The sequence below is a fragment of the Lepidochelys kempii genome, chromosome 2 (assembly GCF_965140265.1).
Source record: "Lepidochelys kempii isolate rLepKem1 chromosome 2, rLepKem1.hap2, whole genome shotgun sequence".
NCBI classification, from domain to species: Eukaryota; Metazoa; Chordata; order Testudines; family Cheloniidae; genus Lepidochelys; species Lepidochelys kempii.
Window position 1 is genome coordinate 264,261,980 of NC_133257.1, and position 144,179 is coordinate 264,406,158.

At 47.2% G+C, this 144,179-nt stretch overlaps 1 protein-coding gene across 1 annotated transcript; it reads left to right on the top strand.

Annotated features, from left to right (window-relative positions):
• The first annotated feature begins 414 nt into the window (after positions 1-414).
• TMIE (transmembrane inner ear) lies at positions 415-62,030 on the top strand. The gene is made up of 4 exons (XM_073329684.1): positions 415-567; positions 22,302-22,419; positions 51,945-52,094; positions 61,711-62,030. The coding sequence occupies exons 1-4, from the start codon at positions 478-480 to the stop codon at positions 62,028-62,030; spliced, it is 678 nt and encodes a 225-aa protein (XP_073185785.1). The 5' UTR covers positions 415-477.
• Positions 62,031-144,179: the final 82,149 nt, after the last annotated feature.

A 144,179-nucleotide genomic window follows, 5' to 3' on the forward strand; every position in this document is an offset into this window, starting at 1 on the left:
ATTAGCTAGCTACAACACGGATTACACATAGCTTGGCTTGCCGCCCTTCTGGTCAGGGAAGAGACATGGCTATCGACCGACCAGGAGAAAACAAGAGACGAGAGCTGGAACCAGTCAACAGCTGTACGGAAGCAGGGCTGTAATAAGTAAATAGCTTTCCTCTCTGGGGAGTGGGGTCTGATCTCCAGTCACCACCTTGCTGGCAAGGTTAGAGCTCAGAGCACTCCCAACCCTCGGCCCAGAGCATTCTGTAAGCGACACCAATCTAATTAATTAATGACTCCCCAGGGCTGGCTCTGCGACTGCTGGACTGGAAAGCAAGGCTGCAAGGAGTGGAAAGGACTGTACGGGGTAGCTTCTGGCAGATGCCGAGACTGCTGTTGGAAGCTAGCCGGCTATCAATCACCCTTCCTGCTTGGGCTCCAGTACAGAGAGCAAGCAAGAGACAGAGAGAGAGAGACAGACAGAGGGAATAAGATGGCGTGGGATCAGCATCCTCTCTGCTGGCAAAGATGCTCGGCTCTCCTGCTGTCTTACTCCAGAGCCGCCATGAGCCAGTTAATAGAGGTAAGGGACTTCCCCCACTTGGACTGGGAAAAGGGGGGTGGGGATACTGGTGGTGCAGACAGCAGGTTGCATGCATCTTGTTTTCTTTGCACGTTACCCAGAGATAGGGTGACCAGACAGCAACAGTGAAAAAACGGGACGGGGGTGGGGTGGGGGTGGCGGGAATAGGCACCTATATAAGAAAAAGTCCCCAAAAACAGGACTGTCCCTTTAAAAACAGGACATCTGGTCACCCTACCCAGGGAGGACCAATGTGGAGAGTGGAGAATTTAAGGTAGCTCTGAGGAGTTAGAGGTTTGCTTAGTTGAAGCTTGTTGCTTCCAGCGGGCCTGTGTTCGAGGGATGCACCTGTAAACTACTGCACATTTAAGGTGGTCAGCAGTCAAGTAAAGGCAACCAATTGTTAGGAGCCATTTTGCAGTGGCTAATGGCTACGACAGACTGTCTTGGTTACCTCGGACTTTCCTTATTTCCTCTCATGCATCCAACGTGATGCTGCCAAGAGCATCTGTCCGCAACCCCCTTCTCACTCCCTTCACTGGCTTCCTCTCCTTCCGCAACACAGGCTAGCTCCTTCTCCTTTCCTTCAGCACCCCGCACAATTTCACCCTGCCTGCATCTCATCCCACTAGTCCCAGCCAAGCCACCCTCTGACCCGTCTCCTTTGTGCCATTCGTTTTCCTCGGAGTTGTCACACCTTCCTCCACGTGGCCTTCTTCTCTGAGCCCTTAGCAGTTCACCCGGCCAGCTCATTCACCTCTCCGCACCCAGGGGGCTAGTCCCCCACCCCAAAACCTTCCAAGCTCTGTCAGCAGCCCTCTGTTGGGCCCTATGGCTCCCGGATAGGCCTCCCCACTGCATTCAGCTCTCAGGCTGTTCACAGCACCTCCTTCTGGCCAGGTATTCACCTGGGCAAACAGCCCCCTGAGCTCCCTGTGGAAAACTCCTTGTCCTCCCCGTCAACCCAGTTGGAGGGGGGAGGAGAACACATTGAAGAAACTTCATGGCTCATTACTACAAACTGGCAGGCAGTGGCTATCAGTTCTCAACTAATAAGTTAGAGTACTGCACTAAAGGACAAGCAAAAAACTACTGTCATAATAACCGTATCTAGCCCAGATATTCCCAGTCACCTCTGCCCAGACTAAGATCTGGGAGGCATCAGTCTATGCCTACTGCTTCCCATTCTCAAGGGATGCTGGCATGCAGAGCAAGCCAGTTTCCCCAGTGGGGCAGGGGATCTGCTACCACCTCCACAGTGACTAACACACCAGGGACCTCCAAAGCGATAAGGCTTGAGCCACAAGAACCAGGCTCCATGCTAGGGGGGCTGTAACACTAACCTCGGTGGGGCGGTCACAGAGGGACACATTGACCAGTGGGTTACACATCTCACTGCGGGGAGATTAGCAACACCAGCACAGAATAGGGAAGAGAAACCAGAGTGCTGTATCGGCATGACATGGGAGCCAGTAATTAGCAGTCTGTGTTTCTATCCTCCACATCACCTTGGCTGGGAAAGTCACAGCCTCTGGGCTGCAGGTTTTAGCAGTTAGCCACTAGGTGACGGGTAGTTTGAGCTTCAGGTCACAATAGGGACTCCCAGGTAGGGTGACCAGATAGCAAGTGTGAAAAACCGGGACAGGGGGTGGGGGAATAGGTGTCTATATAAGAAAAAGCCCCCAAAAAGCAGGATTGTCCCTATAAAATTGGGACATCTGGTCACCCTACTCCCAGGCGGTGACCTGAGCTTTGCCACTGACTCACTACGTGCCCTTGGTCAAATCATTTAAATCGCTGTATTCTAATGGGTCCACTAACTTCACATGTCAAGCTGGACATGCCTAGGGCTATTGGACCTGCAGCCTCCATTGAAGCCAATGGGAACAGCCGCTCCATCTGAACATCAGGCCACGAGGGTCCGACTCTCCAGAGTGCTCCGCACTCAAAGTGGAAACGTTTCACAGAGATGCATCCATTTCAAAGGGAAGGTTTTAATGCTTCCAGGTCACTCCCCCATACAGACCCCCCAACTAAAAGCCAGACATCTCCAATCCAAAAACCAGCCATTTCTGGCCACGCCGATTCCTAAAGGTTTTGTCTTCGTGTCCGTGTGGAGCAAAGACACATTTTGAAACCTTGAAATTTGCCCCAAGACTGAACTGTCAGACTCCAACCAGCTCATCTCATGGCAACACGGGCGGCCAGATGTTCAGAGGCCTCAGCAAGCAACAGGCCGAGCCCCCCGGCAAAATCTGGCCACTGACGGTGCCTCGAGAAGAGCAGACGTCTTCTGAAAGCACGACCTCCTTTGCGGGTGCTGGGTTCTTAAAACCCTGCAAGTCGGGCACCCAGAAGGCAAAGCACCCAAGCGCAGCGAGCACCTGTCAGCTATTGACCTTTGCGTGAGTGGGTGGAGCCCCCCTTTGAGGAGGCTAGCCCCCAGCTCTTTCCCTTCCGCCCATGCCCTCCACATGGCTGAAGCCCCAAGACAGGCGCCTCCCCCCCCCGAAACGGTCAGACAGGCGCCGTGCCTCCCCTCCCCCAACACACCCAGGGGAAAGCATCTGTTCTCAGACAATTTTGATATGCCCCATGCAGGTTCCGGGGCGGCTGAGGAGGTGGTATATGCCTTGGCCTCCCTGGAACCTGCATGGGGCATAATAAAGCAAAATCTTTGCCGCCAACCCCGCAACCGGGGGTCCCGCGGCGAAGCCTCCCCAGCCTATTATACCCACCACCCATGGGCCTTAGTCTCAGTCTCCATTTGTAAAGGCAGCGTAATTACGGGCTGTTCTAAAACATTTCACCCGCGAAGTGCTGTTACCTCAAATGACTCGCTGGGCCTTAACTGTGCGGTCCAGAAATTAGAGGCCCAGCACCTTTAATTCATGTTAAGCTGAGCTGTGCTAACAAACACTGCAAAGATGAAAAGGATTAAGCAGCGAAACATTGCACTGAGCTCAAGAGAGCCCCTTATGCAGAGGCGGCGAGTTGTATGGGCCCGTGGAACGCGGACAGACCCCGGTCGTCAGCGGGCGGAACGAACCGGGGACCTCTGGAGCTTAGTGCAGGAGCCTCTACTGCAGAAGCGAAACGCCAGCTGGCTGTTAGCTAAGGCCTGAGCACTCTCGCGGAGAACACCACACCCAGGAAGTGCGTGGGTTACACCCAGGCTCCAGCAATCGGCTCCGCCAATGTTTGGGGCCAGGTTTCTGCCCCGGCCCCACTGGCTGCCCCCACGTGTCTCCCCCGAGCGGCCCTGGCCTAGGCAGCGGGCGGCTGCCCCCTGCAGCTCCGCACTGGGTTCCCTCCCTGGCCGCTCCTGCGGCCGGCGGCTACCAGGGAGTGGTGCGGGGGCAGGCGGAGGCAGCTGCTTTGCCTGCCGAGAGAGGAGGTGCATACCCCCCCACCCCGCCCCGGCTGGCAACACCGAGTCGTCTCCAGAGCTGGGGTGGCTTATGCTGGCTGGACCTCCTGAGCAGCAGCCTGGTGGGGGGAGGGGGCAGGAGGGGCTTGGGTGAGTATTGTCTGGGGGGGGGGAGGTGCCCCCCTCCCCCCAAGTTTGCTGCTGCCGGTGGGGAGAGGGCTGGGAGGAATGCTCCTCTCTGGACCCAAGCCCCGGGGCAGCCTGCCTGCTGCACCCCAAACTCCTCATCCCCGGCCTAGCCCCACAGCCCCTCCTGCACCCCAACCCTTTGTCCCAGTCCAGAGCCTGCACCCAACCCCCGCAGACTCCACACCCAGCACCCCAAACCCCCTCCAGCATCCCAGCCCCATTCCAGCCCAGAGCCCGCACCCAACACCCACACTCTCTCCCAGAGCCTGCACCCCTACTGCACCCCAAACCCTGAGCCTGCACCCCAAACCCCCTCCTGCATCCCAACCCCCTGCCCCAGCCCAGAGCCTGCACCTAGCACCCAAACTCCGTCCCAAAGCTCACACCCCTCTCACACCCAAACTGCCTCCCAGACCCAAACTCCCTCCCAGAGCCTTAGGCAGGTGTTGGGGAGGCCCACGTGGGACTTGGACCCATTCTAGGCACCACCAAAAATTATACAAACCTGCCGCCTCTGCCCTTATGGAAAGCAGAAGGATGGTCTAGTGGTTAGTGAGCCTTTCTGGGGCTTTGGAGACCTAGGTTTGAGTCCCTACACTTCTGTTGACTCCCTATATGCCTTAGGCAAGTCACTTAGCCTCTGTACTCCATACATAGGGATAATAGCACTGCCCAGCCTCCCAGGGATGTTGTGAGGATAAATACATTAATGGCTGTGAATCACTCTGATACTATTACAATGGGGGACAGATGGATACCTCAGCTTGATGGAAGGGCCATCTTCCAGAACACAAGACAGGGATCCAGAAAGAAAGTAAGTAGAGATCTAGTCTACACTGTGTCTACACTGGCAACTGAGCCACAAAACTTATGTCCTTCAGAGGTGCTAATTCCCCCCAACCCCTGAAAGACAAAAGTTTTGCCACTGCAAGTGTCAGTGTGAACAGCAGGTTGTCAGCAGGAGCCCTCTCCTGTCGATAACACGAACGCCGCTCGTTGGGGGTGGAAGTATTTTGTCAGTAAAAGTGCGGACTAACAGCGGCTACGCTGCCCGGCTTTTAGCAACGCGGCCGTGTCACTAAAAGCCGTGTGGCGTAGACAAATCCTAAAGGATGGTCAGTATCATACAGATACTTTCCTACAGCCAGGAGACCAGCTAGTATCGCTACAAAAAGAACAAGGAGGACTTGTGGCACCTTGGAGACTACCAAATTTATTATAGCAACAGCGAGTCAGCTTCCATTACATGGCACCCATTTAAAACTGCTTTGTATCGATGGCCCGTTAGTCTGCATCATTTCTCCATCCCCCTCATCCACCGGCACCCTCCCAGTGGCGATCAGCTGTGAACTCCAGCGGTATGCAACTTACAAGGGGCAAGCCGGTAACAGCCTACGCCTTCGTGCTTTGCCTACCGGGCAAGAGAGGCTGAGACCACTGCAGAGACCCTGGCGGCGTGGGGCACGGCAGGGCAGGTATGCCTTACATCACTTCCTAGAACCACCTCAGGGGTCCGAGTCTCCTCTTGGACATCGGCATTAACATCTAGCCCAGGACGGAGTATCGTCCTCTTTGTGTTTTAGGACCACCCACGGCTAGGCTATGAAAACATTAGTAGGACAGGAGAATCATAAAGCTTTGCTTCAAATAAGTATAGAGAAGTCTCTGTCCTTACCTGACCCTCTTGCTGCTACAAACTTAGCCTACTCAAATGCCTAGGGTATCAATCAGTGTGTTTCCCTGATCCCTCCCAGATTATCTTGCTGGTGCATCACTGATTTGCACAGTGACCTTTTTATTCCCCTCCCAGGGCTTTTTCCATCCCCTTATTCTTTTTACCTGGACTTTATCTTCTGCTAAAACCTTTCTGTCTCATTCTCTGGGCCTGCGTCCTTACTCTTTGAAGAGGCAAAGCAGGCAAGATGAAAACAGGAACTGGCCTGAGAAACAGCCTCCTCAGCTCCCCCCCACTTTATTGATGCTCCCCTCATCCCCCATTTTAGAGCGGAGTTTGGAACCATCAAACCAATGGTTGGCTTGAAGAGTTTGAACAGCAGGTTTAACTCAATCCTAATGGAGAGAAGCATTGAGAAAGACCTCCTTAAAAAGGCCTGGATTGGGTGGAGGTGTTACAGGGCTAGAAGGTTCACCAGGTGTTTAGCATTCAGTGTGTGGTTTAGTCAGTTCAACCCTTCTTTAAGTGTCTATGTTGTGTTGTTTGAGGAGCGTCCTAGCATTCTTGGTGTGAACTCTTGCAAATTCAAAAACAAACTCGGAGTTGAATTCTACCCTTTTTACTCTTTATTTATTAGGATCTTAAAGCCAGATGTACAAAGGGATTAAGGCACCTACATCTCAGTTTTAGGCACCCCTGCAATCCAGAAAACCCATGTTCAGCTGCTGCCTAATCCTCTGGAAGCTTAAACTCACTGGGCAGCTAAACCTTTGCTTTAAAAGGTCCCCCACAGTTTAAGTTTCTGCCCCGGCCCATGCACCCTACTACCTGTCTCACCACTAAAGACCAGCACAAACCAGGAAAGATGAACATACCTCTGCCTGTCTTCCTCAAAAGGGAAAGAGAAGAGATTTGACCAGGGATCCCCCTACCTCTCAACACAGTGCTGTAACCACCAATTGCAGAGTGAGTCTCATGCTGTGTCTGGCCCAATTAATATTTAATTATTTAATTGAGGTGGCCTGGCTTCAACAGGAAAGACTGATAAAGCCCCACCTCAGAGTATCCCAAAGCGTTCACCTAAGACATGGGGATTCTGTGTCCAAATCCTGTCTCCTCAGCAGGTAGTGGGGAATTGAACCAGGGTCTTCTACAGACTAACTAGCTCTTCTAACCACAAGGCTAATGGTTAAAAACTAGGGAACAGCTAGTCAATTATTTTTTGTAAAGGGCCACATTTTTTGGTGCAGACCCCAGAGGAAAAAAAGACAACTCCAGTAATGATAATAAGTAAATACAAAGATTTCAGGGTCCACTCAAAAGCATCTGGTGGTTCAGATTTGGCCTACAGTCTGCCTATTGACTACTCCTGAGCTTGGGCCTCTGTTCTTTCTTTGCCCATCCCCTGGCCCCAGCAGGAGCCTAACTCATTCTCGCAAGAAGCAGCTTAGGTGCCCAAGTCACCTGACTCCAGGGGTTCCCAGCTATAGATTGCAAGAAGAACAAGGCACCTCCCTGCAGCCTGGGTTTAAGCATCAAACCAGGGGTGCTGGAGCCCTCCCAAAAGTGTGTTGGGGGGTGTTTCCATGGATGTCCATTTTATGAAGACGCAGGAGATCGCTTGATAACTTTCACAAATGAAGCCTCTGTGTACTTCAGCAGTATATCATTCTTGGGTCTTCTTATGCTAACCATTGTCTAGACTGGAGGTCTGTCATGTAGCAAGCAGCAGCTTGTTATGAACAAAATAACAGTGAGAGTAAGGATCCCTTCACAACTCTTCACTCCATCCGCAAAGACGGCCCTTTCCAGGGGGCAGGGGAGTCTGCGTTGCATGATATTGTGATCCATTTAATTTATTATTACAGTCAGTAAACTGAGAGGTCATCTCATTGGCTCGTTAGTCTTAGCTATTTTACAATAGTCGGGAAGGGTCTTTAATGGGTGCGAGGTCCAACGAGCTAAAGTTCCACTTGACACTTGCAGTCTCTGGTCCTGATCCTGTGCAATAGTGAGACCCTTCAGTTCTCATGAGAGATTCGCCACACCTGGGGCTCTTTTTCAGGTTAACATGGACCTAAGGCTGTATAACCTTACAGGATAAGGCTTCAGGTTGCTAGAGCCAGGTGAGCATCTCTCATTAGAGCTCACCTCCATTAAAGCTTGTAAGCTAGATTCATTGGCAAGCCTGGAGAGTACCAGAGAACAGGGAAAAGGTTACTCCTTAGCCATGTGAGTTTTTCAAGATAGGGTTTTCCTTTTGATTTTTAAAATTAGAGCTGGGGCCAAGGCCTGACAGTCTGGATTTCAGATGATTCAAATTATTTGGCTCTGGATTGGGAAGGAGGAAGACTACGTTCAATCCTCGCACTGCTAAAAACTTCCTGTGTGATCTTGGACAAGTTACTTGATCTCTCTGGGCCTCAGTGTCCTTACCAACAAACTGGGCATAATACTTCTTTTCTTGCACTTTTTGTCTTCCTTCTCTGTGTAGGTCGTGAGGCCTTTGGGGAAGGGACTGTCTCTTACTTTGTGTATTACATTGTGTCACAATGGGGCTAGGGTGACCAGACAGCAAGTGTGAAAAACCAGGACAGGGGGTGGGGAGTAATAGAAGCCCATATATATATAAAAAAGCCCCAAATATCGGGACTCTCCCTATAAAATTGGGACATCTGGTCACCCTAAATGGGGCCCTGATCTCAGTGGGGGGCTTTTGGCATTAGTGTAAGACTCTCACAGTATATTTGTTGGTTATGATGACAGCAAGGGGGAAGCCGCTACATAGATGCAAGGTAATATTTTTAAATTTTGGCTCCAGAGTGGGATTTGGATGCCCTCTAGTCTCAGACGGTGCTCCAGTTTGGGAGCGTAGTCTGGACTCAACCCTGGTTTTGAAATAAACTTGCACTGAGACATCGATAGATTTAATGATGGAACCACTTTGGAGAAATCAGCTCCCCCTGTTCCGAACAGCCAATATGCTCATAGTAAGTTTATGAACAGGATGATAGGACAGGGCTGCCTGGGATGGCAGGGGCCGGACTTAGTGACCCAGGAGGTCCCTTTTAACTCATCTTCGAGCCAGTCTAAGCACAATGGCACTGCCAGGGCCCTCCAGCACAGAGAGCAGGAGTCTCCACAGTTCATGCTAGAATGCTGGGTCTGTACCAGACTCATGTGCTCTGTGGATCAAGCACAGAGATGGACACATAACACACAGTGACTAGTGGGTTACACATGCAGAAGGCGGTGGAGGACAATGTAGGGGCTGTGTGAGAAGAACACTGTTCTCTCCAGTCTTTCGTCTCCTCAGTCATTCTGGGGGGCTACCCATGAAGTCACTGAAACCCACTGAACACTTTGGACCTCATCCTGCAATCACCCCAGGCTGGTGGATCCCCCGTACCCATACGGAGCCTCATAGGTCTCTGCAGAAGTCCGCTTGCTTGGCGTTCGTTTGGTCTGCCCGTTGCCCTCCTGCTACGTGTGTGTGTGTTTTAAAGCCCAGTCTCCCAGAACAGCCTGTGACCTTTAGATATGCCTAATCCCATGCAATTAGTAATAAAAGTTATTTGTTCTCCCAAACAGGCGAGTTGTAAGCAAAGCATCAGCATCCATCCGGGCTAATTACGTGAGACATTTTAAGAGGATATTGAGGAGTGGTGCCTTTTAAGTTTTCTTTCTGCTCCATTGTATAATGCTGTAAATAAAGCTTCTGTCCCTCCCAGCTATCTCCTTTTCCATTTGGGTGAATATGATCTCTCCACCCTGCCTTTTGTCTGTTTCTGATGAATCAGAAATTAACAAGGGTATTTCTTTTGTTTTGTTTTTTTTTACTTAGACGGAGCGGTGTCAAATAGTTCTGACTTAAAATGTGAACGGCTTGTAAGTGATTTAATGCTCTAGATGCTGGTAAGCACTTCAGAGTCCAGATCATTAGAGGCTAATTGAGGTTCCACTCCAAATCCTGAGGGATAGGTTCTGCCTCTCAACTCCTGCAGTTTATAGGAGCCATAAAGGCCCCCACAAGGGGCTGGGGGACTGTAAGGTCACTATGTTTCCCCTTCCCTGCCCCTCCAAGACCCTGCATAGAGGGAGGGAAGGGGGTGGATTGGGACAGGCCCATAACCCATAATGCTATGGGGAGTCTAGTTTCTGCTTCAGCCTGGGAGAGGCTGCTGTAACTTACACCTGACGCCATTCCAGACTTTGCCCTGTCCCCTGTGCACCACCTTCCCTGCTGCGCCCCCTAGAGGTGCAGCATAGAATTGGACCCTCAGGGTACATCGTAACAGCAACAAAACCGAACAAAAAAAACCCAACCCTTAAACACCCAGTGATATGGAGTCTGAGAGCCCGGGTCAACTGACTTGGACTCACAGGGCTCACACTCTGGGGCTAAAAATAGCAGTGTAGACGTTTGGGCTCGGGCTGGAGCCTGGACTCTGAAACCCAGCAGGGGGGAAGGTCTCGGAGACAGGTTCCAGGCCGAGCCGGAATGTCTACATTGCTATTTTTAGCCCGGTTACATGAACCATACAAGCCCAAGTCAGTTGACCTGGGCTCTGACACTTGCTGCTCCAGTTTTTTAATTTTGATTTTGCTGTGTAGACATACCCGAAGTTACTGATAACCTTTTGTCTTAAACACAGAAATGATGCCCACAGCATATGCAGGGGCTGTGATGCTCTGTACACAGTATTGTTTAGTGCTTACAGGAGTGGCCTATGTTATCCGCAAAAAATCTAGGGCACCCTGCCTATACCCTACTGAAGGCTCAAGGCATGGCCTGGTCAATTTAGGTACCTGCCTTTCCCATGGGGCTCCGGGCTCTATGGGTCTGCGGAAACTTTTCCCAGTGAAGGAGCCGTACACAGCTGTGCTCTAAACATCTATTTGTTAGCAACACACACAGAATATATATACCAAGTAAACCTCTTATGCTCACCACTCTCTATATACAGACAAAATTCACCTGATGGCCACTCAGGATCCTCGCATCTGGAGGTTTCCAGCAATGCCTCTGCGTGTCAGGATCGTGCGGAGGGGTCAACTTCCAGCAGCTTGATGTTAAATTCCAGTCTGGAGATGGTTCCCAAAGAGCATTGGTTTTTTGTTACATTATGTAGGTAAAACTAGCTACCTCCTTTAACTTCACTAAACCTATCACGTTATTCAGTCCGCCAGGTAACAAACTTTAACCAATCACGCACTGGCACCTATGTTTTCTCCTCCCTGCTCAACTCTTTTTACATTTTATCTCTCATGCCCAAATTGTCTTTTATTTATGACCTTCTTTGTCTGTGCAGATGGTCAGCGTAAATTCACTGGTCAGAGCTTAGCTTATCTATTTCACCAATTCTTGGGGGCTTTCTGTTTCCTCCCTAAACTTCCCAGCGCCTGGGGGTCTCTACTTTACAACGCTTGGTGTTATATCTCTTGTTAGGGGCATTCCTGAGGTGGGGGCACCTTAGTAGCATTGGAGCATTTTTTCCTCTTAATTTTAGTGGTGGAAATCCGTAAGTTTCACCCGAGACTGATTTAGTAGGGGGTGAGTTAAATCTCGGGCCTACACCTAGGAGTCAGAGGTCACACAAAGAAATACTATCCACCCCAAATGGAGTCTAATGGAACCCTGCGTGAAAGGAAGCATGCCAATGTGATGGGAATTGCTCTGAATCGGTCATCTGCATTAGGAATGGACTGAAATATCCGTCGCCCGAAGAGAGGTGTAATTTGAGAGCAGCTCCAAGCTGAGTTCTCCTCTCCGGTGTCTGTTGCAGCTGTGTTAGAACTGCAATTTCATGCATGGAGAAGGAAGGAGCACGACTGAGCATCGAACATCGTGCACGTAAGAGTTCCCAAGCCCCTTCGGCTTGTATTTAAAGGACGCTGCCGATTCAAATCTGGCCCTAAACTGAAATTTAAGCCAACAAAAATGTGTCTTTACGACCATCCCAAAGTTCCCAGCAAGTTTTGAGTAATGGTCTCAAGTTGCACTGGGGGAGGTTTAGATTGGATATTAGGAAAAACTTTTTCACTAAGAGGGTGGTGAAACACTGAAATGCGTTACCTAGGGAGGTGGTAGAATCTCCTTCCTTAGAGGTTTTTAAGGTCAGGCTTGACAAAGCCCTGGCTGGGATGATTTAACTGGGAATTGGTCCTGCTTCGAGCAGGGGGTTGGACTAGATGACCTTCTGGGGTCCCTTCCAACCCTGATATTCTATGATTCTATGAACCTATGACTTGCTGCATCACAGGGCAGAGTTAATCAACCTGAGGGCCGATCTGCACTGAATACTTACGTCAGTGTAGCTACGTCACTCTGGGGTGTGAAAAATCCACACCCCTCAGTGATGTAGTTATACCGACCAACGCCCCCATGTAAACAGCACTATGTCGGCAGGAGAGTTTCTCCCACTGACATAGCTACTGCCTCTCTGGGAGGTGGATGAACTGCACCTTTGGCGTAGAACATCTTAATTAAAGTGCTAGACCGACCCAGCTGCACTATTTAAGTGTAGACGTGCACTCAGGGAGGTGGCTTAATTACAGAGACAGGAGACCCTACCCCTCCCGTCACTGCAGTGAGTGTCTACACTGCAGACATGCTGCAGCTGCAGGGTTTTCAGTGCAGGCATAGACTGAGTAAAAGGATCAACTCTGTTAGCAGTAGTAGAGTGTTATCTCCTACTAAACCAGTTTCCAGTGAGTGCTATGGCAGCTGCTTTGTTGCTGAGTTACATTCCCAGAATTTATTTTAAATCAGTTTTCAGTGGAGGCCATTGTTTTTAAATGAATATTCCCTTTTGGTGTTTGCAACTCAAACACAGAGACATTGCCCTACTTCAGGAGGATCGAGTCTCCAGTATTTATGTAAGGTACTTATACAGCCTCCATTACCATAGTAACCGAGTGCCTCACAGTCTTTGATGTGTGTGGAGCTGGTTGGGAATTTTCCATGAAAGATTTTTTTTTGTCCAAAAATACTGGTTGGGTGAAATGGAAACTTTTCCCTGGAAAAGGTCAGTTTTCAAGCATTTCTCAGCTCAAAAACTTTTGGAAAAAAGTTTCCAAATTGGTGCAATGGAACATTTTTGACATTTTCACAATGATGAAATTTTGATTTTCTGGTACAAAATCACCTTTTTGTTTTGAAAGTTGAGCTAATTAGAGTAAAGAAAATGGTCAAAATCAAGCCACGATGCTTGGAAATGATCAAAGCAAAACATTCTGACTGACCCAAACCATTTCCCTCCCTGGATTTTTGGTTCGCACAAATTTTCAAGATTTTTTTACTTTTGGTTCCAATTCAAGAGAGGAAAAATTTTCAAAATCCCGAAAATTTTCACAGGACAAGAAAACCATTTCCTAGCCAGGCCTAGCAGTTCCTCCCTCAGCACACCTAAGCGGTAGGGAAGTGGTGTTATCTTCATTTCACAACTGGAGAACTGAGGCACAGAGACACTAGCTGAAATTCCCCAAGCTACATAGGGAATCTATGGCAAAGTTGAGCCTTGAACCTACGTCTCCTGAATTCTGGTGGGGGAGTAACTGATAGGGCTCTGTTTTATGCTGAGCGACGGTCGCCCTGTGGTTTTTTTGTTGCTACTAACTTCTACTGGCCTTTTTCATAATTTTACGACTCCGAAACCCCTACTGGGTTTGTAAGGGCTTGTCTACACTTCAAACACTGAGCCAGTGCAGCCAGTGAAGACATGGCCTATGCCGATGGGAGGGATTTTCCCATCAGTGTAGGCAATCCGCCTCCCCGAAAGGAGGTAGCTAGGACAATGGAAGAATTCTTCCTTCAGCCTAATGTTGCCTACACTGGGGGTTAGGGTGTGAATTTTTCATGTCCTTGAGCGACGTACAGATACCAACCTAATTCCCTAGTGTAGACCAGCCCTAAGTAAGGCAATGTGGCTGAGGGAATATCTTTTATTGGACCAACTTCTGTTGGTGAGAGAGAAAATAGCTAGTAAAGTTAGGAATTTAAGCTCACAGGTGTTGTGCACATTTCCTCTGCGGGTGGAGACTGAGAGCTCAGATATAGAGTGATCGCTTTGTGAAAAGCGTTTGCCCACCGGTGATATGATCTTTTATCATTTTTCTGTGTGAGTTCATTCAAAAGCGCAGGGATTGTCTGTCTATTGTTATTGGGACAGTTAGTGCTTCGGATGTGGTACACCACATGCTGTGATAGGTATGTGTCGGACCCCTGGATCTTGAAAGGTGGGTTGTGGGGAGTGTTGATCCTTGTAGCAGTGGAGATATGTCTACAGGTTTTGCATCTGTTGTTCTGGGAGGGTCTGGTGCCACTTTGAGTTGGTGTGTCTTGTTCTGTGGGGATCTTACTTATGATGATGAGCTTGGGGATGGGGGAGGGTTGTCTGAAAGCCAAAAGAGGGACTCCGGGAAAGATTTCTTTCAGAACATGGTCCCCATCAAGGATGGGTTGTAATTAGGGCTGTCAGTTAATTGCAGTTAAATCACACGATTAACTAAAAAAATATTAATCGCGATTTAAAAAAATTAATTGTGATTAATTGCACTTGTAACAATAGAATACCAATTGAAATATATTAAATATTTTTGGATGTTTTTCTACATTTTCAATATTGATTTCAATTACAACACAAAATACAAAGTGCACAGTGCTCACTTTATTATTTTTTATTACAAATATTTGCACTGTAAAAACGATAAACAAAAAATAATATTTTTCAGTTCACCTCACACAAGTACTGTAGTGCAATCCTTTTATCTTGAAAGTGTAATTTACAAATGCAGATTTTTTTGGTTAGATAACTGCACTCAAAAACAAAACAGTGTAAAACTTTAGAGCCTACAAGTCCACTCAGTCCTACTTCTTATTCTGCCAATCATTAAGACAAACAAGTTTGTTTACATTGACAAGAGATACTACTGCCTGCTTATTTACAATGTCACCTGAAAGTGAGAACAGGCGTTCACATGGCACTTTTGTAGCTGGCATTGCAAGGTATTTGCATGCCAGATATGCTAAACATTTGTATGCCCCTTCCATGCTTTGGCCACCATTCCAGAGGACACGCTTCCATACTGATGATGCTCGTTAAAAAAATAATGCATCAATTAAATTTGTGACCGTACTCCTTGGGGGGAGAATTGTATGTCTCCTGCTCTGTTTTACCCACATTCTGCCATATATTTCATGTTATAGCAGTCTCAGATGATGACCCAGCACATATTGTTTGATTTCCAAACATGTCACTGCAGATTTGACAAAACGCAAAGAAGGTATCGATGTGAGATTTCTAAAAATAGCTACAGCACTCGACCCAAGGTTTAAGAATCTGAAGGGCCTTCCAAAAGCTGAGAGGGACGAGGTGTGAAGCATGCTTTTAGAAGTCCTAAAAGAGCAACACCCAAACCACCAAAAAAGAAAATTGACCTTCTGCTGGTGGCATCTTACTCAGATGATGAAAATAAACATGCGTCAGTCGGCACTGCTTTGGATCGTTATTGAGCAGAACCCATCATCACCATGGAAGCATGTCCTCTGGAATGGTGGTTGAAGCATGAAGGGATGTATGAATCTTTAGCACATCTGGGACGTAAATATATTGCCATGCCAGCTACAACAGTGCCATGTGATCGCCTCTTCTCACTTTCAGGTGACATTGTAAACAAAAAGCAGACAGCATTATCTCCTGCAAATTGTAACTAACCTTTTTTGTCTGAGTGATTGGCTGACCAAGAAGTAGGACTGAGTGGACTTGTAGGCTCTTAATTTTTACATTGTTTTATTTTTGAATGCAGTTCTTTTTTTGTACATAATTCTACATTTTAAAGTTCAACTTTCAGGATAAAAAGATTGCACTACAGTGCTTGTATGAGGTGAATTGAATATTTTTTGTTTTTTTACAGTGCAAATATTTGTAATAAAAAATAAATATAAAGTGAGCACTGTACTCTTTGTGTTCTGTGTTGTAACTGAAATTAACATATTTGAAAATGCCACACACCCCCAAATGTTCCTCTATGCCCCTCTGGGGGGGCGCCCCCCCACAGTTTGGGGACTTCTGCTCAAGTCTGACCTCATAGCTAGAGAGGCCAGAGAATTTCATCTGGTTATGCCTGTTTTAATCCCAATAACTTGTATTTGACTAAAGAATATCTTCCAAGAAAAGGAATCCAGTCTTGATCTGAAGTAATCAAGAGATGAACAATCCTTAAAGCACATTTCTTCCATCAGACTTATCATCAGTGATCCACCAAAGAAATAGACTCAAAACAAAGGGGCAGCAGCTGCTCCATAATTAAGTTTGCTACAAGGGTTTTGTTCACTATATGGCCAGATTTGCTACTTTGCTCTCTCAAGTCTACAAACCAAAGGAAATGGCCTCAAAAATGGAATGTTAGATTAATACAATTCATGGGCAGAAGGGACCATTATGGTCATTTCGTCTGACCTGAGATGAGTGGGGGTGGCTAATGAAAAGGAGTGACCCAGGTGAAGCGGGAAACCATAAATTCCGCATTGCTCCATACAGGACCACATGCTACCTGAGGGCCCCACAGTTATTGCTAGGGCTGGGGAGGTCTTATCCACTTGCCTCCTTGTCCGTATCTTAAAATTGTGCAGCAAAATTTGTGCGTAAAAATTGTGTAGTGTAAACCCATAAAATCCGGAATCTCTACTTATTTAGGAGTAAATGAGCCACCTCAGCCAACATTGGACTTGTTATGTGAAGTGCGTAATCTATGCATCATATGAGATGTCCTCTGAAATGCACGTCCCCCAAGCTCCTTATGGTGACCGCGAAGTGGCCCTCCTTCCCCGTCCTTGACAGTTTAAGAAGCCAGTGGGAGGCCGGGCCGTGGAGGGAGTGGCTGATAATCTGATCTGCAGTTGGCGCTGTCCAGGCTCCTCCTCGTCGTGAGAGCGAGTGTGGACACAAACCTACGGGCGCATGAGCAGGGGAGGGGGTGCTGGCTCCTTCACAGGAACAAGGGTGCCCATTGCCCTGTACTCACGTAAAACCCACGTGAGGGGATGGAGATGCTGAGATTCAGCCCCTCATCCTCCAAATGCAGCTCTGCAGGGATCTGCCTCAGAGCTCGCTATAGGGTCCCGCCTTGCACTTCCCCTGAGGGGTAGGTATCTGTGTGCAGAGGAGCTATGAGGGACTGGTGAAGGGGAGGACACATCCGTCCCCCCACCCCTCCTTCCCACCCACATCCAGTCCTCACATACGTATGTCTGACCCCATTGGACACAGGGGTGAGAGCTTCACCAGGTCTAGGGGGAGGGGTGGGATGGTTACCTGTTGGAAGCAACATGGGCCAGTGTCAAAGATACAGGCCTAGGTGGCAGGAGACTTGCCTTCCATTCTTGCCTGTGCCACTTCCCTGCTGGGTGACCTTGGGCAAGTCATGTTCCTCCTCTGTGCCTTAGTTTCCCCGTCTGTAACATGGGGATAATGAACCTGACCCTCCTTTCTACAGGGCTTTTGAGAGCTACAAGAGAAAATTGTCCCTGAGGGTGGCAGAGGTAGTAGCAGGAACAAGGGCCCCATGGGCCAAAGTAGCATAAGTTATGGCAGACGGGGGGCATCAGCTTTTGGTTAGATACAGAGAAAACAAGGACATTTAAGCTACTTACGCCACCATAATCAGCCGGCAGCCCGTGACACAGAGTTTCTGTTCAGTCCCCATCACCAAAAACTCACCCCAATTGGCAGTCGCTGCATGGGCCACGCAGACTGAAACCTTCTCTAGATGTTCTTCCTCCAGACCGGGCCAGTGCGTGTGCACCGGGGGAGAGCAGCTCGCACCGCTGCTGTGCAGGCCAGATCTGCGCTGTGGATCAGGGACCTTTCGGTCTCCAGGGCTGGTCACCTGGTGCCTTTCGCCAGCACAGCAACCTCTCGCTCAGCTGTGGTTCAATAACGCTGGCTGCCTGCCCACTCCAGGGCACCTCAGCTGTTGTCTGAATTAATTAAGGCAGCTATGATTGCTTGCCACGTAGATTTCTACCCACGGAGGTGTGAGGAGGGTGCTGCACCAGCTGCTCCCAGTACTTCAAGAGCTGCCAGTGAGGCGTAAGGAAGGCTAGGCAAGGATGCTGCGTGATTTCTTAGGCTGGGAAATGGGAGGCAGATTTGTTTTCTCGCAGCTAAGACTCATATTCCCTTCCACCGCTCTGCCAATGCACTTCAGTCCCCAGCGACAGCACCCTCTGCTGTGAGGGTAACTGGCCCCCCCGACAGCTTTAGAACCTGATCTGCAGCACCGGGCTCATTCAGTCTTGGACCATCTGGGCTCCCATGAGCAGGGGAGGGGTGGTACCAGGGTTTTTTATTGCCTGTGCCACTTCCCAGGCACTGTAAAGCATTTCTATCCCCCGCACCCTGCAAACACACACTCCTGTACAACCTGAGCACCTCATAATCTTTACCATATGTATCCTCCCAACATCCCAGTGAAGTAGGGCAATACTGGTTCCCGCATTGAACAGAGGGGGAACGGAGGAACAAGGACTCTCTAAGGCATTTAGGGTCTCAACTTCCACTGATTTCAATGAAAATTAGAAGCCTACTTACTTTAAGGATCTGGGCCAGAGAGACTAAGCCACTTGCCAATGGTCATAGAGTCTCAGGAAGAGTAGGGAACTGTCAAGGTTCCTTCCCCACTCTGAACTCTAGGGTACAGATGTGGGGACCTGCCTGAAAGACCCCCTAAGCTTATTCTTACCAGCTTAGGGTAAAAACTTCTCCAAGGTACAAACTTTGCCTTGTCCTTGAACCCTATGCTGCCACCACCAAGCGTGTTAAACAAAGAACAGGGAAAGAGCCCACTTGGAGACGTCTTCCCCCACAATATCCTCCCAAGCCCTACACCCCCTTTCCTGGGGAAGGCTTGATAAAAATCCTCACCAGTTTGTACAGGTGAACGCAGACCCAAACCCTTGGATCTTAAGAACAATGAAAAAGCAATCAGGTTCTTAAAAGAAGAATTTTAATTAAAGAAAAGGTAAAAGAATCACCTCTGTAAAATCAGAATGGTAAATACCTTACAGGGTAATCAGATTCAAAACATAGAGAATCCCTCCAAGCAAAACCTTAAGTTACAGAAAGATACAAAAACAGGAATATACATTCCATTCACCACATCTTATTTTACCAGCCATTAAAGAAAAGGAAATCTAACGCATTTCTAGCTAGATTACTTACTAACTTACTTAACAGAGTTTCTGAGACTGCATTCCTGATCTGTTCCCCGCAAAAGCATCACACAGACAGACAGACCCTTTGTTTCCCACCCCGCCCCTCCAGCTTTGAAAATATCTTGTCTCCTCATTGGTCATTTTGGTCAGGTGCCAGCGAGGTTATCTTAGCTTCTTAACTCTTTACAGGTGAAAGGGTTTTGCCTCTGGCCAGGAGGGATTTTATAGCACTGTTTACAGAAAAGTGGTTACCCTTCCCTTTATTTTTATGACAACTGAACCCTGGTCTCCCAGGTTGGTGCCCTAACCAAGGGACCATCTTTCCTCTTGATTGCTTCCCCTGATTCCGTCATTGCACCAAACTAGTGTACGACCCCACTAGGCAGCGTCTCAGGGAAACCTCACCAAGAAGAGGGCGGTCCATGCCCACCTGGCAATGACAGAGTGGCACCTGTGGAGGGGAGGACAGTCCCTTTAGAGGAGCAACAGCCGAGGAAGGGGCCAGGTGCATTGTACAGCGCAATCACGTTTTCTTCACAATAGCGAGGGCTAGAAAGTTAATTTATTTAAAAACAAGGGCTGAGAAGCTGATGTCATCGTGTGAGTGTGGGAGACGGAGCCCTAGCTACAAGGTGTTCATATCTGTGCCTTCATCCAGCTCCGTACATAGCTCCTACTTTCCCTGTGGGTAGAAATCAGGGATGTCTTGTGGCTCATTCTCACTCCTGGATAGGGTGACCAGATGTCCCGTTTTTAAAGGGACAGTCCCTTTTTTGGGGGTTTTTTCTTATATAGGTGCCTATTATCTGCCACCCCCCGTCCTGTTTTTTCACAGTTGCTGTTGGATCACCTTAATCCTGGGTGAACATTTTTGGCCCAAACTTTTTTCGCTGGCAAAAAAATACAGCTTCGGCAAGACCAAAAAGTGTCCCTGCTTTGTGTCAGTTTCACCAGACTGTTTCGTCTGAGGAAAAACGACAAGAATTCTGAAAAATTTGGAACGTTTCCTTTGGACATTTTGGAAATGAAACACTTGAATTTTTCAATTCAACACAAAACTTTTGTTTTCAAGCTGGCCTTTAACTGTATTAAGCAACAAGCAAAAACATTGAAAACCAAGCAAAACTGAAACAAAACGTGACAATGTTGTCAAAAAAAAAATGTTTCATTCGACTTGAAATGGAAATTTGACTTTTCAGTTCAGCAAAAATTTCAATTTTGGTTCAACCAGAAACTCCGCCCCCCCGCCAGAGTTGACAGCAAACCAAACAATCCATTATTCGTCCAACTCTACTTATGAGGCCTCATCGAGAACTCAGACTGCTTCTCTTAATGCTGGAGCTGTGGCATGTTGTAGCAGGCACCCCGGTTTACCTGTGCACTGAGTGGAAGCTGTACAACCTCTGTACTGGGGTGGAGAAGTGGGGGCTACTCTGTAGGGCACTATCCTGGCAACGTACTTGTCTTTCAGACACTTACAAGCAAAACAAATAAATAACTAGCGAGACCAAAACAGAGACAAGGGTTAGCTACAAAGTACGTCTGCTGGAGTGTTACTATCACAAGATGCTGCCCTGTGCATGAAACTCATCCCTTGTACATCAAATATTGATTCCCTGATGGTTACTAGAACAGCGCCAGATCTTTAGCTGGTGTAAATCAGGATAGCACCACTGTAGTCAGCTTACACCAGCTGATGATGTGGCTCACAGCATTTATTCTGTGAACCCAGATATTTTAGCCCACATAATAATGCTTTCCATCCACAGATCTCAAAACAGCTTACAGGGATAGGAAAGTATGGTTATACCTCCTCTTTTACAAGTGGGGGAAACTGAGGCACAGAGCATTGCAGTTACTTGTCTAAGAGGACACAGACGAAGCTGGATATAGAAACAAGATCTCCTGACTGTAAGTTTCAAGCAGTGCCCATTGGGACACACTGTCTCTCTACTTATCTGCCCCCACATCACCATAACATCTGATTAAACTTTAATACAAATACCCCGTGAAGTCGTAGTTCCCCACTTTAGAGATGGAGAAATAGAGATTAAGTGACTTTCTGATGATCACATAGCATCTGTGGCAAAGGCAGGAAGCACAGCCAATGCTCACAAGTCCTGGATCAGTGCTCTAGCCACAAGACCCTCCTTTAACCTTAAACTCAGATCTCATGCCCTAGTTGTAGGACAGGCCTGTCTCTCCAGCCAGACTTCACACCAAGACCAGCGATTATTAGAAAATTAGTGGCCACACTTGATGCCATTGATTAAAATTAGTGACCACATTTGATGCCATTGATTAAAATGTTCTACCTAATTTTTTGGTCTGCCTTGATTCTTATTTGGTGCACACCCATCTAAATCCTATCTGAGTGATCTTGCAGTCCTTGTGCAGAATTTCTATGGGCGTTTGGGCAGGTGAGTGGGATGCCATGTGGCCATCCCCTCTAGATTCCAGACCAACACGATGCAATAACCAACGAAGAGACACCGCCCCCCCCCCCCCCCGAGAACTCAGACCTTGTTGGACACGGAGCTCAGTTCCCTCTCCGACAGGACTTTGGGAATTCAGCATGTGCTGAGCCCGTCCCATGCAGACATGCTCAATGGTCTGGATAGGTATGTACCGTACAGTCATACTAGGGGGAGTGCAGAGGAATAAAAATGTGGCTGCTTTTGCAGGAGCACTTTCTGTTCCCACCATGTCTGGAGGAGCTGCCTCTCCCCTCCCTCTTGTGTGCAGAGAAGCTGCCTCTCCCTGCTGTAGTCCTGAGGGGCTGGGGAGCTCACTCCCCACTCCACTGCCCTGGAGGAGTTCTGTGTCTCCACTGATTGGGGGTGCCTGTGCCCCTCTTGCTCTCCCCCCTCGTGCATGCCCTTATCATCGTCATGTATTTTGCCACCAAGCCTCAGTGCTTTGACAGAAGGAGTTCTCATTTTCTTTTTAAAAAAAAGCTGAGATTCTTGCATCATCACATGACTCTGGGAGCTGGGACTTTCAGAATCCTCCCCCCACAAAATATTGCAAGACTTGCTGTAAAGTCATGAGAGCTGGCAACACTGCCAGCACGCTCAATGAAGCCCCCAGTGCCGTGCCTTGCAAGCTAACCTCAGTGCATTGATTGAAGGAGTTCTCAGTCATTGGGCAACGCAACTCCAAGGATGAGACCCACTGGTTTCAGTGCTGCGAGTGGGTGATCTGTCTCTCCTCAGACACTGAAAGGTTTCTGCTGTGTTAGGGTGACATTTTCAATTCATTAACTGCTCTTCTCCCTCTTCCAGGCCACCACTGAACCCCCCAAAAAGAAATCGGACCCCGTCACTTCCGAGACCGTGGTTTTCTGGGGGCTACGCCTCTGGCAGGTGATTGGAATCTTTGCCATCTTTGTCCTGGCAGTCAGTAAGTCACGATTCTCTGCCCCTCACCCCCACTCTTAGGACCCCATCCTGCTCCCATCAGAGCCAAGGGCAACACTGCCGTGGGTGTCAATAGGTATAGGATCGGGCCCTTCTTCCTGGTACTTTGCCGTGTCAGGCTGCAACAGAAGCGTGAGCTGGTTTTTCACAGGCACCCATTTCACAGGGAATTAGGTGTCCCCTGGATGTGCCCGTGTTATGCTAGTGGTCAGCCTAGCTGATCGTAATTAAGGCTAAGATTTAGTTATGGGTATTTTTAGTAAAAGTCATGGACCCGTCATGAGCAAGAAACAAAAATTCATGCCCGTGACCTGTCCATGACTTGCACTATATACCCCTGACTAACTCTTGGATGTTCTGGAGGGCTCTGGGGGAGCAGCTGCTGCTCTGGAGGGGGGGCTCTGGGGCACCTGCTGGTGCTCTCAATTCAAACACACACACACACTCTCTCTCTCTCTTATATTCCAACTGTAGCAGACTTTTGTGTCAGTCTAATACAGGACATATATGAACAGGTAAAGGAAGTTATTTAACAAGAATTCACTGGTTTTCAACTAGATAACACCTTGCTCCCATCAGTGGCAAATTGATACGTAATTGGTTTAAGCCAAAGAGGCACAGGTGGGGATCCTGTCTAAGGGTCCAATTCTCTGATTCTGCAGAGAACCATCTCTTTTTGTCTGGGAAAGATTTTTCTTTCAGAAATAAATAGGATGGTTTGTAGGCATTACTGGTTTTTCACTTAACCTAGGTAATTTAATTGATCTTATGACAGTGAGAGACAATACCAGAAAAGCAGCTATTAGGTTAGATATTAGAAAAAAATTTCTATCTAAGGATCGTTAATGGAATAGGCCTCCAAGAAAGGCTGTAGAATCCTGGTCATTGGAGGTTTTTAAGAACAGGTTAGAAACACACCCATCACGGGTGGTCTAGGTATAACTTGGCCCTGCCTCTGGAGGTCCCTTCAAGCCCCACATTTCTGGAATTCTATGATTCTCCTCAACTAGCACAGTTTAAGATCAAAACCAGAGAGATTCCAGAATTTAGTAAAACTAGCTTATGTCTAAATTAGCTACATAAAATTTGCAAATGATTAGCTATGTAATTAGCTCTAAACACTAAAAAAAAATAGCTTTTTTTTTGCTAATTACAACCTATGTAGAATTAGCAATGTCTAAAATCGTAACCAGAGAGAGACTGTTTAAAACTTTGTAAAATTAGCTTAAATCTGGGATTTTGTCATCAGCCCATGCCAACTTCATGTCTCTTTGTCCAGGGCAGTTTCCCCTCTTCTTTGGGTTCTGGGTTCAGAACAGGCTGATGGTTCGCCAGTTTAGGAGAAGGAGAAGAAGTCACAGCTTTGAGTGGGTCTATGCAGCTATTTCTTAACTGAGCTCCGAGACCTGCCCTTTGGGTCTTGGTTTTGCTCCAGAGCACACTGCTGGCTTGCTGTTTTCAACCAGGAAGACAATTCAAGGGGTGTTTCCGATTCTTTAGCTGGAATTGAGGGTCACAGGCAGCTTGGGGTTTTTGCTTAGCTTTACACTTCTTGGGTCCTCGTCTGTTTCCAGAAGCACCAACTCACTGGCCAGAGGAGGATTGTAGCAAAAGTCTTTAATCTTACTCAGAGGAGGAGCATCTTTCATAGGGTGGGTTTCGTCAGGGTTTTGGAGGGGTGTCTGGCCCAGCTCCTATTGGTTTGACAGTCATACCTGTTTAGCAGGGGATAGCTTTTAGCGTACTGGTTTATGACGTGTGTTCGTCACAGTAACCAGGAGGTGGCAGCCTTGTATTACAAATGCGTTTCAGTTCTTATTTCCGTGGATGACAGCAAGGTGACAGATTCCAGCAATCCAGCCTGGTTAAATTCCAAGGATTAATGAAAAAGAACATTTCACTTCTTTCTCTCTCAGGCAAACCCTATCTATCAATTTATATGGACATCAAGGCTCTCCAGAGCTAGGATCATTCAGGATCAAATGTTTTGGAAGGGCTCTTAAACCTCTTGCTTCAGGGTTTCAGCCAAGCTCTAACTAACGGACAGCAGGATAAGAGCTCATGTGAGATGCAGTGTTGGTGTAGCTGTGTTGGTCCCAAGATATTAGAGACACAAGGGGGTGAGGCCATATCTCTTATTGGACCAACTTCTGCTGGGGAGAGAGTCCAGCTTTCAAAATAGAGCTCTATATAAACTCGAAAGCTTGTCTCTCTCATCAACAGAAGTTGGTCCAATAAAAGATATTACCTCACCCACCTTGTCTAGCTCATGTGCGAGGCAGATTATCCCATATCTGCCTAGAACTAGAAGAACAGCCAGACTGGGTCAGACCAAAGGTCCACCTAGCCCAGTATCCTGTCTGCCAACAGTGGCCAATGCCAGGTTTCCCAGAGTGAATGAACAGAACAGGTCATCATCAAGTGCTCCATCCCCTGTCGCCCATTCCCAGCTTCTGGCAAACAGAGGCTAAGGACACCATCCCTGCCCATCCTGGCTAACAGCCATTGATGGACCAACCCTCCAGGAACTTATCTAGTTCTTTTTTGAACCCTGTTATAGCCACTGTGGGGATCTTACATCTAGTACTGGCCACTGTCAGAGACAAAGTATTGGATTAGATGGATCTCAGCTCTGATCCACTGAGGAAACTCCTGCGTTCCAATTTTCCTTTTTATGCAATTTCATCCCTATTATTTAATAGCATTCATAATCCTAAGAGATAATCAGTCTTCAGTGAGTGTAACGATCCTTTACAGGAGACCTGTCACAGGTCTGCCTGGTCCTGTAAAGAGCAATACACATTGTTCAGCTTTCATTAGCAGAGGGATCACTCGCAATAATGAACAGCCAGCTAATCCTGTGGCAGTATGATTCTTGTTTGTTTCTATAGTAAGCCAATACAAATCAGGAAAAATAAAGGAAGTGGTAAGTTTCCACTCACTCAAAAGCATTTGTTCCTGTGTCTTGCAGGACACATTCTTCATTGCTTTAAACTGATCTATGATCAGCTGTAACTGTGCCTCCGTGGGTCACAACTGAGGATACCAAATTCAGGACAAACTGCTGAGAAATAGGGCAAACATAACCCCAAACTGGTGGTTATTCTTTCATAAGATATACCCAACCAGCCACAAAAGTGAACTCCTGTTTCACTACACTGGCTAACAAGAAGTCATAAAAGCAGTCTCCTTGGGCATTCTAGGTCTTATATCACCACCAGAAACACTGGATTCACAGATGAGTGGTTCTTTAAAACCAATCTAATCAAATGAAAGGTTCTTCTGATCTCAAAGGACCAGCCACACACCCAGGTCAATATATAACTTAGATCTTACCCAAAAATCACGCTGATGCCAATCCTTTAGTATTGAAAATCTAAAGGTTTATTCATAAAAAGAAAGAAAGGTGAGAATTAAAAATTGGTTAAAGGAATCATATACATACAGTAATGGCAAAGTTCTCGGTTCAGGCTTGTAGCAGGGATGGAATAAACTGCTGGCTTAAGTCAAGTCTCTGGCTTCTTCCAAATCATTGGAAGGTCCTCAATTCTTGCTTAAAATGCTCCCATTAATATAGTCCATATTCCAGAGGTTTGGGCAGGAAAGAGGTTGGAGCAGGATAGAGGCAAAATTGAGGGGTTTGCAGGGCCTTTTATATCCTCTGCCATGTGGAGGGAAACCCATTGTTCTTACTGTGGAAAATTACAGCAACAAGATGGAGTTTGGAGTCACATGGGCAAATCACATGTCCATGCATTTTGCCTAGTCATTGCAGGAAGCCATTACCTATACTTCAGACAGCACATTTACATGACAGTCCAGTGTAGATGGACGTCTCCCCTGGTTCATTGTGAGTTAAACAGCCTTTTGATGGGCCACTCAATTTGAATAGTCTCTCCAGGATGGGTGCTAGCTAACTACCTTGTTAGTTACCCCAGGAGCAAACATTTGAAATACAGGTGTAGCGCCAATATTCATAATTTCAAATACAAAAATGATACATGCATACAGATAGCATAATCATAACCAGCAAATCATAACCTTTTCAGAGATATCTCACATGCCCCATTTTGTACAATATTTGTTGCAAATATATAACAGTGGTTGCAACAATGATCTACATGGTGATATTTTAATCAATCAACTAACATCCAGAGCAAAGCACTGGAGAAGAGTTGAAAAGAAAGGCTGAACTAAAAGATGTGTAATATATAATATCTGGCTTAATACCTGGGCTTTAATTTACCATTTTAGCATGTGTTAGAGTACACCTTGCCTTGTCTTTTGGCTGGAGTTTTAGAAGGGGTTGGACTGACATGAAACTCATTACAAACCTTTAAATCCTCCTCAAGACAAGGCCTCAGAAGCCAACATAAATGCAATTATTTCTTAACATAAGAGACCCCATGCCTCCCACAGCACTCAGCAATGTCAGTAGCAGTGTATGGGCCTGGCTCTTCCCCTCTGAGTGGGAGTGACAAGCTAACCATAGACCACAGGGAGATTGTATATCAGCTAGGAGGCAGGCCCTTATCAAATTGGTCTAGAAGACAAAAGCCAGAGCGTCTCATTTGGACATAAGCCAGGAGCCTGGAAGGCCATTTCTGGCACAGGGGGCTGATTACCCATTTTTCAAGCAGGCCAGAATGCTGTTAATGTTACACACAGGACGTTACTTGGTTCCAAAGCAGACAGCATATCTCACTTTATAAGGCTGTTTGTGCTGGGCTCCACCTAAACCAAAAGAGAACCAGACTGCTGGCATGTAAAATTGAAAAGGTTGTGGAGGATTTTTTAAAACTAAGGACTGGGAGAAAGCCGAGAGGCATGGAGGAGCACTTAGCTTGGGGGGAGACATCCCTTAGGAATGAACTGATTAAAGGGGTAACTCTATATCCTAATAAAGAGGATAGGAGAAACTTGGTAAAGTACAGTAGGAGCTGGGGAGGAACATTCAAACATAAACGAATCTCATTTAAATAATACATATGACATGACTGAATACTGAGAAACTGTACAAGTTCTTATATACAAATGGTAGAAGTCTAAATACTGAGATGGGCGAACTAGAGTGCCTGGCATTATTGATATTGATGTAACAGTCATCACGGAAACTTGGTGGAATGAAGATAATCAATGGGACACAGTAATACCAGCATACAAAATAGATAGGAATGACATAATAGGTCACAGTGGTGGGAGAGGGGTAATATATGTGAAAGAAAGTATAGTCAAATAAAGTAAGAATTGTAAGTGAATCAAACTGTACCACAGAACCTCTAAGAGTAGAAATTCCATGCTTGAACAGTAGGAATATAGCCGTAGGAATATACTACCGACCACCTGACCAGGATGGTGATGGTGATTGTGAAATGAGGAGTTAGATTAGAAAGGATACAAAGGTAGAAACGCAATAGGAATGGGGGATTTCAGCTATCCTCATACTGACTGACCATGTGTCACCTCAGCAAAGGACGCAGACAGAGAAATTCGGACGCCATGACTGCTTGTTGGAGCAGCTAGTCCTGAAACCCACAAGGGGAGAGGAAGTTTTTGATTTAGTCCTAAATGGAGCACAGGATCTGGTCTAAGAGGTGAATATAGCTTAACAGCTCGGTCATCGCAAGCATGATGCAATTGAATTTAACATCCTTGTAGGTGGGGGAAGTACTAAAGACAAAGAAACCCACTGCAGTAGCATTTAACTTCAAAAAGAGGAACTACACAAAAATGACGATCCTAGTTAAATGGAATTAAAAGGAACAGTCACAAGAGTGAATTGCCTGCAAACTTCATGGAGACAATTTAAAACATGGTAACAGAAGCTCAGAGTAAATGCGTAGATGAGACAATGGTGTAGGGAGGAGGGGTTTAGATTTATTAGGAACTGGGGGAATTTTTGGGAAATGGGGAGCCTACACAGGAAGGATGGACTCCTCCTAAACAAAATGGAACCAGATTGCTGGCACTTAACATTAAAAAGGTCGTAGAGCAGTTTTTAAACTAAGGGCTGGGGGAAAGCCGAGAGGTGTGGAGGAGCACGTGGTTCGGACAGAGACGTCCCTTAGGGAGACGTATTAATGGAGGATGTATTAATGGAGGATGTATTAATGGAGATTCTCTATGTCCTAGTAAGGATGAGAGGATGGAAGATGATAAAATACAGATAGGATCTGATGAGAGTCCCATTCAATTACATTATGTAAAGACAGACACATAAAAAGTGATGAGCTCTGAAAGTGCTAATATACAAATGCTAGAAGTCTAAATAATAAGATGGCTGATCTAGAATGCTACGTATTAAATGAGGATATGGATATAATAGGCATCACAGAAACTTGGTGGAATGAGGATAATTAGTGGGACACAGAAACATCAGGGTAGAAAATATATCGGCAGGACAGAACAGGTCGTGCTGGTGGGGGAGGGGCACTATCTGTGAAAGAGAGCATAGAATCAGATGAAGTAAAAATCTTAAATGAATCAAACTGTACCATAGAATCTCTATGGATAGTAATTCCATGCCCTAATAATAAGAATATAGCAGTAGGGATATACTACTGACCACCTGACCAGGATGGTGATAGTGACTGTGAAATGCTCAGGGAGATTAGAGAGGCTATACAAATAAAAAACTCAGTAATAATGGGGAATTTCAACTATCCCCATATAGACTGAGTACATGTCTCCTTAGGACGGGATGCAGAGATAAAGTTTCTTGACACCTTAAATGACAGCTTCTTGGAGCAGCTAGTCCTGAAACCCACAAGGGGAGAGGCAATTCTTGATTTAGTCCTAAGTGGAGCACAGAATCTGGTCCAAGAGGTGAATATAGCTGGACCACTTGGTAATAGTGGCCATGATATAATTAAATTTAATATCCCTGTGGCGGGGAAAATGCCACAGGAGCCCAATATGTTAGCATTTTATTTCAGAAAGGGGAATTACACAAAAATGAAGAAGTTAGTTAAACAGAAATTAAAAGGTACAGTGCCAAAAGTGAAATCCCTCCAAGCTGCGTGGAAACTTTTAAAAGACACCATAATAGCGGCTCAACTTAAATGTATACCCCAAATTAAAAAACATAGTAAGAGAACCAAAAAATGGCCACCATGGCTAAACAACCAAGTAAAAGAAGCAGTGAGAGGCAAAAAAGGCATCCTTTAAAAAGTGAAAGTTAAATCCTAGTGAGGAAAATAGAAAGGAGCATAAACTCTGGCAAGTGAAGTGTAAAAATACAATTAGGAAGGCCAAAAAAGAATTTGAAGAACAGTTAGCTAAAGACTGAAAAAGAATAGCAACATTTTTTAAAGTACATCGCAAGCAGGAAGCCGGCTAAACAACCAGTGGGGCCACTGGACAATCAAGATGCTAAAGGAGCACTCAAGGACGATAAGGTCATTGCGGAGAAACTAAATGAATTCCTTGCTTTGGTCTTCGTGGCTGAGGATGGGAGGGAGATTCCCAAACCTGAGCCATTCTTTTTAGGTGACAAATCTGAGGAACTGTCCCAGGTTGAGGTGTCATTAGAGGAGATTTTGGAACAAAATTGATAAATTAAACAGCAATAAGTCACCAGGACTAGATGGTATTCACCCAAGAGTTATAAAGGAACTCAAATGTGAAATTGCAGAACTACTAACTGTGGTTTGTCACCTATAATTTAAATCAGCTTCTGTACCAAATGACTGGAGGATAGCTAATGTGAGGTCAATTTTTAAAAAGGGCTCCAGAGGTGACCACGGCAATTACAGGCCAGCAAGCCTGACTTTAGTACCGGGCAAACTGGTTGAAACTCTAGTAAAGAACAGAATTGTCAGATACATAGATGAACACAATTTGTTGGGGAAGAGTCAACATGGTTTTAGTAAAGGGAAATATTGCCTCACCAATCTACCATAATTCTTTCAGAGGGTCAACAAGCATATGGACTAGGGTGGTCCAATCAAGATAGTGTATTTGGACTTTCAGAAAGCCTTTGACAAGGTACCTCACCAAAGGCTCTTGAGTAAACTAAGTAGTTATGGAATAAGAGGGAAGGTCCTCCCGTGGCTCCCTAACTGGTTAAAAGATAGGGAACAGTAGGAATAAATCGTCAGTTTTCACAGTTGAAAAAGGTAAATAGCAGGGTCCCCCCAAGGATCTGTACTGATCTATGTATGATCTAGAAAAGGGGGTAAACAGCGAGATGGCAAAATTTGCAGATGATACAAAATTGCTGAAGGTCATTACGTTCAAAGCTGACTGTGAAGGGTTACAAAGGGGTCTCAGAAAATTGAGTGACTGGGCAAAAAACCAAAATGGCTGATAGGGTGACCAGATCGCAAGAGTGAAATATCAGGACACATTGGGCAGGGGGTGAGGGGCAAGAAAGAGAGCCACAGGTGCACAGCCCCGACTGGAGCCATGAGAGGGGGCGCACAGCCCTAGGAAGCTGCAAGAGGAGTGTACGGACCCTGCTGCAGCCTGTACAACAAGCCACAGGGCAAGAACTCAAGGATTCATAGCCCCAGCTCCAGCCCCCAGCAGAAGCCACGGGGCCAGGGGCACAGGTTTCTCCTCCCTCCCAGTGCCCTCCCCCACAGCCCCACCACCACAACTAAACAATGCCCCACACAAGCCCGCACTGCCCAGTGCCCTGACACACGAAGATCTCCCCCACTGCCCAGCACCCCCCAACAGGCCTCCACTGCCTAGCACCCCAAAGCACACAAACCTCCTCCACTGCCCAGCGCCCTCCACACCCTCACAGCCCAGCACCCCCCACACACCTCCCAGACACTCACTCCATCACACCCTGCCCCCTTCCCTGGCTGCACTCACCAGCCCTGCTGGGAGGTCTCTGGCTCCCAGGGTCAGAGCGGCGAGGGGGGTCTCCAGACTCTCCACGTGCTGCGCCCACCACAAGCAGAAGCTCCGTGGCCCCCAGGGGCTGGGAAAAGTGCCAATGAGAGTTGCTGGAACCGCAGAGCGGGGCTTGCAGGCGCCGGCAGTGTGCAGAGAGTCCCCCCCCCCCCCCGCCCCTAAGAGCCAGAGGGACCTGCCAGCGGGTGAAGTGGGGAGTCCCGGCAGTGCTTACCTGGGGCGGCTCCTAGGAAGCATTTGGCAGGTCCCTCTGGCTCCTAGGGTTGGGTCGGGTCGGGTGGGTGGGGTGGGGGAGGTGGAGGGCTCTCTGCCCACTGCCAGTGCCTGCAAGCCCTGCCCCTGCAGATCTGATTGGGCAGGAGGGAGCCGATGCAGCAAACGGAGACCTCCTCCGCCTCTGTGCCCAGGGGCCGCCCGACCTGCAGGCTCCTGCCAGCGGGCAGGCGCACGCATGGCTGAGAGCTGCCCCAAGAAGTGCCGCCACGCGAGCCCCGGGACTTTGGCGGTGATGGTGAGCGGTCCGTCCCCGATATCGGGACAAAGGGCGTCCCGACTGGGACAAAGGGGTTAAAATCGGGACTGTCCCGATAATATCGGGATGTCTGGTCACCCTAACGGCTGATGAAATCCAATGTTGATAAATGCAAAGTAATGCACAGTGGAAAAGATATTCCCAACTATATATTCAGAATGATGGGGCCTAAATTAGCTGTTACTACTCAAGAAAGAGCTCTTGCAATCATCGTGGATAGTTCTCTGAAAACATCCACTCAGTGTGCAGGAGCAGTCAAAATGCTGACAGAATGATAGGAACTACAAGCAAAGGAGTAGATAAAACAGAAAATATTATAATGTGTGACAAAGTTCCTCCTCTACCTTGGTGGGTCTTGCACTTATTGGCAGATTTGCTCGCCTTGGAGCTTCACAGCAGCCCTCAGTTTGGCCGTTTTTCTGAACCCACAGTCCAGGTCGACTCCTCCTGTGTCTGACCAGGAGTTGGGAGGTTTGGGGGGAACCTGGGCCCGCCCTCTTCTCTGGGTTCCAGCCCAGGGCCCTGTGGAATGCAGCTGTCTAGAGTGCCTCCTTGAACAGCTGTGCGGCAGCTACAACTCCCTGGGCTACTTCCCCAAGGCCTCCTCCTCACACCTTCTTTATCCTCACCATAGGACCTTCCTCCTGGTGTCTGATAATGCTTGTACTCCTCAGTCCTCCAACAGTCCGCGTTCTTACTCTCAGCTTCTGGCGTCTCTTGCTCCCAGCTCCTTACATGCGCACCACAAACTGAAGTGACTCCTTTTTAAACCCAGGTGCCCTGATTAGCCTGCCTTAATTCATTCTAACAGCTTCTTGATTGGCTGCAGGTGTTCTAATCAGCCTGTCCGTCTTAATTGTCTCCAGAAGGTTCCTGATTGTTCTGGAACCTTCCCAGTTACCTTACCCAGGGAAAAGGGACCTACTTAATCTGGGGCTAATATATCAGCCTTCTATTACTCTCCTGTAGCCATCTGGCCTGACCCTGTCACAAACGCCACTATATAAATCCATGGTATGCCCACACCATGAATTCTGCATGCAGTTCTGGTTGCCCCTTTTTGAAAAAGATATTTTGGAACTGGAAAAGACACAGATGGACAACGAAAATCATTTGGGGTATGGAACAGCTTCCTTATGAGAGGAAATTAAAAAGACTGGAATTGTTCAGATTAGAAGAGACACGACTAAGGGGGGTTATGATAAAGGTCTATAAAATCATGACTGGTGTGGAGAAAGTGAATAGAGAAGTGTTATTTACCCCCTTCACATAACACAAGAACCAGGGGTCACCTAATGAAATTAATAAGCAGCAGGTTTTAAATAACCATAAGGAAGTACTTCTTCACACAACACACAATCAACCTGTGGAGCACATTACCATGGGATGTTGTGAAGGCCAAAAGTATACTGGTTTCAAAGAAGAATTAGATAAGTTCATGGAGAATGGTCCATCAATGGCCATTATCCAAGATGCCAATAGCTCCGGGTGTCTCTAAGCCTCTGACTGCCAGATGCTGAAAGTGGATGACAGGGGAGGGATCACTCAATAATTGCCATGTTCTGTTCATTCCCTCTGAAGCATCTGGCATAGGCCATGGTTGGAAGACAAGATATTGGGCTAGGTGGACCGTTAGTCTCATGGAATCATAGAATATCAGGGTTGGAAGGGACCTCAGGAGGTCATCTAGTCCAATCCCCTGCTCAAAGTAGGACCAATCCCCAACTAAATCAACTAAGGCTGACCCAGTATGGCCTTTCTTATGCCTCTGCATCACTTAGTTCACTCTGGAGTGAGAATAAGGCATGGTCCCGGGGCAAGATGGGAGAGCAACATCTGGGGTCGGGCTTGAGATGAGCTGGCATGTGGAGGAGGGCATAAGAAGAAGCCCATGTTGTGAAGAAGCAGCAGTGCCTCCTCATAACCAACCCTGAGCTGTGCTGAGTCATCATCTCAACTCACCGTGTGGAAGAAAGATGGGATTAAGCGAGGTATGCAGCTGGGAGAAGCTCCGCCTCCTAACCAACAGGTTTCGAAAGCTTACCCAGGCAAAGCTGAGTGTCAGAATTTTGGCTGAATGGGGTGGGGTGTGTCAGGCACCGAAGAGGCAACATGTCGCCAAACCCTGCCCTGTCTCCATGGCTATTTATTGTGCTAAGTACTGGGTGGAGCTTTGATTTCTCAGCTATCCGTGTTGGCAAATGCTGAGCGGTTAATGGCAGCCATTGGAACCGGGAGAGCCTAACTCACTATGGAACTAGGCCCGATCCAAACCCTGCTGCTATGGGAACAATGTTAGCACCTGCTCTGCTGAAGGGTGGAGCTCACATGGCTAACTCGGAAGTGGATCGTGGCAGGATATTGGGGCTCAACGGAGAAGCTCATCATAGGAAAATGAGGCCTGATTTTGACCTCCCTTGGCCTGGTCTCACCCACCATTTCAGTGGAGCTATTTCTGATTTAAACCAGCCTCAGATGAGAATTGAGCCCAGGCCAAAGAATCTGGCCAATTGGCCTTCGCGTCAAAACGGCCCAGAGTTTCTGTACTACTGAGGCGAAAATGAGCAATGAAACCTTGTGAAAGGGCCGCTCCAGTATGAGAAGCAGAGGGTGAAATTTACCCCTGCTATGGCCCCTCTACACAGGAGTGAATTTCAGCTCCACAGTGCCATACCAGCCACAAAAGCCTTTAGTATCAGGATATCAGCACATTCAGCGGTGGTTGGGAACCACAGTAATAAGATACAGGGCTATTTTGATCTATCTTCTGGCCTGTCTAAATTGGGAGACATTACACTGAAGTTCCTGTGGTTACATTGGTGTAAAAGTAGTGAGAGATCAAAATGGGACTCATGTTTATTATAACTGAACACATATGTTCCCAGGGATCAGCTACTATTTAACAGGCATTAACAAAGCTATTACAGTTAAATTGCGCGGACAGTTAATTCAGTTCCAGGATGCTTCATCTGAAGCGTTATGGCTTTAATTTACCACCTTGCTGCTGGCATTGAAGTATAAATGCCAGGCAGGAGATTTACACCATTAAAAAAGCAGTACTTTTTGGAAGGCGAAAACGGCTAGGCCAGATGTTTCCGCCAGTGTGCAGAATTCCATTGAGCCATGAAGAACGGAGAATGGCTTAAGGATGTTTTCCACGGTGCTTGGTAATGGAGATTTTATATATTCAAATGCTGACGCAGCAGCAGCAGAAAAAGTCTTGCTAAATTAAAGTACACTGGAACAGTTGAAAGTACTAGAGGACAGAAAGTAGTGACTCACCGCTCGTGAGTATCTGCAGCTGCGTGCGCACTCTTGCCTTCTGCTGGGTGGAATGTTCGACAAGCCCAAATGGGTGTGTTTCACTATGTGTAGGCTGGAGGCCTGCAACAGGGATATAAATGCAAATACCAGTGATGCGAAGGGCGGTGCTCAGACAGATTTGCAGAAGTGCCTAGGAAATGTTACCTGTGTGCTGGCCCTGGTTTGCTTTCATTCTCCATTTGCTCAAGTCATCGAGGACGGTGGGTTTTTATTTGATTGGAGCCGAGTTCTATTCTGATTGACCCACGGGTGCAGTTTAGCAGAGGGACACAGCTTATGTATGAATGGTAACTTGTGCACAGCAGCAGAACAAGGTCCATATACCACTTAAGGCCCATTGACATGTGTCAAGGCTGATTCCCCACTCTGGCACTTCGAGTGCAGAAGGTGGGGGCCCGCAAGGATTCTAAAAATTAATACTGGCCACTCCAGGCTGGTATTAAACTCTCAAGTTTACAGCTTCTCTCTGACCTTGGCTTGGTAAATGCTGCCACCGTCTAAGTGCAAACCCCACCCCCGTTTTGAGAACCCAGGAAGGAGCACTTGGTAATTCCTTCTTGTGGGGTACCCTCAAGCCCCGCTCTCCCCCGGGAAGAGCTGAGAAAGAAAACAAAGGAAATCAGCTGTTGCCACCAGCTAATTAAACAACGTGCACAAACCTCTTAGGACACAAAAAACCCAATCCTGTTCTTAAAAAAGGTCAATTTATATTAAAAACAAAAAGAAAGAAAATACATCTGGAACTTAGGGTATTGCTAGATTTAAAAAGAGCAAATATAATAATTAAACCTCAAGAATGGTTTTCTTGAGGTGCAGCTTAAAGGTTACAAGCAAAACAAGAGCACCTGGGGTTAGCACAGAGGAATCCACGAGCCTTACAGAAATAAAAGAAATAACCCTCATCGCGTCGTCCTAGACATTCCCTGATCTCCTTTCATATCTGGGGTTCCAGATAAGTAGTTTCGAGGTATGATTTGATGATTTTTCATACCTGTTTTTAAAAGCTTCTTACAGCATTGCTGCTCTGTGTCTCCTCTCTCCGGAGAGCAACAACAGACAGACAAAGGAAATTTTTTTTCCCAATTTTAAAAAGTTCTAGCCCTCCCATAGGCTCTTTTGGTCAGGTGCCCACTCCTTCCTTTTACCTATGGGCTTTTTTAACCCTTTACAGGTAAAGCAAGTAGAGAACAGCTACTAACAGGGGTTTTGTAGCTAACTGGCTGGGCGGGTGTCCATAAAAATGAGCTACCCTCCCCCACTTCATTTATCACAACAGGTGTAGGCATTGTGTTGGCCTGCCAACAGGGGTGAATTTCACTTTGTGGGCCAGATCCTCAGATGGTGTAAATCAGTTTAGCTAACAGAGCTAATTTACACCAGCTGAGGATCTTGTCCTAGGTAAGTATGGGACCACAATCATTTACAAGAAGTCAGTTTGGTTGGGATAGACGTGGGTGCGACTGGATCTGGGTCTGGTTCCGATCTTCCCCAGGCTGGTGAGCGTTTGGGCCCAGGATTTTTGCCCCATCTCGAGTTTATAGTGTTAGTTATTAGCAACTTTTAAAAAATAATTCAAATAAGTCTCAAACAAGCTGACGGCTTTGCATGATAAGCGCCTAGTTGCTAGCTCTGTCAGCTATGTGCATTTTTCCTGATAGCCAAACGATCCTAGTTAGATCCTGCATCATAATGTTACTGTGTTTGTGCCTCAGCACGAGCACATCATAATATCCATGCAATGCCATCGAGTAGCGATGCAACATCACAGGACCCATCCCCAACAGAGGACTCTGATCCTCTTGGGATGCAGGACAAACTGATGAAAATTCAGGAATAGTAGTAAACTCCCTGGCAAAATAATGCATGTGAGTTAGGAGACATAAAACCAAGCGCCTTGCAAATAACAAGAACAGGAGGACTTGTGGCACCTTAGAGACTAACCAATTTATTTGAGCATAAGCTGCATCCGATGAAGTAGCTCACGAAAGCTTATGCTCAAATAAATTTGTTAGTCTCTAAGGTGCCACAAGTCCTCCTTTTCTTTTTGCGAATACAGACTAACATGGCTGCTACTCTGAAACCTTGCAAATAAAGTAACTGCTTGTTTCCTGTTTGCTTCAGCTACCCAGGGCAGCTAAGTCATCCTCAGCATGAAACAAGGTCTTGTTTTGCAGTGTTCTTTTTACCTAGATCCATAGATTCCAAAGCCAGAAGGGACCATTGTGATCATATAGTCTGACTTTCTGTATAACACATGACATAGAATTTCCCTAAAATAATTCCTATTGCATATTTAAAGTCTGTCTGCCTACAACTGCTCAGTGAACTGGATTCTAGATCAAACTTTCTTCTTTAATAAGCTGGGATCAGTTTTTTATTTTGCAACTTTGTTGTAGATTTTGAAACTAGAATTTAACATCATGATTGTTCTTTTCCCAGTTAAAAGCATATGATAAATAACATAGCCAATACATTTGAATGCTGTCACTTATTTATTATTATAGTTGCACTTGCAAGTTGTAATAGATAGTTGACATTTTTCCGGTGGAAAGATTTCCTGATGAAAAAATACAGTTTTGTCCCAATGCTGAAATTTTCCCAGGAAAATGTCCAGTCTGATAAAAACAAATATTTCCCAGTGTGAAACGTGGAAGTGAAAATTCTCATTTCATTTCAATTTAAACTGATTTTTGTTTCTTCTGTGGTGTGAAAAATACCAAAACACCATTCTAAATCAAAACTAAATTAATTCACTTTGTTTCCAAAACACTTATTCCAAATGAAAATTATCCTGTCAAATCAGTTTGAAACTTCCCATGGGAAAAACAGCATTTTCCAGCTGACATATGGAGCAAAGACTTATTACAAATTTCTGGCCAGAAATGTTTTGGTTTTCTGATCTGTTCTGGCCGCAGTTGAGATCAGGGCCCCATCATACTGGATGCTGAACAGACTGTGAGATGCAGTTTTGCCCGCCTGGAAGAATTTACAATCTAAACAGATAAGTTGAACAAAGGGCGGAAAAAAGGATGCTTTATTATCTAAACCCAGATACAGAGAGATAGCAGACTGGAATCAAATAAACAAAATCTATCCCAAAACATCGCTCAAACACATGAAACATACCAAAACATTTTTAGGTTCAAAGAGTTTGGGTGACATCTTTTGTTTTCCTTTTGTCACAATATATGGAATCTAGTCTCCATGGAGTTTACTTCCACTTCTCACATGATGATCTACAGAATCACAGTCCTGCTTAACACAGGAGGCATTTATTAAAGAAAAAAATAACAAACTGTAGATACAAACAGGCTTCCACACAGCTTGAGTTCCAGCTTTTGTTTACCAAGGTCCACACACCCTGTTGGGAACTCAGTATGCCACAGAGAGTCATCTGGGGGTGAATCATATACTGCAAATAAGTACAACAGGACAGTTTTGACCAACCCAGAAGCAGTGCTGCCGCAATGCCCTGACTGTGCTTTACAAAAGAAGAATCGATATTGTCTCTACTTTGTACATCGGGCAGTACAGAGTGCGGACATACATTGACTAAGGTCACACAATGAATCCGTGCCAGCACAGGAAACAGAACAGATCGCCTGACTCCCAGACCATCTACTTTAACTGGTTGCATTCCCTTCTTGCCTGGAAATTAACATGTTAATTTGAATGCAAGATATTCATTAAACTAATTCTGTATACAACTATCATTTTGGTTACCCCTAAGGACTGAAGCTGAGTACATACCCAGGGTCTTCGGTGGCTAACTGAGCATATAAGCCTCTACCACTTCAGATAAAAGACTAAATCTGCTAGCTCATTCATGTGCTCAGTGGATCAGCGTTGGAAGGGGATGCAAAATCTACTGCATCCAAGGGCACAAACAATGCCAAAAGGGGCATGGAGGAGGCGAGCCTGCGACCCCCTCCCCATGCACACACCAGTTCCCAAAGTCGGATAGGTATGGTAACAGGAATGGGCCGTACCACTCCCTGGGTATGTCTACACTGCAATCAAGAGACATGAGTTCAACAGGTGCGGACACACCTGACTTAGCGTTCAAGCTGGCTCTCTAAAATTAGAAGGGAAGCTGCTGCATCAGAGGCTAGCCACCCAAGACCCTGGGTATGTGCTCAGGCACCTAGGCCGTGCTGCTGTGGCTTCACTGACATGATTATTCCAGCGAGCTAGGTCCAAACTAGTTTGTGATGTACCCTGCACTCTCAGAGGACTGTCTCTTCTCTGTGCGGGCTTTTGCCTGTCTGGCATAGCCTGGCCTTTAAGTGAGACACAGCTATGATCCACGATGAGAAAGGATAGCCCAGCAGCCTGGGTGTTATGCTGGGCTGTAGAAAACCTGTGATCAATTCCCTACTCTGTCATTCTTAGTGTGATTTCTAAGAAGGGCCAGATTTTTAAAGGTGCAGAGAAGAGCCACATGGGATTTTCAGAAGACCCTGTCTGTATCTCAGTTCCCATCTGTAAAATGGGGAAACCACTTCTCTCTCTCATTATCTACTGTGAGGTGCTCCGATGCAAATTTCAAATGTCAAAGTGCCTTAAATAGATGTAATTTACCAGGCAGCCCATGGGTATGTACACATTTTCATGTGAATGTAATGAACGAGGAACCTGGGTCTTTCAACAAGATCTTTAAATAAGATTCGCAAAAAGAAAAGGAGTACTTGTGGCACCTTAGAGACTAACCAATTTATTTGAGCATGAGCTTTCGTGAGCTACAGCTCACTTCATCAGATGTAGCTCACGAAAGCTCATGCTCAAATAAATTGGTTAGTCTCTAAGGTGCCACAAGTACTCCTTTTCTTTTTGCGAATACAGACTAACACGGCTGTTCCTCTGAAACCTTAAATAAGATTGCTGCCCTTAACTTGCTTGAATAAATCTGCATTAATTGCTAGCGTTATTAGCAACAGAATTGCTTCTTAATTGATTCAGGGCAGCACAATCTACTTTGCTAAACATTAGTTAAATGCTCCATTGATTGTCTACAGCTTGGAGGGGGAAGAAACCCTGAGGTGTATTTCAGTCACTTAATTTAGTTAATTAGTGGAACTGCTTAGTTTTCATTCATATGCTAGTTACTAAATTATAACAAATGCTGCCTAGCAGGGAGTCTTCATTTACACGCTTCCCTACCCCTAATAAATCTGATTCCCTTTTCACTTATTGGTAAATCAGGAGTAACTCCATTGCAATTGAGGGGTTAAACCAGTGTGAGAAGAGAATAGGGCCCAATAAGTTAAGGGGTGACTTGATCACAGTCTGTAAGCACTTATGTGGGAAACAAATGCTTGATAATGGCCACTTCAATCTAGCGGACAAAGATCTAACACAATCCAATGGCTGGAATTTGAATCCAGATGAATTTGGACAGGAAATCAGGTGTACATTTTTAACAATGAGGGTAATTAACCATTGGAGCAATTTACCAAGTGTGGTGGATTCTCCATCAAGGGCAATTTTTAAATCAATTGGATTTTTATAAAAAGATCTGCTCTTATTCAAAAAGGTGAGGGGGAGGGGAACAGTCTACGATCTGTGTTATACAGGAGTCGATAGCTGATGGGTTTTCTTAAAGTTCCAGCTCCTGGAGTCATGTGAATACATGAGAGTCTCAGGTCTCATTTAAAAAGAATCACAGTGGTCCCTTCTGGACTTGGAATATACAAAAGTAATTGATGTCATAAATGCACATGAAGATTTCACAGAGGCACTTTTAGCCTCTGTTATTTTAGAACATTAGCTGCTAATCAGCTCAGCTCTCTGAAACGCCTTGTTTCCCTTAGTGTTTGCAGATCCCCAGGAATTGCCTATAACAGAAATTAGGGGTAAGCCAACAGGTTCAAAAACAATTCTATACCCTCTGCCCCAATGCCAGGAGCTCAGATAGTTTGGCGATGACAGTGTTGCTAATCCCCAGTGTTAAAAAAAGAACCATGAGACTGGCCCTCAGAAAATCATGAGATTTAAAATAAGTTAAATGAATGTTGGGTTCTTTTTGTCTGCCTTCTGCTTATTGAGATTTCAGGCAGTCATGTTTTCAAGCTTTTTCTCTGCAGCTATGAGGCCCATAAACTTCTTTTTAAATGAGACCTGAGAGTCTCGTGTAATCACGTGACTCCAGGCCCTGGAACTTTAAGGAAAAGCATCAGCTATTGTGAGACTCACAATACAATTGTAGGCCCTGGCAATGCTGGGGGAGGTGAGAACCTGAATAGAACTGAATCTCTAGCTGAATTTGAAGTAGACTTTATGAAAAATATTCTGAAGTGGTAGAACCCTGGGATGTTTCTTGCCCCATCTCTGGTGCGAAAGCCTGGCTCCACAAACGTCAAGGGGAGTTTTGCCATTGACTTCTTAGGGCCAGGATTTTAACCCCAGCCCCTGGCAATGGAACCCACCAGAGAGGTTGTTCCTGCCATCCTGCACTTCCCATTCTCAGGACGCTTCTGGGATTGGAAGCAGGAATATCCTTGACAAAGCCTGTACTTCAAAGATTCCTGACCCAGTTCTACAGATAAAAGAGGTTCAGATCATAGGGACAATATTTGCTGGCTTCTACCCATTGCTGTCTTGTCTGTCTAGACTGTCATCTCTTCAGGATAGGACTGTCTCTTACTGTGGCTTTGCAGCACCTAGCACAAGACAGCCCTGATCTCACTTATGATGCTACTGCAATATGCATAATAACGAACAACTTAGCTTCAGGGTACCAAAAACCCCCTGAGCCCCAAAATGTTTTGAGGTTCTCCCCTGACTCGCAAACATGCTCTCAAATGTTCATTTCATACGCCTAGCATCTTGTGATCTTTCTTGCTTGGCTAAAAAAGCATGAACAGTGGAGAGAACTTAGAATCCCCATCGTTGCATATGGGCTGTATTGTACGAGGACGGAAGAACTCAGACCAGGATGGCAATGGTGTGGGCCAAATTCATCACTGGTTGTAACTCCACTGGCTTCGCCAGAGTTGCAAGAGGGGTGGATTCGGTACCATTCTTGGGACAGTGAGTGGTGAGCGTTGAAGAGTTCTCTCTCCAGCAGGGGGAGCTAGAAACCAGTTCTCAACCAGCAGGCTGGACCGGGACACAAATGGTCAGCGGGTGGATGGTGCTTACCTGCGGAGAGCTACAGAATCACGGTGGGGATCCAGGCAGGGCCGGTTTGCTCCTTCCCCCTGCTACTTCCTCCATCCCTCACCTATCGCAGAGCAGCAACTCGGTCATGCCCCTGCCTACCCAACAGCACTTTCTAACCCACCGAGCTCCACGCTGTGCAGCCATGGGGCAAAAGAGAAGGCAGGGAGAAACCCCACCCACTTCTCTAGCTCCCCAGTCCACAGCACCACAAGCCAGCACCACTAACCCCTGTACTTCAACAGCTCTCCACCCCAAGAGCTCTAACCTCGCCTGCCCTATAAGTCACCCAGCAGAATCTGCCCCCCCCACACTTTTTTTTTACCCAAAACAAGGCTGAAAACAAATTATCCCGCGATGAACCAAGTCCCACCATCCTTTGTGCTCACAGTGGATTGTGGGATTTGGGTCATGAAATGGGTGGGTTGCTGACCCCAAGAGACTGAGAGGAGCGGAGCTAAGAAGAGCTTCATGCCCATGGTAAGAAATCACACTGGATTCATGGGGAAGCCACTGTGGGGCAGAGAGTGGGATGTGTGTGCAATTCTTAGTCAATCAGGGGCACCCATCGAATCCTGCATTTGCCTCCCCATGATCAGGTTGAAGTTTGCCAGCTGCATTCCAGAAGAATCATAGAATCATAGAATATCAGGGTTGGAAGGGACCCCAGTAGGTCATCTAGCCCAACCCCCTGCTCAAAGCAGGACCAATTCCCAGTTAAATCATCCTTTGTCAAGCCTGACCTTAAAAACCTCTAAGGAAGGAGATTCTACCACCTCCCTAGGTAACGCATTCCAGTGTTTCACCACCCTCTTAGTGAAAAAGTTTTTCCTAATATCCAATCTAAACCTCCCCCACTGCAACTTGAGACCATTACTCCTCGTTCTGTCATCTGTTACCATTGAGAACAGTCTAGAGCCATCCTCTTTGGAACCCCCTTTCAGGTAGTTGAAAGCAGCTATCAAATCCCCCCTCATTCTTCTCTTCTGCAGGCTAAACAATCCCAGCTCCCTCAGCCTCTCCTCATAACTCATGTGTTCCAGTCCCCTAATCATTTTTGTTGCCCTTCGCTGGACTCTCTCCAATTTATCCACATCCTTCTTGAAGTGTGGGGCCCAAAACTGGACACAGTACTCCAGATGAAGCCTCACCAATGTCGAATAGAGGGGAACGATCACGTCCCTCGATCTGCTCGCTATGCCCCTACTTATACATCCCAAAATGCCATTGGCCTTCTTGGCAACAAGGGCACACTGCTGACTCATATCCAGCTTCTCGTCCACTGTCACCCCTAGGTCCTTTTCCGCAGAACTGCTGCCTAGCCATTCGGTCCCTAGTCTGTAGCTGTGCATTGGGTTCTTCCGTCCCAAGTGCAGGACCCTGCACTTATCCTTATTGAACCTCATCAGATTTCTTTTGGCCCAATCCTCTAATTTGTCTAGGTCCTTCTGTATCCTATCCCTCCCCTCCAGCGTATCTACCACTCCTCCCAGTTTAGAGGGTGAGTTTGAGGAGAGGGGAGTTTGAGGAGGGACTTGAAGGAGGACAAGGAGGTGGCTTTGGAGATTTTGATAGGGAGTTTTCCCCACATGCTGGGGCCAGAGGGAGAGTATTTTGGGCCTGAATTTCATAGATTATAAAGGCAGAAGGCATGGGCAGTGGGTGTAATAGGCCTGGGGAGGCTAAGCCTCTCCAAACCCAGGCCGTGGCCCTGCCCTCGCTTCCCCTCTCCCCCAAAACCAGCAGGGGCTCAGCTTGGGGCTTGGCAGGCTAGAGGCCCTGGGCGTCTGGGGCCGGCTTGTGGCCCAGGGCTCAGAGCAGTGGGGTGGGCAGGCCGCTGCTCGGGATGGATGAGGCTGGTGGCCTGGGACTTGAGGAGGCCAGCGTGGCTGAGGGGGGCCAACCAGCAACCTGGGGCTTGGGGTGACTGAGGCGGGTAGGCTGGGGCTCCTCTGGCTGTGCGGCTGGGGAGACCTCAGGGCTCTGGAGAGAGAGGGGGGCGGAAGGGGAGGGCCTCAGGCCGAAGAGTCGGGGCTGGGGGGGCAGGCCTCCCCAACGGGGGGGGGGGGTGTTCATGCCCCGCCCTTGACAGAAGGGTCACTATAATCATCTCATCTGACCTCCTGTGTAACATCTCCTGAATTAAATTCCTGTTGGAACTAGAGCATAGCTTTCAGGGGAAAACAGAGTCCAATCTTAATTTAAAAATTAGTTTCCATGGAGCATCCACCATTTCAGCTGATCATTTTTTGTGGAGTCCTAAATCAGGCCCTCCCACAATTTGTCGCACTGCACTATGAGTAATCTTTCCCCTTTGAAGTCTTTGTCTCTTTAGAAATAACTAAACAAGTTAAGATTCAGGAAGGAGCAAATGCGTTCGCGAATCCCATCAATTCCCTTGCCCAAATCTTCTCGGATTTCGATAAGGAAAGCAAAGCGTGTCAGTCATTTTAGCTCCTTTGTTGTAATACACGCTTTTGGGGGACCTGTGTTTAAATCCATATTTAATAAAGGAACACAAAGTAGCTTGTTGTAAAAATTACACTTCCCTTTCCCAGCCTCCCAGCAGTGAAAAGTGATTTAGCTCTTTGATGGTTTGAGAGCTGAACATAGAAAGAAAACATCAAAAGCGGGATCAGAGCTGATTGTTAATTTAAAAGGGAGATGTTTTTTCAGAGGAGGTGGCTGCCTTCAACTGTGTGTGTCCGGGAACTGGAAAAGATGGTTTTCAGAAGCCGAATAGCAAAGAAGCCAGCAGGATGTTAATGCAAAGATAAGGAAGAGATTTAAATTGCGCACGGAGGGGAGAATATTTATTATTTACAGCAATGGTTCTCAACCAGGGGTCCGGGCCAAAAGCAGGTTTCAGGGAGGGGAGTGCGCCAAGCAGGACCAGCATTAGACTCCCTAGGGGCACAGGGCAGAAAGCCAAAATCCCACCACATGGGGCTGAAGTTCGGGGCTATGAGCCCTACCATCCGGGGCTGAAGCTGAAGCCTGAGCAATGTAGCTATGTGGGGGCCCTGTGGCATGGGGCCCCAGGCAATTGCCTGGGTTGCTACCCCCTAACGCTGGCCCTGGCTTTTATATGCAGAAAACAAATTATTGTGGCACAGATGGGCTGTGGCATTTTTATAGCATGTGGGTGGGTTGGGTGGGGGGGCTCAGAAAGTAAAAGGTCAAGAACCCCTGATTTGCAAGGTGTCACCAGTTAGTCGCTGGCAGGCCGGGATCTTCCCACGGCACAGGAGACAGGGAAAAGGAGGATAGACCAGTTCTTAAGACCATGTGGGTATTTATTTCACTAGCACTTGCATTCACTCCCACAGCCCCATAAGTGTTCAGTGTGCTCGAAGTCTGTTCCCTTCAGAGGAGCCCCTTGTCTCTATGTAGGCAAGCCATGGCCTGGGTGGGCCCAAAGTCCAGATCCAGTCCCTTCTTTCCAGACTCTGCCATGCTTCACGGTGCCACCACAGTCTGACCTGGTGCTGCCTTGAGCAGCCCCCTCACCAGGGCCATTTCTCTCTCCTCTCCTTCACACTGCTTTACTGGCATACCTTTCCCTGGTGCCATCTGCCCTCCAAGTCAGAGGAGCCTGTATTTTATAGGGCCACAGACTCCTCCCCCTCCCAGCATGCTTTGCTGAAAGCATATTAATAGCCAGGGCTCCCTTCCCCAGCTCTATCAGAGGATGAAACCAGCTGGATTGTGCCAGAGCCAGGTAGGCACAAGGCTACTTCCTGCTAAGTCTGGCTTCTCAAAGGCTATTTTTTCCTTCTTCCATTGTGACAGCTACTTTGTCACTCCAGGGCTCTGTGCCGTTCCCTTCCTTTTCCTGATGCTAGAGCAGATCAGTTTCATGAAGCTATAGAGGTCTATATGATGCCCTATTACAGAGTTAAATTTTGGGGTGAGGGAGGTGAGACAGACATGTTATTTCAGCCTCCACCCACTGCATAAGCACCACCTACTTGAGACAGAGGCCTCTCAGTTGCCTGCAAATGTTAAAACTATGATCACATGAGCTGTGCTGGGCTTCAATCCCCTTTGGTGGAATTTTTCTACATCCATGTTGTTCCCTCCAGATGTGGCTTCTCCTTGGTGGGGTTCAGCTGATCCTCTGGGCTCAACTCCTCTCCCCTCATTGTTGATGTTCTGCCAGGCTTTTTGGAATTACCTTCTTCATGGCTGGTTTAAAAGAAACTAAATGGTAGCTTTCTTCTAAGTAGCCTCTGCTCAGGATATCAAAATGAGCTGTCACTCACATTACTAGGTGCAACTCTCCAGAATCTGAACCTCTCCTTTCTCACCTGCTTTGATCTCCACAGAAAGAGTGAGCAATGCTGATGTTTAAATTCTCATAATTGAACATCCATGTCCAAAAAACCATGGAGATGAATGGGGGAGCTGACACCTGTCAGAGCTCTTGTCTCAGGCTCTCTGCAAACTCAGGCAGGCATTACCACAAGAGTTCATATTTTGAAGGTTTCCTGCCCAATCATAAGGGTCAGAGACTTACTTTAAAAAAAAATGAAAGCTGAAATTCTGAAGAATAAGATGGGAGATTGAAAGAGGTAACGGTACATCCTACTGCTCTGTAAGTCAGTGAGGAATCACCAACCTTGCTTTATTAACCCAAAAGGATCCAACTAAATGCACAGTGTCTCGAACTACTCTCAACCACCCAGTCAGGATCTTACCCAGCCGTCATCTTCCCCCATAATAAGCTGAAGCTATTAATAATATAGTTCAAAAGGTGGTCACATGACCTCTGGGGGGGGGGGGGAGTTGTAGGTCCTCCCCAAGCAACGACAGAATGCCAGCTCTTAAAGGGCCCAAGAGCTATAACAGGTGCACTGAGGTTCATATCTGTGCCCTAAAGCCCTGTTATGTGGCCCAGCACTAGTCCTGCCCAATTGTGGGAACAGAAACAACAAAAGGTTAAAAAGCTGACATAAAGAAAGAATATAAAACCTTGCATTGTAAGATACTATCAGGCCTATGGGGAAACGATACAATCTCCTACACAGACAGAGGACTATATACTGCATTAACTAATAGCTTACATTTCCAGGTGATCTTCACAGTGAAAAAGGTTGGAAACTTTCCATTCCAAGTGGACATTAACATTGGCATTTAGAGAGTCCCAGAATGCTTTGCATTGATTTCTTGTGTGATGGTGGAACAGCAAGATATGCAGGAAATGCAATTACATCATACTGGTTGGAAGGGAGCAAGCCATAAAATAAATGCTAGTTAGAGCAGAAATTGTCCTGAAATGCACCCAAACCCTTCCTAATAAGCAGCCCAGGCTCTCACTCTTATTAAGATAGAAAACTGATCACACAAAGTCCAAAGTGAAAGGAGGCGGAGTATACCATGTGTAATTACTTCCTCTGAGCAATGAAGAAATACAGAAATCATCTCAGCAAGTTCGCAGTAGACACTAAACTGGGAGGAGAGGCAGATACGCTGGACGGTAGGGATAGGATACAGAGGGACCTGGACAAATTGGAGGATTGGGCCAAAAGAAATCTGATGAGGTTCAACAAGGACAAGTGCAGAGTCCTGCACTTAGGATGGAAGAATCCCATGCACCGCTACAGACTAGGGACCGAATGGCTAGGCAGCAGTTCTACAGAAAAGGACCTAGGGGTTACAGTGGATGAGAAGCTGGATATGAGTCAACAGTGTGCCCTTGTTGCCAAGAAGGCTAATGCCAAAGTAGGAGCATTGCCAGCAGATCGAGGGACGTGATCGTTCCCCTCTATTCGACACTGGTGAGACCTCATCTGGAGTACTGTGTCCAGTTTTGGGCCCCACACTACAAGAAGGATGTGGAAAAATTGGAAAGAGTCCAGTGGAGGGCAACAAAAATGATTAGGGGGCTGGAGCACATGACTTATGAGGAGAGTGGGAACTGGAGATGTTTAGTCTTCAGAAGAGAAGAATGAGCAGGGGATTTGATAGCTGCTTATCAAAGGAGGTTCCAAAGAGGATGGATCTAGACTGTTCTCAGTGGTACCAGATGACAGAACAAGGAGTAATGGTCTCAAGTTGCAGTGGGGGAAGTCTGAGTTGGATATTAGGAAACACTATTTCACTAGGAGGGTGGGGAAACATGGAATGGGTTACCTAGGGAGGTGGTGGAATCTCCTTCCTTAGAAGTTTTTAAGGTCAGGCTTGACAAAGCCCTGGCTGGGATGATTTAGTTGGAGATTGGTCCTGTTTTGAGCAGGGGGTTGGACTAGATGACCTCCTGAGGTCCCTTCCAACCCTGATCTTCTATGATTCTATGATTCTTGCTGCAGTGCTCTGATGTACCTGGTCCCAGATTTTATTCACCTGCCTATTCCTCCTTTTACAGCTAATAATAATGGTAATATTTAACATCCACCCCAGCATGTGGCAACATCACAGGACTCAATCCTCAGTTGCGACTGGTGCTCAGCAGACCTTGGGTTGGGGGACTTTCTGTTACCTTCCCACACACATACCCACCCCTGGGGCTGGGCTGGAGTCAGTTCAGTTCAGCCCTCAGCACAATACACTCATGTCCCACTGCAATGGCTTCCAAGGGGCTATTTCTCCTGCTCTGATTAACAAAATGGGTCCCAAAATGTTTTGCAATGTCCTGTGTGAGCTGATATGCAGGATTTGAATTGTGGTACGGTGGTACAGCATTGTGCCTGGAGGGCTGTATGAAGTTTGCACGCACCTTCCTCTTACAGCCATCCGTAGCCAGGCTGCAGTGTGGTCTAGTTGCTAGTGAACTGGGGTGGGGTGCAGAAGACCTGGGTTCTATATCTGACTCTGTGACCTTAGGCAAGGCTCTGTGCCTCAGTTTACCCATCTGTAAAATGGGGGTAATGATACTGCCCTTCTTGATAAAGTGCTATGAATGAAAAGGCGAGATAATTACTAGGTATTCTTATAAACCATCACCTGGGACTAAGAGAAAAGAAAAGGAGTACTTATGGCACCTTAGAGACTACCCAATTTATTTGAGCATAAGCTTTCGTGAGCTACAGCTCACTTCATCAGATGCATACTGAATCCTTTATAGCAACAAATCATGAACTAAAGAACTAGGGTCCAGCTCCTCAAGGGTGTTGGTAACTCTCATTGATTTCCCTAGTTCCAGGGTCCCGGGCCAAACACCACTATGTTAATGAGAGGCTTTTCATTGATTACAAAGGGCTTTGGATCGGGCCCTAAGCCCTCTGCTTGGGAGCTGTAGCAGAGCCTGTGGGTAAGGCACCAAGTGAACTGCACATCCTACACTGAACGATGTGTTACAGTCACCCGTGTGCTTGGTAGGTGTGGTCAGTGACCTACCCACCAGTCAGCAACATCATCCTAGCAATAAATCCACAAGGACACATTCCCGTCTCTCATCTTAAGATGAGCAAAGCTCAGTTACCTGCAGTTTATGCTGGACAGCACAAAAGGGCAAAGGATAAAAGCATCTAGATAACTGCCCCCACTTAGAGCCAGCAAAATGCTTTACAGTCCCTAATGCTTACCTGCAATTAACCTTTGCTTCTGTTTTCTCCTTCCCTTGGGACTTTCCAGTGACCCTTGATGATAGTGAGATTCCATTATGATTTCTCTTCCGGTAATTGTTTAAAGGGATGGATAGTTTCTGCAACACACCCCAGAAGGGGGATCAGTTGCTCTGGTTTCACTGACAGCCCAACACAGATGGCGATGAAAGCCCTGGAAATGATCACATTCCCCTGCTCTGTTCGGTGAAATAAAGGAGTGTCCCTCTGGAACCCTTTACTTTTTGTCAAAGTGACACCTCCCTGCTCAGGGGAGGCCAGACTGATGGAGCACAAACTCTTCCCCGGGGGTGAAATTCACCTTTGCAAAAAGCCTGAGAACTACCCAAGTCTGGTTTTGAAGGTTTAAGGGGGACATATGTGATGCCAAGGTACTTTCCTGGCCCTCTGCACAGGGATAAATTTCACCCATAGTGAATGAGAAGCACTAGGCAGCTGATGGAGAGGGGAATGGAGTCTCACTCCTCGCTTTCCCCCATCTCCCCAGGTTAGCATGAAGGGCCTGATTGTGAACCCCCAGTAGCATAACTCCATTGATCCTGCTCCTCCAGTGCTGAGGAAGGTAGCATAGAATCAGAGGATCTCAGGGTTGGAAGGGACCTCAGGAGGTCATCTAGTCCAACCCCCTGCTCAAAGCAGGACCCACCCCCAATTTTTTTTTGCCCCAGATCCCTAAATGGCCCCCTCAAGGATTGAAATCAACCCTGGGTTTAGCAGGCCAGTGCTCAAATCACTGAGCTAAAGGTAAATCAGATGCTCCTATTGACTCTCATAACATAAGGGGGCATCCAATTAAAATGAAAGGCAGCAAATTTAAAACGGAGCAAAGGGAATCCTTTTATACGCAGCACATGGAAGTCATTGCCACAAGATGTCATTGAAGCCAAGAGCACAGCAGGAGTCAGAAAAGGACTGGATGTTTGGGCACTGCAAACGGCCAGAGTTACATTAGAAAGGTTTCAGGAAAAGAAACTCAGATGTTTCAAAGGGATACAAACCCTCATGCTTCTGGGTATAAACTAATTGGAGGGTAGGAGGGAACTGTCCCTGTGGGCATGGTATTTTATAATTGCCTACTTTGGTGCTTTTTGCACTTTCCTCTGAAGCAGCTGATGCTGGCCACTGTCAGAGACAAAGCACAGGGCTAGATAGACCATGGGTCTGATCAAATATGGAAATTCCCTTATTCTAGGCAATTATACACTAGAGAGAAATTTTGGAGTCCTAGAGACTAGAGAAAAATTCTTATCAGATGTAAAAACCCGGGCCCAAATTGTGAACTGGTGTCAATCAGCATAGCTCAAGGTGTGGTCCTCTTCAACCACCCGTCAGCTCGCCTGTCTTCTAGATGCCTTTTATGGTCGCTTTTGCCAACACAGGAGAGGACGATGGAATCTGGTCGGCATAATGAGTGGTCAGCGATTACAGTCGTTAGTCACTCTCTCATCACCGACCCAACCAAGACCTGCCAAGACACCCGTGGCCATGCCTGAACCAGTTTCGAACAGGACAGAGCAATTGTGTGGCCAATCTCTTCAAAGAGGTTTTCTCTAACGCTCTATGATGCAGCTGCAGTCAACTTCAGACTATGTCGTGTCTCCTTGATGAGTGCCCACTGACTTAGTTTGACGGTGGGCTATGGGCTCTCCACCTGGCTGGGAACACTGCGCATATGCTGAGAGAGAGTAGTTAGAGCAGCAGGCTGGGGGTCAAGAGATTTGAGTTCACTTCTAGGCTCTGCTACAAACTCCCTGTGTGGTTTTTGGGCAAGTCACGTAGTCTGCCTTGTTCCTTGTGAAATGGGGATGCTACTAACCTAGCTCACGGGGAGCTTGTGAGGGTAAAATCAGTTGAGCGTTGTGGTGATCTCAGATTCTGTGGTGATGAAGGGGGGATAAAGAACCTAGACAGATGATTCTAGTGAAGTCAATGGGGCAGGATTCCCAACTGACATAGCTGCACTAAGATCTGCATTCTCCCACTAATGTCTGTTGGCTGTGATCTGGTGAACCCTTTACTTGTGCTAGCAAACTTAACTGAGACCAGCTGTCTCCTCTCTCCCAGTTATAACCCTGTGCTGTATCTTCAAGTGCCGGATTCCACGGACAAAGAAAGAGATTGAGGCCCGGTATGCACAACGGCAGGCAGCCAAGACCTATGCAGACAAACTGGAGACCGTACCACCGCTCAGCGAGCTGACGGAGATCCCTGGAGGTACACCCACACCCCCGTCTCTTCTCCCAGAGACAAAGCGCCAGATTGTCCGCGGGCACAAATCTGTGTTGCTCCAGAGAGTTCAATGGCAATCTGCACCCATGGAAAATCCGGCCCCATAATTTACTGTGCAAAGCTCCTCTGCTTTGCTTGCACTCTTTGTGTCGTTTAACTTTCGTGACAGAAAGCACTATCGCTAAGATAAAAAGGCCAGATCCGCAGCTGGTGTCAATCCGCAGAGCTCCATTGAAGGCAGTTAGCTCAGATCCGCAGCTGGTGTCAATGAGCACAGCTCTACTGAAATCAACAATTTAACGTAACTGAGGATCTGGCCCCATTCTTTTTCCATTCTAAAGGCCACATTCTGAGGTGAAGCCCAAGGGGTAGCAAATGAGTTTCACCTTTTTGTTTTGAAATGGCACTTCATCTAGAAATTTTGCTTTTATTTTTTTTCCCAAAAAGGGTGGGTAAAATACCGGAGAAAGACTCAAAAGAAAAAGAAAAACTGGGAAAAAAGTTCATTTGGGGTTGAGCAAAGCATTTTGTTTGACCCAAAATGAATTTTTAGGGGGGCGGGGTTCAGCCTCCGAACTGAAAAATCAATTATTCACTCAGCTCTATTAACATTTCCGCTGCCCCTTAAATGGCCTGCCAGTCCAGACTGCCAAGTGCATCTCTGTCACTGTGATCTTGTCATGGTTTCTTCTCCTGTCACTCACTTCTCCTAATTCTATACTCTAGGCTCTACTGAAAGCCTTCCAACTCTCTCTGGTCATGTCCAGTCCAGACCTCTCAACTCTCTGCCTGTGGTGAAGGAAGAAGATGAAATGGCCCTACAAGGAAATTAGGGGGAATGTCTGTCTGTCTGTCTCTGTGGTGTCTCCTTTCCATGGCTTCGCAGAGGAGATGTGGACTTTGGAACTCACTGTTCTCCTTTCCTTCCCTCTGTTTCACCTTCACTCTACCTTCTTCCTAAGGGTTTTCTTTTTAACATTGCTCTGTAAGCCCAACCAGTAGTCACTAGGCTTTAGAGGAGCTTGGAGGTTCATTGCCCCAAGCCTAGATCTTCAAAGGTATTTAAACTGCCTAACTGCCATTGACTTCAATGGGAGATAGGTGCCTAAATATGCCTGAGGATCTAGGTCTCATATTATCACAATCCTGGATATGGAGGGGAGTGGAGAGGCAGATAAGGAAACGGAAGGAATTCAGGCCCCGTTCCAGCAAAACACTAAGACCATGTCCAAATTTAAGCACAGAAGATCTGACCCAAAGCCCACTGAAGCCAATGGAATGATTGTAGGCTAAAGTCCATGAGTCTCCCCATTTAAATCAATGAGTCAGATCCTCAGCTGGTATAGCCCTATCGCATGCAGTACAGCTATGCCTGTAGACCTGGCTTCATGGGATTGCTCGCGTGCTCAAGTGCTGTGCTGGGCTGTGGCCTTAATGAGTCCGCCTGAATTCAACAGACACTGGGTCACGCCCCGTTCCTCGTTACCTCGTGGAAGTCAACGTGCTGAATCCAACCTCAAAGTAAGCCCAGTGAAATCAAGGGATACATTTGGCCCAATGGGGTTGGATGGGTATAAACGACAGCAGAACTGGGCTAGTCATGGAAGTAGGAAATCAGACTGAAAGGTGTCTCTGGTTGTGTTACTAACTACACCTGAGATCATTACAATGGGAAGATGGGAAATGTCCAGGGCTCGGTTATCTGGTACTTTGCAGCTGGTATCAGCATTTATAGCTATGCGATGAGAGTGTAAAATCCTACCATGCTGCCTTCGCAGTATTTTACACCTAATCTGCCCATGTATACATGATTTCGTCATTCGTTCAGTATAATTTATTATTTGTTTGCATTGCCGTAGCACCCAAACATAGATCAGGACCCCATTGTGCTGGGTGGTGTACAAACATACAATGAAAACACAAGTCCCTGTTTGGTACAATCAGTGTCACAAGCTGCAGGGCAGGGAGGAATCAGGCCCTCCTGTTTGTTTTTCCACTTTTTAGGCTGTGTGTATTCTCTTCTTCTTCTTCGCATTTCACTCAAGTTACCAGAATAACTGGTCTGGTCAGTTGCACTTTCTGAACCCCACATCCTTGGCTGTGTAAACTGATGTAGCTCCATTGACTTCAAGATTGGGGCTTTTATCTACCAAATTGTAAGACGGGCAATTTGCTCCATTCACTGCCATAGAACAATGCTGATTTACACCAGCTGGGGACCTGGCCCTAAATGGGTGGAATTTGCCCTGTGCCGAGGTCCTGAATGAGGTTTATGCACCACTTAAGTTTTATAGAGTTAATCTGGTTTCAAACTGACTTAACAGAGCAAAATTTAGCCCCAAAATACGTAGGAACAAATCCTCAACGGGTATATATTAGCATAGACCCACTGAAGTCAAAAGACCAGTGTCAGATTGCACTAGATGAGTTTCTGCCATGTAGTTTGATGGCGCATTTATTCTTGTGAACAAGCAAGAGAGAAAAGTAATTATTTTAATGAATGAATGGTCATTAAGTGCTTTGAAGTTGGAAATCGCTACTTAAGTACTAAGTGCCAATCTCATTATAATCATTAAATACTATTAACAGTTATTGCTGGTTGTTATTTGAACTTCTCCATCCCACTGTTACTGCTATAATGGAATGTACCAACTGATGGCTGGTTCCCTGAGGACTTCTTGATTGTACAGCAGGGGTGATGTCTCTTCTGGACAAAAACAAGGGATGACTTCAGATTGTGCATACAGATCTTGCTCGCCTCATTGACATGTGTCATCTTGCTCACGTTATGTGAGCAATACAAGCAGGGTTTGGCCCTTGCTCTGACTGGCGACGGGACTGCATGTTTTAAGGGCCTGATCCAGTTTCCAGTGGCTTGGCTGGGAGCTGGATTGGTTCCTGTAATGGTCATAAACAAGGAGGCGATCCGTCTTTCCCAAACTTTCCTACAAGGTGTCCGCATTTCCCTCCGATTAAAAAAAAGAGGCTGCATTGTTTTCACTTTACTCTGCAGATCCCTTTGAATAATTACTTTGTAGATACATTATAACTGCTGTGTATTGATCACACTCTTCCATGGCCAAAGTATGTTATTTTTCTATAACACATTGTGTGCACTTGTGGTGACTACTTTGGGGTTAAATGAACATAATAAAGACAGGCCAGATACTTAGCTGGCACAAATTGGTGTAGTTCCAAAAGTCAGTGGAGGAGCTATGGACATTTAAACCTGCCGGGGATCTGATTCTACAGATTCATTATTTGTAAGCTGTTGGGCAGGAATGTAGCCTCACAAGAAATGTTCTGGGGACACATGCCTCCATCTAACATTTGGGATCGTCAGACGAGGGGTTGTGATAAAAAGGTCATTTCTGGCAGATCTTTGTTACCATTTTGCACAATTATGTGGTGTGGAAAAGTGTTGATTTCCTGCTCTCCCCCGCCCCCACACCAAAATGTGAAATTTGTCTTTGAATGTTATCTCATTATTTGAAATAGAAATTCAAAATGTCAAACTTTGTACTCAAAACACAGGAGAGAAAAACAAACCCATTTTCTTTTAAAGAAAATTGTTAATTTTTAAACCCTTTGCCAGAATTAATGACGGGTTGACACAGCTAATACTTAAGGGCCAAATTATGACACACTTACTCCTGTTGAACAGTAGCCTACCTTATTATAGTAACACCCTAGATTCTCCAGCCAAGATCAGGTCCTCATTGTGCTAGGTGCTGTACAAACACATAGTAAGAAACAGTCCCTGCCTCAGAGATCTTACAATATAAACAGGCCCAGAGAAGTGAAGTGATTTGCCCAAGGTCACATTGTAGGTCAGTAACAGAGTCACAAATATTAGCCAGGTCTCCGAACTCCCAGTTCAGTGCCCTTTCCACACTGTTTGTGGAATGAGGTGCTAATTGAGATGAGTACGGGTCTCAGAGTCTGAGCCTGAATAAATAAGAGACAGAAGGCGGAGGTTTGCAGTTCCTGCTCTTTCCTTGTATTGTAGTTGGCACTAAGGACTCCAAGCAGAACCGTAAAGTGTTCACCAAAGACCTCCCTGGGTCCCCAGAGACCTTCTGCTTTATCTTACTGTTAAGACACTTAACAAAACAGGGTCAAATCTTCAGCTGGTGTCAATTGCGTTAACCCCAGTGAAGTCAATGGAGCGATGCTGATTTCAACCAGCTGAGGATTTGGCCCAAGGTAACTTTTTATGCAGTGCTTAATTTGTAATGAAAGAGGTGCCGGGACTCAAGCAGGTATTTTTTTTACATTCATAACTGAGGAAGCAAGCCTAGAGGTGCTGGGGCTCAGCCCTGGCAAGCCCTGGCACAAATTAAGCACTATGTATGTGTAGCTACAGTTAACTCACCTCGCTATCTAGATTCCTAGTTAGAACGACTAAGGAGACAGGGAAATGATCTGAATGTTTCATAGTTACCACTAGTTTAAATGGCAGAAGTGATACAGGGTAGTCAGCAACCAGGGCCAGGTTAAGACTTTTAGAGTCCCTAAGCACTGAAAAGATTATGGTGCCCCCCCATATGTGATTCAAAATAAAAACAATACTATACCATAAAATAAAATGTTATTTTTCGAAATGACACAAAACTTACTTGTATGCTGAAATTAAAATAGCTTCTTTCTAGATTTTCTGATCGCAAAATTCTGGATAAGTTCATTGAAGCTGACTCGACGAAGCATGGCCGCTTCCATACACAATAGGGAAAAAGAATCAAGTCTGTCCTGACACGTTGTTCTTTGAGGGTTTTTTATTCTTTTCAGCTGAGAAAAAGAGTCTTCTGCGGAGCAGTTAATAATCATCAATGTTCAAAAAACACGTAGTGCGATCTCTACATTTGGAAATACACATTGTATTCCATCTTTCAATATTGTGTCATGAAGATCAATGCGACAGAATTTCATTTTTCCTGTTTCATTAAACTTTGCGCGTATATAACAGTGGAACTGCCGTACTTCTCCACAGAGATTCATGTTCAAGTCAAGAGGGTATGAGTCAACTAGCTTTTGGGAACCTTGTGAATATTGTTCGTCAGATAGGTCCATATCGTTTAGAAAAGAAAATCTACTCGATACTTCTTTGTACACGTCACCTCTCCTTTTCATATCAGCTTCAAGTGTATCAGTTATAGCATAGTAAGTAGATACATGAAATTTGTCTCTAGGATTCAATGCTGTTTCTGTTGCGCTGCTATCATTTGCTTGTTTTTTCCTGATTCGCTTGCGGGACTGGGCTTCTTTGTAGTTAGTATCAGACAAGATCTCTTTTGATATGTCTTCAAATCTTTTGAAATCATTCCTCAAAGTGTGTAAGTGGTCTGCTAATGATTGCCAGAGGTCTACACATGTTTTCAAATCCAATTATTTTTCTTGGAGAGCTTGGCTTATGTGGTAAAAGTGTTGTAAAATTTCATTCCACATGGTCAACAGGAATACAAACTCTAGTTCTTGCATCTTGTTTGCAATGTTTTCTGCCTCTCGTCTAGTTTCTCCCTTTTGTGATTGGTCTTCAGCAATACTGTCTAATGCATCCACAATCTTTGAGAAGGACTCCAGAATTGCACTTGTTGCCACGGCATGTGCCTCCCAGCGAGTATTAGAAAGAGATTTCAACACACAATCATGGCCCAAATATGTTTTAAGAGCTGCCCATCGATGTGTTGAGGCAGAAAAAAATGTATAAAGTAACTGGACTGTTGAGAAAAAACTTACTGCCACCGGACAACAATCAACAGCACCGCGGCCAACAAGACTGAGAGAGTGTGCGCAGCACGTGGTATGAATATGGCACGTTTGTTCTGTTCTAAAAGCTTCTTCTGCATTCCTCGATAATCCCCTGACATGTTGGCAGCGTTGTCATAAGATTGACCTCTGCACTTTGAGAAATCTATTTTGCAAACTTGGCACAGATAATGCAGTACTTGATTTGCCATTTCTTCACCAGTGTGGCTTTTCAAATTGAGGAATGTTATAAAGCGTTCAACTGCTTTTCCATCTGTGGGAGAGACATATCTTAGTACAATATTCAATTGATCGATATGTGAAAGATCAGGTGTAGTGTCGACAGACAAACTGAAGTACCCAGCAGTACTTATTTCATCCACAATAGCTGAACGAACTTTGTCACTCATTAGACCAATGAGTTCATCACATATTGTCTTGGATAAGTATGTTGGGTTACCTTTACCAGCATTCCCATATTTTGAGATATGGCCTGCTAAAAATGGGTCAAACTGAGCCACAAGCTCCAACGATCCCAAGGAATTTCCATTCTGCAATGATCCAAATGTGTCATTTGATCCCCGGAAAGGCAGACCACGTTCAGCTAATGTTTGAATAACAGCTATAACACGCTGCAAGACATGTTGCTAGTATTCACACTCCCCTTTAATTCGTTCTTCCAATTTTTGTGTCAATCCAAAGCCCTGTCTTCAATTCCAATATGTCAACATTGAATCTCTGTAAGTAGTGCTATTTTCATGTTGTTCAATTAAAACAGTATTCCGCCAGTCACTAAATCCATCTGCAGCAAACTGGGATGTTGAAGGCTTATATGCAAAAAGTTTGCAAACAAAACCGTACACAGACCCTTTTGATGGTGAATACAGTAGCCATTCTCGAGTGTATTTCTCACCATTCGCTTTCATGCCGAAAAATATTTTTTGTGGACAATACCCACATATCTATTCAGGGGACACCATCACAGGGCCTAATAACATCAGCCACACTATCAGAGGCTCGTTCACCTGCACATCCACCAATGTGATATATGCCATCATGTGCCAGCAATGCCCCTCTGCCATGTACATTGGTCAAACTGGACAGTCTCTACGTAAAAGAATAAATGGACACAAATCAGATGTCAAGAATTATAACATTCATAAACCAGTCGGAGAACACTTCAATCTCTCTGGTCACGCAATCACAGACATGAAGGTCGCTATCTTAAAACAAAAAAAATTCAAATCCAGACTCCAGCGAGAAACTGCTGAATTGGAATTCATTTGCAAATTGGATACTATTAATTTAGGCTTAAATAGAGACTTGGAGTGGCTAAGTCATTATGCAAGGTAGCCTGTTTCCTCTTGTTTTTTCCTACCCCCCCCCCCCAGATGTTCTGGTTTAACTTGGATTTTAACTTGAAGAGTGGTCAGTTTGGATGAGCTATTACCAGCAGGAGAGTGAGTTTGTGTGTGTATGGGGGTGGGGGGGATGTGAGAACCTGGATTTATGCAGGAAATAGCCCAGCTTAATTGTCATGCACATTGTGTAAAGAGTTATCACTTTGGATGGGCTATCACCAGCAGGAGAGTGAATTTGTGTGGGGGGGTGGAGGGTGAGAAAACCTGGATTTGTGCTGGAAATCACTTTAGATAAGCTATTACCAGCAGGACAGTGGGGTGGGAATAGGTATTGTTTCATATTCTCTGTGTATATATAAAGCCTGCTGCAGTTTCCACGATATGCATCTGAAGAAGTGAGCTGTAGCTCACGAAAGCTTATGCTCTAATAAATTGGTTAGTCTCTAAGGTGCCACAAGTCCTCCTTTTCTTTTTGCGAATACAGACTAACACGGCTGTTACTCTGAAATATCTTGTTTGTTTGCCATTGGTAAAAGTCCAATGTGATTTCTCAAATGGCCCAGTGTGGTGCTGACAGTCATTTGGTCCACGATCGATCCAGTAAGCTACATCATCGGTACTGAAAACCCACACCCCAGGATCTTTTCTCCTATTATTTACAGCATGAGCAGGTTCAGTCTCTGACACATCCACACCTTCTAGAACAATGTCTGTTTTACCACCAGGAGTTGGACGATCAGTTACAGTCTCTGACACATCCCCATGTTCTGGAATGGTGTTTGTTTCACCAATAGAAGAATCGTCAGTCTCTGAAACACCTACAGGTTGTGGAACAATGTCCTACTGAGAGAAGATGTTGCTTCTGATGGATTTGCTTTGAAAAATGATGTCAGCTTTGGAAGATTTTGGAAGATTTCACTAGTTTTTTGTTTCTTTTCTTCCACCAGTTTACATTTCTGTGCTCCACTCAGTTGGTTATGTTTCATCCTGCCCCTTATCTCAGTTATCTGAACTTAAAAAAAAAAAAAAAATTACACAACGTACACTATTTTTATCTATATACATATAATATAAGAAAGAAAAAAAACCCAAATCAAGTACGTATAACTCAGAAGAATATATCAATAATAAAACATAAATGTATTGCAGTACATGACAGGATCTGATTTCCTCGCATTATTTCAATCTATGGGCGCCCCCCTGGTTTAGGTGGAGATAAGTAATAAAAAGAGAACAGAAAAACGGGGGGAGAGTGTGGAGTGGAGTGGAGGAAGTCTAACAAAGTTTTGATTTTTCCCATGATGACTACTTCGATGCTGGTTTTAAAATATCAAATATCAAATTTTTTCCAAAAAAAATCTCATTTTTTTTGGTGCCCCCCGCTTTGCTGTTGCCCTAAGCACGTGCTTAGTCTGCCTAGTGGGTAATCCAGCCCTGTCAGCAATACGGCTGGGCAGGAACCAGGTTACTCATGACATGGGAAATTCTGTGATTTAAATATTCCTATTACTAAACAATAATTCTATTCCAAAAGGGAACAAAACCAAAAGTGACATTTCCCGCGAAACAAGTTTCTGAAATGTTCATTGCATGTCACTCAAAACATTTTGTTTTAATAAAATGGAAACATTTTGTTCTGGTTTTTCTCTTTTAGCTTTTAAGCTAATGTTTTATATAAAAACGTGAGTTTGATTTCAAAACCTGTTTTGAAGCAAACAAAAAAAATAAAAACATTCTGTTCCAAAAATGTCGGCATCCTTGGAACACTTCATTTTGGGGGTTTGGAATGAAATGTCATCCCAGCGGACATGTTTTTCTAAACAGCAATTTTCACTGAAAAATGGTTTTGATAAAAAAATCCCCAGTCAGCTGTAGTTGGACCAGCTCAAGCAATCCATTCCAGGATTGCTTGCTCCAGGCCAGTAACACCATGCAGGGCAAGCCTTGTTCCTCACTCTGCAATGCACAGAGCCAGGTTGAGATACCATTAAGGATGTCTGTCTATCTGCTCAGCATAGTAAAGATTCTTCCTGTATTCACAACAACCAAGTCCAGTCTCTTCTCTTCTGCAAGGTACACGCCACACCACAAGAAAAACCCCAGTCAGGTTTTAAAACAAACCAAACAATGGGGGTTCTGCTGCTTTCCTTGGGACACTGTTCCACATTGGACCGTACTGTTAGGGAATTCTCCTTGATTGTCATCTTGGGTCCAATCCCAGTCCCGTTCAAGCCAATAGGATTTTTTTGCCACTGATTTCAAGGGAGCCAGGATTATGATTAGCTGTATCCCATTCCTCCTAATATACCCGTAGATTAATAAATTGATGTTTAAATACAGCAAATCAGGGAGCCAAAGGGAAATATGCAGGGTGTTGGATTGTTAAAGTGAGTTCTGATCTCCCAGATTTGCATATGGGATGCAGGAATTGTCTCTCTTATGGTGAAAGTTACCCCAAAGTAACTTTGTTTTCTTTCCCCCTTCAATCCCTACAGCTCATGTGGCAGAAGAGAAGAAAGAGGAGGTGCCCACCGTCTCAGGGAAAGTGGACCGGGCCCAAATCAAGAAAGAGTGTTCCAAGGGATCCAAGAAGAAAGAGGGCAGAAAGGAGCAGAAAGAAGGGTCCAAGAAAGAGGGGAAAGAAGAGACCAGAAAGAAGGAAGGAGGAAAGGGTGCAGGTGAAAAGAAGCAAAGAGGTGGAAGGAAAGGTGAGAAGGAGACAGACAGAGCTAAGGCAGGAGGCAGCACCAAGGTTGGCAGCAAAGCTGGGGGGAACGCCAAGTCCTCAGCAAGGAAACCCCAGCAAAAGAAGTGATCAGACCAACCGCGGAACTGCTGATATCCCCTCCCCCAAGCACGCGCAATGCTGCAGACCTGATGTGGAGAGTGCAGTCCTAATGCCTTGGACCTGGGAACACGGAGGAGACAAAAGCCTCAGATTCTGGAGGGACATCTGGAGCTACTTGACTGATTTCTTTAAAAGCAAAATCGCCATTGCTACAGAGGTGATGTTTCCGCCAAAGGAGAACCTGCCTCGTTGGCTAGAAAGTTATCGGTGAACAGAATGGCCCGTACAGTGCTGATTGTGTCCCAGCATACAGCCTGGAGTGAGAAATAGGAGCACAGATGGACTCATAGCAGCACAGAGCTGCCAAGAGCTAGAACATCAGGAGCGAGTCCATTTTGCAATCAGAGGTGTGACTGCAGCAGGTCTAGACACACCCGAGCTAGCTTCGATTTAGCTGGCTCGAGAACCAATAGCAGTGAAACGGCAGCAGCATGGGGCTGTACAGCCCTGCCTGGGACCCTGGGTATATACCCGAGTGGCAAGCCCATGCTGCTGCGGCTTCACTCCTTTTGGTGCCCAAACTGGACAGATCAAAGCGGCCTCGGGTACCCCTCTGACTGCAGCATAGACGGTCCCTGGGAGAGTACTTGGCCCATTCCATCTGAGATCAAGATACTCGGCAAGCAGTAGCTAAGCCTCACACCAGCCTTCTGGGATATGTGGCATTCCTTAGAGGGCATGGGTGGTGGGTATCACAGGTCACGGGAGGCTCAGCCTCCCCGAACAGCCAGGTGTGGCCCCAGCCACGCTCTGCCCCTAAGCCCCCTTCTGCTTCCGGCTCTTCCCCCAGGACCCAGGCTGTGCCCAGGACTCAGGGCAGCTGGGGCCAGTGCTCACGCCACCTGGGGCTGGGGGCCGTGCCACCCAGTCCTCCAGGCCTGGGGACGCTTGGGCAGCCCAAGGCTGGAGCGTGGGGCCAGCAGCCTCGAGGGGGTGGGGTGCGGGGGTGGGAGGGGAAGCTTTGGGCTCCGGTACAGGAGTGGGGGTGGAAGGGAGAGGCCTCAGACAGAAGGGCCTGGGCTCTGGGCTATCCTCCCCGAAGGGCGGGTCACATGCTGCCCACGATAGAGGGCTAAACTCAGGCACCAAATAATTGCTGGAAGACACAACCCATAGGATGAAGCTCTCTAATCCGTGGCTATATTAGAGATGTCTTGGGAGAAGGCTCTTCTTCCCCGTGCATTTCTTCTTAACTGTTTGGTGTTTCTCTCTGTCTCAGAGATGCTGACAGAAGCACTTTCCTGGCATGAGCTAAACACACTTTCCAACAGCCTGCCTTATCCTCTGTTTTTTTACCAAAGGTGTCATATAAATGAAGCTGTATGCCAAATATAGAATAAAGAAACAGACATCCTTTGGATGTGGGTGATGCATGAGATTACTGGTTCTGTGGATGAAGGGAAAGCAGTGGATGTATTGTTTCTTGACTTTAGCAAAGCTTTTGACACGGTCTCCCACAGTATTCTTGTCAGCAAGTTAAGGAAGTATGGGCTGGATGAATGCACTATAAGGTGGGTAGAAAGCTGGCTAGAGTGTCGGGCTCAACGGGTAGTGATCAATGGCTCCATGTCTAGTTGGCAGCCGGTATCAAGTGGAGTACCCCAAGGGTCGGTCCTGGGGCCGGTTTTGTTCAATATCTTCATAAATGATCTGGAGGATGGTGTGGATTGCACTCTCAGCAAATTTGCGGATGATACTAAACTGGGAGGAGTGGTAGATACGCTGGAGGGGAGGGATAGGATACAGAAGGACCTAGACAAATTGGAGGATTGGGCCAAAAGAAATCTGATGAGGTTCAATAAGGATAAGTGCAGGGTCCTGCACTTAGGACGGAAGAACCCAATGCACAGCTACAGACTAGGGACCGAATGGCTAGGCAGCAGTTCTGCGGAAAAGGACCTAGGGGTGACAGTGGACGAGAAGCTGAATATGAGTCAGCAGTGTGCCCTTGTTGCCAAGAAGGCCAATGGCATTTTGGGATGTATAAGTAGGGGCATAGCGAGCAGATCGAGGGACGTGATTGTCCCCCTCTATTCGACATTGGTGAGGCCTCATCTGGAGTACTGTGTCCAGTTTTGGGCCCCACACTACAAGAAGGATGTGGATAAATTGGAGAGAGTCCAGCGAAGGGCAACAAAAATTATTAGGGGACTGGAAAACATGAGTTATGAGGAGAGGCTGAGGGAACTGGGATTGTTTAGTCTGCAGAAGAGAAGAATGAGGGGGGATTTGATAGCTGCTTTCAACTACCTGAGAGGTGGTTCCAGAGAGGATGGTTCTAGACTATTCTCAGTGGTAGAAGAGGACAGGACAAGGAGTAAAGGTCTCAAGTTGCAGTGCGGGAGGTTTAGATTGGATATTAGGAAAAACTTTTTCACTAAGAGGGTGGTGAAACACTGGAATGCGTTACCTAGGGAGGTGGTAGAATCTCCTTCCTTAGAGGTTTTTAAGGTCAGGCTTGACAAAGCCCTGGCTGGGATGATTTAACTGGGAATTGGTCCTGCTTCGAGCAGGGGGTTGGACTAGATGACCTTCTGGGGTCCCTTCCAACCCTGATATTCTATGATTCTATGATTCTATGATGCTGTCTTCAGTTCTTCAGGTTGTACTCATCATGGGTGTGATGCTAGCAGACAAATCAGCTCATGCCAGAGCCCCAGGCCAATTCACTTGTGTATTAGTATAGATCAAAGTGATCGTTAAATGTATGAGAGTGTATTTGGTGTTTAAACTTCCTGAAAACTAGTGGGAGCTTATTTTCACTTCTCTGTCTTCTGTGATAATGTACTAGCAAACATTCACATTGTGTATACCCCTGTGATTAAATAACCCATCGAACGAGAAAGAAGTCTTGTGGAATGTAAATGAGGGACTGTAACGGAATGGTGCTCATTTCAAAGCAAGTGGTCATTGTGTGTGATGACTGGAAGTCAAAGACTTCAAATACATTCCCCACTCTCTCTTACGATAGAGACACTGTCAGAAGAAATTATAAATATGGATTCCAGGAAAGATCCTGCATCTCTGGGCTGTTTGGACTCTTACAGAAAAGTGTATCAGATGCAAAGCAGAGATCCCCAGAGACAATCTGCGTACCCTGAAAAGGTTTTTGGGAAACTGGGAGTTTATTACATCACTGCCACCATTTGGAATTAAACTGTGACTCACCTGTGCATATATTTTATCAACCACCCAGTTACGTGTCTAGATTTAAACAAAACCCTGCTGCAAAATGCTTCAGAGTTTGGGACACCAGCCGGCTTTCTGCTCCGGGGCTCAGCTTCTCCCAACCCACACAGGGCACGTGGCCTTCTGCAAAGCAGCTGCCCTGACCACTCGCCCTCGTGGAGTCTGACCCCAGCAACAGGGAACCTACTGGAGCAGACCCAAAACTACTACCCCCGATTCCAGAACCTTCTGGATGTGGAGTGCTAAATCTGCCCAGCAACAATGACCCAGACACAACTCACTCCTTCCTCCCCGCAATGGGTCTCTTAAAGAGATATCTTCCTATCAGGCACATGGGTTACACAAGATCTGTTATACCACATGATCTGGGAGTAAGTGACTGGAAGCAACCTAAATGCGATGTGATTTTTGGTATGGGTGGCCTTTTATCCCAAGATGCAGTTTGTCTGGGTGGCAAGACTGGAGAGTCTAAGGGGACTGTCTGTGACTCCGTGGTAAGACAGGTGTGGTGATGCAGGAGTTCACTTTTGCCACAGGCTTAGTGAAATTGAATTATAAAACACACCACCAGTTTGGGCTCTCTGCCTGTACTCTGACAGTCTGCCCTGAGGTCGACACTTAAAGTCATGAGACACTTCAGACAGCCTGGAGGTGACAAGTGCTCCCAACTCCCACTGAAGTCAAAGGTGGTTGGGCACTTTTCTATAGAGGGTCAGCACCTCAGGGCAGCAGGCTATGTGTGAACAAAGTGTACGCTTGCTTGCTCACTCTGTGTCTAGGCTAATCTTTTTGCGCCAGTTTTAACTTGTTGGTTGATTACCAATTTCTGCGCGTCAGCAGACACATTTGTAAACACCAGTCTAGATGCTCCACAAACATTTGTGTCCTGAAATAAGTGTTTGTGGAGCATCTGGACTGGCATTTACAAACACATGAGCTAATTTGAGTCAATTGGCACTTAGTTAACATGAGATAAAAAGGGCCTAAAGCTAATACCCTCTCTAGTACGTACACACACACAGTGTCAGAGAGAAATCATGCTGGGAATCCAACCGCCTCTTCAAAATACGCAGCCAACATATTTCCCAGTTGTAACGTTTTGACTTACCTCTTATTAAGCTTGTGTAAGGGCTGAAAGTAGCATCTTTAGGGAGATGTCCCGGGAACTCACAAGTAGGTACCATTCCCATTCAGCCTTCTCTCCAATCTGCATCTTGAGGAAGATATTGGTTGGAAAAAAGATTTGGCTTTATCTCTGCAATTCGACCTTCAGCACTGGGCTTCCTGCTGGCTTGCATAAAGCATTCCACGTCTCTCACTAGCTACCTAGATCCCCCCTCTCCCTCACCACCACAACTGAGCACCTCACAAACATCAGTGTATAAAGTCTCACTACCACCCTGTGTCAGGATCGCAACAAGGGCAGCCAGGGCCAAGGGTCGGAGCAGGGGCAAAGCTTAGGCTAGGAGTAGCCGAGGAGTTCGTAGTCAGTTCCAGGCCAGGGTCAATACTGAAAGTGAGAGTCCAAGTGAGGTTTCAGGATCTTAGTCAGGAGGCAAAGTCCAAAACAAGCCGAGGTCAAGCCAGGAGTTCAAGAGCATAGAACAGGACCAGTCATGACAGCTACAGAAGATCTACACTGTTGCCTAGACACTTCCTGGAACACCCGTTGGGTTTATATAGGACAGGGAACCAATCAGGAGCCACAGGGCTGCTGCCTGTCAAACTCTTAAGGTGGAACGTCCCATGATCTGTGTCCACAGGAGCTCATGGGAAATGGAGCGGAGGGTGCCTATAGGTGCTGCCGAGTGGTAGATGGGAGCTGTTAACTACCTCATAGCTTTATAGGCCTGGGTTCTAGACCCATGGGGCCTTACATCTTGTGAGGCCAATAAGTTCCTCATTGTAGCGTAAATCACCGTGAGTCATTTGAACGATGCTGATAGACACCAATTGTCAGCAGGCAGGATTGAATCTGGGGCCTCTGGAGTTCAATTCATGAGCTAAAAGCCATATGGCTCTTAGTCAAGGCTGTAGCAGACTCATCAATCTCTAGATGGTCTAGATACCACTAGAGGGGGACAAAGTGCCACACCCAGCAGGCCTGGATTACACTGACCCACACCAGCTGGGTTTCTGGCCTGTTATCTCTGTTTTACAGCTGGCCAACTGAGGCACAGAGAGATTAAGTGGCTTGTTTACATCACACAGGAAGTCTAAGAACGGAGCATGGAACTGAATGTAGATCTCTACCTTCTCTACCTTCATATCACCATCCATATGACTATTCATAGAATCATAGAATATCAGGATTGGAAGAGACCTCAGGAGGTCATCTAGTCCAAACCCCTGATCAAAGCAGGACCAAACCCCAACTAAATCATCCCAGCCAGGGCTCTGTCAAGCCTGACCTTAAAAACCTCAAAAGGAAGGAGATTCCACCACCGCCCAAGGTAACGCATTCCAGTGCTTCACCGCCCTACAGTTTTTCCTAATATCCAACGTAGACCTCCCCCACTGCAAGACCATTACTCCTTGTTCTGTCATCTGCTACCACTGAGAACAGTCTAGATCCGTCCTCTTTGGGACCCCTTTCAGATAGTTGAAAGCAGCTATCAAATGCCCCCTCATTCTTCTCTTCCACAGACTAAACAATCCCAGTTCCCTCAGCCTCTCCTCATAAGTCATGTGTTCCAGCCCCCTAATCATTTTTGTTGCCCTCTACTGGACTCTTTCCAATTTTTCCACATCCTTGTAGTGTGGGCCCCAAAACTGGACACAGTACTCCAGATGAGGCCTCACCAATGTCGAATAGAGGGGAACGATCAAGTCCCTCGATCTGCTGGCAATGCCCCTACTTATGCAGCCCAAAATGCCATTGGCCTTCTTGGCAACAAGGGCACACTGTTGACTCATATTCAGCTTCTCGTCCACTGTCACCCCTAGGTCCTTTTCTGCAGAACTGCTGCCGAGCCATTCGGTCCCTAGTCTGTAGCGGTGCATGGGATTCTTCTGTCCTAAGTGCAGGACTCTGCACTTGTCCTTGTTGAACCTTATCAGATTTCTTTTGTCCCAATCCTCTAATTTGTCTAGGTCCCTCTGTATCCTATCCCTACCCTCCAGCATATCTACCACTCCTCCTAGTGTCTCTGAGAGCAGGATCACACTCAGAAGAAATAACATAAAGCAGTCAGTGCTAATCTTATCTTCCATCGGCAGGGAAAGCAGCTTGGTTTAGGAAGCAATCTATATTTGGAAGGATTGGATTTTTATCAGTAAATGTCGGTAAACATCGATTTCACTGTACGCACGTGAAAAAAATATTTCCCTTAATAATAAAAGAAATGTACAGACAGGCAAAGTAAGAAACACGCTGCTTGAGAACTTATTGGAGTTCGATTCAAGGATCTTTGCTTTGTATACTTTGACACGTGATATTGACAATTTGTGTTTTAATGATAATAAAGCTCTAACTTTTTGAATCTCAACATCTACTGTCGTTAAATAATTATTACTTGACCTCCCCCTTTTCATTTCCCCCAGCTGTGAAAATTCTAATCAATGAAAATAATTTTAAAAACAGCTTAAACCTCTTTCACAGCTTTTGCACTACAGTGAAAAATTAAATAGCTACATCCAGGAAAAAAAAGACTTCAAAATAAATATTATTAACCATCAAAATTATAAAAAAATTCATATTGAATTTCCGCCAAGCTTACCCAAATTCCTAGCTCCTGTAGTCAGTCAGAGGTCATTGATTTCACTTCCCAGGGAAGCCCTGATTGTGAATACGAAGCCGCAGTAGCTATAGTCTACCCCGAAGACTTTCATTTAACTGACTTCACTTTCAGTGAGTGGGAAAAATAAAATTAAAAAGGGGAGCAAATGTTTTAGAGCCTGATCCTGCAGACCTTACTCACATGGAGCCAGGTCCTCAGCTGGTGTGAAAAGGCGTAGCTCCATTGGCTCTACACCGATTTACACCAATGAGTATCCAGCCCGTGGTGCATTGTGAGGGCTTAAGTGATGAGCAGAGGTGTTGTGAATTTCACCCCACAGGCATAAGTGTTGCAGAATGTGGCTGTTCATTCTAGTCCTCAGCTATGCTCCTAGTTGGCCAAAGATTCAGGGCAACCTGGTGAAAACTGGCAAAACGCCACTGAGGAAGCTTTGTTCAATGTACACCTGCTGAAGAGCTGGCCCTGAGCTAATTGTTAAGTATGTGTGTCACAAAGCATCCCTCAGAATATATTTTCTTCCCTTCAAAAAAACCAAAACGCAACCTGGGACTACTGGGGCTTTTGCATACCCCTGTAATTTTGAGATAAATATTCATTAATTTAGGACAAGCTTAGAAGGAACACACGTTCAGAACACAACTTGGGGTAGGGCATATTAATTTTGTTTCCTATCTGGTGCAACACAAACAAGCTGCGATGTTAATTTCAAAGTGATGTCTCTCCTTTGAGAAGAACCAAACATGGATCACTTGGGGATAAATCCCAGAATGCTTCATTCCATCAATCAGCCTGTCTCTTGTTAGCGGGAGCAAGAGCGTGTGGGCGGATTGATGTGTTTGTATCAGCCCAGTTCTCAAATCAGAATGAACATTGCTCTTAATGAAACTTTTCATTAACTTTAAAAACTCTCATCTAAAAAGATTTGAAGAGGTCATGAAATCAACAGCCCGTTACCTACTTAGCCATCTAGCTGTGTTTCTGACATCACTGGCATTTATTTATATCATGCTCCCAGTATAGAATTTGAGGGAACAGAATCTCAGCTGGTACAAAATAGCCTTCCTCTATGACACTGCTCATTTACAGTAGCTCAGGATCTGCCCCTGAGCAAATACGTGAGATTGTGTAAAAATACAAAAACAAAGCTTTGTAAAATTGATCATTAATTTAAAAAAATGATAGACATGTTTAATTCGATGAAAATTAAAGTATGAATAACATGGTTTTGGTAATTAAATATTCATGGTAAATAGGCCCAATGGCCTGTGATGGGTTTTTAGATGGGGTAAGATCCAAGTTACCCGGGAAAGAATTTTCTGTAGTATCTGGCTGATGAATCTTGCCCATATGCTCAGGGTTTAGCTGATCGCCATATTTGGGGTCGGGAAGGAATTTTCCTCCAGGGCAGATTGGAAGGCCCTGGAGGTTTTTCGCCTTCCTCTGTAACATGGGGCACGGGTCACTTGCTGGAGGATTCTCTGCTCCTTGAGGTCTTCAAACTACAATTTGAGGACTTCAATAGCACAGATATAGGTGTGAGGTCTTTTTTAGGAGTGGTGGGTGAAATTCTGTGGCCTGCATTGTGCAGGAGGTCAGACTAGATGATCATAATGGTCCCTTCTGGCCTAAATATCTATGAATCTATGAATCTATGAATTGTCCCAATCTATTGAGGCCAAGAGTTTAGTAGGATTTAATCCAAAAGGATCAGACACCTATGTGGATAATGGAAACATCTATAGCTACATTAGACAGGGTTGAAAAACAACGACAACCCTGAAAAGAATATAAACTCCAATGCTTCGGCGCACTAGCCTCCCTTAATGGACGGGAATTTGGACGAACCTTCTCCCATCAGCACATTATTCCATAATTGCCCACTAGAGGGTTTCTTGTTCTTCCTCAGTCCCAGCTGCTCTGAGCAAGGTTTAACCCTGGTTTCAGCTGAACGCAGTTTGCCTTATAGGTGAAGTTAAACAATGCCCAGCGATGGCTTCGCTGCACCTGTTGTGAAGGCTTAGTTTCAACAAGGCTCTAGAGGCCTAAAACCTGCCTGAGAGACTGTCTCTCTCCCAGTGCAATGCTGCCCGCTGGGATGAATGCAGATTTCACTAGGAGGGCAGGGAAGCACTGGAATGGGTTACCTAGGGAGGTGGTGGAATCTCCATCCTTAGAGGTTTTTAAGGCCTGGCTTGTCAAAGCCCTGGCTGGGATGATTTAGTTGGGGTTGGTCCTGCTTTGAGGTCTCTTGAGGTCTCTTCCAACCATGAGCGGGAACCCGGGAGCTGCTGGCAGGACAATTTCCACAAGAGGACTCTTCAGCTTTGGGACTCAAAGGGATGTTAGAGGGACAAACCCAAGGGTCTCATTGACTTTTATGTGTGTTGGATCAGGCTAAAGTAGCGCTAGTGTGGTGACCTTTAGGGCAGGCGGACAGCTGGTGGGCTGGGGTAGTGCTGGGGCTTAGTTTCCGTTCCCGGTTGGTTATTTTCTGGTTTGGGAAGGAGGTCCCCATATATTGACTCAGAAGCAGAGCCAATTGTTTGACTACCCTTGTGGCTCGTGGTTAAAAATGTCCAAGAGACCAGCTAACCACGCTTAGCCAAATTTATGGCCTAAAGACAAAACAGTACATGCAGAGTGATTCTTACTCCCTTTAAAACTGACTTACAAACCATTTCACCTGCCTAGCTGGGGTGACTGTAGCTAACCAAACAAGTCCCATTTGTAGCACTAAATGCGCATTGATTGCAAGAGATTTCCCATGACACCAGAATAAATTACTTAACATTTTTAGCAGCTCCGTATGGACAGCTTTGATGCTTTTGGTGGTTTGGTGCAATGCATTCTCCTGACTGTGGGGATGGGGGGTTTTTTTTGCACAAAATTGTGATAAATTCAAAGCAGCATCCAGCCCCTCCTTCCAGGAAGCCATTCTGATCTTGCAGCATGTTCACCTTACACAGAAGGTCTGCTTCAAAGGTAGACCCTCAAACACGCTTCTAGTTACACTTTGGTTTTTTTAGACTCTAAAAGCCTCCTGTTTGTCACTTAAAGTTTAAGTTTAGCCCACCAGTTTGTGCCAGTTTTGTCCTGGGTACCTCCCTGTATCTTCCCATATCTCGTCTGGAATGCTACATTTCTGGAGTTGATGAGCCATGAAAGTACGCCCTAGCTCTACTTGGTGCAAAGCATTCCTGCATCTTCACTCTGACAAGTTTCCTCTTTTCTCATGCCAGAGCTGACTTCAGCTTTGCAAAGGGTCGGGGGTGCCTGGCGTGGGTGAATAGGATTGTGGGAAGTGCGTGATACATTCAGTTAACATAGCTTCCCAACACGTACATATATAGGCAATGTGTAAGGACGGATGTGGGGTCAAGTGCCCCCCTCACCCCAATCTCTGCTTGGCCTGCTGGGTGTGGGGGAAGGAAGGGAGGGAGGCCCAGTCCTTCTCATACTGTACCTGCCGCTGCCCCAGGCAGGGTCTCTCTCAGGCAGCTGCTGTGTTGCACAGAGTCAGTGACCCAGAGGTCCAGCTTCAGCCTCTCCCCGCCCGGGCCTGGCTGCCAGAAAAAGCAGCTAACGGGGTGAAGAGGGGCCGCAGGAGAAGGACAGACACCCCCACCCCACCCCCCTGCATAGGTAACTTTGGTGAAGAGAGCCTGGCAGCCCTTGGCTGGGCACAGGGCAGGGCAGGGAGATCGCTGGGCAGAGAAGACACTTGGGGGGGGGGGGTGTCACATGTTCTCGCCTGTAGATTGTGTGCCCCCAGTATCAGGAGGCACAAACCATCTATGCATAATGTCTGTTAATCCCGTGCACATAGTGATAATTAATATGCTGTATACTACCCCGAACACAGTGGTACTGGCTAGCACCATGGACAGGCTGCGGATTTCCTTTCTTTTCTTGCTATAATGATGCTTTTAATGTACAAAGAAAGCAATGAGGGGCCCAGGGCCAAATTCTGTGCTGAGCTCCCAGCGGATACAGCACAGAAGCTTAGCCCGGGGCTGGGAAAATGGCTTTAAACCATCTTTGTGCCTCCCAGGTTGTGGCCAGCTCTGAGAGACGAGGCCCCTGGCGTATGTTAGAACAGCCCCGTGAGCTGCTGCAACTTCCAGTAGCTGCCCCAGAGCTGTCATTGGGCTGCTCTTCAGCGCAGAGCCTTCCTCCCTCTCCTGTCCCTCCTCTGGCGAGGGCTGTCTGGGGCAGGGAGGTATGAGGCTGCACTAGAGGTCCTGAGTAGCATAAAGGGGCCCTCGCAGAGGGTGGAACCTGCCCCTTGGATTGCTGCTTTGTTTATTGCATTATATGTGCAAATAAATACCCTGAATGGGGTTGCTTGTGATGGTGGGGGGCAGGGCTCAACAGTCCTGGGGTTCACTTCTGGTTTATGTCTTATATTCTTAAAAGCTCATGCTTCAGGATTTCAGCCGGACACCTGCAGGGGTCAGGAAGGAATTTGTATCCCCTTCCCCCAGTGTATTCTAGGAGGTTTCTTTTATACCTCCTTCCTCTGAAGTATCAGGGATGGCCATGGCTGGAGATGGGACACTGGGTGGGGTGCACCAGGGCTCTGAGGTGGTCCCGAGCATTCTCTCTCTCAGGTGCTTTGCTGGCTGCTTCTTGTTCACATGCTTGGGGTCTAGCTGATCCCCTTATGCGGGGCTGGCAAGGAATTTCCCTCCAAGTCAGACCTGCAGTGACCTTGGGGTTTTTTTCACCTTCCTCTGCAGTGTGTGGGTCACATACCAGGATTATCTGAGTATATCTCACTTAACCATTCCCCTGTCATGCAGGGGACTTGGGCACTGGTGCGCCTCGGTCCCTCCTATTCTCAGTCTGTGGCACACAACAGGCCAGTCTCCTGTGGGCTGCGATACTTTGGTCTCACCCCGGTTGTTGGTTCAGTGTGCGGCTGCTGGGTGGCATTGGTGGCCTGTGAAAGCCAGGAGGTCAGATCACGTGCCCCACTAGCTACACCGACCCCTCCTATTTCAGACACCATGAGGCAGCGTTCAGTACGTCCATAGGATTCGGTGCTGCTGTAGTCCGTGTTCCCTTCCTGAGGCGCTCTGGCCTTGCTGAGAGATGACATGGCCATCGCCTTGTTGAAACTCCCTCTCTTCTCACTCTAAAGCTGCCTCTCTGAAGTAATTTCATGGTCATACATTTCTACCTGAGGATCAATCTACAGCTGAAATGAATTCGCACTTACAAGCCGTTGGCATGAAGAAAGAGAGAGAGCTCACGATGTTCCTGGGGAACCAACTTTGTTTTGTTTAAAGGGAAGTTGAAAAATCATTTGTGAGAAAAAAAGAGGTGGAAATCACTTGTCACCTGCCGTCTCTTGTGTTTGTAGCACGGCTCTCCGGAGCTTTCGGGATGATGGAAGACAAAAGCTTGACTACTGCTGATTCTTCAAGCGACAGGAATGACCAAGTAGGAGGCTTTTGTCTTTGCTGGGGTCAGCCACCAGTGGGCGACATGATCACATGCACTAAGCCAATGTGCTGAGATTGCCTCTTCCAGCAATGAGAGCAATCTGAGGCAGACCTTGAGTGGGGGTGCGGAGGAATTTATATTTGACTCCTTTTGGCACATTCTGTGCCTCCCCAAGGAGCTTGCTCTCCGCCCCCCCCCCCGGCCCCGCAGGCCCAGGAGGAGCTCGCTGCCCCTCACCACCAGACGCTTGCTCTTCCCTCTCCCTCTCCCACCCCCACCCAGGCCCTGGAAAGAGCTCGCTCTTTCCTTCCTCTGCAGCCCCGGGGCCGGAGAAGTTCTGTGCCCTCAACAATTACTGGGGAGCATGCCCCTGCTTGCCCGCTCTTGCGCACGCCCCCTGAGGGGGGTTAGCAAAACACAGCCTCGTGTTGCTGAAACTTTGCTCCACTCCTTCAGTTCTGCAAAGGCCGTGGGTCGTCACAGCTGCCGAGTTGGGGGAAAGGTCACAGCTTCCCTCTGGTTTTGGTGGAGATGCTTGCAGGGAAAGGCAGGCCTCCGCATTGCTCTCAGCAGCAACCGTGGCCAGCCGTAATTCCCCGGCCCCCTCCTGCCACATGCACTGAACGCTCAGCTCCAGGGTTTGGCAACTTTTCAAAGCTGATGCTGGGGACAATGTTTGCCAACCGTACAGACGCAGGGTCAGTCTGGGCCAGGCCCTCAAGAGGCTGGGGACCTCATCACAGCACACCTGCAGCGACGGGTTAGGGCAGAACAGCGAACGGGTACTGGGTCTTCTGTTCAGCAGAGGTTGCATGCTTTTGTCCAATAAGTCCACCGGCCTCACTCAGACCATAGCAGAGTGTTTGGAGAGGGAGCCCACCAGCCCGCCTCGGGCTGTGTCACTGACCCCTGTGTGTGCGAGGCAGCTGGCCATGGACATGCGCCTTAGCTCCTTGCTGGAGGGTGAGGGCTCCAGACACCTCCGGGTGGCAGCTGCGCCCAGGTGGCAGATTCCTAGACGTTCCTTGGGGAAAAAAAATGTTAAAAATAGGTTATGCCAGATCAGAGTGGTGCTGTGAGAAAGGCAGTGCGGCATTCCCTGGCTGACTGCACAGGCGAGGGGGTGCTCCGGACGCCGTCGCGGGGACCAGTGGTCAGATGACGGACCGTACGTCTGGCACAGCGCATTGGGGGACCACCGCCACGTGCTCACCCTCAGTCGACAGCTCACCACGCTGGCCACGTGTGGTTTGTAGAAGAGCGCCGTGAGGCCGGCCGACAAGGTGCCCCGAGTGAACGCTGACAATCGCCTTGTTGAAACTCCCTCTCTCTGGGCTCAGCCTGGGTGCCCTGTGGGTTGGTATTGTTCAAATCAGTATTAGGATTAGAGGGAAGTGTTTAGACTTCATGGAATGCATGTGAGCTGCTGCTTACATTAATCTCAAATATTTGAGCGTTTCCATTGTAAGCGTCTGTCAATGGTGTAAATCACCAGCCAGGAAAGAGACATTGACTAGTGTGAAACGCTGGCCTCCAGCAGAAGGTGTTACGTCCTGCCCGACAAGGAAGACCCATCGGATGGACTAGAGTGGACCATTCACAAGGAGAAAAGACTTTGGTGTTTCCCTTCCCTCACCCTGAAGATGAGTCTTGTAAGGAATCCCTCCCATCAGACGAGTTTGTAGCTCAAAGCAGAAGGGGGGAAGGATATAAAAACCCTTAACAAGGAGGAACTGTATCTTTATGGGTGACAAGGATTACGAGGCATAAGCAAAAGATCCCCAGTGCTTAGCCTGGGTTAGCCCTAAAGCACATAGAGAGCTTGCTCATTATTGACACTTATCTTACTTTTTGAAATATAAGACTGGAACTTATTTATATACGTTTACCTGCTTTAACCTTGTAAATAACTCCCTTGTTTCCTTTTCCTATATAATAAATGTTTAGACAGTTATTATAGGATTAGCTACAAGTGTTGTCTCTGGTGTGGAATCTAGAGTGCAACTGACCTGGGGTAAGTGACTGGTCTTGGGGGACTGGGAGTAACCCGCATGTTGCTGTGATACTTAGTGGAAGGGACCATCTGTCCCGAAGGGAAGCTCACCTGGGTGGCAAGAGAGATCAGAGTACCCAAGGGGACTGTCTGTGACTCCATATCAAGGCTGTTCCAGTGTTTGAGGCGTTTACACTTGATAATTGGTTGATGAAATTTAAGTATAGACAATTTGGCAATTTGGTGGGAGTGGGGGGTGCCCTGGCTCTTAACAGTCTGCCCTGAGGTTGGGACTCATGCTCCTGAGCCCCTGCAGGACAGCTTGACAAGCACCAGTCCGGGAACGTTTTGGCCCCAGCGCGTGCTGCCACGGAGAAGCAGTGAAAGCCGCTCGCTCTCTTTGCTGGCAGCGGACGCTGGATTGAATGCCACAAAGGCAGCACACCCTGGTGGCTTCCCGGGTGTCCCTTGCCTTGCTCGCTGCCTCGGCCTGGTTGCGAGGGAATTTCTGGAGGGGGGAGGCTCAGGTGGCAGGCTCCGTTCTCAACCGCCAGGAAGCTCCGTGGCCAGTTCTGCCAGTCCCGTTCAGCGCCCCCCAAGCTCAAGAGCTGCAGGCCGCGTTCCCTCGGCCAGGCCAGCGGAGGTGAGCGGGTGGAGTTCCTCCTTTGACACGTGAGTGCAAGCAGAAAACAGCAGTGCAGACACCCTGCCACCATCGGTCCCCCGAGCACAGACGGACGCACCGGCCTTCGCTTGTCCCCCTCCCGCCCGCCGGAAAACAGCTTGGGCACCACAGTGCATTGCTGGTGGCCCCCCAAGACATGGACACAGCATCCCTGCCACCCAGAGGCAGTAGGAGGGAAGTGCACCATGGGTGCCGAGGGAGAGAGCAACAGGTCCTGTTGGGATAGCCTGGAGGTGTCTCTTTAGATGCTATAACTGCTGACAGGAGCACACATCTCTTGGCAGGGTATGTGGGGAGGCTTTCATGCCCCTGAATGAAGATGCTGGCTTCCCCAGGAGCGCACCCTGACAGAGGACACCACCAGCAACCTGATGGAAGACCCTGAGGCCAGGGCTGGAGAGGAGAAGGAGACCATTGAGGGGATTTTCATGCATTAGGTCCTCTTGGGGGCTGGGAGGTGTTGTGTGAGCCAACAAACTCCCCTGCCCTCTGACTTTGGCTTTTTGTTTCTTAAATAATGTGAAACCAGCACTTGGGTGTGTGCCCACAAGCTCAGGTTTCTGTGCTGTTCAGTGTAGGCCTGCCGGAGAAAAAACTCGACTCAGAGACTTTTTTCAGACTCTCTCACATCTGGTCTGGCTCTGGTTTCAGTGTAGAAGCCACAGCAGAGGTGGGTGGAGAGTAGGCATGGATTGGTTAGGTGTGCTGGGATGACTTTGGCTCCTCTGTCGAGTAACGGTAGCCCGCAACTCAACAGCAGAAGGGACGGATAATATTTCCTATTTGTTGTTTTAGGAAACAGCTCCCTAAACATGGTACAAAAGCTTATTTGCCATGAGAAATTTGACACAAGAAATGTTTCTTAAAATTGTCTTTAGTGTTTAAGTAATAACAGAGAAACAGAATTAACGTGACTATTAACTATTAACGATCAGCACCATTTAACAACTAACTTTTTGTTTTAAATAAGCAAATGTTAAGGAGGGGAACCACCCCCCCCTGGATCTATTAAACCTCCCCCCTTCCTCCTAGAAGAAGGGCTAGATCCATCTCCCCCCATATCTGGGGCAGAGGACAGACTGGCTTAGGAGGCTACCTCCTGGCTGAGCAGCTCATCAGTAGGCCTCACCTTAAAAATTCAGGGTAACCTCTTGTTCCTCTGGGTATTTCTCCAGAGTGCACTTGTGGGTCCCCACCATCCACTCCTGTTCTAGGAGTGCTCTGGCCTAAGCCTGCAGCTCCTCCCTCTCCTGCTCCATGGTGAACACCAGCTCTTTACCCTCCTCCCTCGCAGCTTTCAGGACCAGTTGTGCCTGGCCTCATGCCTCGAGGATGAGACCCAGGTGAGTTCTTAAGGCCTGCACCTGGGGACCTGGGAGAGCAGGGGCTGGGGAGCCAACCCGATGTTACGGTGGGCAGCGGTGGCTGCTGGCTCTGAGGATCGGGTGCCTTGGGCACTCCCCTGCACCTGTGGGTGCCTCTTGTGGAGGATGCTGGTCTCTGACTCTCTTCCTGTGACCACAAGGGAGCGTTTTTCTTGGCAGCAATAGAAGGTTTTTCCCCTTTTCCTGCCTGTCTCAGTCACTGGTGATCATCTCTCTCAAGGCACTTGCTCAGCCCTGTAGGCAGCTGTTCCCGATAGAATACCATGCTCCAAGCGCCACCTGGTTCCTCCCTCCATCAACAGCCATGGAGATGGAGGGGGGTCTGCTAGGAGATGCTTCTGGAGGGCTGCTGTCCCACAGAGTTTGTTTCCTGTGGGCTGAGAAGGCAGGTTCCCCCAGGAGACATTTCCCAGTGGTGACAAGACAGACAGGTTGCAAAGCGTCTGGCTGGCTTTATTCCAGCAGGCCTGTTGGAGTCGTAATGGGGCTCAGCGAGCCCTGGCTTTCCTGCAGCCAGCTAAGAGCGAAAACGAAAAGGGCAAAATGTGTGTTCAGCCCATTCATTAATAACCAGAAATCCACAACACAAGCAGCCCTCAGTGTGTCCCCCATGCAGCGTGTCAGCTATCCCCAGGGGCACACCCGTTACTGCACATTCCAGCTGGGATGGGGCTTGGGCCCTACACAGAGGTTTTGTCCTTTCCCAGCTCTCTGACTCATCAGACAGAAAGCCATAGAAATGAAATGATTCGTCTCTATTTATGTACACATGGGCCATTTATCCCAGAGCCTGTTTTATGGGCTGGGGGATGTGAATGTGTTTCCTATATAAAGTCAAGCACTGTGTGTGAAATTCTAAGCTCCTGTTTCACTCCCCCTATATTAGACTCCCTGTCTTCTTACAGGAAGCTCTAATAAAGTCTCCAGGGATGTTTAAAATGACTTTTTTTTAAAAAAAATCCCCAAATGGAAACACTAATGTTGCTAAGACACCCCACTGTGCGATAACACCGAGCCAGGGAATATTTGTAGGGCAGTAAAATAAACTCATTAAATCGATATTCTGAATGCACTGTCTATGACACAAGCATGTGGCAAGTATTTGGTATCTCTTGATTGAAGGGAAATGGCTGATTGGGTGAGGAGGCCGTCACTGACAAAGATCAGACCTCGTTAGCCAAACGGGTCGATTAGCTAGAAACAGGCCCTCTCTGCAAAGTGCGTCACTGGATTTGAACGACGCCGAAGTTCGGGGGCTTGACTTCGAGACCCCCCCTCTGCAAATCACCCGTTGCGATCAAAACCAATAGAGCTGTTCAGTGCATCAGAGACAAGCTTCTCAGGGGCTGGAGGCTTTTAACATGGCTAATACTGACTATGAGTCTAGAGCGTTTGCAGAATGTGGTAAAGTTACGTGGCAATTCACAAATCATAGAATCATAGAATATCAGGGTTGGAAGGGACCCCAGAAGGTCATCTAGTCCAACCCCCTGCTTGAAGCAGGACCAATTCCCAGTTAAATCATCCCAGCCAGGGCTTTGTCAAGCCTGACCTTAAAAACCTCTAAGGAAGGAGATTCCACCACCTCCCTAGGTAACGCATTCCAGTGTTTCACCACCCTCTTAGTGAAAAAGTTTTTCCTAATATCCAATCTAAACCTCCCCCACTGCAACTTGAGACCATTACTCCTCGTTCTGTCATCTGCTATGTATCAGCCTGATCCTCAACTGACGTAAACTGGAGTAGCTCTATGGATTTCAACTTACATTAGCTGAGGATCTGGCCCCTGGACTGCAGCATGTCTCCTGACCCAAGGAGCTTGCAGTAGAAGACAAGGTTGCGCATTTCAACTGCACAGCTAAGGTTAAGTCTTAGGCCCTAGGTAACAGACAGTGGGGCTTGCGGAAAGGGAAATACACCAGCAAAGTGGAAGGTTGCATAGAGCAGGGCTACCAAAGGGGCTGATGATTACTTGCTAACCGCTAGGCTAGGGAACACTCTGGTGTGGGGCTCCCTCAATCGCTCCTATTGGAATTTTTCCACTTTCATTAAATAATTTAAATATTAATTACGAAAGAGTTAGAAGGACTCTGCAGCCTAGTGGTTAAGGCTTTCGCTGAGCGGTGGAAGATTCTTTCTCCTCATCGGGTACATAACAGGACTAAAACCAAGGATCTCGCACATCCTGGCTAGTGCACTAACCGCTAGGCTAAAGGGCATGAAAGGGCTGCCTACCAGTGTTTCCGCAAACATTTCCCACCCATATGCGGAATGAATTTTGTTATGTGCACCAATATGGTGGCGATGTGTCACTGGCTGGGCTGGATTGGGGCCGGGGTGCCCGTCCCTTGGCTGCGGCAGATCCGGGCCAGGGCTGGGTTCGGGTCAGGGGACGGGCGCCTGTCCCCCGGCTGCGGCAGGTCCGCTGGGGCTGGGTTCCCTGAGCGCCTGTGCGACACTTAACAGGCTGCTGCATGGTCGTGCAGCTTACAGGGAACTTAGCTCCCTGGCTGTTTTATGTGGAGTTAGGCACCTACTGGAGGAGGCCTCACATGTGATTTAGGCAACTAAATGCCTATTTTCCCCGATTCCTGAATCACAAGCAGAGACAGCTGCTGAACACCAGGACGGGACTTCGCACATACCCGTCTGGTTAACATCTCCCACTGGCTAGCTTGGGCACCTTCCCGGCCAGTGTGCTGGCTTTGTGAATCTCATTCAGAGGTGCCCATCTCTCCCTGTTCATTGCACAGCAGCCTAGGCACCTAGCTCAGGCTCTGTGGACCACAAGGCTGTTCCTGAGGTTTTTCCAGGTGCCTAAAAGTTAGGTGGTGTGATTCTGGGCAACAGAGACAGAACTCCTTAAGTCTCTTACGTGATGGGTTGGAAGGGTTAAGGAAGAATCAATAACTGAAAACCACCCTGCACCTGATCATTGCAGACCAAAGGGAGCAGAGAAGCTTGTAAATGTATGTAATAAATGAAAACCTCTTTTTTATGTATAGGACACCCAAAAAACCCAGCCCTAACAGAAACACCATGTCATGTCTGATCCACTAATACATCTTTATTCTTTCAACAATTTCTGCAAATCAGATAGCCCTGCTGTCCTTGAAAAGACTGCTACAACTTTTCAGAGAAATCCTTCAAACTGCATCATTTATTCTCTTATGTACTGACCACCCCGCAAAAAAAAAAAAAAACCTAGCTACAGTTGTTTTTATTCTGCTAAAAGGGCATACATGCAGTGGCTTGGTCTTTGCGTGCTTTCAGAACAGCATGGAGGCATAGGAAGGACAAACCACAATTAACCTCTCTAAGGGATTAAAGGGGATTTGAAAAAATAAATAAATTCCATTTTATTTGGTCTTTTGGCCTCAGAAGCATTCTAAGTTTCACACTTGCCACTAATTTTCTTTTGGGTTTCAAAGATCATGTGTTAGTTTGACTGAAAAGGAGCCTCTGGAAACTGCTTGTATGCTGTAGTGCAAATGCAAAGGAGACATGAATGCTGATGAGAAAGGGTTTGATCGATGCCAACGTGCGAGGAAGAAGAGTTCACCTTCAGCATCTGGAAAACCTGGTAAGGCAGATGCTTGATTCAGAGCATATGACCTAGGTGAGCAAACTTTTGTGACCCTTCTGCCAGGTGGAGCCAGTAGCAATGAGGGCCGGGTTCAATATCTAGGGGTTCCTTTTCAACAATACAACACAAAACCAGCTCGAGCCCCCACCCAGTGACTTGGGACAATTACACACCACCCTCTGGGTGCCTCTAAGAAGCTATACTTCCCCTCTTGCAAGCACAGGGTCTGAGTGTAGTAAAACCTTTTAATAAAAGGAGGGAAGTGACTCAGCATTAATTTGGGAAAACACCACAACTCAGGTTCATAAACATAAACCATGAGTAAAAGACCCACCCCCCAAGTAGGTTGGGCAGTGTCCTTTTCCCCTCAGGGTCTTAAGTCCAGAAACCCAAAAGTCCTTTTCACGTGCCCATCCCTTCTCTACACCTCACTCACAGTTGCTGTCCTTGGCCAGTGGAGCCCCAGAGGTCAGAGGTTCATCTGCAGAGTTCACCTCCCACCCTGTGTGGAAGGGGGTGATAAGGAGGCACCTTACTCTCTCTGCTGCTCAGACACTCACTCTTCTCCCCAGCGGCCAATTGCTACACCTCTCTGCAAGGTTTTGCTCTGATCCCCTCTACCAGGCTAGTCACTCACCAAGATATCTTCAGGGTCCCTCACTTAACACAGCTCTTAATGATTTCAGCTGTTAGCAGAGGAGCCTCACTGTTAGTACACATGAGGAAGGTCTCTTACAATAAAAACACTGTCTCAAAGTAGGTCTAATACTTAGATCTAGGTATCAGCAATTTCAGCTCTGTAGTTTCCACGGTATGCATCCAATGAAGTGAGTTGTAGCTCACAAAAGCTCATGCTGAAATAAATTGGTTAGTCTCTAAGGTGCCATAAGTACTCCTTTTCTTTTAGCTCTGTAGTATGTAATTGATTTAGCTCCTTTATTACACCAGGGGGAAGACAGGACCAAATTCCACCTAAAACCCTTAAACAGAGCCCATATAAACATCTCCACTTATTGGGCATTGGAACCCATGTCCCCTGCCTAGCAAGTGCTGTTCAGTTGAGGGTGAGTCCTTCCATTGGGGTATGCCAGGTACAGTTCTGCTGCCCTTGGTTCACACAACAAGGATAACAACACTTTATTACTCCTGCCCCAATAACAGGGAGACTGGGCATCCAACACCAGCCACAAGTGATCATTTGGGCAAGCAATCCCATCATGCTGAGCACCTAGACAGGGGGTATGTGTCAATGCAAACAAGATCGGCTCCTGAAGTCTTTTTCCACAGCTCACCACTAGATGTCAGGGGATAGCTTATCCAGACTCTGCTTACACTTACACACAGCAGAGGAATGTGTTACCAGACATACATGCACTCTACAGTCCTGGCAATCCCTTGTGTTCAAAAATCATGAGTCAGACTCTCCAAAATTATGTGACTGGTTTAAAAATCATGAGATTTTTAAAGACAAGAAAGCTGGGGTTCTTTTTTTTGACTTGGAGGTTTCTGAGGCTTCAGAGGGCACTCACTTTATGTTTTCAGGCGTTTCCCGGCAGCCATGAGGGCTAAAAACTTTGTTTTTTAAGTGAAAGGTGAGACGGCACCTGTGTTTGCTAGAATATACATAATCTGTGCAGTCATTGCCTTTGTGTGTGCAATGTCACATGCCCAAACTTTCAGTCAGTTCCAATCCCCACAAATAAACTCTCTCTTATTTCCCAGTGTTCACAGAGCTCAAGGTTATAAACTTGCTCCAGCTGAATTAAACAGGAGCAAAAGGCTGCATGGACAGGGGAGGGGTAGCTCAGTGGTTTGAGCATTGCCCTGCTAAACCTAGGGTTGTGAGTTCAATCCTTGAGGGAGCCATTTAGGGATCTGGGGCAAAAATGGGGGGATTAGCCCTGCTTTGAGCAGGGGGTTAGACTAGATGACCTCCTGAGGTCCCTTCCAACCCTGATATTCTACGATACTCTTATTTGGGTGTACTTTATGTCAATTAGGACCAGCTTTAAGCTAAACTGAAATGAAAGTCCATACAACTTTTTGCACCTGTTAAAATCACACTGGAAGTTAAACCAGTGCCATTCTGGATCCTGACAAGTTCTAAAACCTTGTTCATGCTGGAAAAGTTTTCTCCAGAAATGCAAAATGGAGTAGGACTATTCTACAAGGATGATGGTCCAGTGGCTAAGGTCTTAGTTTAGGCCTTCAAAGATGTGGGTTCAAGTCCCTGCTCTGCTATAGATTTCTTATGTGCCCTTGGGTAAGTCACTTCATCTCTATACCTCAGTTCCCCATCTGCAATACAGGGAAATAGCACTGCCCTGCCACGCAGGCGGGTTGTGAGAATAAAATACATTAAACCCTGTGCAGCCCTCAAATGCCACAGCAATGGGCCCGACAAAGGGCAAACAAGATGCTGCTGGCAACTGGTTTAGTTGACCCTCGTGAAAGGAGATTAAAACAGGTGTTAAGGATGGCTCTGGTGACTGGAGACTTGTCTAGATCGTAACTCCAACCCTGCCTGGGGGGAACCTTTCACACTGTAGAGAAGACCATTTTGAGCCTCCCCCCGCAAGATGCCTACAAATAAATCACCTTCCCCCAAAGTCAGTTTCCCTTTGCAGACACTCATGTCATGGCTGGCTCAACTACTTCCCCTACGCCCAGTACCTGTCAGGGGCTGGTTCTGGTTCCCAGTACTGCCAACGCTCAGCATTCAAAAATCATGGATCAGCCCCCCACAAACCCATGAGGCGGACCTAACATCCACAAGGTGATTGGGGATTGTGGGGGGGGAAAAATAAATTATGTATTTTCTGTGTGTGTGTCTCCTGGGTCTTGCACGCCCCCCGCCCATCCCCCAAGGTGTGTGAGACACAAAAACGAAAGCCGCGGCTCCGCAACTCCCTTCCCCCACATTGCCCCAAAACCCTGCACACCCAGACCCCTCACCCCCCCATCTGTCCCCTCCCACTTCCTCCAGCAGGTCCCTCCACATTCCTCCAACAGCAGACTTCCTTAGCAGGGTCCCAAAGCTCTCCATTCCCCCCTTGGCAGTGAGTGAGCACCCCCCAGATCCTCCAGCAGCCTCCTGCTCCCCCCCCGCACTCCCACAGTGCTCCCCCGCTGCACCCAGCCACCCGAACACCTGGCTCCTGCAGTCCCTCCCACTTCCTCCCCCCACACACACACCTGGCAACTGCAGCCCCTCTTCCTCACAATCCCACAGGCTCCAATGGGAGCTGCAGAGCCGGTGTTTGGGGCAGGGGCAGCACGCAGAGCCCCCATGGCTGCCTTTCTGCTTCAGAGCTGGAGGGACATACCAGCTGCTTCCTGGGAGCCTGCCAGCTCTGCCAACCGGACTTTTAATGGCCCGGGACTGGAGCCACCAGAGTCCCTTTTCGACCGAGTGTTCTGGCCAAAAAACGGACACCTGGCAACCCTACCTGCGGCCAGACCAGCAGCGGCTGGGATGGGAGGCACAGGTGCTGGGGGGAAGGGCTGCCACATCCCCTGGTTTGTCGTTGTTTCCATCATCAACAGGGTTTACATTTTGGTTAAATGGCTCTCAGCACCCGCGCTATAAAAATTGTTCCAGCAGATTCCCCCTGCAGGACTGGGTGGGAGAGGGCTATCCAGCTGCTCCCTGCTCTGTCTGGGGCAGGGGGAGGCAGCTGGGGGAGCAGAGGTTAGCACCAGCCTGGGCAGGGCAGAGAAATTAGAAATGGTTCTGGCGAGGAGCTGGAGGCATCACAGAGCAGGCTGGAAAGTGGTGCCCAGATTTGCAAACGCTTGTCTAAACCTGGGTCATCTCTCCCCTTGATCCCTGCAACCCCCATCTCTTTGGGCCCCCCTGGTTCTCACATTGCACCTTTGGTGTTCAGGGCTGGCTCCTGGCCAGGGGCAGACCTCTGCTTCTTTCAGTGTCAAAATTCTAACAGACCCGCATTGTCTGGCAGCCTGAGTCCCTGCATAACACAACAAGTGGTTGCCACTGGCTCTTGCCAGAGCCTCCTAAAGGTACAGTTCCCCACATCTTCCTTCCCCCACCAAACAAAACAATAACAATTAACCATATACACACATACAAATGCTCAGAACAAAACTACTAACCAAACACTGTTCAATTAGTCTCCCAGGTGCCCTGCATTGTGGTTCCTGCTTGTCTGAGAACTTCTCGGGCAAGATGACAGAACCCCTTGTCTCCCTCCCTTCTGGGATTTGGAAAAGGGGCCACTTGGTCCTCCATCATACACGTCCGTCTGGAGAGACAACCTCTGTCTCCTGACACGTCTGCAAGTCCCCAGTGACTCTGTTCTGTTGAACAAAACATCAGAAGGTGAGTTTCTTTGCTGATTTCCATAGTCACAGAGTTTGCTGTTTGCCCTTTCATCCGCGAGTACATTTGCAGTTCCAGAAACGCTTCACAAGCTTTAGCATGAGAGCTCATCCATGCAGATCTAGACTGCAGAACTCAGATCTCCAAGGGGAAAGAACAACTCTCACCGGCGTCAGAGCCAATCGCGAAACATTGAACTTCCCCTTCTCCTGAATAGCTCTTCACCCATAGACACTGACAGCCTCACCCATTTGAACACACTCCAACTGGACGGCCCGTTCCAGTTTCCTCCTCCTACAGGAAGAGGAAAAAATATAATTTATTTTTGTAATTCTATTTTTGTTTTTTAATTGTTTGGGAGGTGCTCAGATAATATGGTAACGAGAACCATGTGAGCACCCAGAAAGAGTCAGAAACAAAAATTCATAGTAGAACATGTGTTTGACATTATTCCCTGTTCATAGACTCATAGATATTAAGGCCAGAGGGGACCATTAGTCCCGTTGGTCTAGCTTCCAGTATAACACAGTCCAGAGAATTTCACCCAGTTATTCCCCAATAAGTTGTGTGTGACTAAAGCATTTCTCCCAGAAAGGCATCCAGTCTTGATTTGAAGGCTTTGGATTGGAGAATCCACCACTTCCCTTGGCAGTTTGTTCCCACGCAGAATCACCCTCAATGTTAAAAATGTGTGCCTTCTTTTCACTGTTCTCTATAAGTCATTCAGGGGTTGTTATTTGCCTCTCTAAAAAGCATCAGACAACGAATCAGGGAGCAGAAATAATACCATCTGATGCTGCCAAAGTTTGGATCCGGATGCTACATAGAGGACCTGATCCAACCATCTTTAGTGTGGGCTGAACCAAAACCAAATTGAAATTTCCAATCTAGATCCAAAGTTTGCAATTTAAGCATAGTTTATTGGTTCCTGCTCTCTCTCTCTCTCTCTCTCTCTCTCTCTCTCTCTCTCTCTCTCTCTCTCTCAATTAGTATTTTATAGAGGGTTTTATTTTGTTGGTGTTAGCATATAAGCCTGTTTGTCAGCCTGAGATAGAATTTTTGGTTTGACCTCTTGATACTCTTATATCTTATACTAATATGTGTGACCAAAGAACAAAGACCATGTGTGTGTTGCTTCTCCCTGGTCACATGGGTTTGTTAGTACAATGGGGAGAGACAAGGGATAGAGCAGTTCAAGTGTTACAGGGCATGGTGGGAGTGTAATATATGAGCACACTTGAAGACTGCTTCAACCCCTATCTCAAGGCAAGGTCAAGCAACCAGCTGGAAGGGGCAAGGAGGGGTTGGGGGGAAGGTATAAAACACTAAAAGGCCAAAGAAATGCCTGTCTCTGACTGCAACACACCCTCACTCCTCACCCCTCCCATGGGATACAAAAGAAGTGGGATGAAGATCCTAGACTCACGACCCCCCCAAAACGGAACATGACCATAAATTGTAAGGGGTGGGACAGTGGGTGTGCATTGCGGGTATATTTGAGTCTGCTAAGAAGGAGGAGGTGGGAATGGGGACATAGGCAAGGCTCTGCGGCATCCGATCTGGAAAGGGGGACATGGGGTAAATGCTCTGCAGCGTCAGAGCTGGGAAGGGGGACATGGGGAAAAGGCTCTGTGGTGTCAAGAGGTGGAAGTGGAACCCTGGGAAACAGACTCTGCCGGCGTGTAGAGCTATGGATATGCTTGTTTGGAACAAACCCCAATAAACATTGCATTGCCTGCTCTTCAGACTTCTGGTCTTCTGCTTTCTGTCTGCGTGACAAGAACCAGGGGAGAGGGTGAAGGGAAAGCCCCTAACAGTTGGTATCGTGTCTTGTTTCTTTAAACTAATTCAAAGAATTCCTGTGGCCTATGTCAGTGGCTCTCAACCTTTCCAGACGACTGTACCCCTTTCAGAAGTCTGATTTATCTTGCATACCTCAAGTTTCTCCTCACTTAAAAACTACTTGCTTACAAAATCAGATATAAAAGTGTCCCAACACACTAGTACTGAAACATTGCAGACTTTCTCATTTTTACCGTATAATTATAAAATAAGCAATTGGAATGTAAACTCTGTACTTACCTTTCAGTGTATAGTGTATAGAGATCAGAATAAATAAGTCATTGTGTGTCTGACTTTTTAGTTTGTATTGACTTCGCTCGTGCTTTTTAGGTAGCCTGTTGTAAAACTAGGCAAACATCTAGATGAATTGATGTACTCCCTGGAAGACCTCTTCAAGGGTACACGTACCCCTGGTTGAGAATTACTGGCCTATGTTATACAGGAGGTCAGACTAGATGATCAGAATGGTCCCTATCTGAATTTATAATCTATTAATCTATACCTTTATTACTGATGCTAGATACCATGATGAATGCTTTACAAATGGCATGGACAGACAGATAGATGCCAAATTCACCAGCCTGGAAACAGATATCCTCTCCTTATCCATAGAGCAGATTTCATAAGAAGAATTCTTTCTTACCCTGAAATTTGAGGATGAGTATAGAGTGGCAATGCATCTCCTGAGCCCTTGGGACTTTACAAATCGCACCTGGACCTGTCTTGTCTTGGGAGAGGTAGGCAGGTTTTTCAAACACGCCCTTCGATTCTGAGAGGAGGGAAGAGGGGAAAAAGGGACAAAGAGGAAAGATAACACAAAGGATCCAATCCTGCTCCTTTTGCAGTCAATGAAACGGGAGCAGGATAAGCCCCAAAATTTTAGAGGGAGTCTGGAGGCCTGACTGAAGCCCATTGAAGTCAGTGGAAAGACTCCTATTGACTTTTAAGGATCAGGCCCATGTTGCAGTGACTAGAGTATAAGGAGATGTGCATACAATTCTGGGCTCTGCCACAGATTTCCTGTGTGTCCTTGGGCATGCCCCATGATCTCTCTGTGCAGCACTTTCCCAAGCAGTAAAAATGAGGATAATTCTTGCCCATGTCTGTGAAGTGCTTTGTGTGAGAGTGAAGGAAATGAGATCAAAGCTTAGGCTGGAGTAAAAGCTGTGCAGGGCTTTGAAAACAAGAACAGGGCTTTTAAATGTGAAGTGCTAGGGAAGGGGAGATTCCAAGGGAGGGAAAGGGGGTGGGGCGGTGATACAAACATGCAGGAAAGAATATTGAGCAGCCCCTTTGTGGCTGTACTGAAGAGAGAAGATGGAGGTGTGGAGGAGGGCAGAGAGAAGGAGTTTGAAATAACTGAGATGGGTGCAGTCAGGGGCATGGATGAATGTAAAAGTTGAATAAGAACCTCAGATTTGGGCCCACATTGAATATACCTCGCACAGAGTTAGCAGAAGTAATATCTGCTGGCTGATTTAAGTATTAAAGCTCCAAACAGCTGGGTTTGAACTTTATGCCAATTGAAAGTTCATGGGCTAGATCCTAGATGGTTTATCATAGAATATCAGGGCTGGAAGGGACCTCAGGAGGTCATCTAGTCTAACCCCCTGCTCAAAGCAGGACCAATCCCCAACTAAATCATCCCAGCCAGGGAGGAAATGACTCACCCCAAGGTCACAGCCAGGAGGAGAACCCAGGTATTCTGAATCCTAGCCAGGAGCCCTAACCACTGGACCAAGGTTTGACTCAGAGTCACTGCATTGAAGTCAATCGAGCCAGAAGCTGGGCTGGTGCAAATCACCATTGTTTTATTGAGGTCAACAGAGCTATGCTGATTTACCTGAGCTGAGGATCTGGCCACACATCTGAAAAGACTTTCTATCAGCTGGCGAAGTAGAGGGAATATACTTCTGCAAAGCCACCTTAAATCGACTTTTGCTTTATGTTTGTGTGGGTGGACAGCTGGTTAACAGGGAACTGTTTTTTCTACTCTTACCAATGGAATGAGGGATCTACATTCTAATGCTATTTTATCAGCTGATTCCTAGGTCTCCCTCTCTGGAGACCTGGTACTTCCTAATTATGATGTTTATCTGTCCAACTTCAGGAAATTCCAGCAAAGTCTCAGACCAATAAAACCTTTATTAGGAAAGCAGCAAATCCAAATGTAATTAAGGCCTGATTCTCCAACCCTCCTGTCCGTGACTGTAACTGGAGTCAATAGAAGTTCTGTGTTTAGAACGGCTGCAGAACGGCTATTTGTTTAAAATCAATCAATCAATCAATCAGAGGAACAGGTGTTTGAGTTTAGCGAGAGTACTTGTGGGAAGAAAACTATAATGGTCAAATATTTGCTGAATGGAAATGTGAAATTGTGCCCTTGATTGAAACATTTACAGTCTGGGCTGTTCCGGTTAGTTACATCAGTTGTCCAATCAGAGAGCAGAAACAGTACCACATGACTTACGTAACTAGCCAGTATCACCTTGCAGCAAATTGTTTACAAATGATCTGCAGATGAAGGCTTATTCCCTGCAGAAAGTGGCAAACCATTTTCAATAACAAGTAGTTTGGAGAATTTTGCTCAGCTTTAGCGGCAAATTGGAGAAGAAAACCAAAGACAGATGATTCCTCACGCTGAATGTGGTTGCGAGGTGAACTCTAGTGCTACGGGGTCAGGTGGCCCTTTATAGGACCTCACCTGGGTCAAAGAATCATAGAACCATGGGGTGAGAAGGGACCACGAGGGTCATCTAGTCTAACCCCTGCCAAGACTCAGGATTGGTTGTGTCTAAACCACCCGAGATGGATGTCTATCCAGACTCCTTTTGAAAACCTCCAGTGAAGGAGCTTCCATGACCTCCTTAGCCATCTATTCCATTGTCCTACTGTTCTTACAGTTGGGAAGTTTTTCCCGAGATTTAATCTAAATCTGCTCTGCTGTAGTTTGAACCCATTGCCTCTTGTCCTGTCTGGTGATTTAACCACCTCCCCAGATGCAGGCAAAGGTCTCATGTGATGGGAGCCCTCTGACTTTTATGCCTTTGCTACAGGGTTAGCCCAGTGATCCAGGCACCTGGATCTGAGCACCCACCTTAGCCTTGTCCGGTGTGAGAAGCCCTACTGCAAAGCTCTATAGTGTGTCCTCACAAGTGCTGTATTCCAGTTTTCCCTGTGTGTGTCTCTAGGACTTCAGGGATCCTATAGTGTCACAAACATGTTGGGGCGGGTAAATTACATCTGCATCCAACCAACATCTCAGTATTTCACTGAAGGAGGCTGAACAAAAGCTAACAACCAGCTGGTTGCTAGTATGAAAAACCTTTTTTGACTTACGTTACCAGTAGAATATTGGTTTCCTAAATGGGTGGAGATGCAATTTGTCACTAAGACAGGGTGGGTCTCAGAGCTGATTCTGCAAACATTGAGACCCACTGATATCCATTGATCCAGCCCAGCCCTGTGTTCACAGTCTGGGGAAGATGCAGACTTGAGCTTTGACAAAGACAAGGGTCTGAGAGTGTCTGAGAGAAGGAAAGAGGACACACAAGTGTAATCCATTACAGAGGCGACATTCTGCCAGAGGGAGTGTATCATGCAGAATAGATCCCTGCTTTTTGGACAGTAAGAAATATCATTAAACGGGACTTATGAACAAGAAGAGGCTCAAGATTACTTTTCATGGGTTTCTTTTACCTGTAACCTTCTGTTTCCAAATCCTGTCACAGTCTTTCAGTTAAATCTTTAATTCCAGCTTAGTTAAATAAACTTCAGTTTGGTTTTACTATAGACACGTCAAGTGTCTTCTGCTAAGGAGAGCGTTGAATGGAAGTGAAGCCACAGAGCCAGCGGAATGATGTATGTTGCGGGTGCCCAGAAGATAAGGGACTGGTCACTGGAGTGTAACCAAGTGGGGTGTGTAAATTGTTAGCCTGCAGAGAAAAGGACTGGGGCTTGTGGAGCCGAGAGCAGAATGTTCGTGCTGCCAGCAGAGTTCGGAGGATTTTCCCCGGTGGGCACGGATGAGGCTCTCTTATGCTCTGAGCAGGCGGTAGTGATTTGCCCCGAACACCGGAAGTGTCACACTCTTACCATGATATTTTTCATAGTAGTGAGCTGAGCCATTGTATGATTCTCTCCCAGTGAATTGTGGGACAACTTGTCTGGGAAGGCAATGGAGGACTATCCGCACTCAAAGTCAGTTAGCCCACGTCCACACAGCAAAGTGGGTGTGTTACAGAACCCAGGCTGTAACCCACAACCCTGGTGGCGCCTGCTACCCTGGGTTGAAAGCGTCATTGGAACTGAGCAAATAATGGATCTTTTTGGGTTGGGGGCTGAACTGAAAAACCCGGACAAAAAATTGTTTCCGTTCAAACCAAAACAGAGGGGTTTTTACTTGCCAAAAAAAAAAAAGAAGAAAAAGAAAAACTATTGGTGTGCGTAGAACGAAACAGTCCATTTGAACCGAGCCTAATGGTTTTCACAGGTTTTCATGTCCGTTTGGTTTTTTTTAAAGTAGCTAAATTTCAAAATGAAACTCTGTTTGGAAACAAAGTTGAAACTTTTTGTGTCAAAACTGTCAAAACCAAACACTTCAACGTTTCCAGGAAAACCAAACACCACCATTTTTTCCCGGCTGGAACTATTTGCCGAATTTGAGAATAGTTTGTTCCCCCCCCGCCACACACACACACAATGGCATTTTTAAGTACATTTACTATTTGCCAAAAAAAAATAAAATAGCCCAGCTCCAAGCACTGCTAAACTTGGGCAAGAGGCTTTTGTGTGTGGATAGTAGTGCGGTTGGGGGTTAGCCCGGGCTAACTCGACAGTAAAGTCATACCCTAGGAACCAGGCTTGCTAGGAGATGTAAGGGCAGCCCTTGTTAAATAAGGGAAGACATCAAGGAACAGCAGGCCTGAGAGTGAGCGCTCCATTAAAGAGCTGGGAGAAGAGCCAGGGAAGGACACCGAGGAGGCCTGGCTGAGTGCACCGGAAGAGGCCCTGAGAAAGAGAGACAGGGAAGTTTGTGTGACAGGGGTTAGATAGATTTTTTGGCATCCCATGGTTGGGAAACCATAGGAGAAAGTGAAGATGAGGAGCTGACCAGCACTCCTAGGTAGAAGGCCTGGGAGAGACTAGTGCAGGGAGCAGGAGCCAGCTATGGATGGCTAGACGGAAAGGGGAACTGAGTCTCAGTAGGGACTGACTCGGATCCCTGCATCACGGGTGGTGAACCAGCTAGGAAGCTTGGGTGGAAAATCTCATGGTGTTGTGAACTTTATTTTAATAAACCAGACTCCCAAATGGGGAGGTTTATTGAAAAAACACCCACTGTGGGAGTTTGGTAAACTGAGCAGGATGGGGAAACCGAGGCAGAGGATGGGCTTGAGGCCAGATTGCTTAAGGCCCAGCTATTAGTAATGAGCAAAGAAATTTGAGGTTTAGGAAGGAACTTTCCCCTAGGGCACTTGGGCAGGAGCATTGGGGGACTAGCCTGCTTCGGAAGCGTTGGATTTAGAGAAGATGGGTGTGTTGAGCTTAATCTCCTGCTATTGCAAGAGGGTTGTTGGAACAATTTGTACAGCCAGGGTGCTGAGAGCCATTGAACCAAACTGTAAACCTTGTATATGATGGAAATCACTATAACCACTGCTGAAGCATCCCCACTACCCCTGGTTCCAGCACCTATGATCACCAGGGTGAGAGACAGGAATCGTTGGACTTCAAAACTTGCTGTCTCCTTCTGTGCTTCAGCTTTGCCACGATGGGGAAAGCAAAACAAAATGGCCAGATCTTGTAGGCATCTTATCCATTCTAAGAAAAGTGCACAAAGAATCAAGATTGCCAGAGGCTTGCTTTAAATTCACACCCTCGAGCACAGAACTAGGGCAGATGCTCTTGCAAAAGTCTCCGAGAGTTGCCCTGTACATAAGTGAAGGGGGCATGCATTTAAATCCAAGGCCCAAACTTTAGGAGGAGCAGCCTTGCTCCATAAAGACGTTGTTCTAGTGCAATATTTGGAGAAGGAAAACAAGCCATAAATGTCATTGCTGGCGGAGCACACACAAATTCCTAGCTTCCAAACCCTTCCTCCCATGGCCAGCAACCATTCACAGACCTGACCAAAAGACCTTTACATTACGGTGAAGACCTTGACATTAAAAAAGTCCACTACCTTGAAGCATCGGCATTCACCTGAAAAGTCACTCTGTGTAAATCATGCTGTGGAGTTCTATATTTTTCTCACTGTAGTTTTCAGATCATATCCACTTGGTTTACAAGATGAAAGGTGTTCTATTTCCCTAATTTCCAGTGGTTCATACTTAATATGGGATCTAAACCTCATGCTAGACCCTTTTGTGACTCCTCTGTCCAAAAATTCTGCAGTCAGAATTTAGCCAACAATTTTGCTGATGATGCATGAAGTAGATTAGAAGCCAGCTTGTTTTTCCACTAACTGCTTTGGCTCTGCAGGACTAACAGGAGTCAAATATTGGCTCTGCCTGCTAAGGAAGCAGCTAAGACTCAAAGACATATTGAAACAGATGTTTTGGATGTGGAGCTTGCAGTTTTACATAAGAACGGCCATAGAGTCAGACCTAAGGTGCATCTAGCCCAGTATTCTGTCTTCCAACAGTGGTCAATGCCAGGTGCTTCAGAGGGAATGAACAGAACAGGTCATCATCAAGTGCCCCATCCCCTGTCATTTGGTTCCAGCAACTGGCAGTCAGAAGCTTAGCCATCTTAGCTCATAGCCACTGATGGATCTATCCTCCAGGAACTTATGTCATTCTTTTCTGAACCCAGTTGTACTTTTGGCCTTTGCTACATCCCTGGCAATGAGTTCCACAGGTTAACTGTGTGTTGTGTGAAGAATTACTTTCTTATGATTATTTGAAACCTGATGCCTATTAATTTCATTGGGCGACCCCTGGGTCTCATGTTGTGAGATGGGGTAAATAACACTTCCTTATGTACTTTCTCCACGACATTCATAATTTTATTAACCTCTGTCATATCCTCCCTTAGTGGTCTCTTTTCCAAGTTGAACAGTTCCAGTCTTTTTAACTTTTTCTCATATGGAAGCTGTTCTGTACCCCTAAGCATTTTTGTTGCCTTTCTCTGTACCTTTTCCATATCTTTTTGAGATGGGGCAATCAGAACTGTACACAGTATTCAAGGTGTAGGTGTATCATGGATTTATATAGCAGCATTATGATATTTACTGGTTTATTATGTATCCCTTTCCTAATGATTCCCAGCATTCTATTAGCTTTTTCGACTGCTGGCCGCTGCATATTGAGTGGGTGTTTTCAGAAAACTATCCATTATGGTCTTATGTTATGTTCTTAAGTACTCTAAGTATTGTAACCCTTCTGCCCATCAGAACTGGCAACAACAAGGGCCGGGTTCAGTATCTAGGGGTTCCATTCCAATAACACAATGCAAAACTGGCTTGAGCCCCCACCCAGTGACCTGGGACAAATATATACCACCCCCGCTGGGCGCCTCTAAGAGGCAATACTTCCCCTCTCGCAAGCACAGAGTCTGAGTGTAGCAAAAACCTTTTAATAACAGAGAGAAACACTGTGGCATTATGTTGGGGAAACACCACCAACCGGATTCATAACACAACCCATGAGGAAAAAAACCCACCCCTTTGGTGTCCTTTCCCTTTGGTTCTTGAGTCCAGCAACCCAAAGTCACCCAAAGTCCCAAAAGTCCAACAACCCAAAAGTCTCTGTCCCTGGTCAGTGCAGCACCAGAGCTCAAAAGTTTATCTGCAGAGTTTTACCTCCCAACCTGGGTGGAGATGGGTGGGGGTTAAGGGGCACCTTAGATGGTCCAAAGCCAATTGCCCCACCTCTCCATGGGGCTCCGCTCCACCAGCCATCCCACGAATCGTTCCTTTCTGCCAGCTGCACCCCATGAGCTGCTCCAGCCGTCCCACAAACTGCTCCACTCCACCAGCCGTTCTGCTCTGCTCTGCTCTGCCAGCCATCCCACAAGCTGCTTTGCTCTGCCAGCCGTCCTGCAAACTGCTCCGCAATATAACTTCAGGCTCCTCCACTACTTAACACAACACTCAGTAATTTCAGCTCTTAGTAAGTTTAGCTTTTTTGTGATTTCAACCTGTAGTAGGTGAGCCTCAGAGCTGGTACACCATTGGCCCAAAGTGAATTCAGCTCAGCAGCATGTAACTAGACTCCTAATAGAATCAAAATTAGCTCTGATATGCTACAATAGAAAGAGGAAGTACAATTAGCACATAAGACCCTTACTAGGGCCCCATACCACCAAATATCAATACCTACCCCAAACCTCTCTCAATTCACTGAGTTTTGGAACCCATGTCCCTTGCCTAGCGAGTGCTACTTCATTGATGGTGAGTCCCTCCATCATAACAAAAGACCAAGTACAGTTCCACTGTCCTCAATTCACATAATCAGGATAATTACAATTTATTCTTTCTGCCCCAATAACAGAGAAACTGGGGATCCCACAGCAGCCAAAGTGATCATTTGGGCAGCTGTGGGCTCATGCTAGGCAGGGTGGGTGTGCCTTGCAAATGAGATCAACCCCTGAAGTTCTTTTCCACAAGTCACCACCAGATGTCAGGGTGGAGCTCATCCTGACTCTGCTTACAGTATATTCAAGTCCCTGCTTGAAAACTAAAGAAAAGGGGTAAATATTATGTTACATGATCACTTTTCTACCTATAATCACACTTTAACTCTCAAAGCAATGCACAGAGGTGTGACAAATGCCTTTATAAAGAGTCAGAGGGCTAAAACCTGCTTTGGAAGTCTCTGGGCAAGCAACGGTATATTATCAACAAGATGTGAGGGCTTCGTCTCTTTAAAATGTTGCTCTCAGCTAAAACACAACCTTTTATTTTTAACAACAACTAACAGGACTGAAGATTTAGGTTAAGTTTGGATTTTGATAAGGCTCTGGTCCCATTCAGGGTATGTCTATACTACCCTCTGGATTGGCAGGCAGCAATCAATCCAGCGGGGGTCGATTTATCACGTCTAGTCTAGACGTGATAAATCGACCCCCCAGCGCTCTCCCGTCGACTCCTGTACTCCGCCGCCGTGAGAAGTGCAGGCAGAGTCGACGGGGGAGCAGCAGCAGTCGACTCACGGCAGTGAGGACACCACGGTGAGTAGGTCGAAGTACAGGAACTCCTCACTTAAAGTCATCCCGGTTAACGTTATTTTGTTGTTACGTTGCTGATCAATTAGGGAACATGCTCGTTTAAAGTTGCCCAATGCTCCCTTCTAATGTCGTTTGGCAGCCACCTGCTTTGTCCACGGCTTGCAGGAAGAGCAGCCCATTGCAGCGAGCTGGTGGGGGCTTGGAACCGGGGTCAACCAGCAGCCCCCCATCAGCTCCCCTAAGTTCCCTGTGCGGCAGCTGCTCAGCAGGCTACCAATTGCTGGCAGTTCAGCTGTCCCTCCCCCGCACTGCCTTGTGCTGCTCCTGCCCTCTGCCTTGGAGCTGCTCCCCGAGACTCCTGCTTGCTGTGTGGGGGGAGAGGGGAAGAAGAGGGGGGCTAATGTCCACGTGCCCCCCCTCCCCCTGCTCCTGCTCCCGCTAACCCCATCTTCCATAGAGCAGGGGGGACACATGGAGGGAGCTGCTGCCTTAGGCAGCAGCTGCAGCTGCGGTCAGGTCTCAGCTTGCTGATCTAATGAACAAGGCAGTGTACTTCTGACCCCACGCTTCATACTTAAAGAGGAAATGCACATCTCTATCTCTCGAACTCACACAGGGTGTGTGTCTCTGTCTCTGTCTGCCCTCCCTCCTTTCCCGCTGCCTTGTAGAGTGTGGGAGTTAACCCAAGCGTCCTGCGATTGTAGGGCCGTTTTCCAATCCTCAGTACATTCTAACCCTCAGCCAATTGCTAGTTCATCATTTAGCGGAAAGGCATTCCCTGGGAAATATCCCACCCTCTGACTCCTCCACCTCAACCAAGCTTCACAATCGTCATCATTGTGTACCAGTATTAAATTGTTTGTTTAAAACTTATACTGTGTGCGTATATATATATTGTGATACAGCATAGCCAGAGGGCAGCAGCAGGAGAGTGGTTTTTTTTGTTTTGTTTTGTTTTTTTATGAAGCAGAAAAGAATTTTATTTGTGTAACACTTACAAAAATCACCAAAAAGGATAAAGCAAAACTATGCAACAAAACAAAAGCAAACACAAGGTATAACACAGCAGCCTTCAGGAGGGAGAAGTGTTCAGGCTAGCCTGGGCCCAGAGCGGGGGGGCTTCCTCGACACTCGTGGTCTTCCACCCTCCTGAGTTACCTGGTGGCCTAGAGCTGGGGGGCTTCCTCGACACTCATGGTCGTCCACCCCCTCGAGTTACCTAGTGCCACACGCAGTGTCACCGATCATCCCTCTCCTGAGAGTGCCCGACAAGATGGGCACGGCTGCGAGGTGACAGTTTAGGGCTGGGGGGGGACATACACCCACGTGTGATAGGACCCCTCCTAGGTGACAGTGATGATGGTATCCACAGCGGCAACGCCTGGGGCTGGGGTCTCTCTGTCTTCCCCTCAATCAAAGGGTGAGACGGAGGGAACCGGATGGGGTCACCAAGCAGAGAACGTTGGACAGCGCCCACCGCTCCTCGAAGGCATCAAGGGAGTCGGTGGACGCCGCCCAGAGGAACTCCGCCCAGATACGTGAATGTACTGAGGATTGGAAAACGGCCCTACAATCGCAGGACGCTTCATTAGCCAACCTCCCCTCTCTGGTTTTATAAATGGCTGTTTTAGCTAGGGCTAGGAGGAGGTTAACCAGGAGATCTCACGATTTTGTGGGGCCACAGATGGGGAGTGTGTAAATAAAAAGGTGAGGGGAAAAGTGTAGCCAAAAGCGTAATAAAATATTCATGAGGAGCCAGAAAAGGGGCTGCAGCCTGACACACTCTAAATATACGTGCGCCAGGGTTTCCCTCATGTTGCAAAAAGGGCAAGTATCCGGGATGGGGGTGAACCATGTCAAAAACACGCCCATGCTCACGGCTGCGTGAAGGAGCCGCCAACTAATGTCCCCGACGGGCCTTGGAACCAAGGTGGAATACAGGCTGGCCCACCGGGGTTGCTCACCCTCCAACGGTGGCAGGAGGTCCCGCCACTTTGTATCAGGGTGGGATACCAGGGTGTGGGCATGAAGGGTGTGAAGTGGGAGTGTGTATAAATATTTCCATGGCGCGATTTGGAAGCTGACCGGCTGCAGTTCATGCAGCCGGCTCACAGTGAAAGGGTGAGGGGTTTGTTGGGATTTACAGGGTAAGGGACCAATTGAAAGATCCGGTGGGCCTGGGGTAGAGGGTGGGCGGGGTGTGCCCTCGCGCCGGGCTCCGTTGAGATAAGCTCGAGCAGCGGGCGTCAAGGTGGCCTTCACCTCCTGAAGTACGCGCCGGGGGGTACGAGGTCTGGAGAGCCCCATGCGCCCAGCGAGCGTCAGGGGATCCAGCCAGTCTCCCCAGTCGTAGTCCAGGAGGTCTCCGATTCTCGTGACTTCTGCCAGGACCAAACTCTGGCGCACCGAGCGGGACTCCGCCGCCTGCACACAGAGCTGGGTGTTGTGTAGCAGGGGCTCCGCAAGGAGATCTGCTCCCATGGTGGCCGCCACGGACCTGGTCATTGAAAACAGTTTCCAGGTCCGGAGAAGGTCCTGGTAGAAGACCGGCAGCCCAGAGAGGTCTCACGGAAAACCTCTCGGACAGAGATAAAAGAGCTGCCGGTCGTATCGGAGCCCTTGGAAGCGGCGCAGGAAGGCGTGCGCCAATATGCTCCACATCGAACTACCTGCACTATAAAGGAGCCTCTGCAGGGCCTGGAGGCGGAAGACACGGACCTGAGTTTGTAGACACTTCAGGCCCTGCCCTCCTTCCTTCAGGGGTAGATGAAGAACCCCAACAGGGGCCCAGTGCATTCCTGACCAAAAGAACTCTAGAATCGATGTCCGGAGGTCAGTCAGGAAACCCTGGGCGGGGACCAGGGTCTTGAGCCGGTACCAGAGCGTGGACAGGACCAGTTGGTTAAGCACCAGTGCTCTCCCTTGGAGGGAGAGACATCGGAGTAGCCTCGTCCATTTCCGGAGCTGCTCTATCACCCCGCCTTCTAAATTTTGCCAGTTCTCCAGCGGAGAAGGGTGCGTGGCAGAAAGATAAACGCCTAGGTAGAGCAGTGGACCCACGCTCCACTGGATGGTCTGAAGCGTGGGTGGGAGGGAGCCCACCCGCCGCCAAGCCAGAGCTCTTGACCCAGTTGACTCGGGCGGAGGAGGCTGCCGAATAGATGGGCTGGCAAGCCTCCACCTGCGCCAAGTCCCCCGGGTCCTGGACCATGAGGAGCATGTCATCGGCGTACGCTGACAGGACCAGCCGCAGCTCCGGCTTCCGCAGCACCAACCCCGTCAACCTCTTGCGGAGGAGACAGAGGAAGGGCTCGATTGCCAGAGCGTACAGCTGGCCCAAGAGGGGGCAGCCCTGCCGTACTCCTCACCTGAAAGCTGACCAGTTCGGTCAGGGTCCAGTTGAGCCTAACCAGACACTCCGCGGAAGCGTACAGCACCTGGAGAAAACTCACAAACTGAGGTCCGAATCCAAATGCCTGCAGAGTTCCCAGGAGGTACCCATGGTCCACTCTATCAAACGCCTTCTCCTGATCAAGAGACAGGAGGGCGAATGACAGACTGTCTCTACGCCCGAGTTCCAAAAGATTTCGGACTAGAAATAGGTTGTCAAAAATGCTGCGACCCGGGACAGTATAGGTCTGGTCTGGGTGGATCACGTCCGCCATCACGGACCCTAGCTGCAGCGAGATTGCTTTCGCTACGATTTTGTAGTCCGTGCTAAGGAGCGAGAGGGGACGCCAGTTTAGTAAATCACGGAGGTCCCCCTTCTTCGGCAACAAGGCGAGCACTGCTCGCCTGCACGAAAGGGGGAGGACCCCGCCCTGCAAAGACTCAGCCCAGACAGTGGCTAGGTCTGGACCAAGGATGTCCCAGAACACGCAGTAGAACTCCATGGTCAGCCCGTCCATACCCGGAGATTTATTGGTGGGCATGCGACGGAGGGCTTCCGAGAACTCGGCCAGGGTGAGAGGCAGCTCTAGCCGGTCTCGGTCGCCCACGCTGACCATGGGAAGTTCCTCCCAGTGCACCCTGTAAGCGCCAGGATTGGTCGGATCCGGGGAGAAAAGGCTTGTGTAGAAGTCACGGGCCCTCCCACGCATCTCCACCGGATCCATGAGGGGGGGTGCCGTCTTCTGCTAGAAGGCAGGTGACGTGTTTCTTGGCCCCTCTCGTTTTCTCCAGGGCGTAGAAGAAACGGGAGCTGCGATCCATCTCCCGAAGGAGGCGGATGCGGGATCGAACAAAGGCACCTCGGGCCCGAAGGTCCTCGAGGGCCCGGAGCTCCTCCCGCTTCTCCCGGCACGCTCCACAGAGGAATGGGTCCTCGGGGCTGGCAGCTAGACGCCTCTCCATCTCTAAGACCTCCCGTTCCAACTACTCTATCGCTGCATTTCTCCGTCGGCTGGTGCCCCAGGTGTAGTCACGGCAGAAGAGCTTGGCGCGCACCTTCCCTAGATCCCACCATCCCCGCGCCGAGGGAAAGGCACGCCGCTGCTCTCGCCAGGCCAGCCAAAACTCCCGGAAGGACGTCACGAAGCCCTCATCCTCCAACAGGCTGTTGTTAAAGTGCCAATAGGCCGGACCCGGCCTCTCTGCACGGAGGGAGGCTGTTATGGTGGCTAGGTGATGGTCGGAGAATGGGGCCGGCTGAATGTTGGAGGAGTGGGCCTGTGAAAGATGGAAACGGGATAAATAAATACAGTCCAACCGAGAGTGGTGTGACCGATGGGCCTCCACCCGGACAAAGGTGAACGTGGAAGTGTCATCCGGGTGGTGGTCACGCCAGACGTCTACTAGGGAGTGATGTTCGACTATTTCTCGGAGAATGTTCGCAGCGGCCGGGCTCAGCTCGGCCCCTGAGCGGTCCTGTTCCTCAAGTGTGGTGTTAAAGTCCCATCCCAGGACTAAGCACTCGTGAGAATCTAGGGTGCTGAGGAAGTTGGACACCTGCTGATAGAATTGCGGCCGCTTCGGGCTCGTTGCCAGGGCATAGATGTTGACGAGGTTGACCATGAGCCCCTCCATACGGATTCGGAGATGCAGCAGGCCACCCGGCAGGTGGCCCAGTGACTCCTAGCACCTCAGGCTGTAGGTTGGGGGAGAACAAGGTCGCCACTCCAGCTTGTCGAATCGTGAAGTGGCTGAAGTAGACCCCGTCCCTCCACTCCAGCCGCCAGCTGTCCTCGGCGGTCGGATCTATATGGGTCTCCTGCAGGAAAACCACAGAGTACCCCCCTTCCCGAAGGTAAGAGAGCACCTGGGACCTGTGGAGAGCCATCCTACAGCCCCTGGTGTTCAAAGTTGCAATAATGAGGGGCGTCATGCGGAGGGCTGGGGGTTCCTTGTTGGCGGGGGTGTTCGCAGCCCCTGGCGGATCGCGCAACAATCCGTGACCCATCCCATAAGTGAGTAAATTGTCACGGAAGCTGCGGGCCTGCCCATAAGCCGCTGCACTGTGCCTTCCTTTCCCTTTACCCTCCTTTATAAGGGCCCTTGTGGCCTGGAGGATGTGATCAAAGTCCCCCCATAGCTGGAGAGCCAGCTGTACCCTGTTGCAGGAGCCACGGATGTCTTCTAAAAACTGTCGCAACGCTTTTCGCAGCTCATGGGGGGAGGAGGGGTTGTGATTTCCGGGTTATTCCTTGGTGGGGCTCTTGGTGCAGCCTCGTGGTCCGCTGAGGCGGACAGGCAGGGTGCAGACCACCGACGGGGCGTCTGACAGGCTAAAGTTATTAGGTCTGTCTCAAGCCTTGGGGTAGAAGAGGATGGCGGAGGGAAAATTGTAGCTCCTAATGGGTCGCGGCAGGAAAATGCAAAGACTGCTCCTTGGGGAGGATCCGCAAAAAACGGGAAAGAAATAACCCCAGGGACAGCAATAGCATTGCAGGAGGAGGTGGATTGGGCAGGGACAGGGGTGGGGGTGGGGGCAGAGGCGAGGCTCTGGGCTTTGGGAGGCAAGCAGCTGAGAGGTGGTGTCTCCCGAACAGATTCGAGGGTTAAGGGGGTGGGGAGGGGGCTCCCAGTGATGCTAGGCACAGGCTCTGTGGTGGATTTGGCAGCCATGGCCTCAGGTGGTGGACCACCTTCTGCAGGGTGCTCGCCCGGGAAGGCGGTTGGGGGAGGGAGCATGGGGAAAGGGGAACTGGGGTAAGCTTGCCCAGATCGAGGCCAGCCGGCAGTAGGTCATTCTCTCCCTGGGTGACCGGGGTCAAACCTAGGGCCTCGATCTCCTCATACATGGAGGAAAGGTCGTCTTCTGCCACCCCAGGGGGCTCCCCTCTGGCGCCCGCTACAACGCTCACTTCGGGGTTCGCGGAGGTTTCGGGTGATATTTGGGCAGAAGGGGCTTCCTCAGGGGTCTCGGAGGGGAGGGTCTCCCGTGGAGGGGAGATTTTACCTTCCAGTGCTATTTTGTCTTCCCCTCCAGACACCGGCGGATGGATCTCACTCGTGGGCATAGCGGAAGGCTCAGTATCAGTGCCCCCCTTCCTGGTCTTCCGGGGGGCCTCCGCATCGGATGGGTGCAGCGGAGCTTGAGCCTTCCGCTTGCCTCGCTTTCCCTGGACTAGGGTCCAGCCCTCCGTAGCATTTTCTGGGGGCTGGTTAGCAGGGGTCGTGTTGGGGGGCAGAGGCGATGGTTCAGGGGCTCGGGGGAGTAATGGTGAGGCAGCATGGGGGGGGCGGTTCTCCTTGGGGCGGGCCCTCTCCTATGCCCGGTAATATCTTTGCTGCACCCTCCTCCATAGGCTCTGCTGGATTGTTAACAGCAAGGGTGGGGCTCCCTCGCTCGTCTGGGCGTTGTAGGGGAGGTGTCTCTTGGGCCCAGGCAGGAGCAGTGGTGGATCGAGCAGGAGGAGAGGTGGTTTCAGATGTCGGGCGGCCAGGGGCGTCGGCAACGACGGAGCCGATGTCCTGCCGGGTCTCGGGGGTCTCGGGTGCCCCTCCCCGCCGGGCCAAGGGTCAGTCTCTTTGGACATGCCCCGCTGATCGGCAGAGGTAGCACCGGGCCTCTCCTGTGGAATAGTAGACCCGATAGCGGGCTCCCTGGTAGGGGAACCAGGGAGGACCCCTCGAGCACCTCTCCGTCACGCACCGGCGGCTGTGGTAGAAGCTGCACTTGCCGGCGGAACGAAAGGACGTGACGGAGGGTGGGGTTCTTGCAGCCCAACGGGAGAGGGCTGATGACAGAAACGGGTTTTCCCAGGGTGGAGAGAGCGGGTAACAGGACGGCACTGGGTAGAAAAGGAGGGACGGAGGTCAGGACTAGGCGGACGCCCAGGTCTTCTAGCGGCTCCAGGGGGACAAACACCCCCTCCCACCGCCAGGCCCTTCTCCACCGCCTCCTGGGCGGCAGCCTCCGATGCTAAGAAAAAGACGACCTTCCCATGCATTTTGGAGACCGCCACAATAGCCGTGTGTCCTACTGCCCTCGCCAACGCCTGCACGTATGTCTCCACGTGGGGCAAGGCGGGCACCAGGAGACAACGGACACCGTGCTTCCTGGTCATGGTGGGAAAGGGGCCCCGGCCGCTATTGATGGTAGCGGAGGGGGTGGGTGGGCGAGATGATGAGGCGGCAGGTGGGGGGGGCTGCCACCGCCCGGGCATATGCCCTGGGGGCCGGGGGAGGGACGCTCGCAGAGCTGGTGGAGGGAACAGCGGGGAGGGACGCCATGGTCGATGACGAGGCCACAGTGGTGGGGGCAGCCTCTGCCATGGAGGGTTTGGTGGTTGTGGCGGGGCCCTTCCCCTTCTTCGCACCCTGGCCTTTCCGGCTAACCGGGGGGGCTTTCCTAGAATCTGGGGGGGCGGTGGGCATAGCAGCGGCAATAGTCGCCTCGGTGCCTCCGGCTGCCGATGCCCCGGCGGTGGCGGTGGCAGGTGTTTTGGCAGCAGTGGGGGGGGGAGGCTTGGGGGTTGGGCAGGGGGGTAGGTGGGGGAGGGGCAACTGAGGTTGTTAAAGGGGCCTCACCCCTCTCATTCCCTGCCATCGTGAGCAGGGAGAGACAGGGAGACACCAGAAGGAGGAGGGGGGAGGGGGAAGCAGATTAACCACTTCTCCCTGTTGGGCTGCAGGCGAGGGGGGCAAATGGGTCAGACTGGACAGGGGAAGGAAACAGGAGTTGGGGTCAGGTAGTGGAGCAAACTGTGGGGTGGGCAGTCTGGGGGTGGGGGTGGGGGACGCGGACCCATGCACGTTTGTCCAAAGAGTCTCGTTTGTTCAGCTGTTGTGTCTGGTCCGGATGATGGAATTCAGCGCAAGCAGTTGAGGCTAGAGGCAGATGGCAGGTTGCCAGCAGGGACGGATGGCGGGGGGGCCATGACAGTTGTAGTACTGTTGGGGGGGCACCGATGGATCGGGGGGCAGCTCCGTGCCACACCCCCTGTGCCCCTACAAACGCAGTTAAGACACAGTCAAACTCCCCCCACACGAGAGTGCAGTTCAAAAGTTACTCAGTCTTACGGCCCCCTCCACAATGATTGTAGCTTCCCTGGGCGATGTCTCTGTCAGCTGTCTTCTCTCCCGGTCTTTGTGGAGCATTCCAAAAATGCCAAGCAAAGATAAGAAGACGAGTAATCGCAGGTCCACAAACGAACAGCAAAACGGTTGGGTCTGGGGGCGTCCACTCCCCTCCTCCGGGGAACGGGTCAGCAGTCCTCCCCCCATCCTCCGGGGGTTGCAGCTGAAGCAATAGCAGTGTCTGAGGGCAGGCGTGGGGGGCCTGGCAGGCAAGCTGGCAGCTGACCAGCACTCGAATGGCAGCAAAATAAAAAACAGCAAAAAAAATAAAACGAAGAAAAAGCATCTGGCCTGGTCGGGGCCGGGGGGACTAAAGCAGGGGCAAAAAGCAAGGAAAGCCCAGGCCAGAGGGCAGCAGGGGCAGGAGAGTGTAAGAAGGGAGCCTTCTTCCCTGTAGAGGGAAGAAAGTTTCCTATAAATTAATTAAAGTACCTGAAGCCAATTAAAGCACGTGAAGCCAATTAGAGAACCTGAAGCCAGTCACCTGATAAAACTCCCCTGCTTCAATCAGACAGGGGAAGGAGTTGAAGCAGAGTGGACTGGCGTTGGAGCAGAGAGCAGTCTGGAGGAGTTGAAGCAGAGCGGATTGGCGTTGGAGTAGAGAGCAGTTTGGAGGAGTTGAAGCAGAGTGGATTGGCGTTGGAGCAGAGAGCAGTTTGGAGGAGTTGAAGCAGAGTGGATTGGAGTTGGAGTAGAGAGCAGTTTGGAGGAGTTGAAGCAGAGTGGACTGGCGTTGGAGCAGAGAGCAGTCTGGAGGAGTTGAAGCAGAGTGGATTGGCGTTGGAGCAGAGAGCAGTTTGGAGGAGTTGAAGCAGAGTGGATTGGCGGTGGAGCAGAGAGCAGTTTGGAGGAGTTGAAGCAGAGTGGATTGGCGTTGGAGCAGAGAGCAGTTTGGAGGAGTTGAAGCAGAGTGGATTGGCGGTGGAGCAGAGAGCAGTTTGGAGGAGTTGAAGCAGAGTGGATTGGCGTTGGAGCAGAGAGCAGTTTGGAGGAGTTGAAGCAGAGTGGATTGGCGGTGGAGCAGAGAGCAGTTTGGAGGAGTTGAAGCAGAGCGGATTGGCGGTGGAGCAGAGAGCAGTCTGGAGGAGTTGAAGCAGAGCAGATTGGCGTTGGAGCAGAGAGCAGTTTGGAGGGAAGCAGAGGAGAGTTTGGAGAAGTGCTGCGGTGGGCTAAGAAGACCGACACCCTAGGTAAAGGGACACCTGGTTTGTGCAGAGGGAGGGCAGGAAGTCCTACAAGCCGAAGGGCCGGAGAGGGAAGTGTCCTAGGGGAAGGAACCACTAGTTCAAGCAGTTTACCGCTATCCCTAGAGCCGCTGGGCTGGGACCCGGAGTAGAGGGCGGGCCCGGGTCCCTCCCTCTCCACTCCCCTCCTCTAGGACACTAGTGGGGCAGTTAATACCCCAGTTCAGGGGCGAGAAACGGTGCCCTGAACCCTCCCCAAGAAGAGAAAGCGCGAGACCCATCAAAGTAATGCCGGCAGTTTGCCACAATATATATATATAATATAGTCTTTTGTTCGGTGAAAAAAATTTCCCTGGAACCTAACCCCCTCATTTACATTAAGTCTTATGGGAAAATTGGATTCGCTTATCTTTGTTTCGTTTAAAGTGGCATTTTTCAGGAACATAACTACAACGTTAAGTGAGGAGTTCCTGTACGTCAACTTCAGCTATGTTATTTACGTAGCTGAAGTTGTGTAACTTAGATCGATCTCCCCCTCTAGTGTAGACCTGAAGAGAAGAAGTCGTTCATAGAATTGGTAACCACCTTCTCTGTTTCCAGGCAGGAACTGTGTGAGGCTAGTGTATGTTTGTGAAAGGGAGGCTCGCTAAGAGAAAGGAATAGCTCTTAATGTATAGTTCTTAATGCCTAACACAGGAGTTATGTGCTTAATGTAGCCCTTTACTGCTTGTGTAATTCCTTTGCAAATAAACTGCTGTGTATGCAAGATAATTACTGTGGACCTTTTTCACTGGTATGACAGTAATCTGCTCCACTGTGAGCCATTAAAGCTCCATTCAGGGGTAGTAGCCCCCTGGTCCCAACATTAATAACCCCTACTGGATCATCACTTTTCCTAACTTTCAATAAACTTCTAATATCAGAGGAGCCCAGACTCAAGGTCTTCCACCGATTTATCTTCTTTTCAGTCTCAGTTGTTGACTTGTCTTTCCCCTTCTCCCATTCTGATTAGCAGAAACTGCCAGCTAGATTTTGAACTTGCTTCTGAAAGCCTGTTTCCAAATCAACCCTTTGAGCCCAGACTCAAGGTCTTCCACCGATTTATCTTCTTTTCAGTCTCAGTTGTTGACTTGTCTTTCCCCTTCTCCCATTCTGATTAGCAGAAACTGCCAGCTAGATTTTGAACTTGCTTCTGAAAGCCTGTTTCCAAATCAACCCTTTGAGCCCAGACTCAAGGTCTTCCACCGATTTATCTTCTTTTCAGTCTCAGTTGTTGACTTGTCTTTCCCCTTCTCCCATTCTGATTAGCAGAAACTGCCAGCTAGATTTTGAACTTGCTTCTGAAAGCCTGTTTCCCAAATTAACAATGTGGTGTTCTATTTCATTACTTCATGGTGGCTGATTGCACATAATATGGTTGCAATTAGCTTCATCATATTCTGGGGTATACACATCCCTCAAGTCCAGGGCACCACCACTCCCTAGAGATTCAGTGGATGGGCAGGGGGTTGGGGTTGGGAGAGCCATACCTGAATCTCCTCCGTATGTGGTAGCACCGGGGACCATCTAGTCCTACATCTGGAGCCTGAAACAAGTTCACAGTGTACTTGGCTGATTTATATTGCAGCTTGAGCTTCACTGCTGCCTCCTGCATGTTACTCCATAGGCGACCGCATTCATTTGAGCTTTGCTGGATGTTTAACTGCCGGCCCCTTGAGAGAGCAGCAGCCCCAGAACATTACCACAAGGGAAGAGCAAAACGGGCATGTGATGGCATCAAACCAGCCCAGTGTTTGCAATGTCCCAAGGGACAAGAATAAATGATTTGTGTTATAATGGCAAAGCTGACCCCATAAATGACTAAAGCAAAGCCCCTGGCTTTTAATTTTTTTAAAAACAGATTGCAGTCTATCTGGTTTTAAATTGATTGAAATGATCCCCACAAAGCGGAGAAAGAGGTTTAAAAAAATGAATGCAGCAAACACTTTTCTGAATAGCAAGAGCAGAGCTGTGGGTAGTAATCCAGAGTTGTACAGCTCTGCAGAGAGTTTAATGGACTCAGAATGTACATGGCTTTTTTGCTGGATGCACCAACACTAGATTTGGCCAGAAGTCATTTCTCAAGCAACATTTCCAAGAATTTCAATTAACAAATAATAATGTATTGCTTATGTTACAGCAGCACATAGCGGCTTTGACTGTCATTAGGCCCCCATTTTGCTAGGTGCTGTACAAACACATAGAAAGAGACAGTCCTTGCCTTGCAGAGCTCAATCAATATAGACTGAGGATGATAGAAAGGAAACATTATTATGTTCCTTTTTGAACAGAGAAACTGAGGCACAGAGAGATCAACAGATTTGCTCAAGGTCAAGCAGGGAGTCTATGATAGATGCAGAAATTGAACCAACTTCTCATGCAGTGCTTTGATCCCCAGAGCATCCTTCTTGTCTGTTGAGATGTCGCCTTGGCCAAAGGGTATTAGCAAAGTTGCGAGTTGGAAAGTGTGATTATTTGAACTCTTAGCCTCCTGTGATGGGTTGGATCATGGAAACCCCCTTGGGGATGCCAACTGATGTGCCAAGACTACTTCTGCCCCTGCTTTCCCTCTCTGCTTAGGACTCCAGCACCCTGTCTTGCTGAGCCAGACATGCCTGTCTGCTCCAACACAGACCCAGGGTCTGAACCACCTGCCCCAAAGATGCAGACTTAGGTGAACGCAACTTAAGAAATGTTCCTGTCTTTAACACTCAGATGCCCAACTCCCAATGGGATCCAAACCCCAAATAAATCTGTTTTGCCCTGTATAAAGCTTATGCAGGGTAAACTCATAAATTGTTCACCCTCTATAACACTGATAGAGAGATATGCACAGCTGTTTGTGCCTCCCCCCCCCGGGGTATTAATACATACTCTGGGTTAATTAATAAGTAAAAAGTGATTTTATTAAATACAGAAAGTAGGATTTAAGTGGTTCCAAGTAGTAACAGACAGAACAAAGTGAATTACCAAGCAAAATAAAATAGAACACGCAAGTCTATGTCTAATACAGTAAGAATTCTGAATACAGATAAAAACCTCACCCTTAGAGGAATTCCAGTAAGCTTCCTTTTACAGACTAGACTCCTTCTAGTCTGGGTCCAGCAATCACTCACACCCCCTGTAGTTACTGTCTTTTGTTCCAGTTTCTTTCAGGTATCCTTGGGGGTGTAGAGGCTATCCCTTGAGCTGGCTGAAGACAAAATGGAGGGGTCTCCCAGGGGTTTAAATAGATTTTCTCTTGTGGGTGGATACTCCTCCCTCCCCCTGTGTAGAAGTCCAGCTACAAGATGGAGTTTTGGAGTCACATGGGCAAGTCACATGTCCATGCATAACTCAGAACTTACAGGTAGCAGCCATGGGTCTCATGCTACCTTGAACATCCTCAAGTAGACTTCTTATGTGGATTGGAGCATTCCAAGATCCATTGTTCCTTAAGTGCTTCTTGATTGGCACATTCTTTTCTCAAGAAGCTGACCAAATGCTTTACAAAGGCTACTTAAAAATCAACCCAGTACACAGCCAATATTCATAACTTCGAATACAAAAATGACACATGCATACAAATAGGATTAATAGATTCAGCAGATCATAACCTTTATAGAGATGGAGTACTCGTGGCACCTTAGAGACTAACCAATTTATTTGAGCATAAGCTTTCGTGAGCTACAGCTCACTTCATACGAAAGCTTATGCTCAAATAAATTGGTTAGTCTCTAAGGTGCCACAAGTACTCCTTTTCTTTTTGCGAATACAGACTAACACGGCTGTTACTCTGAAACCTTTATAGAGATATGTTACATGGCATATGTAGCATAAAACGTATTCCGGTTATTTCATATATACATTCATAAGCACATTTCCATAAAGCCTCATGGGGAGCACCATCACACCTCTCTCACCACAAGAGCGGAAACTCCTTTCGCATTAAACTAAGAGAAAAAAATATTTATTGCAGGTAATTGAAAGTCACCTAGAATAAAAAGGCCTGGAAATGCATTTAAATTTCATTCAGTGAACACTCCATTTACTGTCTATTCTCTGTACATTAGCAGGGAGAATTGGCAACACTGTGAAGAAAGGATATCATTATCCAAGCCTCAGACAAGTGGTATATGTTGAAGTGATGCAGGGGAAAGCGTGTTGCAATTACAGCTCATTATGATTCTATCCTGGCTGCGACATACAAAAGGGAGAATGTTGAGGTGCATCCAGTGTGACACCACTTGACGGCTTCTTGGAATCGAGTTATTTCAACACAGAGATCAAAAACAGAGAGATGGCAAAAGAGCCAGGCTTCTTCAAAAAATAAGCTTATGGTCTTCGGTTTGGATTTTGTGTACCAATGCGATAAATCTGTCTCTGTAGGTATTTGTATTGCATTTGTCAACTTGATGTCTGAGACCCCCAACAAACTGGAAGAAGAAAAGGCCAACACAAGACTAGAGGCTGAGATTTTTTTTTTAAAAGTGACCAGTTAAAAAATCCGATTTAATTTCTGCAAAATAAATTTGATTTCAGTCAAAATGTTTTCAGGGCAGTTTTGATTTTTTTGATGACCAAAAAAAAAAAATGGAAAAAAAACAAATATGTTCATTGGTGTTGAATTGAAATTTTTGCTTTGTTTTGGGACTTTCAAAAACGGTAACAGACAGAAAATGTCAATTACAAACTAAGTGAACAATTTTGTTTCCTTCTGAATTACTTGAATTGGGGAAAAAAAACGTTTCATGTGAGAGGGCTGTGAGGACCTTGAGAGAGATCTAAATGAGCTAGGTGAATGGGCAACACAATGACAAATGACATCCCAAGCTGATAAATACAGAGTAATGCACATTGGAGGAAAACACTTAAAGTATTCAGATACTTTACAGCAGTGGTTCTCAACCTATTTACCACTGTGGGCCGCATGTGACGCCCACAATGTATTATGTAGTCCGCATCCAATACTACCTGAGGGTGTCACATGGGCCGCAGCTCTGTGCTGATTGGGCAGCAAGCAGCCCATGGGCTGCAGGTTGAGAACCACTGCTTTACAGGGTGCTAAATTAACCCTATCAACTCAAGAAAAAGACCTAGGTGTCTTTAAACACAGCTCAATAAAGACCTCTTCACATTTTATATGTCGGGCTTGCTACATCAGTCCTTACATATAGAATCTGTTGAACTCAATCGGAGTCTTTCGTGCACCAGGAGTGGGGCATCGTACTCTGTACGATGCCCCAAAATCTTCAGTGGCAGCAACCTAGAAGCAGGTATTCATTTTGTAGCAGCTGAATTTTAAAGCTGCAGCTGAAAAGCTTTTAAAGATCCTTCCTGTGAACGCAAACTGAGATCTTCCTCCACTGTCAACATTCCTAGTCCTCATTATTCACACTGAGGCTTAATTAGGAAATTACTCTGCTTTTACTGTACGAGTTTTGGTGCCTGTCTATTCTTATTTGCACAACAGCAGTCTCAGAGTCATGAAGCAGGAAGTCAGCTTTAATTATTTTAATGGCTCCCTTTATGAATTAGCACAGGTCTTTCTTAAATGTGAACACTTGGCATTTTATTACTCGCGCCAGATTCTGACTTAATTTAGGCTCAGTGCAGGCCAGGTGACTTCACTGAAGTTGGCCTTTCTAGCTCCTTTCACCTGGTTATCTCAAACAACTTTAGAGAGGTGGACAAATCTTCTGCTTGGTTTAAAAAGGAAATTGAGGTACAGAGGTTGAGTGATTTGCACAAGGCTACACAGTGAGTCAGTAGTGGAGCTGGGAGTAAAACCTAGTTCCTCTAACTCTCTGTTGTAATCACTAGCTCATAGCCCTTCTGTTTATAGCAAATAAAGCTTAAGTTTCAACATCTGAGACGGAAAAGGAAAAGCACCTACCTGGAACTGGTTGCAGACAGATGGTGGAACTAGTGACTGTTGAACTTCTAGAGGTTTGGCTCTGATAAGTAACAACTGAGTGAAGTTTTAGAGTAACAGCCGTGTTAGTCTGTATTCGCAAAAAGAAAAGGAGTACTTGTGGCACCTTAGAGACTAACCAATTTATTTGAGCATGAGCTTTCGTGAGCTACAGCTCACTTCATCGGATCCGATGAAGTGAGCTGTAGCTCACGAAAGCTCATGCTCAAATAAATTGGTTAGTCTCTAAGGTGCCACAAGTACTCCTTTTCTTTTAACTGAGTGAAGTGTTCAGGATGAAACCCAAAAGCATGCGCCTGCTCTAAGGTTGCGTAACAACATTATTTTGGGGAAGTTCTCTGTTATACCAGAGGTCAGAGAAGATGGTCACAATGGTCCATCTGGCCTTGGAATCTATGAATCTATGGCAACTGCCCAACCATGCTTATCTGTAGAACCCATTTTCGCAGAAAATTAGGTCAATTTACAGTTTAACACCAAAGCTTAGCTGAGCTTTGTCCAAATCTGTTAGGCCTGCAGAAGTGACCTGGAAAAAAACTGTAACCTACTTTCCCTTAACTGTTGTCCTTCTAGATGGGTTGCACATGTCCATCCACTGTAGGTGAGTGTGCGCCCCGTGCACAGATGTCGGAGATTTTTCCCCTCAGCAGTATCCATTGTTGAAGCTTGGGATCCCTTTGTTGCTGCAGGCCACTGTGTACTGATATAAGACAGCGGAGTCACCCCAACTCCCCCATCAGTTCTTTCATACTGGACAGACTTTGATAGAGAGGGGAAGGTGGATGGGTCGTAGAATGGTCATGTGCAACATCAGTTATGGAAAGGTAGGGAACCGTTTTTTCTTCTTCCATTGATTGCACATGTCCATTCCACTGTAGGTGACTCACAAGCAAACACCCATGGAGGTGGGTTTGGAGTCTATCTGAACAGTCATCGTAACAAACTGTCCGAAACTGGCATTGTCACTGGACTGACAGGAAGTGGCATAATGAGAAGTGAAAGCGTGACGTGATCACAATGTTGCTGCTTTACAAATGTCTATGCTCGGCAAAAGCTGCAGAAACTGCATGTGTTCTTCTAGAATGTACCAACATTCTAGCTAGTGGGATTGTATTAGTCAGCGAACGCACAAAGGGATCCAGGAAGAGATTCTGTGAGCGGAAATTGGTTGGCCCTTAATTCTGTCTGCAGCCACCACAAAGATCTATGTAGAGGATATGAAAGATTTAGTATGCTCCAGGTAGAAAGATAAAGCCCTTCTCATATCCAACAAATGAAGCTTTTCCTCATACCTTTGTGTATGAGTTTTTGGGGAAAAAATGTGGGCAAATACAGTGATTGGTTAACATGAAAGTTACAGGCCACTTTTGTAAGGGCAGGTGAGGGCAGAAATAAAGTTCATCTTTATGGAAAACTGTATAAGGCATTCTGGCACTCGAGCTTTCAACATATCCACCCTTCTTGCTGAGCTAATTGCCCCTAGAAATGCCACCTTCATAGAGAGGAGAAGGAGGGAACAAGTTGAAAGGGGTTCGAAGGGAGGTTTCCATCAGTTTTGCTGGGACTAAGTTCAGATCAAAAGGAGAGATGGGATCTCATACTTGAGGGTACAATCTGGCCAAACCCTTTAGGAATCAGAAGAATGATGGGGTTGAAGAAAGGGATCCATTATCCACCCAGATGTGGAAGGCCGAAATAGCTGCCAGATGCACCCTTATATAACTAATAGAGTCTGTTTTAGGTCTAGAAGATAGTCCAATATGAGGTCCACAACAGCCCACTCTGGAGACACACCTTTCTGATGAGACCAAATAAACAAACACTTCCACTTAGCCAGGTAAGTGTACCTCATTGAGAGTTTTCTGCTATTCAGAAGCACGTATTGGATGTCATTCATGAAGGACTTTTCGAAGGGCATCAGCCATGAAGCATCCATGCTGTTAGATGGAGAGCTTGGAGGCTGGGATGGAGCAGATGTCTGTGGTCCCAGGAGATTAAGTAAAGAACACATCAGAGATCTTCTGAGTAATTGGAATGATTTCAAGTCAGCAGGGCCAGATGCTGTTCACTGTGGGGTGCTGAAGGAAATAGCTGAAGAAATCTTGGAGCCACTGGCAATAATATTTGCAAACTCATGGATGACAGGCGAGATCCCGGAAAACTGGAGAAGGGTTAATGTAGTGCCCATCTTTAAAAAGGGAAAAAGGAGGAGCCAAGGAACTATAAACGAGTCAGCCTGACCTCTGTGGAGTAGGCAAATATTTTCGCCAGTCTCACAAGAACTGAAACCAATTGACTACAGCCAACATTTTGAAATGCAGGTGTCTAAAGTCCTGATCCAAAGGCCCATTGCAATCAGCAGGAATCTTTCCCTTGACTTCATTGGGCCTGGATCAGGCTACAGATGCATATCTTTGAGGCTATGAATCCTGTCATCATCTGTTTTCTCTGAAAATAGAGAGGGACCTTCCAAAGGGAGGAGAGCGTCCAAAGAGCATCCAAAGAGAGGAGTCTTGGATAGTCTTTTGGAACTCTAGGGGTAACCCAGATGACTGCAACCATGAACATCTTCTCATAGTAATGGGTGATGCTAGGATTCAAGCAGCCGAATCTGCACTGTCCAAACTGTCTTGGAGGCCAGTCCTGGTGACCAACTTCCCCTCCTCAGCCATTGCTGAAAACTCTTGTCTACAGTCCTCTGGTAATTTTATCTTTGAATTTTTAATGGCCTCCCAGAAAGTGAAGTCATATCTACTCAGGACCACCTGTCAGTTTGCAAGCCTGAGTTGCAGGCTTCCTAAAGAATGAAATTTGCCACCAAACAGATCCAGCCTCTTTGAGTCTTTGCCTTTTGGCCTTGAAGCTTGTTGTCCCTGTCTTTTCTGCTCCTTGGTGACTGCCACCACAAGAGAACCCTGGGGGTGGGAGAGAGTATAAATGTTCAAACACCTTAGAAGGGACAAAATACCTCCATGTGGCTCATTTTGCTGCGGGGGAAAGGAAGGAGGGTACCTGCCACAAAGCCTTGACTGGGTTCATGATGGTTGCATGAATTGGTAGAGCCTCCCTAGCTGGGGTTGCCGATACCAGGATGTGCACCAACCTATGAGCGCTTTTGGACATCTCTTCTGCCAGAATGTTGGGAACAGAGCCCATTCTTTTTAAAAGACCTTAGAATCATAGAATCATAGAATCATAGAAGGTCAGGGTTGGAAGGGACCTCAGGAGGTATCTAGTCCAACCCCCTGCTCAAAGCAGGACTTAATCCCCAACTAAATCATCCCAGTCAGGATGGGCTCTGGAGTCCTCCAGTTGTGGTGAGAGACTTGATGGCTCACTAGCCTCATCTGCTGATGAAGACGAGGACACAACTGGCATCTGAGGGGGTGGCTGGTTCATAACTTGCAGAGGAGAGGCTTTCTGAGTGAGTTTTGGCTGCTTGGTGCAGGGCACTGGAGAAGGGTGCTATCGGTGACTGGAACCAGTCTCAGCATCGGGTACTGGGGGATGGTCCTCTCGGTGCCAGTGTGTTCACTGTGTCCTCCATGACTGCACTTGAGAAGAGTTATGGGGAGGACCTGGCTTGAGGCGGAATGTCCCGCAATAACCAGAATGGCCACTGAGATGAGCCTGGAATGCATCCTTTTCTAGGCCATTGACCTTTAGCAGGAGGCTAGGGTTGCTGCATAGCCCATGGGTGCCAACGACTCTGACTGGGGTATGGGCTGTCTCCTGGACAGGAGAGAGAGGACCACACCTGTGATTCTGAGGAGGAGGACTCAGATACTTCTGACCCAGGAGGGGACAATCCAGATGGGACTGGTGAGAGGTAGCCCGAGCCCAGAGATGTTAGTACTGGGGAAATCATGGGTGGTGTTCCTCTCAACAAAACAGGCTCCTGCAGAGGTTTGGGTAATGGTACCACAGGATCTCGGTGCGGTGAGGTATAAGCTGCAGGTGTCGACACCAGCTGCAGGCCTTCTGCTGCTGGGGATACCGGTACTGAGAGACTAAGCAAGTCTCTTGCGACGCATATGCCTCTGAGGTCGTTGGGATCAGCAGTCTGCACAAAGACTCTACAGAGGTCTTTCAGGGGACAGCCTCAACAGACGTGGCACAGGCTATAGAGATGGCGATCCCCCCTTTGGCATTCTAGGGTGAACCTCTCTCCCAAACGCTTTGTGGAGTCTCTGCCTCTGTCTTGCTTCAGTATGGACGCAAAAAAGCGAGAATCAGAACCTGAGGAAGGGCCAAATCTTTTCTTCGGTGCCGGGGAAGAGGACTGAGGAGCTGTGAATGGCTCTGGTGGGGCACTCCATATCAATGTTCATATACTTGGGGCACTCTCCTCATGTGATGACTCTGATGAAGGTCAAAGTGCTGCTTCCATAAGCAAGTGCTTAAGGCTTGCAGCCCTATCTTTTTTTGAGCGGGGCTTGAAATCTTTACAGATGTTATGTTTGTCACGGACAGGGGCTTCCTACACATTTCAGGCAGGTCAGACCATAGAATCATAGAAGCATAGAAGATTAGGGTTGGAAGAGACCTCAGGAGGTCATCTAGTCCAACCCCCTGCTCAAAGCAGGACCAATCCCCAACTAAATCATCCCAGCCAGGGCTTTGCCAAGCCGGGCCTTAAAAACCTCTAAGGATGGAGATGCTGATGCAGGTTGCTGACTGCACAGGTCTGGCAGGATTGAAACCCCAGCGCGTGAGGCATCATTCTTGTACCGGTCCCGAACCAAAAGAGAAAAATGTCAAAAGAGGACAAAAAATGCCCTGGAAAACTTATCCCTTAAACTGTCTAATATTAATTAAAACTAACAAATTACTAATTTACAACTATATACAAAGAAGAGTGAGGGAAGTATTTGAGCAAATCATGTCAAGTCAACCTAATAGCTTTCTTGGAAGGGTAACAAGCCTTATGGATACAGGGGAAGCGGTAGCTGTGATATATCTTGACTTTAGTAAGGCTTTTCATACTCTTTTGCATGATCTTCTCATAAACAAACTAGGGAAATACAACCTAGATGGAGCTACAATAAGGTATAACTATAAGGTATAACTCTTTGGAAAATCATTCCCAGAGAGTAACACTTATAAAGTTTGCAGATGATACCAAGCTAGGAGGGGTTGTAATTACTTTGGACGATAGGATTAAAATTCAAAATGATCTGGACAAAACCGGAGAAATGGTCTGAAGTAAATAGGTTGAAATTCAATAAGGACTAATGCAAAGTACTAGGTTTAGGAAGGAACAATCAGTTGCACACATACAAAACGGGAAATGACTGCCAAGGAAGGAGAACTGAGGAAAGGGATCTGGGGTCATAGAGTACCACAAGCTAAATATGATCAACAGTGTAACACTGTTGCAAAAAAAGCAAACATCATTCTGGGATGTATTAGCAGGAGTGTTGTATGGAAGACGTGAGAAGTAATTCTTCCGCTCTACTCCGCACTGATTAGGTCTCAAGAGGAGCATTGTGTCCAGTTCCGGGTGCCACATTTCTGGAAAGATGTGGAAAAATTGGAGAAAGTCCAGAAAAGAGCAACAAAAATGATTAAAGGTCTGGAAATCATGACCTGGAGAAGAGAAGACTGAGAGGGGACATGACAACAGTTTTTAAGTACATAAAAGGCTATTATGAGGAGGGGGAAGAAAAATTGTTCTTCTTAGCATCTGAGGATAGGACAAGAAGCAATGGGCTTAAATTGCAAGTTGGGCAGTTTAGGTTGGACATAAGGAAAAGCTTCCTAATTGTCAGGGTGGTTATGAACTGGAATAAATTGCCTAGGGAGGTTGTGAAATCTCCATCATTGGAGATTTTTAAGAGCAGGTTAGAGAAAGAACTGTCAGGGATGGTCTAGAAGATAATACTTAATCCTGCCAGGAGTGCAGGAGACCGGACTAGATGACCTCTTGAGGTCCCTTCCAGTCCTACAATTCTATGAATTAATCAAGTTTGGAATCACTCTGACAACCATCACCAGTGGTAAGAAGGAACTGAGGGGGGTCTGGAGTGGCTTCGCTCTCTTATACCAGCACATAGATGCAGTGTCAGAGGGCATTGGAGCCTCCCCAATGGGCAGCACTGAGGGAAAAAATCTCTGACATCTGTGCATGGGGCACACACAAGCCTTCAGTGGAATTGACTTGCAACCATTCAAAGAAGAATCTTGCTATCTCAAGATCTACTCTTCCAGATCAAGCTAGAAGTACTATTAGAAGAGACTTCCTCAGTATTTTTGACTTCTTCCATTCATCTTAATGAGAGCTGGTTGTCCTCAGGACCTCAGAAAATCAAGACATTTATTTAGGTGCCTAAATATGCCTGTGTAGCCTGATCCACAGCCCAATGGAGTCAAGGGAGTCAATGAAGTCAAATCAGGCCTTTAGGCACCTACGTTTCAAAATGTTGGCTGTAGTCAACTGGTTTAGCTTCTTGTAAGCCTGGCGATAATACCTGCCTTCTCCACTGAAATGCAATGAGCTCTAATTAACAAATGTTTGCAGAGTGCTTTAAGATCCTGAGATGAAAAGTGTAGACGTGCAAAGCAACGTTATTAATAAGTCTATTTTATCTCACATCTGATACTGTACTGTAGCTTCCCAGTTCAGTAACAAGGACCGTGAACTTTAATGGGTTTCAAAAAGGCAGCGTGTCTGACAGTAATTTCGTTCCTTTGAAGCTAATCAACATGTTGCATTGCAGCCAATAAAAACTGAGAGGCCGCTCCATCATGAAACCTGCAGTCCAAGAGGGACTTCTTTCAAATGGTAGGTATTTTTCAAACCTTCCCATTAAAATCGCTGACTTGCTATCTGAAGCCTCTGCTTATTTCAGCCCCCCGAAAAATCCTTCACTGAGAAGGATTAGTGCAGTAGCCAGATAAGGATAAAAACAACCACCCCAGAGGGAAAAGATGGAGGAACAATTCTGCAGGGGCAGGCCAAGCCTGAGCTGGACCAGAACTCCATTTGGCAGACCAGTGGTGAGGGAGGTGACAGCTAAAGTGACTCTAGGCTCTAATAATTCAGTTCAAAATAAACCACATCTTCTAGACTCTAAGGTCAGGGGCTTCTTTATATGTGTATAAAGTCTGGCATACTGGAGTGCAATCGGCAGCAAATACTAATACAGACACCAGAAAAAGGTTTCTGCAAAATATTCCCTAGCCAAGACGGAGCAAGGCAGATGGTTAATCCTGGTGTCCCATCTCTGTGGCACTGATGTGTGGCCTGCAGAACACCAGAATTGGCATTGCTCACTGGTGGGCTGGCGGTAACAGAGAGTTACTGGTTTAACTGAAGGTGTGTTTTGAAATGGATTTAGTTCAATTGGTGCAAACTCTTGCTTTCACACACTTCAATCATTTTCAACCTGGCCTACTGGCTTTGGCTACTATCAAATTAGCTTCTCTTGGACGGAATGCAAGCGCCGGTGCAAGGGGGTTGCCCCAGTCTAACTTAATCCATTTAGAAACCAATGTTTCTAAACCCACCTTGCTAGAGTCTATGCCTTGGAGAGAGGAAAAAAACATGAGAAACTAGGTCCTGATCCTGCAGACGTAACCCACGGGTGAGCGTGTGTCCCAGCAACGGCCCTGTGCCTAATTCTCAGAGGATGTGAATCTGGTACAGCACCAACGAGACGGGTTTAGCTCAAGCTGTAGCAGATTGTGCTTTTTGCTCAGGAGGTCCCTACTTCAATTCTCAGCATGACAGCCGTTACACAAACACTTATGGATGTGCATAAAGTTAAGCACATAAGCAATGTCAATAAAGTCAGGGCTCAACCTTAATTTGCAGGAGGCTGCACAAATTGCTTGCAAATAACTTACAAGAGCAGCCTTCCCAATGGATTCATGTGGAAGGTTTCAATTAAAGAATGGCACTTTGAATCCATCACATTATCCATCTTAAGCAGAGCCTGGCTGAGGTTCGTTAGCTTTTGGCAATTATGTAAAGTAGTTCCATTAAAAAAAAACAGATTATTAAGGCTTGTGAGCTATGAGAGTAATCCATGACAGGTGTGATAAAGGGAAATAATATTTGTATATTTGCATTTTGATTAGCATAATGAGGAAACAACAATTTGGATAAAAAATAAACTAGAAAATCTAATGGGATATATGAATTTAATGGCATGAAAAACTGAATCCTTACCAACGTTGGGGCTCATGAAAGAGAGGGACAAACAGCGCTTGCTAAGTCAAATCAGGCATAGTATAGAAAGTCACTGTGCAAGCTTTTGTATGGTTTTAGAGTTAAGGCATTGGACAGGGCCTCAGGAGATCTGGGTTCAGTTTTCATCTCTGCCACAGAGTTCCTGTGTGATCTTGGGCAAATCACTTAATTCCTCTGGCCCTCAGTTCCCCATCTCTAGAAGGGAGATAATAATACTGCCTTGGTCATCTTGGCTGTACACTGTAAGCAAGATCAGGACCTCTTATGCTAGCCACTGTACATATCACAAGAAATTGACATTTTCCTGAAGCTCTTGCAAGTTAAATCAACAAAGGGATGATTATAATCCCCCATTTTATAGCAGGGGAATTGAGACACAGAGATTAATGGCCAGTTTTTAAAAGGTGTTTAGGTGCCTAAAGATGCAGAGGGGCGCTTCTGAAAATCTGCTTGGTGCTTAATTCCCTTTGGCCAGATCCACAAAGGGGACTGAGGCTCATTGTTGCAATGCCTAATGTGTAGGTACCCACAGCCCTGAGTTAGGCATCCAGGCTTCCTAAGCAATGCACCTAAGAGTTGGATCCACAAAAGCCAGCAAACTGAGCAGGGAGTTACCTAGGCTAGCCAATAGGGTATGATGAGGAGGGATGTGGGTCCTAAGCCGCACCCCATAAAGGTTTCAGAGGAACAGCCGTGTTAGTCTGTATTCGCAAAAAGAAAAGGAGTACTTGTGGCACCTTAGAGACTAACCAATTTATTTGAGCATGAGCTTTCGTGAGCTACAGCTCACTTCATCAGATGTTTACCGGTAAACATCTGATGAAGTGAGCTGTAGCTCACGAAAGCTCATGCTCAAATAAATTGGTTAGTCTCTAAGGTGCCACAAGTACCCCATAAAGGGACTTCCCTGCCTCCCTCCCAGAATAGAGACTAAGGTTGCATCTACACTACGAGCTAGTGGTGTGATTCCTCTGTTTGTGTACACACATGTACCCCTGGGGTTCTGGCAAGTTTGTACTCAGCACCGCTAAGCTGTGTGTCTATGGCCGCTATGCATGCTGACGCTGCTTCACTTCTGTTACTACTTGTGCTAGCTCGATGAGAGGTAGTGCAACTACGTGAACACAAGTGGAGGAATCAGACCCCTAGTTTGTAGTGTACACGCAACCTAAGGCAGTGGTTCTCCACCAGGGGTACGCATACCTTTGGGGGTATGCAGAGGGTCTTCCGGGAGCACATCAATGCATCTAGGTACTTGCCTAGTTTCACAACGGGCTATATAAAAAGCACTAATGGGGTCAGTACAAACTAACATTCCATACAGACAATGACTTTATGCTATATCCATGTTTCCCAACCTGGGGGTGGCAACTCCCAGGGGATCACAGGATGGGTTTGGGGTGGGGGTTGCAAAAGCAAGGCTGGCATAAGGGGGTGGCAAACAGGGTCCCCGCAAAGTTAAGATACATGCTGAAGCCAGAGCTCAAGCCCCATTGCCCAGGGCTCAAGCCGAAGCTTGAGCCCCACTGCCCAGATCTGAAATCAGACTCCTGAAAGGGATACAGGAGTCTGGAAAGGTTGAGAACCACTGCCCTAGGGCAGATCCGCAGGCGGTGTAACCTGATTTCAATGGCGCTATGATAGTTTACACTTTGTTTCACTGAAGTTCATGGATCCGGGATGTTTACGCCAGGTGAGAATTTGCCCCAACACTGAAAAGAAGAACGATGACACTAATGAGAAAGGGTCACCATTCTGCATCAGGTGGAACAGTAAGCAAAAACAAGCAGGATGGTGACAAGCCCAGGAAAGCACATAAGCACATGCTTAAATTAGGCCTCTTGATTAATTGCAGTTAACTCCTGCAATTAACTAAAAAAATTAATCATGATTTAAAAAATTAATCATGATTAATCACAGTTTTATTAACCGCACTGTTAAATAATAGAATATTAATTAAATTTTATTAAATATTTTGGATGTTTTTCTACATTTTCAAATATATTTATTTGAATTACAACACAGAATACAAAGTGTAAAGTGCTCACTTTATATTATTTTGTTACAAATATTTGCACTGTAAAAGTGATAAACAAAAGAAATTCACCTCATACCAGTACTGTAGTGCAATCTCTTTATTGTGAAAGCACAACTTACAAATATAGATTTTTTTGTTACATAATTGCACTAAAAAGCAAAACAACGTAAAACTTTACAGTCTACAAGTCTACTCAGTCCTACTTCTTGTTCAACCAATCGCTCAGACAAACAAGTTGGTTTACATTGACAAGAGATACTACTGCCTGCTTATTTACAATGTCACCTGAAAGTGAGAACAGACGTTTGCATGGCACTTTTGTAACTGGCATTGCAAGGTATTTACGTGCCAGATATGCTAAACATTTGTATGCCCCTTCATGCTTTGGCCACCATTCCAGAGGACATGTTTCCAATGCTGATGATGCTTGCTAAAAAATAATGTGTTAATTAAATTTGTGACTGAACTCCTTGGGGGAGAATTGTATGTCTCCTGCTCCGTGTTTTATCCACAATACTCTGATGTGGAAACTACAGAACCTGAAGCATCAAAAAAAGAAAATCAACCTTCTGCTGGTGGCATTTGGCTCAGATGATGAAAATCAACATGTGTCGGTCCACTCTGCTTTGGATGGTTATCGAGCAGAACCCGTTATCAGCATGGACACATGTCCTCTGGAAGAGTGGTTGAAGCATGAAGGGATGTATGAATCTTTAGCGCATCTGGCATGTAAATATCTTGCAACGTCGGCTACAACAGTATCATGTGAATGCCTGTTCTCACTTTCAGGTGACGTAAACCAGAAGCGGGCAGCATTATCTCCTGCAAATGCAAAGAAACTTGTTTGTCTGACAGGTTTCAGAGTAGCAGCTGTGTTAGTCTGTATTCGCAAAAAGAAAAGGAGTACTTGTGGCACCTTAGAGACTAACCAATTTATTTGAGCATAAGCTTTCGTGAGCTACAGCTCACTTCATCTGATGCATTCAGTGGAAAATACAGTGAGGAGATTTATATACACACAGAACATGAAGAAATGGGTGTTATCATACACACTGTAAGGAGAGTGATCACTTAAGATGAGCTATTACCAGCAGGAGAGCAGGGGCGGGGGGGAGAAAACCTTTTGTAGTGATAATCAAGGTGGGCCATTTCCAGTAGTTAACAAGAACGTCTGAGGAACAGTGGGGGCTAATGGGGGGGAAATGAACATGGGGAAATAGTTTTACTTTGTGTAATGACCCATCCACTCCCAGTCTATATTCAAGCCTAAGTTAATTGTATCCAGTTTGCAAATTAATTCCAATTCAGCAGTCTCTCGTTGGAGTCCGTTTTTGAAGTCTTTTTGTTGTAATATTGCGACTGTTAGGTCTGTAATCAAGTGACCAGAAAGATTGAAGTGTTCTCCAATTGGTTTATGAATGTTATAATTCTTGACATCTGATTTGTGTTCATTTATTCTTTTACGTAGAGACTGTCCAGTTTGACCAATGTCCATGGCAGAGGGGCATTGCTGGCACATGAAGGCATATATCACATTGATAGATGTGCAGGTGAATGAGCCTCTGATAGTGTGGCTGATGTTATTAGGCCCTGTGATGGTTTCCCCTGAATAGATATGTGGACACAGTTGGCAACGGGCTTTGTTGCAAGGATAGGTTCCTGGGTTAGTGGTTCTGTTGTGTGGTGTGTGGTTGCTGGTGAGTATTTGCTTCAGGTTGGGGGGCTGTCTGCAGGCAAGGACTGGCTTGTCTCCCAAGATTTGTGAGAGCGATGGGTTGTCCTTCAGGATAGGTTGTAGATCCTTGATGATGCGTTGGAGAGGTTTTAGTTGGGGGCTGAAGTTGATGGCTACTGGCGTTCTGTTATTTTCTTTCTTGGGCCTGTCCTGTGGTAGGTGACTTCCGGGTAGTCTTCTGGCTCTGTCAATTTGTTTCTTCACTTCAGCAGGTGGGTATTGTAGTTGTAAGAATGCTTGATAGAGATCTTGTAGGTGTTTGTCTCTGTCTGAGGGGTTGGAGCAAATGCGGTTGTATCGTAGAGCTTGGCTGTAGATGATGGATCATGTGGTGTGGTCTGGGTGAAAGCTGGAGGCATGTAGGTAGGAATAGCGGTCAGTAGGTTTCCGGCATAGGGTGGTGTTTATGTGACCATCGCTTATTAGCACCATAGTGTCCAGGGAGTGGATCTCTTGTGTGGACTGGTCAAGGCTGAGATTGATGGTGGGATGGAAATTGTTGAAATCATGGTGGAATTCCTCAAGGGCTTCTTTTTCATGGGTCCAGATGACGAAGATGTCATCAATATAGCGCACGTAGAGTAGGGGCATTAGGGGACGAGAGCTGAGGAAGCGTTGTTCTAAGTCAGCCATAAAATGCTTATGCTCAAATAAATTGCTTAGTCTCTAAGGTGCCACAAGTTCTCCTTTTCTTTTTGTTTGTCTGAGTGGTTGGATGAACAAGAAGTAGGACTGAATGGATTGTACGCTCTAAAGCTTTAACATTGTTTCATTTTTAATGCAGTTATTTTTTGGACATAATTCTACATTTGTAAGTTCAACTTTCATGATAAAGAGATTGCACTACAGTACTTGTATTAAGTGAACTGAAATATACTATTTCTTTTATTTTTACAGTGCAAATATTTATAATAAAAATAAATATAAAATGAGCGCTGTGCACTTTGCATTCTGTGTTGTAACTGAAATCAATATATTTGAAAATATGCAAAACATCCAAAATATTTATATAAAGTATTCTATTATTGTTTAACAGAATGATTAATCACGATTACTTTTTCTAATCACTTGACTAGATTAAATCTGATTGGCTTTAATGGGAGTTAAAATTAAGCACATTTAAGTTGTTTTCCTGTACAGGGATGCTTTCCTGAATGAGGGTCAGGAAATGACTTATCCTTAGAGGTAGGTCAAGGAGGCCATTTTGAGGTTGGATGAGGCTAAGGATCAGGGCTCAGAGTTAGGGCTCAGGTTCAACATTATGAATTGCAGTGGGGAAACTGGCCTTTTTTGGTTTTCCAGAATCAGGGGACTGTATCCAAGTATTCTCTTTAATCTTATCTCTTAGGTATTTATATCACATCCACTACCATGATATATGAACACAGCTAGATCCACCTGAACTTCAAAGAGATTTGGAATTGCCATTCCTGTTTTGACTCACTTTTGCTTCTAAGACAAGCTACATCTAAAGTCACATAACTATTTAAAATGTTTCTTCTTCCTGGTATTGCATCTACAAGAGACTGAACATTTCTTAGTCGGCTTTATTATACCTACACATGAAATGGTTTTGATGGGTCGTTCCTTTCTCTGTCTTCGAAGTGGTTAAAAAGCAATCTACAATCACACCGATGAAAGCAATGTTATTAAAAATTTTAAAAACTGAATACACAGAGACATGTGTAATGCAAATGCTATAATCAGGTATCAGAGTTTATTTAGCTCCATAGTTATAATGGAAACACCTGGAGTAGCAAATGGAACATTTAAATGTGCCTCCATCAGACATAAATTGTTAACGAATGTATGATATGAATATTTATACAGGCCTGATCCAAAGCCCATTGAAGTCAATGGAATGGGACTTTAATGGGGTTTGGGTCAGGCCCAGAACCCTTGGTAATTATCTACACTTAAAAAAAAATCAAATAAAGAAAAAGACAGCCCTCTGGGTGTTGCAGACAAATAGGATAATGATCTTGCACTTATATAGTCCCTTTCACCCAAATTGCTCCCAAAGTCTTGGCAAACTTTGCTAACTGATCATACAGACTGTAGATACTGCACTGATGAGTCCCTTTGCCTATAACTGAAAGGCAGCCTCCTCTGAGGAGAAAAACAGCAGCTGTTAAACTTACCCTCCTCTGTCCTGCGTCTGCACAGGTGGTAATTGCCCACTTCATTTCAACTGGTCTCCTGCAACCTATGCTTAACGACCTGTTCCATCTTGTGCAGCAGAACCCTATTTATCTGAGCCTCCATTATCCGGCTCCTCCATATTAACCAAACAACTTGCGCACACACAGGAATATGGGAAATTGACGTCACCTCCATGGCAACTCTACTGTAACTGTTGAGTGTTTTCAGCCTCACAACTAAGCGAGAACGTGTAGTGTCATTGGAGGCTAAAATAGAGATTACTAATAAAATCGAAAAGGAGAGTCACTGGCGAAGATAGCCCAAGATTATAACACTGGTAAAAGCACAGTGTGACAAACAGTCAGGTTTTTTTCCAGTCATTATAAATGTGAGTGCTTCTGTACCTACCACTGTGCTATATACAGTACTGTATTTTAATTTGATACTTGATGCATATTACATATTGTTATTGTTAGTTGTTACCATTAGTGTCACTATTGTTGCAACTTAAAACGATCGTTCTGCATTTTAAAAAACTGGTGCTCTTTACTAGAAGTAGCAGTTTGTGAGCACTGTAAACAAAGAAGGGGGCTTTTCAGGGAGGGGTCAGCTAGTTTAAAAGCAACTCCACGTCTTCAAATAAAGTATAGAAAGCTCTTTGCCCAGTCTGTTAATTATCCAATCTGGCTCCGGTCCCGATTAGATAGGATAAACCGGATTCTACTGTACTTTACCGTGACACTGTGAGTACATTCCCCAGTCCTGAAGAAGAGCTCTGTGTCGCTTGAAAGCTTGTCTCTTCCACCAGAAAAAGTTGGGCCAACAAAAGATAGTACCTCATCTGCCTTGTCTCTCTCACAATTGTATATATGGCAGGTTAGGACAGGAAGTGAAGATGACCATAACCAGCTGAAATGACATGGGGGTTGAGTAGCCTGAATCCTGTGCTAAAAGTTGCTTGGGATTATTCGTGACAAGCAGACATCTCGTTTGAACGGCCGCACCTTTGGCAGAACATAGTGTACTACTGATTGAATCACTAACACTGCTCCTTGCAGTACCCTGAGTCCCCATCCGAGGCTGCTCCCTGCCCACATTATAATCCGGACTTAATTTGCAGTGTTTTGACCGTAGAACTTCCATTGACACATCTTCCCAAGCCTTCAGTTTAGGTTGTTGTCTAGGAGACATCACTAGGGGTTCACACCACACTTGGTTGCTCAGGAAGGCTGAGGCCAGGTCTACACTACAGACATATCTGTATCGTGACGTCATTCTGGGGTGTGAAGAAAACACATCCCCAAGCGAGGTAGTTATACCGATTTGCCCCTGGAGTAGACAGCGCTGTATTGACGGGAGAGCTACAGAAGCAAGGAAGGGTACAACCCTATAGTCAGCTGCGGCCCTGTGATGTGCGTCTGTCGCAGCTGGTGCCCTGTGTAAGTTCTGACGCTGAGATTCCATCCTAACCCTCCTGCAGTACACAACCACACTGCTCCCCGCTGTGTCCTTCCCTCCTGCCCCCTAGTCCACAGGTCCTCACCCTCCAGTCTCCGCCCTTCTCTCCTCCATGTGGGGACTTCCTCTTGTCACACCTCTGCTGCTTCCTTCCTACTCCCAGCCTGACCTGGCTCCAGGGACACTGCCCCACACCTGCTTCCTGCTGCTGCCACCTTCCCAATCTTCCCCTCCCCACTTCCCACCTGCTCCTCGCTTCCCCACAGAGATTCCCAGCACAGAATAGGAGCACAATAGCAGTGTCAGCTCCCCTCCAAAGCCAGCCAGCTCTTCTGGCCAGGGGGGAGAGAAGATGGGGGTCACAGCCCTGCCTCCTGTGGCATTGGAACAGCTTTTGGACTGGGAGTGCTGAGCTGCACCCCTCTTACCCCATCTGAGCCCCTTACCGCCCCCTAGGGCCGTGGCCCCAGGACAGGGGGATGCAGACAGGGGTAAGGCAGCAGAGGTTGGGGCCACAGCTGTGGGACTGGCAGCCAGGACCCCGCATGCAGGGCCGGCGGCCGGGACAGTGGGGCTGGCAGCAGAGCCCCCGGGTGCGGGGCTGGTGGCCGAGCGGGACCCCAGGCGGGGAGCAGAGCCCCCAGGCAGCAGCGGGGCCAACGTCCGGGACTCCGAGTGGCAGGGGCCAGTGGGCCAGGACCCTGGGAGGCAGAGGTGTGGGGATGGCAGCTGGGATGGGAGACACAAATCCTGGGGGTTCTGCAGCACCCCCTACACCCCTACTTCCCACGCCTATGCCTGGCTCCTTTCCCACCTCCTTCCCCACCTCATTTGGGGTGGCACAACAACTGCTATTGACACGGCTCAGTGGGATGCCCTAGGTGAGTTGCTTGCATGGGGCTTGGCCCTTAGAGCGGCAGTAAAGGAAAGTGGCCAGTCCTCATCCCTGTCTGACTGGCCTTACTCAGTCAACACAGCCACTGAAATCCGTGGGCTTTTGACTTGAGGATGGGTGGCAGGCGTTTGCCTAAGGAGAATTCTATCAGAAATACACAGCACCACAGACCCAGTCCAGAGCTCCACGCTAGGGAATGAGTCCTTCAAATGCAGCCTGCCCATTCCAAGCGATACCACTGGGAATCTGACATTCAAGTCACAGGCCAGAATAATTCATGTTTTACTTAAACAGCTGGGCCTTTGGGGACTGCATCTGCTCAGCATCCCCATGGATAATGGATGTACATTCATGTAGCCTTCTCCAGCCATACACTTGTCAGGCTGCACGTAAGGGACTCGGTCCCCAGCCATTCGGTACCCAGGAGAGGAACTGAACAATAACTTCTTCGGTTAAAAATGAGGGGAGAGGTGGATAAGAACACAGGGTTAGGCTGAGCCTGCGGGTTCAGCCCTGAAGAGGGCAGCATTGACCCCTCTCGCAATTTAATCACAAGTCTCACGATACCTGGTGCTTTTGCTAAAGGCCCAGCTTGTGGATTCATGTGATTAAGCGAGCTTTCATTAAGAAAAAGAAGTAAATTTCTAGCATTCGTGGTTGCAGAGAACTTGCACCACCATGCTGGGTCAGATATAAGGTCCATTTAGCCCAGTATCCTGTCTTCTGACAGTGGCCGGTGCCAGGTGCTTCAGAGGGAATGAATAGGACAGGGCACCTATTGAGAGATCCATCCCCTGTTGTCCAGTCCCAGCTTCTGGCAAAGAGAGGTTTAGGGATGCTCAGATCATGGGGTTGCGTCCCTGACCATCTTAGCTAATAGACAATGATTGACCTATCCTCCATCAACTTACCTAATTCCATTTTTGAGCCCGGTTATACTTTTGGCCTTCACAAGATCCTCTGGCAACAAGTTCCACAGGTTGACTCTGTGTTGTCTGAAGAAATACTTCCTTTTGTTTGTTTTAAACCTGCTGCTTATTAATTTGATTGGGTGACCCCTGGTTCTTGTGCTATGTGAAGGGTTAAATAACACTTCCCTAGTCACTTTCTCCACATCATTCATGATTTTTATAGACCTCCACCATATCCCCCCTCTAAAATGAACATTTCTAATATCCTTTTTTTGAGACAGAGCAACCAGAACTGCACAAAGTATTCAAGGTGTGGGCATTATATAGTGGCATTATATTTTCTGTCTTATTATTTGTCCCCTTCCTAATGGTTTCGAACATTCTGTCAGCTTTTTGACTGCCGCTGCACACTGAGTGGATGTTTTCAGAGAACTGTCCACATGAGCTCCTTCTTGAGTGGTAACAACTAATTTGGACCCATCATTTTGTATGTATGATTGGGATAATGTTTTCTGGTGTGCATTACTTTTCATTTATCAACATTGAATTTCATCTGCCATTTTGTTGCCCCATCACCAAGATCCCTTTGTAACTCCTTGCAGTCAGCTTTGGATTGAACAATTTTGAGTAATTTTGTATCGTCTGCAAACTTTGCCACCTCACTGTTTACCCACTTTCCCAGATGATACATAGATCGGTTCAGATTCCTAGGGGACCCCGTTATTTACCTCTCTCCACTGTGAAAACTGACTATTTACCCTTACTCTTTGTTTCCTATCTTTTAACCAGTTACTGATCCATGAGAAGACCTTCCGTCTTATCCCATGACAGCTTACTTTGCTTAAGAGCCTTTGGTGATGGGAATGGGCGACAGGTGATGGATCACTTGATGATTACCTGTTCTGTTCATTCCCTCTGAAGCACCTGGCTTTGGCCACTGTTGGTAGACAGGATACTGGGCTAGATGGACCTTTGTTCTGAACCAGTGTGGTCATTCTTACATTTCTTATGAGGGACCTTGTAAATAGCTTTCTGAAAATTCAAGTACACTATCTTCAGTGGATCCCCCTTTTCCACATGCCTGTTGACTCCCTTAAAGAATTCTGATAGGTGAGGCATGATTTCTTGTTATAAAAGCCATGTTGATTCTTCCCCAGTGGATTGTGTTCATCTATGTGTCTGATAATTTTGTTCTTTACTATAGTTTCAACCAATTTGCCTGGTACCAAAGTTAGGCTTACCGGCCTGTAATTGCCAGGATCGCCTCTGCAGACTTTTTTAAAAATTGGCATTACATTAGCTTTCCTCCAGTCATCTTGTACAGAGGCTGATTTAAGTGATAGGATCCATATCACATTTAGTTGTTCTGTAATTTGATATTTGAGTTCCTTCAGAACTCTTGGCTGAATAACATCTGATCCTGGTGACTTATTAAGGTTTAATTTCTCAATTTGTTCCAAAACCTCCTCCCTTGGCATCTCAATTTGGGACAGTTCCTCAGATTTGTCATCTAAAGAGAGTGGCACAGATGTGGGCGTCTCCCTCACATCCTCTGCAGTGAAGACCAATGCAAATAATTCATTTAGCTGCTCCACAATGACTTTGTCTTCCTTGAGTAACCAACCATTGAAAAGGTGATGACAGAATGCCAATAAAAAGAACCCAAATGTGGTTTTGTCTCATTATTTTTAAGGTGCTCTCATGATTTTCAAGGCCCAGTGTATGATGTTCAAACATCTGGGGTTGAAAACATGGGAAAGGTGTGATGTAGGTCCCACCACAAGAGCAGCCCCAGCCTTAGCCGTAAGACCATCTGCCCCTTCACTTTTTCTGATATAACTCCATGGATATCAGCGATTATTTTTTTATTTCATGTGCATACACCACTTAGTACAACAGGGCCCTGCTCCCTGATTAGGGCCTCTTGGCACAATCCAAGTACTGCTGCTACTAAAAATACAAATCCCTTCATAATACCTGCTTCTTTCAGTAATGATTCCAATCTTGGTTGCAGTGTTGAATTTACTTAAAGATACCAAGTCCTCTTCAATAGTCTTTCTGCCCCAATTTCCCCTTCTTCTGAAATTTTTTAATCTCATGAGTCCTCCAGGGATATCCCAGGTCTTGAACCCAGGCCTAGGAGTCCCCAGATAGCTGCTTTACCCTGCCCTCTACTTAAGGTCTGCTGAAACCCAGTGGGCCAAGAAACTAGTAGGACTATTGCGTCAACCAAGGTGCCACCCATGGGAGTCCTGAATGGAGGATCGCCCAGCTCCACCGATTGGTCCAACCACACTGTTTAAGTCAAAAGGAAGCATAGGAAGTTTGTCTGAGCAACAAGGTGTTTTCTGCTGTTGCAAAATTGGATCCTGCTTGTGCCGGCCTCCAACGCTGCTCCTGATTCCTGTTCTGCTCCTCACTCCTGTTCCCACAGTGCTCCTTCTCCACGCTAGATCCGTGCCTCTCCTCTGGTTCCTGCCCTAATGCCTTGCTTCTGACCATGAATTACCAATCCTGGCTCCAAGCCTGGCCTCTGACTTCTGATCCTGAATCTGTTTGGATGCCTGGCTCTGGTAATTGGCAGTTGACGCAGGTGGTTTGTTCTCCAACTTGGATGCTTGCTCTGCCCACTAGACCAGATACCTGCTCTGACTCCTATGCCAGACTGCCTACATCCTGGTCAGTAACACTACCTGACAAAATGGTTTCTGTCTTTGTCTTTTATGTTTGGTCTACGTTGTTTGAAAGCTTTTGTTCTGGGGTGTTTCAAAGAGATGACTCCCCGGAGAGAACCTCTGTGCTTTTTAAACAACACAGGAACTTGGCACAACTGTAAAGGTGAACAGCACTTTATAAAAGAACAAATAAAATCCCCCCTGGCATCCTAATAACCCAATCAACACTTTTGGATTTGGTTCCTTACTTTGGAAGGAACAATGAAATTTGGCAGTGTGTCTGTAGGATAATACCGGGAGAGTTTCTTCCTTTATCATAGGTACCTTTCCCTAGTTGAGCTATTTCTGTCTGGCCCTTAGAATTCAACAGCTCAATTGCTAGAGGATCTCTACAAAAGCAAAAGCTCTGCTCAAGGAAATAAAAACTTTCCTTTTTCTTTCTTGGCTTGCCTTTGTGGCTGAGCTATTTCTAACTATATGGGCTGGATCATTAGCTAGCGTGAATTTGTTCCATTGATGTCACTGAATCTGGCCCTATATCGCTAACATAGGCTGAAGTCCTTGCTGAAGAATCTAAAGCTGATTAGGTACTGTTGTCTAGATGCCATGGTGATGGGTTCATTAGACATGCCACAGATTTGATGGAGTGGGTAGCAGAAGGGAATGCAAAGGATCTGATCATGTGGGAGGTGGATTTCAGGGCCTCAGCATGCCAGTTTTAGCAGTCAGCCAGGAGCTCTCTCTAGCTCCCCTGGTCCCTGCTAGTAGCACTGCTCAGTCCAGAGTGCCGGCACTCCTTTCTCTTGCTAGGAGCCTGATCTTCCCTCCTTGAGCTTCAAGCAGCTACTGACCCTGCTCTGCCCTGCAGCTCTTCTTATATGGGCCTGCCAGGCCCCGATTGTCTGCTCCTTGCAGCCACCCTCGTATTGGCTGCTTTTTGCGTAGCCTCTCTAGATTCTATTAAACTTTTTCAGGCCAGTGTGGGGCGTATGCCCCATCACAGGCTGTCAGTCACACTGGTACCCAGGGTTATGTAGAACCCTTTGCTCAGGGGTGGGCCTATAGTGAGACACTGAGTTAGTACTGGAGGCAGTGTAACCTGGAGGATAGAGCTCAGGGGAGCTGGCATATCCCTGGCTCTGCCACTAGCCTGCTGGGTGACCTTGGGCCAGTCACTTCATCATCCCAATGACTCAGTTTCCCCATCTGTAAAATGGGGATAATGACACTGACCTCATTTGTAAAGTGCTTTGAGATCTTCAGATGAAAAATGCTGTATGACTGTTAGATATCACTACTGAACCAATGCTTCTGCAAAGTGTCATGGGGTGCTACATAAGTGCAAAGGGCTGGTCAAATAATATCAGCGAAGAGCTTATTTACGTAATTTTTTCCTGCCAGCCGATGTGAACTCATCATTCTTTCCAGCTCTCAAACATTTCAGTCCAAATAAATTATTAAGGACTTTTCTCTCCAGTGGCTGAGTATCCATTTGCAAATATGGCTGGTGATTATTCACAATGTGCTGATGCTCCTGAAGGTGCCCTCTTTAGGATGAGATGTATATCCAAGGCAGAGCTATTAATGTTCTTTATACGGCACCATTGTGTGCATGGTACTTCACAAACAGGAACAAAAATATATATGCTTCTGAAAAGTTTAGGCCAAAAATGTACCTGCCTCAATCTATGCTAGGATGACTAGATGTCCCAATTTTATAGGGACAGTCCCGATTTTTGGGTCTTTGTCTTATATAGACTCCTATTACCCCCCACCCCTGTCCTGATTTTTTCCCATTTGCTGTCTGGTCACCCTAATCTATGCTCATGTAACAATGGCCCTTGACAGGCAGTCTACAGGGACCAAATCTGGGGCCTCTGGACTGGAAAGCATGATACCCTACCGCTTACGTTGTAGGACCTGATCTGTTAGTCTGAAGGCAATAGCAGACTCCTAAAGCTTTACATGAGGTCTAGCCACTAGGGGAAGACAAATGGCCACAATGGGGTGCAGGGAAACTTGTCCTGAGCTTCAGAAGTCCACTGCAGTTTGTTTAGGCACTGTTCAAATGATGCAAAGGAAACCCAGGGGGGAAATCATTTTGAAAGACCAAGCCCTTTCAAGGGTAACCCTCAGCACGTCTAAAGACAAGACTACTATTTTGGGGTCTAAGCTACACGATTATCCTTTCTTCCTGCTGTTGTTTGCTGATAGACAGCTGGATTGTTTATTGTCATGAGACACAACTCAGGTCATCCCAGAATTGATTTCTTGCTTGCTTTTTCCTTTCTCTGTACACAGCATTAGGACTGACCACAAGGTTTGATCTTTTAGTTCTGATTTAGTGATGATAACTTATCCCTGTGGCAGGGTATCTGAGATATCATAAAAAGAAAAGGAGTACTTGTGGCACCTTAGAGACTAACAAATTTATTTGAGCATAAGCTTTCGTGAGCTACAGCTCACTTAACTGGATGCTCACGAAAGCTTATGCTCAACTAAATTGGTTAGTCTCTAAGGTGCCACAAGTCCTCCTTTTCTTTTTGCGAATACAGACTAACACGGCTGCTACTCTGAAACCTGAGATATCATAGTGTAACCCACACACCTCCTGGGTGTGGTGTTGTGCCCCATCTAGTGGCACCAAGACCACTTAGCCAGAGATTAATGTGTTTGCTTTATAGCCTTAGCTAACAGAGAGAGTTGGCTTTTAGCTCAGGCAGCAGAGGCTCATGCACTGAGCTCCAGAGGTCTCCAGTTCAATCCCGCCTGCCGCCGACCGGGGCCTGTTGGTGTTACAATAACACAAACCAATAGAAGACAAAACTCCTGGTAGAGCTGGGCAAAAATTTTTGTGTGAATCTTTTTTTTTTTTTTAATGAAAAATGCAGATTTGGGTTGACAAACAATTCACAAAGTCAGGTCAATTTTTGGCAAATTGTTTCGGTTGGAGGCGTTAAAAAAAAGGAAAAAGAAAAAATGGGAAAGGTTGAAAGGCTTTGTTTGGCATGGCTACAAAGAAATGATTTGACGTGTTGCTTGAGAAAGACATCTTGTTTGGGAATTTCCCTCAACTTTATTAAACAATAAAAAATGGCTGGAAATAAAATGGGGGTTTTTTTACTACATTTTTGGCTCACTAAAAACAAACAACCAACCTCCCCCCCAAAAAACAAACAAACAAACAAATAAACAACCCCCTCCCCCCATGTTCTCTTGTTTTGGGTCAACTTAAAATGGTTTCCCCCCACCACCCTGATCTTGCGGGTATTACCTTGCCCACCTTGTCTCTGTTGGCTGAAAAATCATAGAATCATAGACTATCAGGGTTGGAAGGGACCTCAGGAGGTCATCTAGTCCAACCCCCTGCTCAAAGCAGGACCAATCCCCAATTTTTGCCCCAGATCCCTAAATGGCCCCCTCAAGGATTGAACTCACAACCCTGGGTTTAGCAGGCCAATGCTCAAACCACTGAGCTATCACACACACCAGGTCTGGTTTATTGGAGCGATAATTTAAGATCACCTGTTACTTTCAGTACACGTGCTTTTCGGTTTGTGACGGCACTTCCACCTGAAATGCCCGGTGGGAATTATTCCCACAGCAGAAAATGCTAGAGGTGGGCAAAGTTCAGAGACTTTTTATGTCACTGATAAAATTGTTGGTGCTCTGTCCCCAGAGAGCCGCGGTGAGATAGGTGCAACGAATTGGCTATGGGTGCAGGAGCACGTCTCCCTCTAGTGTCTGGCGTGCATAAAAGATTCTCCAACAAATTATTATTTGTATTGCAGTACTGCCTAGATACCCCAACTGAGATTGGGGACCTCACTGGGCTAGACACTATTCAAACTGGCCAGTACCTGGAAGAGTTCAGAATACAGACAGGAAGTATTATTATCCCCTTTGTGGCCATGTGAAATGAGGCCCTACATTCAAATGAGAGGCATTTCTCGGTCTGTTGTGTGGTCTGCCTCTGTGTATTGTGATAACTTTGGCAAACTACATCTGGTCAATTCCAAATGTTCTAGGCCTCAGTGGGCAGAATCCTGTTGATTTTGGTGAAAACTGCAAAAGCAGAACAGCCTGATTGGAGCTGATTTTAGTAGCAGAGTGTCCATTGGGTGCTGCGGGCGGAAGAAGGTGTCTGATGATCTCTGTTGCTTCCTCGACACGGCACATGTAATGCTTTCTCGAGGACTGCTTTGGTGCTTAAGTAGGCTGAGCTCTGGACATCGTCTACACGAGCATGTGCAAATGGTTTTTCAAGTGTCCCAAAAGAAGACCTCTGCAGTGGGATTCTATGGATAGACTATAGCCCCGAGCAATTTTAGAGGATACAGCCACTAAACCTAAATTTGAGGGTTAAGTCATCTAAGCTGCTCCTCTTCTTCTCTCAGTTGTTTTATCGGTTTCATATTTTGTTATATTTTGTGTCTTTTGGTAATTGAAGCCAGGGTCAAACACAATCCTCTCCGATGTCTGGCCCTCTGACAGGGTGGTCTGTCCCCTTTAACATGTGGTGGGGACTGGGCCAGCCAAACCCTGGTCCAGGAGTTTGGAGCAGATGCTGGAAGAGAAGATGTGGTCCTAGGGTAATAGTCAGAGACTGTGGGAAAAACCAGGTTACTGTCTCTTTAAGTGTGCAGGGACTAGGAGTCTTGTAATATAGGGTGGGGCATAGCTCCCCTCTCTCTCAGCCAATCAGGACAAGGTCTTCCCTCATCTGGGTTGGTGAAGTGCATAAAAAGGAGATGTATCTTAAGGGAAAAGCACAGAAGAGTCTGACCTGGGATATGAATGAATCCCTTTGAGAATATGTTTGAGAATATTAAGCAGAACATTGACTGTTTCCTTAGATACAAATTGTCTCCTGTTAACCCTAGACAGTGACAAGAGAATGATAAAAGTCTAGGAAAGGGGCTAGTGTTATCCATATGAAAAACTCTGGGTTGGATTCTGTTCTCACTTACACCAATATGAATCTGGAATGACTCCCCAGAGAGCTGTAAAAGGACCAGGGTCACATGATAATGCCTTACACTCATGAAGGATAGCTCCTTCGACAGCTATTAGCCAAGTTGGTCAGGGACCCACCCTCATGTTCTGGGTGTCCCTAAAGCCCTGATTGCCAGATGTCTGGATTGGACAACAGGGGATGAATCACTCATAAATTGTCCTGCTTTGTTCATTCCCTCTGAAGTACCTGGCACTGGCCCCTGTTGGAAGACAGGATACTGGGCTAGATGGATAGTTGGTCTGACCCAGCCTGGCTGATCTTATGTTCTTATTCTAAGTATAGAAGAAAAATAAAATAATTGCAGAAAAATTACATATAATCCATCTCTATAACATATGCTATCTTTAGATGCAGACACAGCTGATGGATTCTTGTCAATGCCATGGTGACAGAGCTTAAAAAACTGAAGCCCACGCAAATCCTGCATTATTCTCCAGGACTCGGATCCAGGGTAAAATTAAAGAAGCATTCACAGTCATGGTTCTCAGGATAAAATAATACATAGTTCTTTCATACCACTTTTATCAACAGATTTCAAAGCACTTCACAAAGGAAGGGAAACCTCATTATAAGGGCCCTACCAAATTCACGGTCCATCTTGGCCAATTTCACAGTCATATGGTTTTAAAAATCACCAATTTCATGGATTCAGATATTTGCATCTGAAATTTCAGGGTGTTATAACCATGGGGGTCCTGACACAAAGGAGGGTTGTGGGGTGTGGGGGGGTCACAAGGCTATTGTAGGGGGGTTGCAGTGTTGCCACCCTTACTTCTGTGCGGCTGCTGACAGAGGTGCTGTCTTCAGAGCTGGGCAGCCGGAGAGTAGTGGGCAGCACGGATGTGAGAGCAGCATAGGATGGGGTTGGGGCCAGGGCTGGCTTTATGGGTGGGCGACTACTCCTGCCCACTCTGGTGCCCCCTCCACAGAGCCATAGCTAATCAGAGGTGCAGCTGTTCCAGTTCAGTATTTTAAGTTTAGACTTGCCCTTAGACTAGCATTGTGCATCACTGTTTTCGTCCGTGGGTTTTGTTCACACACTTCTGCCTGAAAGAGAAAGGGAGAGAAAGATCGGGACTGAATCAGTTCCTATCTCCAAAGAAATCTTGGTTCTTTTCCCTTGGGCCTTTTAAACTGTGCTGTATGTAGTTATATAACTGTAAAATGAGATGATTCTGTTTGCTGGGTACTGCCCCTATACATTAGGGGCAGAATCCACCTCTTTCTTACACCAGTGAAAACCAAGAGTGGTTCCATTGAAGTCTAGGGTCTGATTTAGGGTTGCCCCTTTTCTAATTGCTGGTAACCAGACCCCTGAGGAACCCACCCCTGTCCTACTTCTTCCCCCAAGGCCCCGCCCCTGCTCCACTTCTTCACCCAAGGTCCCGCCCTGGTTGCTCACTCTTCTCCCCCCCACCTCCTGTCGCTTGCTGGCTCGTCTCAAGGAGCCTGACTGCAGGTAGGTCTGGCTGAGCTGGAGCTGGGGCAGAATAATGACCCAACACCTTCCCCTGCCCCACAGTAACTGGACTCTTGCTTTGGGTGCAATTTAGGGTCACCAGGTCCCCTTTTCGACGGGACTTTCCTTTTTCTCGCACGTTATGGAGTCACGCACAAAATGAGTGCAGAGTGGGTATAAAATAACTACCATTCTGATCTAGTCATATTTCACACCCCTCCTGCATGGTGGAGATGGCGGTGCATGGTGCAGGACAAAGGGAAATCAGACCTATTTGTACTTTTCTTTGCTGTTTCTCTTGATTCTAAGATAAATCTGTGCAGCCCAAAGGATGCCTGTTGGCTCTTTGTGTAGGGAAAGCATAACTTCAATGGATAAATTGGTGTAAAAACATATTTCGAGCCTACGCCATTATCACACATCTTGCAACAAATCAGTTACACCATCTGTGGCTGATTGCTATCTTTGATCCCCTAGGAGTGATTAAATGTCCAGCTAACAGAGGGTGCCTATAGCAAGGCGGGGCTCACTGGTGCAGCACCTCCTGCTGGTCAGTCTGGGAATTAGCTTATCCAGCTCAGGAGCGCCCTCCCCTGGCCAGTTTCTTGCCCTCAGTTACCTGCTCTGTTGTCTCCACCACCGCTGGGCCCGTGTGCCTCCCAGACCCCGGTGCCCCTTAACCTGGGGTGCTGCCCCATGGCAGTGTCCCCCCACTCTGGGTCTCCCCTCCTGGGGAACCCCAACCCCCTATACCCACCTTGCCTCAGTGACTACTGCCAGTTGTCATCTAGCCCCTTCTCTCAGGGGCAAACTGCAGTCTGTAATGGCCACTCGTCACTGGCAAGGGGGTTGGACCTGCTGCCTTTTCTTGCCCTGGCTGCCTCCCTGCAGCCCTAGTACCTCCTCAGGCCTTTGCCACAAGGCCTCAGCCTGGGAGGTCACCAGGCCAGAGCTCCCCAGCTCAGCCTGCCCTGTCCATGGTACCCTGTCTCTACCAGGCAGCTAGGTCCTCCTTGCTTCACTGCTGGAGCAAGGCTAACTTTCTTCCCCGCCCCAGAGCCCTTCATATACTGCCCCAGACAGGCCCTGATTGGCTGCCTCAAGCCCACTCGTGATTGGCTCCCTGGGGCAGCCCTTTCCCAGGGCTGTTTTTAACCCCTTCCAAACTGGAGTGGGGTGACCGCCCTGCCACAGTGCCATTCATGCCCAGAAGGTAGGCAGATGGACAGGCAAATCATCCATCTCAGCCGTCTCCTTAGTTTAACATTCTCAAATGGGCTGCTTTTACTGGTATGAAAGCCCAATTTCCCCTCTATTCCTCACTAAGAAAAGAAGCCCCCGACGCCTTGCTTCTCACAAAGCACCATTTTTAGATCACAGGAAATAAGAGGGAAATCAGAAGAGCAAATAACTGCAGAAGCCCAGAAAAATCAGCTCCGTTAATTACATTTGAAGAGAAGAAACAAATATCACACACACTTTTGCATCTTGCCTATTTACCAGCTTAAACGGGAGGGAAATCAATGCTTCAGAAAGGGACCATACCGCATAAGCAACAGGAGCTGGGCCTGGGATTTAAAACGTAGATCTACATCACCCTAACGGGTGCGGGTGGATGAATCTGAGTTTTGGCTGCAGCCTGTTTCCATACGCAGTGATTTTTATAGGGGATATAAACACTTGGGGCCTAATTCTCAGTTAAAGGCCGCTTCATGCCATCCTGAAAACAGAAAAGGGCCTTAAAGGGTATGGGGGGAACCACCCCCTGGGAATATGCCCTGTAGCGAAGGCATCGCCGCAAAAGGGACTTTTGTCAACCCTATTCCCAACCCTCATCAGAGGGTGTGTGTTGGGGGCAGACTAGGTGTAGGGAGGGCAAAGAGGAGCACAGGCCAGGAGCAGGGAGGGGGTGTGTCTGGAGAGCATGATGGTTGTTCTCTATGTCTCGTAGTGGGTTATGAGAATTGGGCCCTGCTACATTATTGCATAAACCAACCTTTGGGGTGAGGCAGAAATTTCCTTTAGTAGTTTATTCCATAATTGCCCAGGTGGGGGGTTTCTTACTCCTTCCTCCAAAGAATCTGGTGCTGGCTACTGTGAGAGAGAGGATGTGAGCCTCTGCAGGGACAGAACCCAGCTCTGTGGGACGGTTGACACCTCCACGCTGCTAGCTGACAGCCATGGTAGGGCTTCGTCATTATTATATAGAGCCTAGGGAGATAAACACCCCAGGAAGTACCACCTCCAAGGCTGGATTGACAGCTTTCCTCCTGGTTCCTGGTTGGTGCAGGCATTCTATTTAAGCCCAGGAGGAATTCTAGGAAGACTCTGGGCAATGAGGTGGACTCCCCTGCTGGCCACAGAGATGGACCTTGCCTCTTTGCTTGCTGGTTGACTCCGAACCCCAGCTTGGACCCCTGGCTTCCCCCCTTGAACTCCGACCCCAATCCTGACCCGTGGCCTTGGTACCTGGACCCTGATTCTGGCTTTGCTTTGGGACTCTAGTTTTTGACCCCTGATTTTGGTACTAGGACTCTGACTTCAGCTTGATCCCTTGCTTCCATGCTTGAACTCTGACTCTGGCTATGGGGCCTGACTTTGCCCCTTGAACTCTGTCACTTTGGTACCTGCTCTTTGGCATCAGTGCTAGGACCCCGATCCCAGTCCCAAATTCAGGCTACCACTCGTAGACTCTGATCCCTGACCTAGGTCACTGGACGCTTTCACCAGACCTGACTGCTAAGCCTCACCGCCAAAGCCCTGGCTGTGACACAGGATGCTGGTTTAGGTGAACTATTGGCCTGATCCTATTCTTCTGTTCCTGGCTGAACCTGCCTTCCGACAAGTGTCCAGGAAGTTATGAAGTTTGTTCTGTGCATCACTTAACCTCAGTTGAAGGCAATGTTTGTTTGTGGAAGTCAGACAGTTTTTTGTTTTGTTTTGTTTTCTTGTTCAGTTCATAGCCTATTATCAAGACCACAATGAAGACCAAAACAAGAATGAGCTCATACAAGCCCTGCAATTGCTCAGACAGCTCCTTCCAGATGGACAAAGGCATAAGTTATCTCAGTCTCCTCCAACCCAGCAGACAAGTGATCCCAGCTGGTCCTCTCTCTCAATCGACTTCTACACCGGAAGACTAGAAACCAAACCAGAACTGCACACAACTCAGTAGTTGCAAGTTCACAGCAGTCTGTGTCAACCATTGCTTTGGCTGTGATTCATGTAAGTTCAGCCCCCAAGTTTTTCTTGAAACCACTGAGTCTTGTCTGCTTTGGAAAATGGCAAATTTTATGCGGTGTCAAAACCAAACCACACATTGAGTCAGTGTGGTTCAAAGCAGAGCTCGAGTTCATGAACAGGTTCATGAGTTCTTTGGCAAACTGAGATCTCATCCACATTATAGTAACTACCATGTTTGGGAGGCATGTGGTCTCCCAACACCTGGTAGGGTCCCATCTATGCTATGAAATCGGTGTCAGGAAGACATGATAGTAACATGTCCCCCGACACAGAATATGTCCACATTGGAGCTGGAGGTGTAATTTCCAACCCAGGTAGACATCAACTAGCTCTGATCAAGCTAAAAATAGAATTGTATTCACAGCTGCAAGAGTGACAGGATAGACTAGCCACCCTGAGTACAATCCCATCCGAGATACTAGATATGTACTCAGGAAGGCTAACCTGTGTCATGGCCCTTGCAGCTGTGGCTATGTTGATATTTTCAGTGCAGGTGTCTCTAACTGCACTGGAAATTACATCTCCAGTTCCCATGTAGACATACCCACCGTGAAAGCACAGTCTGTTCCTGCAGTGTAGATGGGACCTTGTGTGAAGATATGTCCCTTTAAGGGCTGCACCCAGCTTAGCTGAATACATGCATTTGGGTGAGCTGCAAGTACTTCTGATGCAGCCACCTGAGCAGAAATACCCTTCTCAGAATTGCTGAGCTGAATTTATAATACATCACATATTCTGATCTTCCTAAAGTCCTGATTGAGTCTCCTTATGTAGAACCTACAAACACTGTATAGCACCAGGATTGGATGAATACGAATGGCTGAAAAAGAGAGTACAGGACAAAAGGGATAAAGAAAATGGATCAGCTGAGAGCTCTAATGGAATTGACATTATCTGGTGTGACAAAGCTCTGTCCTTGTCTCCATGAGTCCCGCGTTTCCTGGCAGATTTCACTAGCCTCAGAGGCTCACTGTGACCCTCCACATAGACCTTCTCTCTCTAGAGGCAAAGGTCACAGCCTACTGAGCCATTTTCATCATAAGCCAGTGAGGGAGGTGAGGAGAAGCAACCTTCCCTCGCACAGTCTCTGTTGTCTCCCAGTCTCAGTGATTAATCAGGGGGGCAAAGGGAGGGAGCCCAGGCCCCACCTCTACTCCAGGCTCCAGGCCAGGGACCCTAATAGTATCAGCTATGGTAGCTGACTTTTTAGAAACAGGACATGTACAATTCCCTGGGCTACTTCCCCAGAGCAGCCCCCCACTTCCTCAAGCTCCACTTCACCCTTACCTCAGGGCTGGCTTCCGTCCTTGT

Excerpts from the sequence above, each read along its gene's own strand:
- TMIE (XM_073329684.1), top strand. The coding sequence starts at position 478 with ATGGCGTGGGATCAGCATCCTCTCTGCTGGCAAAGATGCTCGGCTCTC. Across the intron at positions 568-22,301 it reads CCATGAGCCAGTTAATAGAG|GCCACCACTGAACCCCCCAA; the intron begins GTAAGGGACTTC and ends TCCCTCTTCCAG. Across the intron at positions 52,095-61,710 it reads GCTGACGGAGATCCCTGGAG|CTCATGTGGCAGAAGAGAAG; the intron begins GTACACCCACAC and ends CAATCCCTACAG.